Below are 119719 nucleotides of genomic sequence, written 5' to 3'. Positions count from 1 at the left end.
CTGGTGGAGCTGAGGAGGGTGAAAAAGGGACTTGAAGAGGTGATCTTTTATATCATTTCACACACCACAGCCAGTGCAGGGTTCATCCTGGCCTGCTCGGGGACACGGCTGAGGGCCGGTGCCTGCAGTCTGCTGGGAGCAGCAGGCCCTGGCACCGCCGCTGCTTACTCACTGGTGAGCCCGAGCACGGGGGTGGCAGCCACGTCCTCACCCCTCCGCGGGGACCGAGGGCACCCGCAGTGACTCAAACTGCAGGAAAATGGGAGCGAGTGGGAGGCCTGCCCCCCCTCCCTCCGCCCCTGGAGTAAGCTGCTGACAGACAGAAGTGTCCAGCTGATAGGATGGGGCTGCTGCTCTCCCTGAGTAAACCACGGATGCATTTTTATCCAGTGCTTTAAAGTGTTTTCCCAGAAGCAAAGCCTGGGTAATGAAAAGCGTAACTTTAGCAGCCCCCTCCTCTTCACCTCAGGGTCAAGGTGGGGTGACTGGGATGGAGAGAGCTCCTGGCCCCTCAATTTGACCACCCAGGACACACCACCACCAAAGCGAGGCTTTGCCTACCACAAAAATTGGACTACCCTGTCCTCAACAGACTTTGTCCTTGTCCTTTGGTCTTGTCCTCAGCAGGCTTTTCTGCTGAAGAAGCTGGACCCTGGGGAGGTGGCTTGGGCTGGGTCACAGCAAGGCGTGCTGCCCTGTGGGAAGGAAAGGCAGGCAGCTGCTCTCAAAAACAGTCAGTGGCTCCCAAAAACAGATGGTGGGCGCCCTTCTCCCTTGCCACCACCATCCCTTTTATCCTGACTGTCCCCTGGGTTCCCAGGCACAGCACAGACCCTGCTTTGTCCCATCCAAGGCTGGCACCAAGCAGGGTTTTTCAGGATCAGTGTGGAAAATCAGAAAGAAAACTAAGAATTGAGATTTAGGAAAGGGGATTACATTGCAAAGAGAGGCACAAGGATTTAGGGATACAAAGCTGAATTTCCATGGCTCTTCTGTAGGAATTTTTGTCTGTCCCCCACCCTCCCCCCACCCCTCCCCTTTTATTTATTTTTTTTTTTTAGCAGTCTGCTCAGAAGCACACAGAGCCACCGCTTACCTCACAGGTTACTGCAGAGCCCAGGCATGGACAGCTGTCCCCTGAATGCCACCTCTGCCATGGGGATTTGAAACGTAAAGCAGGACTCAATAGTGACAAAATCCACCAAAGAGCTACAAACCAGCTCCAAGGGCTTCTGGAGCTATAGTGGATGTGCAAAAGCCCCTGAAATTGCCCCAGATTCAAAAGCCTGTTGTTTGACCCATCAGAAAGTCCTGCCAGAACTTGGGAATGGTGGCCATGTGGTGAGCAGTCTCCATGCCCTGCAGCTTACTCCAGAAAAGCCAGGCACTTGCAGCAAAAGGACACAGGAGTGTCAATGGGTGCAAGTGCATCCTGCTGTGCTGCAGTGCCAGGGTTGCACTGAGCCTCAGATATATACTGGGTGATAAATAATAGAGTTAATAAAGAACGTTGGTGAGCAAGCAACACATCAAGGCCAGTTCCTGGGAAAATGACTAAGTGCTCTGCCATGCAGCCTTCCCTTTTCCCTTCTCCTGCCCTAGCCGAGCCCCTGTACCTGGTCAGATGCGCCTGCACTCCTGGCACCAGTGTTCTGCCCAGCCTGCTGAGTGCTGGAAGCCTGGGGACATGTCCAAACTTTGCCAGGAAGACCACAAATGCATGTGCAGGGATGCTCTCCATCTGGAATTTTCTCAGGCTCACTCTAAAAAGTCCCAGAAAACACTACTTTTTTTTTTTTTTTTTCTTTAAAGCAATCAAGCCTCACAGCATCCTTGCTATTCGCCCCCCACCGGCGCCATGCAGCTGTGTCACTCGTGCTTAGCCTGCGCTGCGGCGGGGCGATGCCGCCAGCGCCAAATTCCCGTGCGGTGATACACACATTTGGGAAGAGGCGTTCGCAGAGCTGCAGCTTGCTGCTTTTCCTTCTCCACAACAACAACAGAGGTATTTCCTACCAGCTGCCCCCCTCCCTGCCTTTCAAAGAGTAGCTTTTGTTCTGGAGAAATATTGCCTTGTACCAAAACACCAGCTACTCTGCAGTAAATTATCTTAAAATAGAGTTCTCTCCTGCCAGATGTTTGCCTTGGAACTGCTCTCCAACCCTGCAACAGAAATGAAAGGATGGAAATGAAGAGGTTCACGTGACAGAGCAGGGAGTGATGCAGTTTTGGGACTGGCGCTGCCCCTGTCACCAGCAGCACAGTGGTCCCCAGGACAAGGGGTCTGGCTGGCCAGATCTCTCTGCCCTGTGCTGGAATGGGTCAGGTCTTTGGTGCTTGGGAAAACCCCAGTGCACATAAAACACAACTCTTTCCTCTCCAGCAGCCAGCAAGCCTCCGCAGCTTTTCCTTTTTACCCCATTTTCAAACTCTTAGCACTTTTCCTGTTTTTATCCAGTAGCATCAAATTCCAATTTTCTTCAGTTTAAAGCCATACCCTGACAATGTACTTTAGTTTCATTTGATGTATACACTATCCTTTTTTTCTTCTGACCACACATACACCATACATTCATGACCTCTGTCCCCATAGGGCTCCACAAACCAAAAAAACACTTTGTTTCTCCTGGGAGAAAAGCTATGTGTGTCTCCAGCTCATCTGCCATCTGCTTATTTATTAGTTTATTAGTTTTTTTATCTCCTTAGTTTTTCTGCAGTGCTATTTCAGCAGGGGATGGAGCACAGGTGCACATGCTACATGCTGGCACCATCATATATTCTTCTGTTTCTCTCTAACTCCCAGCATCTCTTTTTGGCCACTGCTGCCAGGTCTGCATGGAGCACAAGGTCACCACCCCAAGCAATCGAGGTCTCCCATCAGTACGTACAAGAGGGGCTGTGGTCTCCTCAGCAGCTACTTCACATGTGCTCACATCTAGCACCACCTGCCATTTGTTCCCTACAGCCTGCAGCTGTTCAAAGCCAGCTCTAGATGGGATGAGACTCAGAAACGTGTTTTGATTCCCAGGGAGCACCCTGGGCACAGTAAAAAAGCAGCCAAATGATCCTGTTTCCCATTGCTTTTGCCACATCAGATCCTCCCAGCAGTTGCCGTTCAGGTGAGCCCGTGCTGGCAGGGAAGTCAGTGCTTCTCTGGCACCTCTGCCCCTTGACAGCTCATAGTTCTGCTTCAGACAAAGAGTTAACAAACCCAGAAATCTCTAAACTATGAAATTCTGGATCATTTCCTTACTGTCTCAACAGCACTCTTTTCGCCTGCTTAAATTACAGTTTGGCAATCAAGGTTGCACAAGTGTTGGTCCAGTGCCTAGAAAACATTTTATTTTAAGAGGTCTGTGACCTACCAAGGTCTCTTGCACATCCCTTTTCTCATTTTTCAGTATTAAAAATTGTGATTTAAAATACCACAGCAGCAAGAGTTTGTACTTTTTTCCTCCTAATTTTTTAATCTGTTTAAGCCAGGAAAACTTCATAATGTACATTTTAAACTGTCAAAATTTACAAAACAAAACAAAACAAAAAAAGATTTAAAACTGGTTATAATTCACAAATATCTCCACCAAAACTGTATAATACAGACACTGAGCCTTCCATATAACCAACTGAAACCACAGGTCACTTTGCTATTTTTAGGAAAGTGTGCAAAGAGCTAATTGTATAGTACACCTAAATGTCAAAGTTATACCATGTAAGCAGGTCTGCTGCTGCTATAAAAAATATACAAGTATAAAATTACTCCTATAAAATTGGTTCGTTGATTTTTGTTGCTTGTAGTAAAAAAGTAGACTTTAAGAACTTTCCTCCTCAACAAACAACAACACTTTGAAACCAGTCACTGCAGCTGTTATTTACATGGGATGAAACATAACTTAGCTAAATCAGAGCGGTGAGAAGAACTGCTGATTTGGGGACATATATTTGAATGCATAGGTACGTTGCCTGCTCATGTATCTGTTGCACAATACAGTTGTACCATTGCAAGGTGGAATGAATGCAGGTGTTTAAAGACTGCCCTTTTTGACATTAAAAAAGACAACCTATGGACCACAACACAGCTACAGAGCTACTCATAACACCACACAGTTCTCTGCCGTTTGTACTGATGCACGACCTTTAGCACTCACTAAACACGCAGCGGGTAAAGGGGACGGCTCCTACACAAAATACTCAGTTTGGTTTGGTCAGCAGAGGAAAGGAGAGGGAAAATGTTCTTTTTTTTAGGGTTTCCCTTTGGCTCTGTCATCTTCTGATGGTGACTGTGGTCCGGCTGTGGAGGGCTGCGGCAGCCAGCTCGCTTTCAGCTGCACACGCAAGAACAGGATGGGTCCTCAGCTCCAGGTCTCCTCTCTTGTCACTTGGTCCCACACATGTTGATGTTCTTCCCATCAGCTGCATCCTCCACCAAGGAGATGTGGTAGTCAGTGGACAGCGTGAGGTGCGAGATGCAGCCCACCAGCCCTCGCAGGTACTGCCTGTTGGTGTGCAGGGCAATCTCCCTCATGCCACCTGGGGAAAAGGAAGCGATGAGACACTCTTCACCAACATGTGCTCCTGCTCAGCCCACTGCATGCCCAACAATGAGATACAGCTTCCTAGCAAACCTCAGAGGTGATTTTTGTGCCATGGGTTGTGCTGTGCTTTTTAAATACAGCTTTTGGGCACTCAGAGGGGATAAGCAGGAGAGAAAGAAAGTGGATCCTGATTACTTATTGCAGAAACTGTAGCAGCAATAAGCACTGGGAAAGCTTGTGCCCAGGCTCCCACTAATGTGCAGGGTTTGCAGCTAATGTTACTTGCTGGGGACTACAATGAGCACCTTGGTACTAGTCCCTTCTCCTACGACTGCTCCCCTTCCCTCAGAAACCAGGCTGTGGAGGACCAGAGGCTGCTGCATGGAGCCTTCACCTGGACTCAGACTGAGCTGGGATGCCTTGGCTTGTAGCCACCTTTGCAAGCACAAAAACACATTTGGGTGCTGAACATGGACAGCGAGCACTCACCTACATAGAGATCTCCATTGATGTTTAGCTGCCTCATCTTGCCAGGGGATTTACCAGTCCTGGCTCCATAATCATCCACAGTTACTTTGCCAGATTGCCCATCCCTGAAATGAAAAACAAACAGCTCTTAGGCATCCAGCCCACAGCCAGGTGGGAGGAGCAGCAGCATCCTCCCCCTGCCAGGAGGCCAAGGGGACTCAATGCCTGGTGGAGGATGGGGCTGATTTGAGGCAGTGACAGGCTATGGCAATCCTGACCCCTCAGGGCGTTTCTTTTCAGGGATCTGCAAAGGTGGAGACACATTTCTGGAGGAGAAATAAACTGGAAAAGGAGTAAATTGCACAGCTAGGGGAGGATGGGCAGGTGCTGATGTGCTTTTTAAAAATCAGACATGATATAAAATAATAAAAAACATGATATAAAATAATAAAATATAAACTGCAGAAGCAGAAGAAAAGTGAAAAAAGGCAAGCTGAGGTAAAACATGAGAAGTGCCCTGCTCAAACGGCCCCTTTCTTGATGGAGCTTTTAGGCCACTTCCTCTTCATAAATGGTTAATAACTGCTTTGACAGAAAAGCCACTTGTCAGCTTCTCTTCTCACTGAATTTGGTGACAAGCCGTGCTAACATCAGTCTGTGATTTCCAGGGAACCGACATCTCACGAGGACAGAGATGCGTGCTTTCCCCACTGGGCACGCTGGCCTCCCATGAGGTAATGAGTTATAAATGTGAGTTATATATACACTGCTAGACGCCTGCACCTCCCCCAAACAGAGAAAGTAGGCATCCACAGTCCGTGCTCCAGCCCTTGTGCCAGTCCTCAGAGTGCTCACTAGGGAATTTCAGAATGCAGACGCTGAAGAGAAATGCAGTTAACCCGCACGGTATGGGCTGGAGAGACGGCCTGTCACCGCCTGGGAACAGCCCCGCGTGACGCTGGCAGCCTGCCTGGAGCTGTGCTGGCCTTCAGAGCTGGCACCGCCACCTCCAGTACAATGATCTCTGTGTGTGCCCTCCTGCAGCAGCCGAGCTGCTCGTGGCTCAGCCCCAAAGTGTCGCGAGAGCAGGGAGGGAGCTGCGGTGGCTCCTCTGCGGTGCTGCCTCTGGGATGAAGCGGGGCCACTTACCGAACGGCCTTCACCCGGTGCCACCGCCCATCACTGAAAGAGCCATTCACCACTATGGAAGCAATGCCGCTGCCCAAATTGTAGCTGCAATTAAAAAGAAAAACAAAAACCACACATGCCAAACCATAATGTAAAGTGTTACCACCTCCCTTGCAAAGACTGTCTCCCCACACACTGATTGAGCACCTTTGTTCTGTGCTTCTTACATCTGCTCAGCCCACAGAACCCCACTTTGGATCAGATTTTGCAGGGAGCTTCCTTTGGAAAACCAGTGGTGATGCATTTATTTTGCAAAGTCAGGTTCATGGAGGAACACACAAAGCTCCCTCCTGCCCAGGTCAGAGAGCATACCACATCATCACTGGCCCAGGCAGCAAGGAGAGGGCTTCTGCATGGCATTTCCTCTCAGAGCCAGGAGGTTGTGATGGTCAGTGACCTACAAACCCTTGGCCTAATGGGAGAGAGGTTGCTAAACTTGGTTGCTAAACAAACTATTGCCAGTCAAATAAAGCATGCATTACAGAGAAGGTTGAGACGTGTGTTGTTAGAAAGGATGAAACCTAATGATATAAATACAGAGATAATCGTGAACTTCCAGAGCTCATTTGAAGCTCAGTATTTCTTTGGTGCTAGTGAAATTACTCAACAGACACTATGTCCCCATCAGGTTCACACTTCAGGTATCTTAATTTCTGGGTTCCATTGTTAGGGAGAGAGGAAGAGTGATGTAAAATTGGTTGTGTGTTACTTCAGCTTGTATCCTTTCCCAGACAAGAACTGGATCTATCACTGAACAAAACATAAGTTGAAGTTCCTTCAACTTGGTTCCTTCAAGCACCGAGTGCATTGTATGCAGTAAAAATAAGGATGTTTAAGGATAGTTTACCTGAATATTAGTGCTCCTTCTTGAAGGCCTAGAGAAATGAAATCACTATTAGGTCGCATGGGACTGTCTCCCCTCCACATCAAAAGACCTTCCTTCATTGTGGTTTTAAACCTCATAAACACATTTGTTCTTGCTCCTGATACCCTGTTTAATGTAAGAGAAGGAAATAATAGTGAAATATTGCACTGAGCCAGTCTTCTTTCAAACAAACCTAGAAGATGATGCAGCATTTCACGTCCCCCCGTCCTGCTGGACACTGCCTAACAACTTGCCTACATTCTCATTTGTGAGGGACTGTGGTTCACAGCCCCATTTCCAGCATTTCAGGGTGGTGGAATTGGATCTGGTTCCCCAGAATCCCAAACACTGGGTTATTCCATGCAAGGAAGAGAAAATACTTTTTTCCCCCTCTCATGTGAGATGCAGTCGAAAAGTAGATGCTGAGAACGTCTGGTAGGTTGGGTGCCCTGGGAGGTGAGAGGTATGGATCTACAGGTGAGGACATTTAGCACACCTTCCAGAAGCAGTGGTTGAAATAGAGGCTGGTATTGCTAAAATAAAATTTGCTGGAATTTGGGCATCTTTTAGAGAGGAGCCAAATAGAAGTCTGAGGACCTAAAATTTAGTCTAGAGTAAGAGTTTAAACCCTTAGACAATGGATGAAGTATCTGTATGTTTATTCTCTGTTCTCAAAAAGCACACACCAGTCCTCCTCCATATCAGATGTATGCTGATATTTTTTCAAAGGCTACAAGATGCTTATCTATTGTAACAAGCTAAGCCATAAGCAAATGTATAAAAAATATATATTTCCTGAAATATATACAATTAGGACAGAAATAGTTTAAAACACTTAAAATATACAACTTCCTGCCACAAGAGGCTCCCAACACTGTAACAGTAAAGAACCAGTACAATCACTTATGCTCACAGGAGATACATTACCTTTTCAGGATATCTGGATTATTGTATATGAGGTAACTACGACCAATAAACTGTGGGATTTCAATTGCTTCTGTGATGGCTGAAAAGTATCAAAAAAAATAAAAATTATGTGTGTTAGCTGACATGGAAAGAGAAGGAAAAAAATGATAAATAAATAAATAAATAAAGGCTGTTTTATTGATTTAGTCCTGCATTGACAGGTACCTGCTGATGGCCCAGAACCCAGCTGAACTCATGGACACTGAACTTCCAAAAAGGAACGACCAGGTTGTATATAAATACAGGGGCAGTAGCTGGGGAATTTCAAACCACTGACTTTATACCAGGGGCCTAATGTCTTGTTCCACCATAAACTTTAGCAAAGGAAAATATGAAGTATTGGGAAAATGCTGCTTTTTTTGGTTGCTGTTGTTTTAATCCCTGTTTTCGTATTCCTTGATTCTCCATGGTGCAGTGGCAGTCCTAGCACCTCTGGGAAGCATTGCAGGAAGAGGCTAGCTCTGGGAAGGACATCCAAGCCACCCTTCATCCCATTATGCCTACCAAAAGCAACTGAGAGTATTCTAAAGGATGTAGGACAGAGGCTGAACGTGCAGAGGCTCTTGGCCCATGCATTCAGCACGCACAGCAGTGCTGTCTGGCAGGGTAAGTATGTCTTGCCCAGACCTCACTGGTGTTCCCCCAGCTTCTTTCCCAGGAACAGCCCCTGGCAGAGCTGTGGTTTGCAGTCCCAGTCCCCACTGGGAGGGCAGCCTGTACTCCAGCCAGCACCAGAGCTCGTGTACTGCTTCCCACTGGGAAAAAAACATTCACAAATTAACTCAGATATGTGATGCAAATCACAGAACATGCCTGACATGGACCTGCTGGCAGCCTGTGAGCGCTGTCCTGAACAGATTTACTTTTGAGTGAGCATCCTACAGCTTGCTGCTGAGCTCTCATAGCTGCCTGCTGCATTAATATAAGCCAGTTTTATAAATTCCTTGAAATAGCTAACTTCATCCTATTTTCCTATTGAGAACTAATCCCTTCAACCCACAGCTAATCCCATCTATATAGATTTCAAGCTTTTCAGTGCATGGATGTTTGCTCTCTTTGTGCAATACTGAGTCTGGCTAGGCTTTAAGAGCTCACTGTAACACAGATACATAACAATTGCTGTAGTCTGGCAGCCAACAACAGCAATACAAAATTGAGCTTTAAGTGCCAAGAGTGAGAATTTTAGATAGTGACAAATGCCTGTTTCCATCCATAGTGAAATAAGGAAAGCTGCCTAATGTGTCTAAAGAAACCACCACAGCCCGCAGCCTGCCAGCAGTGCTGTAAGATTGCAAAAGATGCACTGGGCTTGGCCAGACACTGCTCACTCACTCTGATGCTTTCTGTGTTGGACACTCTCTGACCACAGCGGATGGAGGCAGAGGGTGTCAGAGTCTTTTTCCTCCCAGTGCGTGTCCCGTGTTGGCAGTAACACCCAGCTGCTTCTGCCTGCTGCAGAGGAATAGGCTGGTGCCATGCACAGCCCTTGCCCTTTCTCTCTCACTGATTTCTTCTGCAGAGTAGCACTTCATGTGCATTTATCTCTGCTTGCTCTTCACTGTGCTTCTCACTGTCTGCATGGAGTGTGACCACAGAAAACCAGGTAAATTTGAGCAGTACCCTTAATGCATGCAGGCGCTTCACAACTGGAAAGGACTAGGGCCTGTAAAGAGATGTTGTACCAAACACATTCACTCCCCGCGTGTTGCTATTCAGTCAAGAGGCACCAAAGCTCTCATGACAAGCAGGAGCAAAGTCTGAGCAGCTGCAGTGACCTGAAGGAGCATCTACCCCTGCAAAGCACCTGCCTGGCCCCACTGCTTTGCAAACGCAGGGGCCAGCTCTACAGCCACCATGCTGCACTTGGCAGGTGTTCTGGATGCAGTTTCAAATATTGACTGGATGAGGCTGAAGGAAGTACTACATAATGCCAGAAAATGTTTTGGATTGTTGACAGAAAATTGCCAGACTTAATGGAAATCCAGCATCCAGCTTGCTAGAGCAGACACAGGCACACAATGACAGAGCAGTTTTCATATCATTTGCAGTACTTACTGTTGAGGCAGTAACTTCCACACTCTGCAGCGAGTCAGCACAAAACAAAACAAGAATGTTCTGGTTTTATTTTCTATAACATAAGCATCTCCCTTCCACTGACCATCTAGTGGCATGCCCACTTTTCCACAAACATGTGAACCCCACCTCCCTTTTCTATAGGCAGGTGTAATCAGTTATGAAAATAGCACTCAATAGTTTTACCCCAACTACATATATATATGTATGCCTGCTTAAAACATACAAAGGTGCAGCCAGGTAGAACCTGCACTAAACCTTTCTGCTGTTTACAAGTGCTAGTGACTTACCATGGCTTATGAACAGATCAGCTGTACCCAGAGGAAAGCAATGATTTGCCATTCCACCCTATGTTACAATTAAGTACAACTACTTTTTTTTAAACACTCATCACAGCTTGGAAAGGAGACATAAAACACAGCAATGACAGCAGAAACTGATGAAATCCTCAGCCAATGATCCATTATGGTATAAATCGATAGCTCGTATCACATACCAGAATCTTTAGGTTGAATTTTTGTAAGTGCATGTATAATTTTGGAGAAGGAGGCATCGTCCCACACAAGCACTTTGTTTTTTTCAGTGCCTGGGGTTACAGCCACCCACCAGCAAGCAGGATGGAGGCTGCACCTCCAGCCTCTCCCAAACCAGCTGAGTGCACTAGCCAAGCCCCGTGCCAAGTAGCAGCATCCATACACATGCAGCCTGCTTTAGCTGTGTCTACACACTACTGACAAGATACAGGTAATGATTATTTTGAGAAATCTGCTCTGGGCTCATCAGGGCTGTCCTGAATGAGGTGCAGAAGGAGATACATCCATGCTATCTGCACATCTGTCAGCACTCAAGCTGCAAAGCTTGCCTCAATCCACCCTAGAGACCTGGGTACTGCTGCAGATGCTGTCTCAAAGCCAGGAGCACAGCACCCTGCAAAATCACAATTCCTCCCCACTGAGAAGTCAGGATAAATGACATTCCTCCTGCTAATACTTAGACCACAATAACGTAAGCAGAGCAGTTTCTTGCATTGTTTTTTAATAAGATGTTTTTGTTCTAAGACACTGTCTTTTTTGGAAGAAAAGGCCAATCTATTCATCATGATTTAAACCAAACCACTATTTTTCACTTTGAAGTTTATGCCTGTGATAAATGAAAGAGTGGGTAAAGACAATAATGTCACTCATCTTTTTTTTTTTTAACGTTTTTGCTATTACATTGCAACAGTTCCTCAGGGTTTTTCAAAATCAAGCCTAACACAGAAGGGAAACATCTCCATCTAGTGGTACAACATATATTCCTTTGTTTAAGGCTTTTCATGCAGTCAAAATACTTTCCTGAGTCTAAGGCTTGAAATATTGCAGTTGTTCTGAGTAAAGAAAAACAACATATGCCTGAGCAGGTTTTTCTCCTTGATGTTCTCCGGTACCAAGATGTCTACGGTACCAAGGTGCAGACAATGAAATTACAGAGCAGTAAGAGTCTACAGAAGGATTAGACCTTGCTGTATATGAGACCCAAATTTGTTGTTAGCTCTAGGGAGGATAAAATTACAAGGGTTATCAATCCTCATGCTTCAGGACATAAGATAATCACTGGCTGAAGGACGCTGACAGGAATTCCCCTTTTGTAACACACTGCGTAACCAGGGAGGTATATGAAGCGTGCAGTGCTGTCCACTGTGAGCAACCTGATAGTGGGCTGCTATCTGTGGATCACTGCTCTGTGCTGGGAAATCAGTTAGGATGTTCATAAATAACAAAGCAAATTCTTGCCTGGGTAGGTGGACCATGCATGGATGCAAAGGGAGCTCTGACCTCCAGGGTTTCTATTTCAAGGAATGTGTACAACAGTTGCAGTTGCTAAATGTCTGCTATTTCTGCAAAGAACTCTGGATTGAGATGTGGGTATCGTTACCTTTCTGGCAATGCAGCCCATCAAAGCCCAGGGGACAGTCACATTCATAGCTGTCTTTCTTGGGAACGCAGCTGCCTCCATTTGCACATGGTGAGCTCACGCAGGGGTGGGCTGCATTCGCTAGGTTGACTCCAAAAATGAAATCATGTGCCACATCAATTGTCCGGTCATTCAAGATAATCTGGGTGTTAAAAAGAAAGATATAAAGGGAGAGAAAACACATGCTAAAGCCTTCCAGGCTATCTGTATTGCTCTGCTAGTCAGAAGACTTCTTTGTGAGACTTCAGAGAAAGTTAACACTAGAAATTTGGCCCACAACCTGTTCCTTGGGATCAGAATGTTTTTGAGGCACAGGTCCAACACATTCAGCCTGACCCATTTGTGATGAAATTTCTTTTGTGTTTTGTGACACAGAACTAGGCAACCCTATATGGAGAGAAGTGGTGTGGGATTTACCGGTCTGGTCTCTGAACACTAAGCCGTGATCTAGGACTGTAAAATCAGATGAGCACTGCTGAGAAAAAGCATTTCTGAGATCAGGAAAACCCCCAGGAGACCAGTGTTGACAACACAAATACTATGCAGAACAGCTTGTTTTTCACGCTCTTTATTGCTTTCTAGTACCTCATTTTGCCGGAAAGAAGCTAGAGTTAAGAATGGATGAAAAACATAATTAACGGCTTCACAAAACTGTCTGTGCACAAACCAAAGAGAATTGTTAGGTGTTGGGATTTCTCCAGTGTGTCGGCAACATATGTTCTCCAATAAAACTGACATTTGTAAAATCTCAGCCAAGATTCAAAATCTCAGCACTGAAATTACATCTGTGTGTTTAGCTTCTGATCTCAGCTACATCAAAATAAGAAGTCCATTTTCACAAATAAATAGATTTTAAAGGCAGAAGTGAAAATTGTAACAGTTGCGTACCCTGGCTCCCACATAACTCAGATAACGTACCTTAGGGAGGTTTATGTGGGGAGGGAAGATTGCAAGGAGAGCCTATACTCTGTTTCAGACAGCGTTAAGCAACTTCAACAGTAGAAAAACATCCAGTCCTATCACAAACATGGATCAGTGAAGAGCCCATTACCTTTCCGGCTTCTATCTAATTTCCAGCTACATTGTGCCACCGGTTAACAAGCCCCCACTTATAAAAATGCTTATTTCTTCACTTAAACTATTTTCAGCCTCCAACCATTGTTTCACACTGTGCCTTTTTTTTGCATCGTTTCAGAGAAATTCCATCCTCATGTAGAAATTAGCAAGCCACAACAAAGTCACTTCTTACCCTTAGCTGAGTTGCCTAAATAGATTGAGATCATAGGTCTCCTAAGACCTAAGATTGAGATCTTTCTATACTTGGCACGTTTTCCAGGACTTAGTGATGTTTACAGCTTTATTTCTATAACATCCTCCAACATCCTGCTGTGTTTGAACACAGCAGTCAACCAAAAGTCTCGCAGTACCTGAGAGGCAGGCAGTGCTCCCCCTGACATCTCATCCATGTTCTTAACTATACCAAAAAAAAAAAAATATGAGTGCTTGCTCGGCATTTCCAAATCCTTATCAGTGCATCTGTATTTTAGGGTACAGTCCCACATCATGTAAGTGTGACCTAAGGTCTTTGTTCCCAGGCTCCTTACCCTATCTCGCTCTCCAAGCTGCATACTGTTTATTCAAGCCCATCATTCCAAATACATTCATGTCACTGACCTGTTTCCACCGCTATTACAGACTTCTCTGATTTTCATGTTTTCTGTTAGATAACTCACAAACATACTGAAAAAGGTGGACCAAGTGATGAAAACAATTACGCTAAATTGCAATTACATCTCTGTCTTGATCAATTAGATTCACTACTAGTGCTTTTTATTTCTTAATTATATCTCATACAAGAATTTCTCATTTTAAACACTGAAGATTTTGGCCAAGCTTTGAGCTTTATCCAGATTATTTTTGGTATGCTAAATCTAGGGAGAGCACTTGTTAATTCAACTTGAGCTCTCTTTTGACTATTTATTCAGAATATTTTATAAATTTATGTATTTTTTTCTTTCAAAAATGATTACACTTAGGTAAAGCTGACTGTACTGGAACATAGTCACTAGAGTCTGCCAAAAAAGAAAAAGATCTTCCCCATTCATGCACCCCACATAAAAGAGTAAGAGGGGAAGGTGGAGAGGAGAGCTGCTCTTGGGTGGCATAAAAATATTCTAGCTGGACTGGAAGCCACTTTAATTTGCACCTTCTTTTCTGCTCACTATTGTACTTATAGGTACCTCAGTGTGTATACCTTTAAGTATTTGAACATCTCTTCTGTTCATTTATTCATATATTGTGTTAAAGGGCACTCCAACGGCTCTAATCTTGACATAGTATTAGGCATCTCTCTCTACTTGCTTCTGTATGGCTTTTACTCATTCATTAGTACAGAACAGAAATTAATAGGGAGAATAGCAGCAGTAACACTTGCTGGCTATTAAAGTTTGATAGATCTTTCATTGCAAATATGTGTTTAAGCACTTTGTGGAGGGTTCCTGAGATGAATTCTTGGATTATTTTGAATATTGTCAGTGCTATAAGGGCAGGTTTTCACCTAAAGTGTCTACTGGATATGATATACAATGAGATGAAAAGAAACACATTCAACATGCTACTCTGGGCACACACCTTTTGGATGCTCCCACTGAAGGGCCTGAGGATCCCTGAGTTCTTCTTCACTGCATCATAACTGGGGACTCCGCCAATAAATATCTCAGAGCTGCACTTAATCTGTGTGAAAGCCCCCTGCAAGAAACATAGCAATAATGTTTTATTAGAGTAGCTGGAACCAAGCTTGTATCTTCAGACTGGCTTAAATTAGATATTCTAGCTTACTTCGATGCCTCGTTACTTCTGTTAATTGCATTTCTTTTGCAGTTTTCTCAAGAAATCCACCACAGGACACTCTACTGCATGTGCTTTATCCTTAGCTAAGCTAGCTGCAAAAACCCAAGTATTTCAGAATGGGAAAACTGAAGGAATAGAGGAAGGAGAGTTCTGAAACAATACTAAGTTTCTTCTCTCCTTACTCACTAGTCAATTCTCATTCTGATTGCTGTCTGCACACCTAACTATTTGCAGAGTTGAGGTACATGGTTGCAAATCCAGGACCCAAATGAGATTCATGAAGTTAAAATCAAATCAAGGTCCATGCAACTGAGATTCGTTTAATGTTTCCAACATCTGAAAAGCAAATCCACAGGAAGATAAAGGCTGAATGGAAGAAACATTAGTTACTAGAAATAGCTGCTCAGGATCTGATGGGTCTACTCAGCTTCACGGTATGAATGGAAAGTAGTTTAATATCTAAAGACAGGATAACTGTGCAATCCCAGATTTAATTTCGTTGTTGGCAGCTCCCAGCCAATCTTCTTTTGCAGCTGCACTGCAGCACGTACAGAAGAAAAACATGCCCTTACCTTTACCCACCTATATAGAGGCATCTCTACTGCTCTGCTTGAATATTTGCCACTCAACCTGCTCCTTGACCAAAAACAGGCATTTCAATTAATTTAAATTTTTAAAGGAAAGTCTTTCCTTTAAATAGTTTCCCAGTTCACAGGAAAATAAATAAATAAATAAATATATTATATATATATATTATAATATATATATTATAATATATATATAATATTATATATATATAATATATATATATTATATATATTATATATATTATATATATATTATATATTATTATAATATATATATTATATATATAATATATATATAATATATATAATATATATATATATATTTAATATATATATAATATATAAATATATATATATATATATATATTAAAGAAGAACTAAAAAAAAAAAAAGAAGAAGAAAGAAAGAAAGGGAGATTCTTCTGCTAAAGGAATTTGGAGTTTCTTTTTCTGACCAGACTTTACATTATGAAAGAATAAAAGATATTTTCTAAGACGTTCTAGTCTGAGGTTGTTGGGATAAAATAATAAATATATTTCTATATGCACAATTGAGTGCATCTGCTTTGAGTGAAACACCGTGTCTGGGTTCTTGCAAGCAGCATTTCATCTTATTAAAACTCTCTATGAACTCTAGGTTAGGGAAGAATAAAATGCAAGTCATCAACTATTTCAGCAGTCCAACCCTTACTCTACCCTGAAAACTACTTTTGCAAGGACAAGACAAGGAAATAATTTTCTTTTGGCTTATCTATCCAGCATAACATTCAGAGAGAAGTAAAAACAGGACTTTGTGCACATAATTTTCTGTTTCATCCTTCTCCAGATAAGCATTTCATGGTGCACAGCTTGTGCGACAAACTCAGCCAGAAACAGTAAGTACCAAGAAAAGAATCTCAAGAACATGTATGAACATCCAAAAATGTGAGTTCAGCTACATAGTAAAAGAAGGTGAGGCCACAATTTCAGCTGATTTTATAGGATCCCTGTCCTAAGAGGGAAGACATCATGTGTAAATTTCCCTCTTTGGGCTTAAGAAAATACTGCCCTGACACATGTGCTTTTTGGAGCTCTTAAGGGCAGCCTGTGCAGCTTACCATGCATTCATTTTATAAACTAACAGCCGTATTCACATATATATATATGCGTATTCGCATTACATATATATTAATGGTATATGCTCACCTCTGCCATCCCTTCCACTGGCTTTTGTTTGTCCACTTGTAGTATACCGTTCTTCGCTGTACGAGACACTCGCAGCTCATGCCATTGACCCAGGCTGACAGGTTCTTCACTCCTATTTTAAGGGGAAGAAGAATTTTAAGTGTTTTACACTTCTGTCTTTCTGATATTTTCAGATTTCACTGCCATGTTAATAGGTCAGTTCCTCTTGGAGTGACTTTCTAGAAAACCCAAGAACAAAAACAACGAAAAATCCACTGAGTTTCTTTACTTACAAGGAAGCAATATACAGCCTGAGCCCTGCCAGAAAATGAAAATAAGATCATGTTCCTACACTGAACAATAAACACTCTAGTTTGTTTATAAAGGAAATATTTCAATAATCAGAATGCACTTCATCTACCTCTGAGCTACTTTTTCTGCTCAGTAATTTATAAGGCATAAAGGCAAATTTTTGGCTCAGCTATACATCCTCATTTCACAATGCCATAAGCCTACAGAAAAAAATTCCCACTTAATGGTCAGTTTAGCCCCACATTCTCCACCTTCTTTTAAAACAGAAGTACTTTGTGATGGCTTACCAGCTCTAATTATGCAGACTGTTACAGTGACATCTACACGCATACACACATGGCCTGGCTGCCATACATTAAGGGGAAGTAACTAAAATATGATCCTAATGATGTGATGAGATGCTGAATAGGAACAATAATACCCATTTGTGTAAAACATTCACCAGCCTCAATGGAAGCCTTTGAAGACTGTTCTTACTATTCTTATTAGCTCAGTACTAATATGAATAGCAGCATAACTGGTGGGCAAAAACGCATCTCCCTTTAGCAGTTATACAGATCCTTGCATATTATTTTCAAGTGTGCATTATTTATTACACCAGTTCAAATATCTACATCTAAATGTTATGTTGCAGACTTTCTTCCAGGAGCTATGAAAACTTGTGTTTGATTCACTGGTCAAGCTGGAAAAATCAGAAACAGTGTTATCTGGGACACATGAAGACTTCCTAGCTTTCTCTCCATGAAAAAAAAAAAAAAAAAAAAAAAAAAAAAAAAAAAAAACATATATATAATTGGTTTGGGTGAAATAATGTTTTGTATTTTCAGGCTGCCTGAAATGCTAATTTTAAAAGGTGTATCATTTTGAAAATATGAAAATAACAATTTTATCTTGTTATTTTTTTCTGAAAAATGAACTTTAGTTTAAAATTATTTTTATTGTATTTATGTTGATCCTTTAAGTTTTCTCAAAGTTCATTTTCATCTATTCAGAGGACACCGGCAATATTACTTCGACAACCTCAATGAAAATATATCACTCACTGAGCAACGTCTTCTCCGGTAGCATTTAAGGTTTAGTTACCTTGAGTAAATCAATAGCTAACAGAACTTGATCACAGAGACACACACACAGACACATAAAGACACACAGACACACACACACGCACCTTGCAAAGTCACTTGAGACTTATAAGCTATTTCTTGGATTCACAGGCCTTTTGAAACTAGTATGAGTTTGGTAGTGCTTGCTGCAGGCCCTGGAACTTCTGTTTTTTCACATACTATGGGGATAATGATTACTTTTTCCCAATCACACTGAACCTTAGGAAATATTCCAGGTGGTGAAGTTCTTGACTCTGCAATGTCTGGCTATGGGAAATCCCAAGAGACAGCAAATTCTCTTTTGACAAATTTTCTCATCTTGGTGAATAGCTCAGTGTCTGCATTCAACTGTCCACTCAGCAGCCCTGCTCCTCCTGAAACCTGCTGCACACACCGTGCTTCTTCCAGCCTAGCTCACCTGAGGCAAAAAGCAACCTTCACCAAGGTCAGCTTGCCTGCTGCTACTGCTCATGTACTGAAATGAGCTTACTTCATCCTTAATTACAAAGCCATTATGGCTGCTTTCCAACTATATTCTAATATTTGACAGCCTGGGTGTATGAAAAATAGTCAGGATGACCAGAGCTGTACCTCCACTTAGGCCAAAAGGTTCGGTGTGAAGCATTATGACCAAGATCAAGGCAGACTTTTATGTGGTGATTTCCTAAACAGGCAAGACAAACAGGGAATCTATTTAACTTCTTTAAGCACTGACAGAGCTGATGACAGGGTGCAAGTTGCCCACATTATCCAAAAAAAGGACATGAACTGGAGACAGGGCTATGTGCAAAGAGGTGCATAGTCTGTGAGGAAGTGAGTGGATCCAGCAGCTGAGATTTGGTTGATTAAACCAGGAAAAATGGTAACCTGATGTGTGTCAGCCAGAGCAAGTTCACTATAACATTCATAGTCAGTGTTCGGGCCAAAAATGTTACTGCCTTGCCTGAAGCTTGAATGCATGCTTTGGGAGCAGGCTGGGAGGGAGAGAGGTGGCAGCCAGTTGGAGGGAGTGATGCTGTGTAAAGGACATAATAAATTCCATTCAAGAGGAACCAGGATCCATGGTTTTTGTTTTACATATATAGGCTCAAAAGGATTGCACTGTGTGTCAGCAGTGTGCCTCCTCAATATTACCTTGCTAAAAAAGACCAAAGCAATAGAGCCACTGTAAAATACAATGGTGCACAGGCAACTACAAGCTCAGCATTTCCTCATCTCAGTGTTTGGCCTTGAAATCTGCATAGTATTCACCAAACACATGTACATTTAAGTTTAACAACATTTCTGGGGTGTGGAGCAATCCTGACAACCCTCAAACCTATGCTTGTAGCTCTTGCTGTATTTTAAAAGCTCCATACATCTTGTCTGAACTTTAGTCCAAGGTGTTCTGCAGCACTAGAGTATTCTTCAGGGACCGAAAAAAAAAATAAATGTCTACTTTATAGTTGCCAGTAATAGGAATTAGACAGATGTAATCAGGAAGAGATTGAAGGCTGTTGTAAGAAGAGCCATTTTGGGTTGGAGCAAAGGTCTCTGACATAAGCTATTTCTGATGGTTTTCAGCCAGAGGAAAGAACAGGGCAAGTTTGGAGTGATACTTCCATTGATGTATCCTCCCAGCTTCTGGCAACTTGTCATTTAGCAATTTCCTGAGTCGAAGGCTGCATCCGTACAAATGTGTTTGATCTCTCTCAATGGATCTTTCTTCAAATTTGTCTATTATTTTTTATAAACCTATTTATAGTTCTGGCATATGTAACATACTGTGACAATTAATTTCCACAACTTATTTATGTGCTGTCTGGGAGGAAAAAAAAAAGAAGTCTCATTTTTGTTTATATCATTTGTTTTACAGTTTTACCGAGCTCCTTCTGATTTTCACTTAATGAAAAAATGCAGAATAATCATTCCTTATTCTTCTCCATGTCATTCACAACTTATAAATCTTAATCATACTTCCACCAAACTGTTTTCCCAGTTGAAGGGTCCTACTGCGCTTGTGGAATTTGCTTCTCTCCCTTCTCTGGATATCAATGCTATTTATTTATTTAATTTTAATTTTGTTTATTTCTTAAAAAATGAGGTGACCAGAACTGCAGGAAGTTTTCAAGACTCTGGATCATGGATTTTTGTAGTGGCATTTTTCTTTATTCCATTCCTAAGAATTCTCTGCACTGTACTTGCAGTTTTGTATTTGTCTCCAAGCAGCTAGGAGTTGCTTGTACAGGGCACCATGATAACTCCAGGATCTTTATCTGACAATACAGCATCACCACAGCTGTGTATTTTTAGGTTTGTACATTATTTTGCATTTGTTCTCTTGAGATTTCATCTCTCAGTTTGTAATCTGAATGGGCTTGTTTGCATGAGTCCTCATTCAGTGGAAAATCAGGATATTTCTCCCAATCACAATACAGCCAAAATTCCTGATGTCCACACGAAATATACGGTATGCAAGATTTGCAGGCAGTGTACACATTTTTTATGAGCTTTACATAGATTATTTCTATATATTAAATCAGCCTGGTCAAATTGGCAGCCTCTTGGACTAAACCCAAGGTACTGAATGCCTCTGTTCAAATCATTGCCTTTTCTGCAGAGCACAGGGAACAATTGTCCAGGGACTAGGCACTCACATACACAGACAGAGAAAAGCTCGTCTTGAGGAATCTCGTTGCTCCTGTCCTAGGATTTCATTCTAGGTCAGGACGAATCATTCCCAGGAGGTCTGTCTTTGGGAGCCTGGATGACTCATTTAAACCAGGTATTTATCTTTAAGACTGCTAAAGCTAGGTAAATTGGATATTACCCTTAGATCATCTGAAAAACAGCACTATGAGGAAAGAGGAGACCTGGGGATTCTTATGACATGTCCAGTCCAGCACCTACTGCCCAGAACTGGAGAACAGGGAAGATGATGCTCACAAAAGTACCCTTGTACAATCCTGTGGATAGAAAGTGCAAGTATATGTATAAAATAGTTATGGATCCCTCATCAGCTGTGGGAAAATGTCACAGAGGTGTACAGGGAATTTCAGTAATACCATGCAGAAATAAAAACATCTGCAGTAAGATGGTGCCATGACAAGGTAACACTGACAACAATGCTTTGACACAAACTGTTGGAGGAAGAAGATCCTGTCGCCTTGACTACAGCGATAGTGTTTCTGTGCCTCCTTACAAGAAGCAGGCACTAGAGAGATAGATGGGCTCCCATACATCATTATAGGACATTCCTCTTTCCAGCTTACTCCTTTCCTGGATATACACTCTGGCATCCTTGGAAGGCAAATACAAGAAATGCTGTTTTACCTGATGACAGCCGTTCCTGAACCACAGTCGAATCTGAATTCCACGTAACCAGCCACCATGTTGATGGAGAGGAAGTCCTTGCTGTCTGTGTCGTAGCTATACAAAAGGACACCAGTCTCTAAATCTGGACGAAATGTCATCTCAAACTCCATGAATGAAAGGTAATTCTGTGGTTCCAAGGGCCAGGGTGTGCTAGCAAATGACCTTAAGGATTCGTTGAACTGAGGTATGGCCAAGGTGAGTGCTGGAAATCCAGAATACACAAGCAGGTCACTTGAAGCTCAAAGGTAAGGGAGCAACTAACCTACCAACCAGTGTCAGTTCCTTCGCTTTTGTACTTTAAGGTAACACTAAGGAAAACAACCAAGAAATTTTATCATTTAAATTAGAAATATTTTTAATTGTAACCTACATCTCCTTAATCCGTCTTTTTTCCAAGGTTGTCCATGTATTAAAAAACTTTCTGGTTTTCTGTAACCAGTACTCTGGAGTGATCTGCTGCAGTGTTTTTCAAGGTAGCAAGCATGCTACAGTGGGTTGTGTCATGAAAAGCAATGTTCGTGGTGTGTATTTGACAATTTCTTTGTATCTCTACAATTTCAACATGAAATTGATAAGTTATCCTTTATACTTTAAAATAAACTGCTGACACTTGTCTAGAGGAAAAGTTTTAATATTTTTTTTTAACGTTGAAGTGCAGCTGTGGAGTATGTTAGTGTTACTTCTGAAAAGTGAGTTTCGGAAGCTTAATTATAGTTAACTGAAATAAGAAATAAGTTTGAGAATCACTGATTGTATAGGAGCTGGATGTAGCCCCAAACTGATTGGTGGGATAGGGTTTCACCATGTGATTTCAATAAGGTGAAATAAGTACTTGTCTTCTGTCAGTGTAATAGCATAAGACCTTCTTGGATGTCACTATTTGGAACACACACTGAAAGCTAAAAAGCATAAAAAGAAATATAAGGAATCCAGCACCCTTTTACCTTCTTCACAATGGTGACCTTTAAACCCAAGAGGGCAAAGGCAAATGTACGAATCTGCTTTGCTTGCAGTGCAGGTACCACTGTTGATGCAGGATGCCTCGTCACAGATTCCGCTGCTGCACTCACCTAAACACAGTGCCACAACATTGATTTATTAGAGGAGTTTGTTGAAGATGGATTTGGCTTTTGATCATTGCAAGTAACCAATGAAATTTGATTTCCTAGCTAGGTTCTTTCCCTGTATGTCAGACCATGCACAGTTCAGACAAAGGAGGTTGCTTTTGAGAACTGGCTTTGTACCAGACCAGGAAAAAACATTTAAAATAGGAGAAATTAGCCCTCACTAACAAACCATGACAGTCATACCTTCCAAACATTATTTTTCTTCTTCCCTCTTTCCTATCTTTATTATCTCTTAAACATAAATTGAAAACTCTCTGGATTGTTTAGATGTGCTGTGGCTTGTTTTATTTCAGTTACCGTAAGTGTTTCTTTATTCGCTGTAAATTCCTGCCTTGGTAGGCTTGGGAGGTGTTAATCAGCAGCAGCTAATCTTATTAACTAAAATGAGGTTGTGAGCCCTCCTCTCTGCACTACAAGGAATCCATATCATCAGCATATGAGCTTCTTAATAAGTATTCCTACTGTTTTGGCACATCACCTGAAATAACAAATAAATGATTTATTCTTGCTGGAGTTACACTGGAATTGTTATAGAATTAATAGTTTACTTATTGTCTTCTGAAAACCACTGTCTATAAAGTTAGATTTGTCACTGGTCACGTGTACATCTGATAAAGTACTAGTTGATTTTTTCTCCGTTATTTTAGATAGTTTCTGCTTACATATTTCCCCCCTTATTGATAGTTATGAACTGATCTGAAATGTTAAGAAAGCCCACATAATACACTCATGGTGCACAAGTGTATGTACATCATTCGGAAGGGCAAAGTGCTTATGACAAACTATGAACTGCACATTTATTTTGAGGCTGAACTATCACCTACAGGATAACACAGGTGTGCTAAGGAAATGCTGACAATAAACACTGGGGAATAGTTTTGTTATCTGAACTCACTCAGGAAAATCTTACAAAATATCCTTTCTACTTTGTTTAGTGTAAATACAGTACTCTGATTTTAAAGATAATTTCCAGACCAGGGCTGTACAAAACTTCAGTAAGATACTAGTATCAGTACAGCATCAGTGTTCCTATCCTATATTCAGGAAGGAAAGCACAGTGAAGGATCTCATGTTCGTGGCTGAGGCACTGGCTCATCCTCATCACTGTCACCCAAGGTGGAAAATCACCTTTCCCCACTGACTTGCAGAGGCAGGGATAACTCCCAGGGCACCTGGTGTGGCTCATTGCCCAAACAGACCTGTCTCACATCACTCAGGTACATGTACAAATGCCCTGCCAGACCTGTGTCTTACTGCAGAGAGAAGGCCTGAGTGTGGCACGCATAATGCAGAGCTCCAGGGCTCACACAAGGGGCATAACCAAAGCACAGCAGTCCTCTGGAAGGGAACTGATTCTCCTTTAGCATGGAATTACCCCTTCAAATGGCTGCCCTGCATCCAGCCACAGGATCATGGGTGCTCACAATGCTCAATTAGCCATCATTTTCTCTTCTGAACTGCAACAGTGAAATTGGGCAGGAGGGGAATGGGCATCTTCTCACTGTTTTTTACCTAACTGTACTCCAGTGGAATTTAAAAGACAGTTTCTATAGGGTTTAAATAAAATCTTTCATATACAAGTCCTATTTCCAAGCTTATACAAAAGAAAGAACATTTTAAAACAATAATCTGCACCTTTCCTCAAGCTCCTCTCCAGCCCTACTGAAATCCCCCATGGCTACGAACACTTATGATGATGTCAACATTAACAAGCAGCATCAGTTCAGTTTTTCAGATGGTGAACTCAAGCTAAGGCACGTGGGTGAACTAGAGAAGCATCAAGTCTGAGATGTGAGCAAAAAACTCAGATGTGATGCTCATCTTTAGAGCAACTGCTGTAATAACAATGCTGGTAGTATTTTCAAAAAGACGAAAGTTAAACTAAATCTTTAAGGACTAGAAAAGGACAAAGATGATAAGAACAGCTGGACAAGCTGGACAGCTTGAGCTGTAGCTCCCTGGTATGCAAGGACAGGCTGTTCTCTTGACATTACGTGCTGGGAGGCTTCTTCTGAACAGGAACAGTATGGACCCCTCTCTTCCCCACCCATAGTCCTGTGGTCCACGTACCACAGCATCCCTGATTTATACACTGTACCACTGGAAAAGAAATAAAAGACTGGCTAGCAAAAAACATCCCTAAGCCCTAGCAGAGTTCATTTCTAATTTAAGTATTTCAAGTTTAGCATACCACATGTTGTTTGCAAATCTCTGCTGGTGCAATATCATATAAAGTGGGTGCAGCCACATAAGGACAGCAAGGCTCTACTGCTCAGTTTCGAGTCACACATGGCAGAGCCCAGCACTTATTTTCAGTGATGCTGATTGTTAATGCAGTAGTATGTGAAGCATTCATGGATGGGAATGAAGCCAGCTGTATCCCAAGAGGCAATAGAGATTAGGGCTCGGAGAACTTTAGCAAGGCTTTTATCTATCTATATAAATTCCATAGATTCTCACTCTATCGTGAAATTACCCTCTGCCTCCAAAGTCTTATTCTTTTCAGCATCTATTTCTTGGGCTGCTCTGTTCCCCTCCTTGTATGCCATAGAGGTTTGGTCATGCTATCTAGAGAATATAGGGCAATTGTTAGGAAGTTTCTCATTAATCACTTCCTTCTTGGAATGCCAAATGCAAAGCTATAGAGAAGAAAAAAAGATGACTTTGTGGCTGAGGCATGGCACAGAGAGTTCAGCAATATGGGATCTATTTCCTGCATTTAACACTCACTTTCTGACTTGGGGTTTACCCTTCCCTTTAAACTGTTTAGACTGGGAGGTCATTAAAGCAAGGATTTTGTTGCCCTATCTTTTTTTCTGAGTGCCCGTTACATGAAGCAGAGATTAATGAATACATATAGAAGACAGGCCCAGTTAATTAACTCACCTTTTCATCTGTGAAGGGGGATAATGTTATAATGTGACCCCACAAAGATGTTGAAATGATTGATTCCTTTTTTTTTTTTTTTTTTAAACATACTGTGATTTTGGAAATGGAAACAACGGATGGTTGACAGGCCTATGGATGGTCAATACATGGTCAACTGGCCTGAAGGCCTTTTTGCCTCAGCAGTAATGGGTTTTCACGGGAAAAGCCCTTTTAATGGCCACAGCACTGCTCTGAAAGATTTGCTTTGGACAAGTGCAATGATGCCTGTAGGCAAAACACATTTCGTTGTGTCCATAGTGTTTTACAAAAAGACAGCATGCATACTATTGACTTCTGGTGATGACTGTGTCAGTCAGGAGCACAGAGAGGTAGCCTGAAAGATGCTGGCAGAAACACTGGTGCAGACATAATTATATCAGCAACACTGAGTTTCCTGTTTGCTCATGGGAGCTGGTTTTACAATTGTGTTTGACAACTGTATCCACAAGGGTTTTTGGTATACCACATTGACATTTACATACACAGTGCTATTAAACCTTCCTACTACAGACCTAGCTACAGCAATGCACAAAGACACAGAGATGCACTACCCCAAAAGTCAGGACCACACCTTCCCCCTCTCAAACATGGACCATTGCTCAATTTTTTCTACTAAGCAAAAAACTGGTTTAGCACTGCTTAAAGTGCTAAACCCCACACCATTACACTTACCCACATCAGCACCACTGAGAGCTTTCCCTAATGGCCAGGGTCTCATATCAATCATTTTCCCATTGATGCTGAGCGACTGAACACAGCCCTGAATTCCTCGGTTGGTGCCTGTGGCTTTGACCAGCCAGTACACGCTGGGGGCACCGCCGACATAGAAGGGAGTCCGGAAGGTAATTTTACTGTATTGGCCCTAAAGGGAAAACAGAGCACAGCATGATGTAGAACAGACATAACACAGGATAACTAATTAAGCCACACTGTGCATAATCAATTATTTCTCCATGAAGACTTGTCCCAGGGGATATGAAGGCTGCTTATTGGTAATTCCTTTCCATTGCTCATTCCTCCACTCTGTCTATCATCTTAAATGTTACTTTTTGCACCAGCATCCATCATGATAACATGAGCTATTTAATGCAACATAAAAAAGCTTAAAAATCACTGTCTTCTAAGGACACATTGTGGATATCTGTTTTTTTGCTGCAATTTCTTCTTTTCCTTTTGCCAAAATTGTTGTCTTCTCAACTCAGCCCTGGGGGACACAAACCAATGTAGTACTGCCGTTTGGACAAAACTCAGCAAATGCCAAGTGTTGAAAAATAATTAAATTACAAAAAAGAACAGTAAAAACCAAAACAAGAAAAAAAATGATACAGCTGCAACTTCAGTGGGATTCTGCACACTTTGACAGCACTAAATCTACTCCTTTAAAAAATATATTTATTTATTTATTTATTTATTTATTTATTTATTTTTATTTGACCTTAATCTGACTATGGAAACCTACACACACTAGTTTACTATTACTACTGCAGTGCACAAGAAGGAACAAGAAAACTAAACAGAACTTTTTTGATCATTGAATCAAACTTCTTCCTGATGTGGGCAACTGAGTCATAATTCCTTTCATAAATTGATCAAAATATGTCTTTCACCTCCTACTCAAAGGCTGTTTCAAAACCTCAGTGCCCTTTAGAAGAAAACATTTACAATTCTTGCTTTTATTCAAAACCTTTTTTTTTTTAAACCAATGTGCCCTTCAATAATCATGACCGTTAGGCCAAACTCCTTCTGGATTTTTCACTGCTGCCCTGCCTCCATGATATTTATAACAATAAATCCCCATAAATAACAATAAAGCCCCATAGGCTCTATTTGGCCAGACTAAGTAAGCCAAGGTTATTGAGTCTGTGAGTGTTCACAGCACAGTGCATTGCAGAAATATATCAAATAGATCTAGATTTCAGCAGGGTGAAATAATTCAGGTGGGGTTTGTGGCTAGAGAGAGTTTAGACATCTACACGATTTCGTGGTGGACACATCCCAAGGCACACAGCCCTCCAGCCTGCCTCCAGCTGACTGCCATCTCCAATTGCCTTTGATGTTCCTGCCCGCCTTCCTCAGTCAAGTTCCTCTTCTTGTTTAGGAACTCTCTAACTCTTTCAAGTTAAAATGAACCAGGTCAGAAAAGACTATCATTTGCTGATACTAATCCAGGTCATTTTAACTAAGAAGTTCTGGTGGAGAGCAACACCTGGAACAGTTAACTATTTTTCTGATATAACTGCAGCTAGAGAAGTGTGTGTTCATTGTTAGAATCCTCTTGGACCATAATCCACCTTCTTGCACCTCTTCTTGATCAACTTTTTGATCAAACCTATTTTGGGTATGGATGATCACAGCTCTGCATAACATTATGCAGTATCACCAAAGTGTTACAAAAACAGCATTAGTCTCTACTGGACAGATCTCCTGTTCCTCTGGGAATCACATTTGCCTTTTGCATGGCCTTACAGCACTGGTAACACATAGTGACACGTGACAGACATTAAAATCCTTCTCCTCTGTCATTGCCAACTGATGAGCACTCAAAGCGCAGCAGAAGTTCTTGCCATTAGGCCCCAAGCATAGAGCATTTAAGCTGACAGGCTTCACCCTCTTCCTATTACTCAAGTCCTCAAGATTATTTTTTTTTTCCCTTTCAGAGCCTGCACATGAAAGTGTAAAGTAATAAGGTGTTTGAAGCCACTTTTTTCAAGTCCAGGGATGGCATGCTAATAGTGGTTATGAAAGAGAAGAGGAAAGACATCCAAACCAATTTGTAATTGTCTTTTCTTTTTTCTTTTTTTTTTCAGTGCCTTAATTTCACTTCTGGTCTCTGGTTTGGTAACAGATGAGCAAGTCAAAATATCTTCCTCTATTATATTTTGGTCTTGAATTAAATTGTTGATGTTACCAACAGTCAGGACAAAATGTCTATCTCCATTACCGTGCTTAAATCTATGTACATGGTATACATTTAATTACACTTTTTTATACAAATCTTGTGTGGCCATATGTATATTGTACATAAATATATACACATAAACACATATGACTAGTCTTTTCTGGCTGAGGGAAGGGAGAAGCTGAGACTTGCAAAAGAAAGCAATCAGAGTCAGCAGCTGTAAAACCTGGCAAACTTCTCAGCAGCTTGTCTGTGACACCAGCACAGTGCAGCAGGAGGGTGCAGAGCAAGGAGGGAGCATGATGGGAACCTGGATGGCATGACAGGGATCTGGGTGGCACCAGGTTGAGCTGCAAGTGCAGGATTACCTACCTGAGATTTTCCTGTGACCGGAGCATCATTGTCCATCCTGAGCCAGCCATTCAGCCCATCTCTAAACAGTGTGACACTATGCCAGTTCCCCAGCTTTATTTTGTTTTCACTTGTTATAACTGCAGCTCCAGTGCCACAGTTAAACCTGGCAACAGGAGACAGAGAGGGCAGGGTCACAATTTTTCATTAACCAAATACTGAATGTTTTTAGACTCTGAATATTCTCTTCACTCCTGGGAATCTCTCTTTTTCACAATGCATATTAACAAGCAACAGGCAAATTAGAAAGCAGGTCTAAGTACGATCTATTACATGTTTCCAATTTTATTATTCCCCTTTCATGGAGAAAGTTTTGCATCCTCTGTTCATATCACATGCATTGCAAAACTTGCCCACAGCTAAAATTGTTTCAAGATGCAGGGTATTACAAGTTCCCGCTATCACAGTAATTTCTCTTGGGAATTTCTCTAGCTCCCTAGTGAAAGGCAGAGCTGTATTAAAAACTCTGGGATTCTGTATGAAACTCATGTCTTTCAGTGCTGATTGACAAGGAGAACTCCTGGAGAGTCTCTGTGGATCTGGCCATGCACAAAACGTGCCATTTTCTCTAATTGCTGTTCAGTGCAGGAGGTGAACAGAAACAGAGCCAGGGCACGTCTCCACTCTGGCTTTCCCCGCTTTCTAAGGACTCAGCTTCCCAAATAAGGAGAGTCTTGAGATACTCCCTCACACACTTAGTATCCACAGCAATGCAGAAACCCCCTCCATTGTCACATAAAAAAAAAAAAATAATCTACAACTCCCATCTAAACAAATGGTATGGAATGAAGCTCCAGGCCCCTTGGTGGCATGGAGTCCTTTATTTTGCTACATGATTTGCTCCTTTTGCTGTGAAGCAAAAACACTGACTATGCACAGCTCGACACAGCATAAGCTCAACAAGTACAGTGGCTCACTGTCATATGTGGTGACATAGCAATGAGTCCCAGACCAATACCCCAAAGAAAACTGATCATTTTGCCTTTACACCAAGGTCTGAGTAAAATGAGTTCAAAAGGTCACTTGTCAACACACTGAGAATGAGAGAAGAAACTATCGAAGAACTGTCCCATGAAGCAATACTATCCATTCTGAGCACTACACTGTGCAAAAGTCATAGACATGACAGATATTCATCACCAAAAGCAGCCCCTTTTCTTTAAATTAGATTTAGCATGGAGGCGAGCCTATTAGAAATCAATGTTTTACCTGAACTGGATGCTCCGTCGGATGATTGCCAGTGACATAAAATCACCACGGCCATGTTCATTTTCTCCACAGTATAGCAGCAAACCATCTTCTGATTCAGCCTGTAATGATGATGTAAGCATGAAAAACCAAAGTCTAAGCCTCACAGTGACAAATAAACACAAGTAGCGCTGGAGGACTGTTCTCTAGAAAAGGTACAAGATCTTTCAGATTAAGTTTTAAACTTCAAACAAAATCAGAAACTGGTCGATCCATTATGAATTCTGCATTTGAAGAGCATAAAAAGTATTGTCATTATGCTTAAATGGTTTACAAACATCTGTTTATGGTATGATACCATCAGATCTAGCAACAAGCTTGAAAGAATAAAACTTAGACATGGAAAGCTGTGCACTGGAAAAGGCTCTGGGGGTGCTGGTCAATGCTCACCTGAACATGAGCCAGCAGTGTGCCCAGGTGGCCAAGAAGGCCAAAGGCATCATGGCTTGTATCAGGATGAGTGCAGCCAGCAGGACCAGGGAGGTGACCGTCCCCCTGTACTCAGCTCTGGTGAGGCCACCCCTTGAGAATGGTGTTCAGTTTTGGGCTCCTCACTACAGGAAGGACATCCTGGCCCTGATGGTGTCCAGAGAAGGGCTACGAAGCTGGTGAAGGGCCTTGAGCACAAGTCCTGTGAGGAATGGATGAGGGAACTGGGGTTGTTTAGTCTGGAGAAGAGGAAGTCCTTATTGCTTTCTACAGCTACCTGAAAGGAAGGTGTGGGTGACTTGGGAGTCAGCCTCTTCTCAAAAATAACTAGCAATAGGGCTAGAGTGAATGGCATCAAGTTGCACGAGAGGAAGTTTAGGTTGGAAATGAGGAGACATTTCTTCCCAGAAAGGGCATTGGAACAGGTTGCCCAGGGAGGTGGTGGAGTCACCATCCCTGTGGGTATCTAAGGAAAGGTTGGACGTGGTGCTTAGGGACATGGTTTAGTGGGTGATATTGGTGGCTAGGGGGTGGTTGGACCAGATGATCTTAAAGGTCTTTTCCAACCTTAATGATTCTACAATTTAATGCCCAATGTGAAAACTCTGAGCACAAAGTCTAGCAAGGACATCCTAGCAAGCCTGCTAAGCATAGACACATTAGACTTGCTGCACATGAATACACACACCCTATTTCACATGTTCAATGAGCCTCACGCTTTTCAAGCTGAACAACCTGTGCAGGCAAAATTTATGCATATGAGCATAACAGCAGACAGTGGCTTTTCACAGCCATCCTACAATTTGAGCTGACTAATTGCATGAAGAGCATTGGATCACCACATGAGGCAACAGATTGCTTACTGCTCTAGTGAAATAATCATATCTAGGCTGTGATGCTGGCCAGTCTGCCTTGCATGGGAGCAGGGGTGCAGCTGAGAGCTCAGCTACAGGACGTGCTGGCCCACCTTCCCTACAAGCAGTCCTAATCAGCTCTGTCCTAATACACAGACACCAAACAAGCCCATGTGGTGTATGCCCTATTGTAGTGAGTTTACATGGCAAGGTTTTGGTAGTGGGAGGTTTTTCAGCTGCAGGGGTGGCCTCTGTGAGAAGAATCCAGAGGCTGCCCCATGCTAGATAAGGACCAGTTTCAGCTGGCTCCAAAATGACCCGCTGCTGCCCAGAGCAGAGCCAAGCCAATAAGTGATATTATTTGCATTTCTTTGGGAGCATATGTAATGCTCTCTGCCCCAAGCAGAACAGGGGCAGAGAGTGACCATGAAGGAGTGGCAGAGATGAAGCATCAGGGACTGACCACAGCCCCCATTCCCCATTCCCCTGCTCTGCTCAGGGGGATGAGGTGGAAGAGGGTAGATGGGGGGAAGGTGTTTTTAGTTTCTTTTCTTTGTTTCTCGCTTCTCTAGCATGTTAGTAATAGGTAATAATTTTTTCTAATCTCCCTATGCTGAGTCTGTTTTGCCCATGATGATAATTGGTGAGTGATCTCTCTGTCCTTATCTCAACCCTCCAGACCCCACCATCATATTTTCTCCCCCTTTCCCTTAGAGGAGGGGGAGTGAGAGACTGGTTGTGGTGGAGTTCTGCTGCCCAGCTGGGTAAAGCCACCACACCTACCACATCAGACCTATAACTCAGGTAGCCCAGCATCTTGCAGGTGTCCCAAACTTCAGAGGTGGGAAATAATGCCTACTTATATACTGCAGCTTAGGAAAGGAACTCTGGACAGAAGGCCTTTTTTTTTTTTTTGGCTCAGTACAACAAAATCACCCAGATGTACTTTGGCCTATAGCTCATTCACATGGCTACAGACCTGCCAACGTTCATTGCCACTACCTGTAATGCCTGATATCACTAGTCTCAAGGACTCTTTCACGCACTAACCACTAATAATGGGCACAAACATTTTAGCTCAGATTACCAAATTAATTTGCATTCATTGGATGTGAAGCCAGATCTTTAGAGATGAAGTTTACATATAGACTCATCACAATTGCATTATAAGTTATAGTGAAGCTAAGTTACCATTCTAGTGTCAGTAAAATCAGAATAAGACAATAAAATTTGGAGCTCCTAACTGAGCTTGAAATTGCTTAAACTTACCCTGAATTCAAGGGTAATTTGAAATGTCTGATAGGAGTTTTTCAGTGGTTCGAATGTGATGTATGAGTAGCCATAGAACTGAGGATACTGGATAATAATATCTGAAAAGCAAAGACAGAAATGTGGTTTAGCAGTTTTCTCCCATATAAAAATCAATATACGCATTTAGCACTAAATAACATCAGGTGAAAATGCAAGGCAGAGTTTCTCCAGAGACTGCCATTAGTCAGTAGCAGTCAACAATCAGTTAACCTATTGCCTTGTCCTCCCACCACCTTTCACAACTAACTCCTTTATTCCCAAGGATCTGGTGAACTTGGAAAGAAACAGGATACTAAGGGCCAAATACTGCTCAACAATTTAATCACTGGTTTCAGTGGAACTATCTCCAGATTTTCGTCTCTGTTACAGAAGACAGAATCTGTCTACTTTACTACTATATTTATCTCCTTTTAAGAATTCACTTATTACAGAGACAACAAAGTAATTTTCTGTTTTGCAGGATTGCAAAAACATATGTGGGAAATGTGCACTGGGCCAGACTCCACGCCTCATTAGTCACTGCCGCTCCATAGCTGCTGTGTCCAGCATTGAGAGAATCCTTGGGTGGCTCCGAGGAGCCCAGCAGCTCTCATTCAGCTCAGAGCAAACAGTCCAGAGAGGGGTGGGGAAAAGAGAGTCCCTGCAGGCATCTCTCCATCCTTGGATGTAGCAGTGCCCCTTCATATTGCTTGTCAGCTGGCATCATCGATCCTCAGCCTTTGCTGTCGTATGTTACAACAGCATCCCAGCTCCAGCACAGTAGAAAAACAACATAGAGAGAGGTCTAACTGCTACCTTTGTAGCACATTTTCCTAACAAACACAGAGGACAGACACGACCTCAGACATGACCTTTCTCTTTGTTGTTTGAATATTCAGTGGATTTTACTTGCATATTTGGATCTGGACATAGTTTCACCTTTTTTGTTTGTTTGTTTGTTATTAAGGCAAAGTATATTTGAGACTGAGGTGGAGAGAATTGGTGCTATAAACCTGAATGCAACCATAAGCAGACAGGATTAACTCATGCCCTGATCACAAACAGCACAGACTGGACCAGAGAGCCATGCAGCTATTGATTGTAAATAAAAGTCCGTTTTCATTCAGATTTATATATTATTTAACAATACTGTCTGCTGAGGAAAAATAGGGTACAAGGCAGTATTGGTACGTGATGCTACTGCTTACCAAGGAATAAAAAACTCCCTTATGAAAAATGGTGGTTTTGGACTCACATTAACAAACCAGTTCTACAGGCTGCATACAGTTATGTCAGTTCAAATACATCCTTGACTTTTCATACTTGATCAAGGCCAAAAATCACATCTGCAGCTGCTCCATGTGGCTGAGTCACAACAGATTGTTTTCAGAATGAGCTCTCTCTACTCCAGCACTGGGAGAAGAAGCTCAAATACCTCCCATGCCTGTACCTCCGATGCACATCAGGAATGTTCAGAACAAGCCTGCAGAAGAAATGCATTTGCCTGGTGGTCTTCTTTAGACAGTGGGATGACACTACCAGCAGTAACAGGACAGATCCTCAGCACTGCTTGCATTCATCACTGACAATAACACACAAGTCATGCCACCATCCCAATATGAGGGGTATAGTTTCTCTATCATTCTCCTAATTTACTTTTTTTTTTTGCTAGTTACTACCATTGATTGAAACCTTCTGTTGTGACTTTTAGCACCTGTTATCAAGAATTTGACACTTGATGGGGAAGTGATGCCTGGGATGCTGAGTGCCTGAGAAAGTAAGCCCACCACTTTGAAGGGCCATGACGGGTCATCTCAGGCACCTCATGTAGCTGCCCCTTTAGGACTGAGCAGATCTAGGAGGCATAGCGAAGGTCAGTGCCTTTTCCTTCCTCCCCCCTGCACAGCCACACCTCTCATTTTCCACAAGCTCTAATATTCATTTGACCCCTTGGTCACCAAAGCATCAGGGAAAAAAAAAAAAAAAAAGAAGAAACCACAAAGATCTGTTTCAGGCAAGCTAAGTGAGCTGACCAGGCTCATTAGGTGATTAGCTGATGTCAGACCTGGCAAAAATGAGAGATGAAGTCTCAGCAGCAGTGGTCCAAGAGGGCTGAATGCCAGGGAAGACATGTATGGACCTTGCCAAGCCTGGGTGCCTACCACCATGCCTGGCTGCTTCTCCCTCCCTCTCCCATGTGGGAGAAGGAGAATTAACCTCCCCCTGCACAGCTACATGGGGTCTGCATTAATCTTTCCCCATTTTATTAGAGTAACTTCTTCAAACTTACTTGAGGAAAGAGAAACGAGGGGATTGGTCTGAACTGGGACGTGGAATCTGCTGTTTTCCTTAGGGATCCATTAAACTCAGCCGGCTATCCCAAAAATGTACTTTTGTTGTTTTACCTCACAGCTGCTCCTTTCCTCAGACAAACAGAAGCCAGCAGGAGAGCAGAAATCCACCCTTCAGCTGGTCTGCACCAACCTGGGCCACAGCCTGGGCCACAGCCAGGCCCTCCTGAATTCTGTTGTCACTGCACAGAGGCCACAAACATTTGGTCAGCCAACCCAGGAGGGACACTTTATCTGGAAGCTAGTAAGAAAGCACAACCCCACACACTGTCAGACAAGGAGCTTGGCGTTCAGAAACCTACCTTCTGTGCATGTCTCTCCTCCTTTCCCCAAGTTGCAGTGGCAGCGCGAGCCTCCCCGGTCATAGTCGTTGACACAAAAGCTGTCTGCAGAGCAGATGGTCTCATCGCAGGAGAGATCAAAGAGGCGCAGTGCAGAAGACACGCCACCCCTTCTTGTGGCCCTGGGTGTAGTCGCCCTTGCTGTGGTAGAAGGTCGTGTGGTGGTGGGAGTGGAAGTGGTGGGCTCAGAAGTGGTTGTAAGGAGCCGCGACAGGAGCCTGGAACTAGACCCTGGTGTGACCTTGGTTTCAACCAGAAATTTTCTGTTGCCTCCTTTGATAGCAGGGAGAGGTCTGAGCTGAAGGGAAAGAAACAAACACAAATTCAGTGAAACTTATGTTTCTACATGGAAATGAACTGAATGCTTTCCATGCCATGGATCAGAAGTAACACTGAAGAAAAAGAAGCAACCATGTTATAATATCTGAGCATATAATATCTGTCTGACAAGACCAGACACTTTAAAAGACTAAAAAGAAAACAAAAATGTCAAACTGGAGTCTTGAAATTTACCTCTTCTATGTAAATGTCATAGTCTGAGTCATCAACATCAAATCCTTCATCATCACCAGTGACTGTCTCGGTGATATACCGATGCCCATAGCTTCCACTTCCTAATTCCTCGGAGCCTGAAAAGACACAACTAATATACTCAGTTCATACGTTTTTTCTCTTTACATACAGCAACTCAAATATCACCTCCCCCTGGCTCAGCACACTGAAGTCAGAAGCGGTATTAATATTCATTCTGTACAGGCGATGCATATTTCAGCCAGAAGATGGGACATGTTGCACATGTGATACATGCACAACAAACCAAATGAAGACCTCCATTTAGTCACTTGTGTTTCTTTAAGAAAGTGGAAAAAACTCAGTTCTCCCACTGCAAACTGACTTTTATCTACCATTCCTCCAGGAGAAATGCTCTGAATGTTTTTCAGCATGAACCACACTTTAATAACTGTATTGTTTTTAGACAAAACCTTTCCCTTTTATAAATACACAGTCCGCTGTTCACCCTGCTGCCAACCAAATAACTGGAACAGCACAGAGGTACAGCTAGCTGGGGCTTTTCTGGCACCCTCTGCTTTATCTGCTTACACTGGCTCCAATGCTTCTGAAATTAATACTCTAAGTGTATTTTTAGATTGTATTTTAAAATGCAATGTAGCACCTGGAAAACAAGAAAGGTGCACAAACACCACTTGCTTTTTGTGTGCACAGTCTGCCTCTCCCTGGAGTGCTGAGCAGCTCTGAAGGACTTCATGCTAGGAAGTGCCATTTAAAAATGTAGTATGATCAATGCAGAAAATATCTGTGTTCTTCTGCACTTTACACAACAGATCTGTTTAAACATTGCTTTTTAGCTAGTAAAATTTACATGAAGTCATGAGGAAATATAATAAGGGTAACTGCATCACTACCATTCCTTGACATTTCAGTAAGGTTAACAGTATAAAACATATAGTAACCAGTGAAACAATGGACTTCATATGCTTTTTCCATAAAATATGCTGCAGTCACTTAAAAACAGCACAGGTAATTCCTGCTTCACAGAGCCTCTGTATGGGCTGACCACATGCACTTGCTTATTTTAGCAGCCGTAAGCTGCCCAAGTTTTCCTGTGAATTATCAGGTCCTTCCCACCACTACAGGCTGAGACAAAAAGTCCTGCTGGGCCAGGACTGTCTGCAGGAAGGAGACTTGACAGCCCAAAAACACAAGCAAACCACTTGATGGTAGAGAGAGCTCCATTACCACCTCAGAACAACCTGATGGAGCCAGCAGAAGATAACGAGGCTCAGCAGACTTTTTGGACAGTTATGTAATCAAGCATATGCGCACCAGATACGATTGTGTGCCCTGGCTGGCTCATTGGCCACCTACCATACGCTCCTGCAGAGCTACTCAGCAGTGGGGTTCACATGCTACATCAGCACAAAAAAAATGCATAGCCAAACAAGCAGAGGTAATGAGGCACACACATTTCCAAGCAAAGCAGCATGCTAGACCAGGAAAGAATATGTATAAGCTTCTGCACTCTAACATGTATCCCTAATCATCTGTAAATAATACAATTTAACTGTAAATTAAGTAGAAGTACACAGCATAGAGTCCTACTAATGGAGCTAAACAGAGAATTCATAGCATTACAGCTGGTGATGAGGTGAGGCCAATTGGACAAACTACAAACAGATTATTTTTGCTAGTGACTGTGAATGCACAGGCAAAGAACGACTTGAAGAAACTGGCTGCAGATTTACAAACTCAACCCAGTCCTGCAATCAATATGGAAAGAAACACGTATTAGCAAAACAGGAGCACACTTCATATTCCCAGTATTCACTTGAAAAGTCACTAAGATTAACTAGCACCACCAGAAAATTTTACTCCAGGTAGTCAAGTTGGCCACTTCTCCTCCATCTATCACTGCATTAGAATCTCTTTCTCTGGCAAATGCAATTTTATATGACATTCATTTCTAGAAAAGAATTTCAATGTGTCCAAATAGAAACCTTATAAATGACACTTGTAGTTTACTGGAAAGTATATTAATGAAGCAGAGCCCAGCACAAACTCAGCTATTAGCAGACGCAGCAATTTTCAGCTCACTGGAATACTCTTTAAGTCGGACCTGTAATATTACTTCTCACTCTTCTAAGTAGAGTGCACACATTGCATGTCTGAAAGTATTTCAGAACTAATTCAGTTCTAATGGATGAAACTGTAATTTACTTAAGAGCAACAAAAGTCATAAAACTAAGCTGGGAAAAAAAAATAAAAATAAAAAAAATAAAAATTGCACATTACTGGTCAATCATTTGTCAAGGAAAACAATCCAATCTGTATTCAGGCTGTGATACATAAACTCAATTTTCTAATTTAAAGGTACAAGCTACAAAGTAAACATCTGTTATAGCCCAAATTTTGCCACATTTTTTTCTCTTCTCAAGCAAACTTTCTATTGGGTTAATAGATTTAGATTCAGAAAGGATGGTACAGATGAAGCAATACAGACAACGGAGTATCTGTATATTCACATGTATAAAAATATTTGTTCTTACTTTTGCATTCAGATATGCAGACCAGCTTACATGTATAATACACAATCTTAATGCCATGCTGTTTTGCTCAAGTGTAACTCTCCTGTCTTGAGTGAAATTATCACTGAACTACATCAATAGCCACCAACACTCAATGAGACCTAGTAACTTAGGAGACATGGGCAGTTCCCCAAGCAGAAGTTGTGCCTCTTTCACCTGGTAGACCAAGTTGTACCACGCTTTTCCAACTGAATACCTTTGGGAGAGCATGTACCCACAATTTTGAGATAGACAGTAATTTCTTTTACTCTCTTGAACTGGCAAAATATTCACATTCTTGAGAGAGCTAAGAAGGTACAGCTTATTGTGTCTTGACAGAAAAGACTGATCTGAAGCCACTCTTCAAAGACCTTCAGAATTTAAGTTTGGCATCACCAGGAAAAGTATAACATAAGAAGGTGCTGTAATATTCACAGATCTCTAACATGGCCTAAAATCCCCCTACTTGTTCTCCCAGCTCCATCTAAGTTTCAGCCAGCACATGCTACATTACTCTACCTGCCAACATGCAAGCAGTTTTTGTAATGTAATTGCACTTGGGAGCAAGGAAGGCAAAGAGTGTTACTCCTACCTATACATACAGATCAGTAGACACAAAAACATTGAGACTATCAAACAACCCACTGTCTTCTCAATGGCTTTGGTCTGCCTTGCATTTGGTGTTGGCTCATTGGATGTGACATGATACCCACATGCAAGGTTGCAACAAAACTACCAAACAAACAAAAAGCAGAGAAGCCGGCAGCACTTGACGTAGACAAACCTCCTTGCCAGCCCACTTCTTGAGAGCACTGCCTAGCTTTTGTGGAGAGCTCACCTGATAATGAGTGGCAAATAAACAAAAATAAAGCAAAGTGGTATGCTGCAAATGCTGAAACAACTCCAGAGATTACATGTGATGTATTTCAGTAAATCAGTGTTTCTGTGTAAAAGAAGATGAAGTCTGTTTAAGAATCTCTACCTGGTCTTATAATCTTGTTTTATAATTAATTGAAAAACTTATGGGGGGTCCTGGAATGAAGACATCTTCTTTCCAAATAATCAGGGATTAAGTTATACCAAAGATATCTTTTTCAAAACAAAGAGAAAGCCATACAAACTTCTGTTTTGCCAATCAGGTGGCCACTGACATTCCGATCCAGAGACCTACTGATCAGGAGACACAGAAGAGGGTAGAAGATAGACCAAAGCAAGCAGATTGAATGCAGTGTTAACAGACTGATCACCCTCACACACAAGGCCTAACAGGTTTAAATACATCAGGGCATTTTTATCTGAATTCTGTCCGTGCCAGTGACTCAGAGTGAAGCACTACATATCTCTTGGCCTGTCTCTTGCTTTTTGTTCCTGTTTGTATAACGGAAACATTAAATACAAATGCAGCCTTTGTAAATCCGTCAGAGATCTGTGGGAAACAGTTCTGAAGAAAACTTTCTCCATCTACTATCTTCAGGACACATCACCATCACTTAAATCAAGGTTTGGGCCTGAGGGACTGCTCTTTTCCTGTGCCTGAGCCTCAGCAGACACGTCCAAGCAGTGTGCAGAATATTTAAGCACCTGTGCCAATGCCTTTTTCAGCATGAGCCAGAGCATATGGATGCCCCCATTTGTAAGAAGCCAGGCAGTGATGGCCAGGCCCAGAGGAAGGGATGTACCTGAATTAAGCATCCACTTCTGTCATGTTAGCTGCAGAGACAAGCAGGAGGGTATTTTTAACAGAAGACACTTCCTCTGTGGGTCTGGCAAAGCTCAAGGCTGGTGACCTTCCAGGCACAGTGCAAAGCCCATCTGTTTCCCCAGGAGATGAAGGGTATTTAAGTGATGCAGGTGAGGACACTTTGATTCTTTGGGACAGTTCGTTACTTTTGTTATTACTAAACTTGATATGTGAAAACTTTTGTTTTCAAGTAAAGTGCTTATGCCACTTTGAAAGATTTGATATAGAAAAACAACAACAACAACAACAACAAAAACACAACCGTGTAAGTGAAATTACTATAACCTGTGTCTGTAATTAAGAAAAGCAACAACAGCTTGATTTATTACATCATTTCCTTCTATTAAAAAAATGAAAACAAACCACAAATAAATGAGAACCTTTGGGGAAACTTGCCCTCTCTTTCCTCTGTGGAAATGGATCAATGTAACGTAAACCAAGCATGCATTTTTTTACTAGGTAAGGGGGTAAAGTCTGATAATCAAGGCCACATGTTCTACTTGCAAGGATCTTGGGAGGTCTGTCACATTAAGTGATAGTCAACAACCCTTCAGAGGAACATTTTAGCAAGCAAAGCCAACAATTTCCTATGCTAACCTGAAACAATGCAGTCAGAATTACTACAAATCCAGCCATCTTTGAAACCAAAGTAAGAGAAAAACATAATGAGATAAGCCCCAGCAGGAAGAATGCCTGGGTAGCATGGACCCAGTGTCTGCAGGACTCACTGCTGTCACAGCCTGCCTGGAAGAGCTGTGAGGGACTGCACCATGCAACACAAATTCTGAAGGTGCATTGCATTTGAGGTAATGCTGGGAATTTTCAGTTAAAATAAGGATCAGAAGGTTACCAATTATTTTAAACAAGCAAAACATCCAGGGCACACAAAGGTATTGCAACAAAATTTTAAAATCCAAGCACACTAGACACCTGCTCACCAGTACTGTATAGACAAAGTGTAGTACAAAGCACCCAGACGTTGTATGGACTTCTGACAGCTCCCTAAGATATTTCAGGTATTTCTGAGGAATACCCAGACAGTCAGAAAATAGCACCAAATATGTGTGGCATGTTCCACTGCTTACACGGGAAGAGGAGCCACAGTAATAATGAGGGTAGTAATTCCTACAACAGGCACCCTGAAGAGGGAAGATGCTCCAACTTCAGACATGCCAACATTGGTCTGACACCTTTCCAACCACAGTAGGTGAGTAAGAGCTATCTGCTGGCACTTTGAGAGATTCAGCCATCTGCTGGCATCTGAGATCCATTATGGTACATGAGGCATCCCCAGAGGACTGCAGGTGTCTGGGAGAGGTTTAGGAGGCACATGCCTTGTGCTGTGACAGCCAAAAACCAGCCAGTATAATCCAGAGGATCTCAAATACACCAAATGTCAATATCTGAGCAACACAACTGAATGATTAGATAGGCCAAAGAAGACAGCAATTGCCCTTCTGGATACTAGAAGGGGAAAGATATTTTAGTACCTGAAGAAAATATGAACTAGGAGTCAGTTTTACCTGATTATTCTTGAACTGAACGTGAATTTTTCTGTCAAATTAAACTTTTCAGATGTTTAAATCACATTAGGTTTTTCTTTGTTTATTTTGAGGGAAAAATAAATGATCAGTCTATGCACTGCTTTAGTCAAGAACATTTTTTCAGAGCAAAAGTTTAGCTTTCCTACTAATATATAATGTACTCCTGTGCCTGGTTAACATCAAACCACTTTCTTATACAGACGTTACATACTAAAGCCAAATGAGAGCTTTATAATTTACACTTCCTGAAAGCTGCAGAACTTATTTCTAAGGGCATGCATGCTTTGCCACCTTTGAACACTACTTCTTGCTCTGCAAAAAGAAGGCTGTTGTGAAGAGAGTTACCCAGAAAAAGATAACACCAGCTTTCAGGCATGCTGGCTGTTTTGAAGCCTGTTTGTAAAGTCTGTCCTGAAAACCAACACTAGACTGGGAAAGCAACCAGATTTGCATTCTCTAAAGGACCCAGGATTTGCTGAAGTAGTTCTGAATTTAAGTGGCCAGGTGTAGGGCTGGATGTAGGTGCAGGCAGGCCCTCAAGTATCCAGGTGCAGGGCTGGGTGTGGCGCCTCAGGGACACGCAGCAGCCCTGGGATGTGGGAGCTCTGTCTGTTCATGAAGGTCTTCTCCAAGCACTGCCAGCTCTGTGGTGCACGCAACCAACCTTTTGGTCACTGATTCATCCATGCACCTACCACAGACTAGCAAACAGTTTCTGAGCCTGTTCACGGAGCTGTGCAACTACAGCATGGTAGTTCTTCAGATCTGATGCAGACACACGAGTCAAGCTCATGCCCAGTATGAACCCCTCCAGAAATCAGCATTTATATACAGTAGGTGTGAGTCTGACTCTAAGCCCTGCTGACAAAAATCCTTGGCTTAAAGCCATCTTGACTGGTTTCTGCAGAACAGGCAGTTTCCAGTTTTCAAACTTGCAAAGTGCCTTTCCAAGAGCACTACAGTAATAAGTGCAGTACAATGACTACTCCACGCTTATTAGCTTTATCTTTTCTGACCAGAGAATGCAGACACTCACATCCAGATATAAACAGGATACTAAAGAGCACATAAGTGTGCTTAAGGTGGAGGGAGCTGAACCTTGAGGATCTGAAGCCAAGAAATCCCACAACACACTGCACCTTCATCATTTTTATAAACATTTGCTTCAGAAGTTAAACTTAGAGTTCAGCTGCCACAATAAACTTCATGCAAATCATTCAAGGGATTCAAAACATGGCAGAGGGGAAAAGCAAATGAAAGCTGCCTTAAAGGGTCAATGAAGACAAGGGATTTCAATATAGGGAGGCAATCTAGATATAAATTGTGGTTAAATTGATCATTAAAGATGCAGTCCACATTTTTGCAGTATGCAAATTGTTCTTGCTGAGTTCACAATCCCACCTGAATATCAGCTGCTCATTTTCTACCAGTTACTTAAAGATGATTTGCAACTGGGTGTACAGGTGAGAAAAGAAAAAAGCCAGTCTTGTAGCTCCTTTTTAGAGTTCATCAGTGTGATAAAACTATACCCTGGCATTTTCTTGCCTGGTGTTCTATCCCCTGTAAATACCTTCAAAACTGGGGCTTACAGTACTGAAGCCATAAAAAGCTGTAGCTGCTATTAAAAAAAAAAAAAAAAAAAAAAAAAAAAAGTTTAGCACTTTAAGGATATAATCCTGTTAGTCCACATTACCTAACATCTTCATAGCCTCCTGTATGGACTCAGCTTTGCCATACTGGTCCTGGATGTGTTCTGTGTCAGTTTGGTTAGGATGCCCACACACACAGCTACAGCTCAAGGGGAGATGATGAGCAACAGTACCTACAAATCAGCCCACAGAGATACAATCGCTGGCAAAGGATTATACCCTAAGAAGGCCATCAGGAATGTGCGCGGGACCTACTCCTTGCTGCAATGTGCATGGCCTGCATGGCTGCACAAATGTAAGTGCAAATTTTGAATGTACTTCCACGTAATATTTTCCTACATGGCTTCTGATAAAAAAGGGATGGTTACCAGTTATGTCATTATTTTCATGGTTATTCTTAGCAGTATAACAGCCTTACTACTCAGAAAACACAATAGATTTACTTTGGTCATAGTTGTTTAAAGTACACATGTACTACATACAGTTCAAAGAAAAGAATAAAAAAGATGTACAATAGACTTGTTTTGCTCGTTTCTCCCCATGGTATTCACTTGTAAGTTCTGCATGAAGACGGCACAAAAGTCAGTAAGCAGAGATCCAAAAATATCTAGCAATGACCTCCAGAACACAGAAACAGCATGAAAGCTTTACAAATCTTTGCTTGCAGCTCAATATTCACAGGATACTGCAAGCACTGTGGACAGGAACAACACCAGGTGTTGGACCAGGGGTGCATGTGCACCCTTGACTTGGAGAAGCTATCTTTCCCCAGCTGTCCACTACAGGCTTCCCCCAATATAGAGCTATAATTAGAAAATGATGTCTTTACTCACTGAATGTTCGGACAACATCACTTGGTGCACTGGAGGGGCTGGATCCATAGGAGTTTGCTGCTCGGACGGCAAACTGATACTTGGTATTTGGGAGAAGTCCCTTGAGAACCATGGACTCCATCTGGATCTGCTCTCTTATTACAGTCCAATTGCTGTCAAGGTCTGGCCTTCAGGATTAAAATAGAAAATAAATAAATGAATAAAATAAAATAAAATAAAATAAAATAAAATAAAATAAAATAAAATAAAATAAAATAAAATAAAATAAAATAAAAAGAAAGACCATAAATAATTAAGTCTAGCTGTAGAAATTCATTGCCTTTAAACTTTCCAGGGAAATACACAAAATAAATGAGGTATAAGCTTGCTAAATCTTGACTGAAATCCTTCGTTCTTAAGGGGCCAGACTGTGCAACCACAAAAGCCTGTGAGATGGAAATATTGCACTACATGGTGATACAAAAACTATGTTCTGATTTTGCTTATAAAGCCAAGGAGGTGTTTTAGAGGACAGTTTGAAAATCAAGTTCTGTTTGTCTGTTTTTATGGATTTGGGGTTCACAGTTTTCATGTGGTGTTACATCACCAGCAGTTCCCAATCTTCTCTTTGGCTGGGTAATGCAATACTTTGAAATAGAGGGAAAGATTCTGATTTATTCCTAATAGCTTGTGCTCTAATACCACTGAGTCCCTTCAAACATACACAAGCACACTAACAGGATGGGAATCTAGCATTTGATTTCCCAGGCACCTGGGTTAATGTACCCACACTGGAAAATCTGGATCTAGACCCTTCTCCCCAGAAATGGGAAAAATACTGAACAATAATGCAGATAAACTAATTAATTAAATAATTAATCCCATAGCCTTTGGGCTATGCCTACTTATATGTTGATCCATGCTGGAAGCCAGCTGCCGATAAATGCCACTACCATTCAGCTGACATCAGTACCACCATTCACATGGCAGTTTCATCTCAACACCAACATAAGAAAACTAGAAATGCTTAAGTTCAGCTGCAGAGGAATATGTGAAAGGGAAAGGCTACTTCAAATACTTTGAGAGAGCATCCTGATGCTTTCACACCATTTCTGCTCTCACTAGAAGTGGTCTCATCAAGGAGGAATATGGAATGAGAAGGTAAATGAATGTAAACAAAATCAAAAAGTAAACATTAAATCCAGGCCACCCAAAATATTCGAATTGAAGCTTATGATAGTAAAAAAAGGGATATAAATGACCTTTCAGAGAAAATTATTCCAGTGTCCTTTTCTAAGATAGGCTTGTGGTATTTATTACAGGAAATAACCTCGAAGTGCTCCCTGATGCTACTGATGTTTACATAGGACTAGCTGCAAATGACTTCAACAGTCTTCCAACAAAAATTATAGCACAGGGCAGGCATTTTGTATTTGTTTATTTGCAGCTGGAAGGAAACGCCAAAGTTAATGTATGTTTTCTTTCATCAGTCAATACAGGATTTATTGATCACCAAGGTTTCATTTCTTTGTGCCAGCACAGCAAATGCACTGACAAAGCTGTATCTCCCAGCTGCCTGGCTTCTACGCAATGGCACACAGGATGCAAATATTGTATTGTCTCACTAAAAATAATATCAGACAAAAGAACAAGATGCAATGACAGCTAAACAGACCATCTTCAGTCACCTTCTATCACCATTTCCTGGTAGACAGGAGGGCATTTATTTTGTCTGCTTTTTCATTGTTCCCCTCCCAACTTTTTGATGCCCAGGCCAAAAAAGTAAAATTTTAAGTGTTTTCCAAATGAAAGCTGTTAACTTTTCTTCCATCCACTTGCTTGCTTAGCACCATGTTCTCAGTTTTCCTACACACATCTTTTTTTGTCTCTAATTACAATCCAAAGAATTCCTACTCATTCAAAATGGCCTTACAGTGGCTTTGCTACAGAGCCTGTCAGCATTAATGCCCAACATTGAGGGACCCAAAGGAGGCATTACTCCCTGCAGAGATTTAGGAGAAAGCATCGCGACTCCACAAACCACAGGCTAGTCTTCAACTTCACCGCCTCTCACAAGACTTCCTTCTACAGAAATGAGTAACAGAGGAAACGTCTGTGGATGTGTAAGTGTCTGCAGCTGAAGGAGAGGGAAAAAGAGATTTATCGCTTGACCTTTGCTATTTCTCCAGAACATTCCCTGTGTGAACAAATCGGTACAAGACGATAAAATGGCAAACAGATGGGGAGAGGAACACAATGAACTCAGCTGGTGAATATGCTCGGGGCAGCCAACTCCTGTGTTTCCTAAGCTCAGAATTTTGTTGAATTTCACTTCATGTCAACTTTTACACTAGAAGGCTCATTTTGATGCCACTTTTCTCATCTTCTCACAGAATCACCTTCCCTGGACCAATTACAGGTTTGCCTCCAGCTGGGACTCTGCAGAGCTGCTCCAGAGGATGTCTCTGAGCACAAGGCATTTTCTGCTGCAGAAGTCACAGCTGTGCATCTCCATGCAGAAGTGCTATGCAGTAAGAATCTGAACAGAGACAGAGTGTTTTTAAAATAATAAACATAGAGGTAAAGTTGATAGGACTGAACAGATAAAAACCAAGAGTAGAATTCTGCCCCAAATCTGCCCCAAACATTTGGATTATTGCTTTATGTTGTGATCTCAGGAATCATTCAACTCAAGAAGGGAAATCTTTCTGATGTGGATTACAGCAATTTTACACTCTCTTGAACTTCCTTTTAAAAATCACTTCGAAATGATTTAAGAATAAAGCACCTGCTAATAATCAATCTTTAAAAGGTATTTGATTGCTCTTTTGTGTGCTATTTTTTACTCATCTAAGTTCAGCTCTGCAAAATACTTTTCAAGATATGCCTACAAATAACAAATACAGTGACAAGTACTTATTTGGTGTGGAAAATGCTGGATGTAGAAAGTAATGCACTATAGGATATTATTTTTAGTTACTATTACTGTTTAGCTTTATTTTGATGCTTTTTACAAAATATCCCAACCAATACACTAGGTCAACAGAAGAAAAGTAGACTATCTTCTAAACATACTCTTTTGTTAAATCTTATACTGATGGTAACATTTTTTAAATATTTCCTTCTTAATTTCTGTATCTAACTCTCCTCTTTCTTCTTTAATTAACTTTTCAGGGATTTAACCCTACCAAACAGTGATGTAAGTGTTGAAATAGATATATCTGTTCTATGAATTCATCAGGAAAACTGTATAAAAGGTATGTGTGGTAGTTTGGTTTTTTTTTTGGTTGGTTGGTTGGTTGGATATTTTTTTTTTTTTTGGGGGGTGTGGGTGAGGTCTTTAGGAGGTGTCTTCACCATTTGAACTGTTGTTTAGGGTTCGTAACAAATGAAAGCAACCACTGAACCACTACCAGCATTCATGGTCTGAAAATTCACAGCTGACTTACTAAAAAATTACAATTCCTGCCATACATGAAAGTGTAACTTTTCTGTGTTCAGCTTTCTTCCAGCTCTGGGATGAAAACAGGTACATTCAAATGATTTCTACTGGGAAAGAGACAAACTTTTCTTTAGATGGTTTGACCACATTTCAGCATGAGATATTCTAATATGACTGTCTGATTCAGCACAGCACCAGTGACAGATAGCTCAACACAAAATGGATTCAAGGATAAACCTTTTTTGGAGGGTAGACTTGAAACTAATCAAGAAATCTGCCCATGCCACTATGCTGAGTCTCCTCCATCCTAACATCAAAATACTGATAAATCTCCCCAGTTTTATCAGCAGAAACTGCCTAGTTCATGGCAACAGAAGGCTCATGTCACTACTGAGATGTTGAAAAGTTTTTCACATATGTCAAGACTAACAATGAAAGCCATTGACTCTATCAGCAGATAAAAAGAAAGCAAGCTACTCATTTTAAGGGACAGGCTGCTGAAACACTTGTGGTTCTGTAGAAGACAACAAAAAATTGAATAAATTTGTCCTCAAGTTTAAAAGACTGGTAGGCATTCAATAGGTTAGACATCTGGGTATTCCGGTGAAAATACCTACGGCATTTTTGAGAAGGTGTTTTTTAAATTTATATATATATATATATATATATATATATATATATTTAATATCTTGCAGATAAAAACCTAAAGTAAAGTCCAGGATGTTATAGGGACTTCCATATGAATGCTGTTTGCCATAAAATATCTCTCAGCATAAACCAATAGACCATTCACTCTGTGTCTGCAAGCTTCCAAAGACATCATGAGTTATTTTAAGTTCGACATGTTTTTTATAGATTCTGTATGAACTGTGCTGATAGCAGTGAGACCTACACTCATCATCCTGATTTTATGCACTTAATCAAACTGAGCGTGCAGAGCCTGAGTTATCTCAGCCCACCATATATCTGACATCATTCATGGTGCTCCACTGCCTACGGCAAACCAAGTGCTCCCAAGAGCTCCCAAGGGAATCTTTGTTAGAGCCTAAGTAAGGGCCCAAATTCAGCCCTTGAGCAGAAGGAGACAGCAGGTTAGCTCTGGTTCTGATGACAATCTGGTATGTGCAAACAATTAATGTACTGAATGAATGTGAGGTTCTAATCCCTGATATCACAGCTGAAAAAATAAGTGTTTTTCCCTCATCTCAGTCTCCCAGCATGTTTTTTTTTTTTTTTTTCCTAGGGTAAAAGTAATAAAACTTAGTTCTAATGGGAACAAAATGATTCAATGTCATGGTTTCTAGAGGTTTGTGCTGTACCCAAGAGAAATCACAGATTTGCATAAGACAGTTATTAATTTTGCAAAAGCTCAGTATCAGAATTGTATTTCTTTGACATAATAGGACTTATTTCTAAATTTGCTTGCACAGTTTTGTTTTGGTTTCACATTGGTTTAATTTCAATAGCTTTATCTTGTGTTAATACACTTCATAGTAATTAAAGCTAAATGCAGCAAAAGACAATGAAGCTTAAAGTTAAATCTTTACCTCTAACTGCCATTAGGGCTTATGGCTCATTGAACTTTCTCCAAATATATACTCAAGCTTCCAAGTCTAAGAGAGTATAATCCCAAATTTAACAAATATACTTCAAGATTAGCTTTAAATCTCAATCTAAACAGTGTAATCAAAACATTGTGCTGTTAGCAAATTCTTTCCCAGTCTAAAAACAACGAAACACTGAAATTTCAATTACTCATATCTCTTGACTTAAACAGCGAAGGCACCTTTCTACTCTCTGGTTGAAAAAAGGTGTACTTCTGACATGCCAGGTGGAAATGACAATGCCCACTTCTTCCATTAGCAGGCCCCTGGTGCCAAGAAGACGTGTACGTAAACCTGCAGGCTCCATTTTCTAGCAACAGCACAGAAACAACAGATGTGCAGTCAATCAGAACCCAACAATATCCCTTTCCTATCCACTGAGTAAATGAAAGTTAAGAGATGGGGAGAAGAGATAAATACTCAGATAATGATTATGCTGGAAAAATAGATATTGAAGAAATTGCATGATAATTCTACAGCAGAGTTTACATTATGGCCATAATAAATCTTCAGCCCTCGTGTCCTGCCTCCCAGCACAGTGAACATTGGATGGCTTCCCACTAAATATGGGGCATTTCAATTCAAACACAAAGTGCAACGTAAGTTCACAAGCAGACTTTCAGCCTGGGAATTCTTTTCATTATATCAATAGCTTCTAGACTGTAATCGTACTTTAAGCACTGAAAACCAATAGTTCTTTCTGTCTGTTTTTACAACAACTAATCTTTTTAAAAATGAATGTGTTTTTCTGAAGAGCGACTTTTTGACCTCTACAGCTCAGAGTAGTTAAAGAAGCAATTCTCTCTTCTTATCAAGCAACCTCACCTAAAACCTGTCACCATGTGTTCACCCAAAGGATTAAACTTCCCAAAGCTGAATTTTGCACTCATAGTGATGGTAAACAGAGGGGTAAGCACATCAAAATAAATAGCTTTGTATGCAAATATTAGCTTCTACGTGCATATGAACAGCCAGCTACAAATATGTCTTTGAGCATCCAGATACAATCACCTGCTCCTGACCCTTTACACATGTATGTATCTTATAAAAGCAACTTGCCTGGCAACTTTTCACCATTTACGTCTATTACTGCAAAATTTAAAGGGTTCAACATAAAAGCAAAACCAAACCCAAACAACACAAAACATCCATAATTCAAAAGAAAGGTCAGTACTTCATGGACACTTCATCAGCATTGGAATAAAACAACAAGTCTGAGTCCTGCAAATTCAAGACTCAAAATGCTTTTGTCAGTTAAAACCACCCAACATACTGAGTTTGCAGTCCCTGGATTTTTCCCTATATCAGCCAAGGGCACATCTGCTCAGGGGGACTGCTCTGCCATAGACCCTTTTCTCACAGCATGATTCAACAGAGGTTGATGACAGGAGAAAATTAAAACTTTATTTATCCATGATTTTTTTAGAGGGAACAGGTTAAACTAGGCATTTTTTTCTTCAATCAGAAGGCAGGACTTACTGGTGATTTTACATCAGTTTTGATTATTCCTGTCTTTGTCTTTAAATTTTCATGGTAATTCAACTCACATTGAGAGCAAAACCTAGCGTACTGTATACTGTAAGTAAATAAATAATGAGAAGAAGCTATACCCAGTACAATAGCACAACTTAGAAAAAAGCAAAATGTAGTACACCAACACTGAAGTTCAGTTATCCACTGGAAAACTTGCCTGATAAACTCCACTACGTAGTACTGGATGGGTGAGCTTCCTTCACTGGCTCCAGGTTTCCAGGATAATGCAACTTCTGAATCAGAGACGACAACGATCTGGGGCTGATAGGGTGGTGCAGGGGGCATGCAGTTATCTATGCCAGAAGAAACAAAACAGCATTAGAGGTACAGATTGTCTAATAAACACAGAAACCCAACATTCACAAACTTAGGAATCAAATCTATAGGCTTCTTCCTTCCCCTGCTGCCCCTCTAGAGCCCCACACTTGTAGAAAAATAATAATATTAATAAAATATTACAGTTCCACGCGTGACAGGGATTTATGTGTGTGTGTCCTGCTGTTTTACAGAAGTGATACATGTTGGGGTAAAAATAAAGGTTTTTTTTCAAATGGTCTAGCAGAAATTTATGAAAGATTCATAAGACATCCCAAATATCAGATGGGCACTTTCCTTTTAAAACATTGATAATGACAGGATCATGTAGGTTAGAGAAAACCTTCAAGGTCATCACGTCCAACCATCAGCCTGACCTACTGAGTCGCATCACCAAACCATGTCCCTCAGTGCCATGTCTACACAACTCTTCAATACTTCCAGGGATGAGGACATATTTTTGATCACTGCTTTCACAGATATATCTTGCCCTCTGCTCATCCATGGCTTTGGACAAATTGAGGTTATAACATGGTCTGTATTTTTCTGCCAGTGTTGTGAAAAAACTGCACTGGTCCTGCCCTGCCAGCTTTGCAAAAGAAAGCCATGTAGAGAGGGTTTACCTTGTGATAAGGTTGTCACATCTCTTGGCATGCTGGGCCGTCCTTTACCTGCCCAGCCATAGGCGCCAACGCTAACACGATGTGGGGTGCCAGGCTTCAAATCCCCGATAACAACTTCCTACCAGAGCCAGGAAAAAAACAAGACAAAAAGCATTGTGAAAGCTCTTCCCCACACAACTGTGAGCAGCACTGGGATCTGACATGGTATTTTCCATTCAGCCTCCTGGGAGGATTGTCCCCCTTCCCAGCTCAGCTCGGAAACAAGCACCACAAACACCACCACGTGCTTCCTCGCAAGCTGCAGCTCCCCAGGGGAATCCATGGGGCTGACCTGGACCCATTTCTCTGCATAATTCACAAGGTTGAAGAGAGTTTGCATTCTCTGTCATGCTTTTGCTGATGGAGTTGAAGTCACGTACTGTTCCCTCCCTTGAGCTAATTGCTGGGCTTTGTAATCAGTGTAATTGGGTGGGGTTTTTTGTTCTTTTCTTTTAAATGTATGGACCATAGGAGCTTCTGAAAATGAAGCAGCTTGTAGCCGTGTGATCTGAGGATCTTTAATTTCTCATAAAGCAGAGACAAATCCCGTTACCACTCATGATATTCCTAGCCTGCAATTCTCTTCATGCTACCAGCCTTGACCTGAAGCAACCACTTCCTTTATTTGTCCTTCTGCCATAAACATGATTAACACACAGCCAACTACTGTAAGGAAGGCAATGCTAACCTCCACATGAAGAGCTTGTTCTGCAGAATATTTTTCAGAGGGGCCTGCTCAAATCTTGCAGAAATAGCAAATGTCGCCAAAAAAAATAAATTTCATTAGTGACTGTTTGACATACATTTCAATGACAATTTCATTAGTGACTGTTTGATCAGCTTCAGATGTTTAGATTTTGCCTTTAATGGAGCATGAGCACATGTGTATAAAAAATCAGACTTCTTTACCTGTAATCTCTCTACAGATAAAAATCCTAGTTTTATTATTTCTGACAGCTAATGCAAGTAAACAGAAATACCAGGTTCTATGCCACAGATTGCTATGGTGTGAAAAAATGCATTTATAGAAAATTGTTGCACAGAGATCTTTTTATTTGGTTGTTTTTTGTTCTTTGATATTAAAAACATTACTCAGTGCATGTGAAAATGAAGAGAACTCCTTTCTCTTCAAGCTGGAACAGACTCTAAACCTGTGTTTCCAGTTGCAGTAAAATAGTAAACAATCCTAAAATTTTATTATCTGCTAAACATTCTTATGACAATTTTTTGGACAAACTCTCCCTTTCTGTTCTTTGGGGAACATATTTCATTACTATAACATCATTTAGCAACACCCTGCCATCTGTCATTTCTCTATTCCACGGTTTTGGAGCTCCATCACTGATCTCCTATTAACATGGGCTGCCTGACCATTATCCTGTTTTTCCATCCTTCACCCTCTATCTGCTTCAATGATTTGGATTCATCTGAGAGAGATGATAACAGTACTGAAAAAGTAACTGCCCAGAAAGAGGCAGCAAGAACACTCAAACCAAAATATTTATCTGCTTTTTTTCAGTCTCATATTTGAGGTAACTGAGATCTTTCAAAACATGATCTGAAATGACAGCTGATGAAAACCCAGCACCTCTCCTATTGACAATACTGATGATCCTGCTCCTGCCACTCCACCTGCCATGCCACATACACTGTACATCTGTATTTAAATTGCGTGCATTTGTTTCTGCAAGCATCCCTCTTTATTACACTAATTCTTCTAAGAAAAATCTTTCATCATGTGTCTGACTGTCTGATTGCTTTCACACTTGGCTATCAACTTGGCCTCAGCAAACAATATGGTATTGATGTATTTGCCTCGTAACTATTACCTCTCAACTCAAGACTACAACAAACTAAAACAGAATGAACCTCACTGACTGCAAAGCCAATCAAAATTGAAGTCCTATTGAGATATTTAAGTTCAACACATTTATCCTCAAAACCTCAGTAAAATGCTCTCTTGCCTAACACATGCTGAAGTGTCTACCTGCCCCTTTCTCCCAGCAACGTCTTCTCTGTGAACATAGTTGTTTGATATACAGAGGCTGTCTTTGAGATAAAGTATCCTGTAAGCTTCTAAAATGAAGACATTAATGAATGGGTAAAGGTTTAGGACATCATCAAGCTACCCTGACCTGTGGCAATCTCAGGGTATTTCCAGATCACACCAGGGCAGTTTCACATGAGATTTTGGAGAAGAAACATATCCCTTGTTACCCCACTGTCCAGGGGCCTGAGCATCCACTTCCTATCTCTTCTGCTTGTATTTATGACAAGGGTCTTAAAACCAAGTTTCTGGCATCTCTGGGGAGACAGCAGCACTACAGATAAGGTTTAGGTGATTTAGGTGCTATATTGAAGCTTTACTAGCAAAAAATGCAATTTCTTGTCTTACATGACACCCTTTCTAAAACCCTGCAAAATGACGTCTGGTATTCTCATTACAAATCTCACATTCTTGAACAGGATGAAGCAATGTGATATTTTTTCTGCAGTGCGGGAATCAGGTGTAGGCAGGAACTATGCATCCCTCCCTGCCTTGTTGCACAGCCTGTGCTCCCTCCAGCTGTGCTGAAACTTTTTGTGAGGCTGTGCAGTAAGCCGCCTCACAGAAACCTGGTTTGCAAGACATTTTCCAGGGAACCCATTTTCCATTTTGTTTTGTTTTAATAAAAATAATAATATTAATAATAAAAACCCACAACCACAAACATAAAGCATCTGGATTACAACACAGGTGTAGAAGCAGAGCTGTTTGTGATGCCACTTGAATCCCTAACTACTTGTTCCCTGGTCTCAGCTGGTCACTTTCCATTTTGTATGTGTGTTTGGTGATCTGATAGGGAGCTTGTTGTTTGCTACAGCTCTGTGCCAGACCTAAAACCTCCCACTTTTTAACTTCACAAATTTTTCTTGCCTTTTTTTTTTTTGGTGTGTGTGTGTATATATATTTGTGCTGAACTACACAAATATTTGCAGAGTAGGACAAGAGCCTTAGTAAACAGTACTGCTTCTGTGTTTCTCCAGGCTGCTCTCATGTATGTGTACTATATTAAAATATGATGTAATACAAATACAAGACACCATCCACTTCACTAACGCCCAGGCACATGCGCACACGCATGCACAGGAACAGGGCATCTCACTATGACAGCCTCGCAGGTTCCAGAGAAGCTTCTGAGAAAGCAGCGGGGTCGTACCCACACCGACAGAGGAGGCTTAGTGATGGAAACACAAATTATGCAGACTTAACCACAAAGCTATTGCAGATTTCTGTTGTGTTTGGTATGAATATAACAGAAAGCATTTCAGCAAGAACACCACTTCCTGAGGATTAATGACAGCTGGGAGCTGATTAATTCCAGTCAGTCATACTTCTCCACATGTTCTCCTCACAAGTGTTATTTTTATCAAGCAGAAAAAAGGGCCCGGCGTGGAACCTCATCTCCAAAATGCCATAATCCAAACTCTTCTCTGCTGGGATTGAACCAGACAGTCCTGTTTCAAGCACATCCTGAGGTATTGTCTGGTCATCAGCCTCTTACAGACCAAACCTCTGCTAGTTCTGATAGTGAAAGCTTTGCTGGATCCACCAGGATTTCTCCATTTTTCAAACATCTCAGGAAAAAAGAAAAAAAAAAAAAAAAAGAAAAAAAAAAACTGCAAGAAGTTGTCGATGAAGGATTTCAGTTAAACACCAAAATCACTGCCCGTACCCTACCCCAAGGCAAGCACCTCCTGGTTGCTTCCTCCCTCACAATAAACCCGGTCTGTTGACTGCTCACAGGAAGCAGAATGGACAGGGCTGGAAATAATTAATGTGAATAATTCTGCAGCTGCAAACCCATTTCAGACCTATTTTACAAGAGCTTTTGGTCTCCCACTCCCTCCTGCTGGGCACCGGCATTGCTGTTCTCTCCCCATGCTCCTCCTCATCTCCTCCCACCAGAGGAGCTCAGACTTTTTCCTCCCCGTCTCATCTCCCACTGCCAGGCTGCTTTGCTCTTCCCCATCACCCTGAGTCTGTCTACCTAGTTGTGCCTGTCTCCTCTAAGTCTTCACCACCTGAATATAGCTCACTTCTTCTGCTCAAGCCGTCCATAAACACTTTTGGAGACTAGCAGAAAAGTTTACCCACCTCTCAAAAGGGAGCTGCTTCACCCAGAAGTGTCCCCTCTCTTTACCTCTGGATTTTGAGCCTTATCCACTATTTGTCACATTCTGACTACAAAAGATCATGTCTAAGTGCTAAGTAGAATCAACATTGGATATCAATAGGGAGACGTTTTGGCGTGTGAATCTGTGGAAAGCCCAGATCAGAAAAGTTCAGCCTTATTTGAAATCACAGCTGTGACCGAGCCTCGTGTAAAGCAATACTTACAAAAATTGCTTGTCCTTCAAGCTGACCCTGGCAAAAAGAGAAATAGGACTCGTTAATGAAGTAACATACTAAAAAGTGATGGTAAATACAGATAAATAATGGGTCAGTGAAGAAAAACAAGGCTAATGCTGCATCATACTGTATTCTTTGAGACTGTTATTAATCTCTATGAGTACAAGGATGCAGACTCTGTTCTCCCAGTAAGAAAGAACTACTGTTGTCAGGACTAAGACAAAACAACAATGTGCTGTTTGATCTTTGTTGGCACTACCAGCAAGAAGGTTTTGGTGGTGGTGGTGGTGTTTTTTTGTTGTTTTTTTTTTTTAGGGGGGGGGGGGGGGGGGTGAAAAAAAGCAAGTAAGAAATACAGAGATAAAGACCAGAAAGGAGAAAATAGCACCTATATAAAGAAATAATATATCACAGCAATGAGATGCTTTCATTCACCATGATCTCAGAAACCTACAGGAGCCAGAACCAAAACTGAGTGACCAAAAATTGCAGGAAATCATAGCATCCCTCTCACCCATGCTTCCTACAGAGAAGGCTTCTGAGCAGTGCCCAGCATGGGTCAGAAACTACCAGAGAATGCACATCATTGAACAGCAGAAGGGAAGGCTCAGGAAAGAGAGGTGAGAAAATAAAGGAAAAAAATGATGAGCAGAAGATAAAGGAGAAAAAAAAAAATCAAATTGTGAAGAAGGATCACAAAATAAAGATCGCAGAAACCTGCAATGCTCTGTGTGCACACATCAGCTTTTGATTCCTGTGCTGGAGGCATTACTGTCTTATGGGCAGACTCTGCTCTTTGCAGAGCACAATATGAAAGTACTCCCTCACAGCATCCACCCCAAGACACTCTTTCACCCTCTGTCCAAGCAGAGGCTGGAAAATCACTGATTCTGCCTTGCTGAACTCAAAGAGCAGGTTCCCCCCACTGACAAGACACCAGTGTGTTTCAAGAACACCCTTTAAGAGCAGACAGTATTAAAACTACTCAGAAGCATCAAGGCATTGCTTTCATCTTGGCACTAATTGCTAAGCAGTGCAGCAGAAGAGGACAGGAGGCATTTGTTCACGAGTGGAGAAGGAAGGTGAGGCTGGACAGAGAAAGGGAAGGAGGAGAGAGACGGGGAGAGGGAAACAAGCAAAGTAAAAGCGTAAAGGACAGATAAAAGGAAAAACTTAATTAAATGAAAGGGAAAAAATAGGAAGTAATGAGAAAAGTCAGTGCCTGTAAGAATCAAAACAAGCAAAAAAAAAAAAAAAAAAAAAAAAAAGAAGAAGATGAAAGAATCTTCTAAGAATTGGACTTGCACAAATGCAACTAAAACAGCACAATTGAATTTTAAATTCTGTACTTCAGGAGGCCACAATCTGACACAGACACATAAAACAACCACTAAGCTATTTGTCCTCTTTAATTTATACACTCAACTGTGTCAGGCATCGCAATGCACTGATATTTAGGTTTCTTGCTGTGTATAATAGCAGGGTTGTGCAAATTCCTTTCCATGTGTGGAAGTCATTCATTGAAAATGGACATTCACAATTAAAAGTTCTTTTTTTCAGTAGAAGCCAGAGGTCAGTGTTAGTAAGATGCCAGCAACTTCCCAAAGTTTGATGTGATAAATTAGTCAGACAACGAGGAGCAAAAGTGTATCACAGCTTTCTGCGTGGATTACTGAAAAGCTTTATGACTTCCTTTTTGCTCCATGCCCAGAGCAGATCTGGGGCTTGGATCCTCGGTGTAATTCACAAGCCAGCAGCAACCAGAGAGCTACATTTTCCCACTTGTAAGCTCCATTTCTGGTGCTCTTAGTGCTGATGAAAAGAAACACTCACCATGCCCAGCATATCCAGACTCAGGGGAACATCATGTGAGAGCTGTTTAACTGCTTTGTCACCTTCAACCTCTGAGTAGAAGACCTTGTAAAGAAGATATAATCAAGCCAGTTTGAGGAATACAATGCTTCACAATGATTTAAAAACAAGTGCAATGTTATCACATTGTGGACAGCATTTAAGCTTGTGATCCTCTTTTCAAATGCATGAAAAGCTAACACCTTTTAACATTTCCTTCATATTTGTCAGAAATTGTCAGCATGACTAAAAGACAGAATTTTGTAGTGTTTATGCTCATCTGACGTGAAATACATCCCAGCTTTAAGGGCAGACTTGAGCTGACAACTTGAATTGTGTGTGATTTGGCCGTGATCAGCTCGGTCAGCTGCAGATTTGCGGGACTGGTCTGCACGAGTTTGGCATTTTATTTCATATAAGGAAGACATTATGTGAGTATGCCATTATCAAAATTGCTGTATCACAAATGTCTCTCCTCACGTCTGTTGCCGCATACAGAAGACTAATGAACCAGAGAGAATTTGATTTCCTATGCACAGAGACACTGAAATGCCAGAGGGCCAAAAGCTAACCTAAACTGAAGATGGTTTGGGTATAGCTCAATCAATGCTAGGTTTGTCATTGCTTTAATTACCATACCATGCATGAGCTCAAGAGTTAAAAATAAGCTGGGGCTTGGATATTTGATCCACTAAATGATCAATGAAAAATACTTAAAATTTGTGACTATATTAATAATACTTATAATAAGTATATAAATATACTTATAATAAGTATAATAATATAATTTGTGACTATAAAGCACTGTAACTACTTTAAAAAATATTATGACTCATAGAAACATCACTTAAACTGGTAGAATTTGCAATATCCCTCTCTTGGAGCGGATACCAAAACTGTTACCAACATTCCTGTATTCCAATATCCACCATCACAGTGACATGCAGAGTATTACTGCAGCAAGTGCTTCTGTGTACAAGCACTTCCATAACAATAAAAAGAACTCTGCAGTGGGCTGCATTAGTCATCTACATGACCATGGAATGAAGGGAGATGTGTACCAAAAAATACCAATTTCTGGGAAGTTGCTCACTCTTCCAGTCTCTTACTGAACATTAATGCTAAAGGTAGTCAGGAGATTTCTGTTCACACCTTTTAAATAAAACTAAGTTTTAGGTTCTGATTTTTGGTGCTGGTGGTGGTGGTGGTGGTGGTGGTAAAGAGGGAAAACAACCCATTCTAGATGATATCTCACATCTTTGATGCTAAGTACTGTCTAACTTCCATTTGGGGCATGAGTTTCATTGCCACGGAACACCTATCGAAGGGAAACCTAATAAACACTCCTTTTGTCAACAATTAAATGGCAGATTCATGTTCATTGTTTTTCTGTGTGCACACTCAAATGGTACCCAGTTTCGGCTAGTCACTCTGTTATTCCCAATAAAAGGGAATCAGTGCAGGCAGTACCCCAGTTTATCACAGGAATGCTCTTTCCCTGTACCTGCTGTGTGGCTAGGAAGGTGAAGAGACACAGTCTGGAATAGCTAGTCCTGCTAAAGAGATCCTTAGGCTGGAGGCATGAATCAAAGGGTCCAAGCTGCCCTGAAATCACCATGCAACTCCCTTCATTTGCACAGCATAGTATCGACCTGCTCTGCTGTATTTTACTGCTTTATCAGCTGCAGAGAGCACTGAGATGCTTGCATGAAAACCACCGAAGAAAAGCAATCTATATCCTCTATAAGCCTTTGGCATCCAACCCCAATTCCCATCATAGCTTGCTTTTAACACACAAGCAACTTGTTTCTTAAAGTTACAGTTCCATCAGCTCAATTCTGCCATTCCCTGAACACTTTCTGAATGTCGGCATTATTTTCTAAGAATGGGCTCCCCTGCCTGCTTTGCCATGCTCACAGACAGGCCCGAGGCCAGGCAGAGCACTACAGCTCCCTGCTAACAGCATGAGAGATCACTTACTGTATATCCCGTGATGGTGTTTGCATGCTGCTTTGGCATCCTCCATTGCACACTGAAGGCTGTGCAGTTCAGTGAATCCAGCAGTATGTCCAGAGGAGGCCCCAGTCTATCTGCTAAAAAGAAAAAAAAAGTTGCATATCAGAAGCCATGGGACAGAAAAACACCCCTTTGCTCCCATGGCACCTACTACTTGAAGGAGAGATGTGCTGACCTCTTTAAAAAAACATGAGACATGGACCACTACTTGTATTTGCACTGCATGAACACTCCCCTCCTCCTCCCTGCCCCAAGGCAGCAGTGGGAGGGAGGCCAGGAGAGATGAGAGAGGAGGAAGAGCCCCTCAGTGGTAAGGAGCTGTTAATCAGATCAGAACACCTCATAAACAACTCACCCCCTGCAGCTCCATGTCCAACAGAAATGTCCTGGTGTGAGGAAAACCAAATCCAAACCAACCCCTACCTCATCCACCTTTACAAGCCACTGAGAAGCCTCCTGATGACCACCCACCTCTGAAGTCTCAATCCCTTCACAACAGCTATACATGGAAAGAGCAATCACTGAAGAAGCAAAGTTTAACCCAATGAGAAGAGCACAAAGGACCTGTTCCTGCTGGCCCTCTGGTTGCAGGCTATGGTGATGGGTTCTCTAGTCTTGCCATCACTGCCATCACTTTTATCTGGCTATGTTGACCTCACAGTACCATCTCCTTATCTTTCCATTGAACAGGCTGGCCTTTCAGTACAGTGGCTAATTTTCTTGCTTCAAATTAAAAATGTAAGAAGATGAGAAAACCCTGAGTTTCTTGTCTCTAGTATCATGTAGGCAGCTACATCTGATGTCTGAGAAAGGGGCAGGTGTGGAATCTTGTCTGCTCTGCAGCTGGAGCAAATCTCCGGTGCAATATAAACTTCACTGTGTTACACAGGAGACCGAGACATTCCTCAGGGAGTTCCCAGTTTTCAAATATGTAATGTTTCATTGATGGTATTACCAAAAAACCCTTATCAATTAACTGAGGAATATCATTAGTTTATAAAAAGAAAAGCGAGTGTACTTTGTCTAGTAAAATTATGCTGGTTACAAAACGGTCATCCCTCAAAGTGAGAGAGGCTCTGAGAAGAAACTCTTACATCTCTCATCAGACCTACGGAGACTGTGCCCAGGGCCTCTCCTGTAATTGCTGTGCAGGCATGGGGCCGGCATCAGCCCTCTGTGGGCAAAACAAACAATGAAGGTGCTGCAAAGGTGGCATGGGGCTAGCAGCAAAAGCTGATCCCTTGTGGAGAGAGGCAGCATTGGCAAGGGCAGCTCTCCTGCATGAAGGAACGTAGCCACTTGCTTGGAAGACGCCATACAACACATGTCATCATGCAAGGCGGCGACCTCCCAGCCAATGCTCCTGTGTGAATCAGTGGGAATCGTACTGGGTGTGACCATGTTTGCATTTTGTGAAAAGAACAGGCAAAAGTTTTTAGCACAAGTTCTCCAAACAGACATCATTTAGTGTCTTGAAAACAAACCCATACAACAAACAGCTGCAACAAAGTACTGATTAAAATGTTTTAACAGCAGCTTCATTTTTTCCTAGACAATGTTTTTATTATATTTATGTTTTTGCATTCTCTTACCTATGAAAATTGTAAATAAAGGCAAAGAAAAAATGTTTTCTTCCCCCCTAGGCCTGACAAACCATCAAGAGCAACCAAGCTACGGTAAAGGTCATTTTTAGATGTGAAGCAAGCCCACATCAGATTTACACTTGTCACTTCCACCAACATATTTGATTTGAAGCTGGATACAAAACTTAGCAGCTTACAAACTTTGCAGCATATTGATCAACACCAATACTCAAGAAGTTAAACCAAGAACAAACCTGATATTCTGTCCCTTTTCAAGGTGATCTTGCATTTTCCCACTGATAGGAAACCTTTTGTTTTATGATTTTTTAAAATTGCAACAAACAAAGGTGACCAGCTGGGGTCTATGTCTTTCAGTTAACATTATCAGTCCCTTGTTTTCCTGGTCCTTTTGCCTATTTATTTCTCTTTCCCACTGCAAGAAGTCCCAGAGAGTGCTACATGCAATCATGAAAGGATAAATATAAATGAGGTCTAAGAGGGCCAAACTTTTTTTCCCTTTCATTCCTTATACTTGAAGCTTCAGCCATTCTTACTTTAAAAAAAAAAAAAAAATTAAAAAATCCCTAGGACACAAGGTGACCATGTCCTGGGCAAGGCTGTACAAGGACCATATCCAGCAGGCACCTCATCAAGAATTGTCTTTGAAAAAAAAATTATTTTATTATCGAAACAATACAGGGGAGGAAAACAAACAAATGATACACCCTCAGAAAAAGGCATGACCAGTTGTATGCTACAGGTTTGCATTTCCTACACACCCCAAGAATCTTTCCTGTCAATTCAGCCTAGAAGAAATCCTGAAAACTAACACACTCTTACAGCATCTTGTGGATGTAACAGGACAATGCTGCACTTGTACATTACGGAGGGAAAACATGCTTGCTGCTCTAACTGCATGAATTGTCCTTATTCACTAGGACGGTGTAAGCAGAGTTAATGGAAGCATTGCAAAGAATTGCAGCCTGTGCTAGCAGAGCCTTACTCCACAAACACAACCCTCCAGCCGCGTTCCCAGACTGCATCCCAGCCTGTCCCATTTCCCAGGCAGTAAGCAAGGAGCTGCAGCCTCCCTCAGCCTCTTCCCAGGGACAGGTCAGCACCTCCCTTCACCCAGCTCCCAGAGAAGGGACAAGGAGGAGCAGAGCACGTCCTAAACAAACAACCAGCCAGTGCTTCAGGCAATGCAGCTGAACAACCCACAGGCCTTTATACTTGTTCCTGAGGTGCCAGAAACTAATACATTACTTTCTGGGGAGGTTCGATCAGACAAGTTTGCTGCGAGGCACGGTTGCTGAAATAACAGATTTTAACCAGCACTGGCAAATACTCATATAAAACAGCTTCAGATTCATATTCTGAACACACTGTAGGCCAATAAAATTATTTACAGAAAGTATGTGGTGAATAATTTGGAACAACAAATAAATTTGAAAAAAAATGCGAACCATTTGCAGACTATCTGCAAACACAGAGAGGTAACATCTGTTGGTAAAGAGCTGCACCATGAATTATTCACCCAGCCCTACTAAACACTATTATCTCCAGTTTGCAGATGATCAAAGAGTCACAGAGAGCCAAATACTGACCTAAGTTACACCAGCCTCTAAATTGTCACTGCAGGAAAAGTCCTAACTTATGCCACTGAAAATGAGAGCAAGGGGCCAGAGAGGTCAATACTTCTATCCCCTTTGCTTGACACTCCCTAAAAAATCTCTCCCCATGCTGGGGAATCAGGCATCGGTGCCTTCAGAGCCTGACACTGCCTCCAGGAGCAGCCCCAGCTGATGGTCAGTGGCTGAGCAATACCTGGGGAGTGTGTGGGATTACCCTGCCTGGTACTCAGCTGCCTCCTGACCAAACCAGGAGCCAAGAGGAAAAGGAAAACCCAGCCCAGGCAAGGCACAGATGAGTATCTCCAGCTGCCTGGCTGTCCTCACAGCTTTCCATGGTCACCGCCGCCGACCTTGCAGCTTATTGATGGTCGTCTGGGGATTCAGAGATGCTTCTTGCTTGCCAGAGTCCGAATTTCACACAGCTTGGCAGAAAGCAAAGAATGTCCATTTTTGGATGAACGTTGCCTTCGTAACCATGACAAAGGGGCTGCAGGATCTGACACAAGCAATGTTTATGCCACAGAGATGCAGAAGATGTCAGGGCTTCCAAACAGCCATGCTGCAGCACTATATCAAAACATTTTGTCAGCTGATCACAACTGCTGCAATATGTTTACTGCTTTACTAACACATTATTTTGAGATAAATGCGTGCCTGAGGTATTTTGTAAGATTTTACAGAACATCAAGTAGTAAGCACACTAAAAACGACATGGAAACTGGTCTAAACATGTATGGCTGTATAATACAAAGATCATGCTTAGATTATAAAATACAGTTAGAGTTTTCAAGGGCAAAACTCTGGATGCTTGTAGCTCCCCCTACAGTTTAGGTCAGAAGTACCCCTCATCTCAATATTCAGCATGAAATCTCTCTGAATTAATCTCAGTGCAAAACCAAAAGGAGTTGCTGGAGGAGAGCCTGCCTGCTGGCTGGCCACTCGCTGTCACCTTGCTGATGCAACATGGGGCCATGGAACACATCTGGAACAAGGAACAAATGTTCACAGGTTTCCCCTGCTCCTGTCCCTCAGACAAGTCCATCTGCCTCAGCTCTTGCCAGACAGAAGACCTGTCTCAGTGGTGGTCCCCCCTGCAAATGTCCTGTCCTCTGAATCTGGATCCTGTGAATACCTCAGAAAGTTTTGTCTAAAAAATAAATAAATAAATAAATAAAGATAAATAAATTAGAAAGGGGGAAACAATTTATATAAAAATAAAATGAATCACATTCTGTGCAAACATGGTCATTCTCCTTTCCAGCCAGCCAAGCACAGAAAGTTTGACATTGTCCAAAATGCTTTGATGAGACCAGTAATGGAAGCAATTCCTTTGTGCCCAAGCAAGGAAGCCATTAACCGAGGGGGAGCACTTGCACACATACTAGGACTATGTGCTGTAAGAGTATAGCAAATACAAGAAGGGCATGAGGACTCAGCTATAGATGAACAGTGCTGAACTGATAACTTCATATTTGCTTCACCATTTACAGCTGTTTAGTTTCTTGTTTATAGATCTATTTGGTTTTGTACTTCCTAAAATACACAAAAACAGCTAAAACTGTGAAGAAGTAAGCAAACAAGCTCTCCATGGGAGCAGAAGAATACATAAATAGTCTCTCTCAACTTGAGTTAATTTTACCATTATTTAAATTTCTCCTTCACAAGAGCAACTCTAATTAAAAATGGTTTGAAAAACAAACAAACAAACAAATAACCACCTTATCCCACCTATAGAGGTGTCATTACTATTGTGGCTCACCCTGCCCCAGCCTTCATTCAGCTCACCCTCCATTACTTACAGTGGAAACACTCACAATTAAGTAAATCTGTATTCAAAGAACTGACAGATTCCTAGAAGTTTAAGGATGACATGGTCCTCCTGCTCCCTCTCACTTGCCATGGGTGAGAGATGAGGTGCTGGTGGCCTTTCAGAGGGTGCTGACAGGAGGTCAGGATACATCCATGCAAATCAGCCATGTGCCTAGCAGCATTTTGCTCTCCCCCAGAGGCCAACAGGCGTGCAACTTGTCCTCTGCCCGTGCATTGAACTCCTACATACCACCATCAAGGTAGCTACCAGAGAAGTGCCTGCTCCAGCTACGGCAAGAAAACTGCTAGTGCAGACAGAGGCAAGTTCCTTCCTCCTCCCAGTCAAGAGGTGACCCCATAATCTTACTACAGAAGAGAGCAGTTTCTGAGAAAATCTGGTGAAAAATAACCTTTAAAACAAATACATATGTAATGTCTACAAGCTTCAATACCAAAGTGCTTCAGCTGAGCTGGATAAAGCTCATCATGTTTTAGTGGACATTTCAAGTTTGATTTTCATTCTGAATTACACTGGAAACAGACTGACTGATAACGGTGGTTTTTAAAGTATTCATGAATGGAATATCTGAAAAGATCAGAGTTGTAATATTTTAGTTTATAATTTTATTATATTATGCATTTGATCTTTTCTTTCCTTTTTAGCTTTTATGGTGTTTCAAGACTTGCAGTTAGGCAAAGGTACTTACGGTCATGAAATAATATAAAAATAATATAAGGGATACAAGTCACCTGCAATACTGTGGTAAATCATTTAAGGTGAACAAGATGATTCATTTCATCTTTATTAGTTTCCTCTTCAGAAAAAAAATAATAATAATAAAAAAAAAATCTTTAGACTATAGATCAATAAAATGAAATGGTTTCTTCATTATTTTTTTTTGTCAATCTCTCTGGATAACTGCTAAGAGGTACTGACTGAAGGATTATATTTTCTGGGTTGATGTGCCTCCTATGTGTGTCCCATGAAACAAGATAAATTTGCAATTGAAATGCTGGCTGTCACTACAAACATCGTGAAATAAGAAACAGGAATAAAAACCTTATGCAAGACAGTTCCAACTAATTCTCCAATGAAGTTTTCAGAACAAATCTTCTCCAGAAAGACAAATTCTTTTTGTTTCAAGCTTTACTTAATTAATTTCATTAATTCATCAAAAAATTATTTTTATTGAAATGGTACTTAATCATGAAAAGTTGATTTTGAGAAAAAACTTCTATCCACTCCTAGTGTTGAAACAAAGTGTATTGTGGCCCATAATACACTCTCCCACTGAAATGATGATAGGGTCTTTTTTCCTTTCTCTGCTTTTTACAGACTGAACTAGGTTACGTAAACACCACAGCAGCACGAAGACAGCGTGACAGACCAAAAAAGGTCAGGAAATCCTAAATGAAAAAAATGTGCCATCTTTTCATCTCTTTGAAGAATTTTCCAGCTCCCACTGCTGGGTACATAAGAAAGCAAGAATCTCCCAACCGCAATAATTACAAAAGATGATGACTGAAATAAGGGAATCTCAGATGGTCCCTCTTGATCCTGCTTGTGGTGCACTGAGCAGCAGCACCAACATGGAAAGCATCAGAAAATGCAGTAATCTTGATGGTCACTGCTCTGCATGAGTTGCCTACTGGAGAGCAATGCAAGAGGGGATGGATGTTGCACATGGGGCAGAAAGTTGCTAGTTCCTTTCCCAGTCACAGTACTGGCAGAGCCTGGATCAGAGCACAGCATGTATCCTCACACCACTGCTAACCCATGGGATCCCGACATGAGGAGACCCACTGGATCACCTACACATCATCACCATCAGCAGCAGCGCACACACCGCAGATATTATGGCGCTACAGAGGAAGCACGGTTGTTCAGCAGTCCAGACCACACTGCACAAACCTTTGGAGTGATGAGCCCCATCTTGCTCAGTTCTTAAAAATACTGTAATAAACCCAACAGAAAACCTCAACATCAACATAATGACAGATTTGGACCCACATGATGTTTTTCTGTTGCAGTATATATTGTCTGTTATCCGCCCCAGGTACTCTTGAGGTGATGCTCTTGGGAGTTTTTATAACCCAAGGAAAAGGAAGAAAAGAGGCAAAGCTCCCGACAAGTTACAGTACAACACAGGGAATCCTATTAAAAACAAGAAGGCACAACGTCAGTGGTGACTTCATCATGGCTTTTCCTGGCTTGCCTTTGCCATGGAGACTGCAGGAAAGAAGGCCAGAGAGGAGAAGCCCCACTGCCTCCCTGAGCTCCTCCAGCCAGGCTCTGCTGCCAGCAGCTCTGCATGGTGCACAGTGACCCAGCCTTCCAGCTGTGAGAAGAATCAGAAACTGATTTTTCAAAGAATCTCTGAAGAGCTAGATATAAGAAAAAAAATAGTCTACCCATGGTTAATTATGCACTGGCACAGCTTTGTGGGGAATTTCTGGTGCTGAAGGCTAAAAGCAGGGTAAAGCATTATCTCCAGGTAAAGGTCTGGTTTGTACCTATCCTGCCTTTGTGAGGAGGGACAGACAGGGCAATCTCCACAAAACTCTTATAACCTTTTGTCTCTGATAATTACTGATGAGAAGGCTAAAATAATTGCATGAATTATAACCACATGTAAGATACTAATTGAAATAGTTCTCCGAATGGAAGTGTTTCCTACTTCCAGTACAGACATGGTATAGACAGATTTTAAAAGCCCCACCAAGACACTCAGGATGCATAATGTCAGGTGTACTTCTGGAAGCCTGAGCCAAAATCTAACACTTACACCCTAAATCCAGGCTTGCACTTCATCTGTCAAAGCCCCAGCTCTGGAGCAGGCTGCCACAATTCTTGATGTCTCTGCTGCACCAGCCTGGCAGACACCTTGCTGCACCCTCACCTTCTGTGCTGCCTTGCGTGTTATCCGATGGAACTCAACCCACTTCCACGGAAGAAAAAATGCTATTCTCTGTTCTCTTGTGGGATATGTAACTGAGATGTTAGGAGCACAACCGTGAGATGTGCTCCAGAAGCAAAACAGGGCAAGTGACAGGACACCAGGACGTGGGAGGAGACAGCAGGTGGGATAGGGACCCTTTCTAAACAGATGTTCTGGTTGAAGTGCCCACCTCCCTCTTTAAGTAACAGGTACTGTGAACCTCTCCACAGGTGCCCACTACTGAATAAATACACGGAAGATTTGGGAGCTTGCTTTAGCAAAACTGTTTCATTGACCGTAAAGATTAAAAATGGATTATGTGCCTAAATTGAGCAGGTCACTCCTCCTGCTATTATTCTTTCCTTTTATATTTTATCACAAGAAGCTTATATTAAATTTTACAATGGTTTAGTATTTATCTTTATCCACACTGATAATATTCAGTCTAGTCTAATATTCTAAACATGAAGATGTTTTCTTCATGTTTATGGCAAGCATGTTATCAACATGTTTGCCATAAGCCACACTGAGACATATGGCCCTCCAAACTATATCAAAAGCAGAAACCAGAGAACATGAGCAAAGCTGATCACTCAGTGCTTAAAGCTCATAAACAACTCTTAGGCATTGCTGATAAAAATAATCCATACTAAGTAGACTTTTACTGTTCTGAAATAAAATGATAAATTAAGGATGAAAATCAGACTGTTACATTTTTTCTTAGTCCTTATGGGTAAATGTATAGGGTAACTACATACCAAAGGCTATATTAATTATCAAATTATTATATCAAAGGCTACATAGCAAAGGCTATATTAACTATCAAAAAAATTAGCTTCATATGTATACATATATATGTATGCATAAAGGCCTATTAAACTATAAGAACGCCAAATAAATAACTTGAAATTTTATTTTCCCATCAATAAATAACACTTAAAGCTGTATTTTTTCAGGAGTTTACTATCCAAAGCTTATTATCTTCAATGGGAACCACAGCAAAATTGTTCATGCTACTTGAAAAATACTCTCCTTGATGTCTCTTAATCTCTTTGCTTTACCTAAGAAAAATTTCTCTCTCAATGTTCCTTAGATACAAAATGCAAAAGTGAACTCTCAAAGGAGTAGTTCACTTTGTACAAGAAACAAAATTCAAGGGGGGCTTCTGGAAAAATGGAAATTTCTCAGAGAGAAAAACCTCACAAGCACAAGTGTATTATGTACACACACACAGCGACACTCATACATAAAGATTAAGGTACAAAGAGGTCAAAGCTGGCCATATGACAAGCAAAAAATGTGTGGGCTGAGGACAGGGCACATCAACCACGGCTACCCAGCCAGTCAGCCCCCAGCACATACTGGTGTTTGTGGTTGTTCCTCTCCAGATGTAGGACTTTGCACGTCCCTTTGTTGAACTCAGTGAGGTTCCTGTCAGACCATTTCTCCATCCAGCTGAGGTCTCTTTGAATGGCAGACTCCACCCTTTGATGTATCACCCAGCTCCTCACAGTTATGTATCTTCAGCAATTTGTGGAGGTTACACTGTCCCACCACCTAGGTCGCTCATGAGGATATTTAACAGTTGGTGTTGCCAGTAAAAACTGAGGTGAAGAAGGCATTATGCACCTCAGCCTTTTGCATGATTTTTGTCACCAATTCTCTTTCCATCCGCATTTTCCCTACACTTTGTTTTGCTGCTGAGACAACTGCAGAAAGTCTTCCTGTTGCCCTTCATGTCCCTTACCAGGTTGGACTTTGGCTTTCCTAACCCCAATACTGCATGCTCAGATACAGTCTGTATTCCTCCTGGGTCACCTTACCCTGCTTACACATCATGTATGTTTTCTTTTTATTCAAGTTTCCACTACAATGATGTCCTGTCTGCACTTCCTTACTGGTGTGCATACACTTGGGATGGGACCCATTCCCAAGTTGCTGGTTTCAGGGTCCCATATCTGCTTTTCTTGTCAACCCAACCCTTTGCTTCCTCGCCTGACTGTGGGGTCGCATCTTCTCTCCTTTGTCATTCCTAGTTTGAAGCCCTACTCATGGGTACATCCAACCTGATGGCAAAGATGTTTTTGCACCACTTAGGTGGAGCCAGCCCTCTACCCTGGAAGAGGGTCTCATAGATATAAAAGCAAACTCAGACAAGGACTAGAAATTTCTGTGTTTCTACAAGAATAGAATTATGTAACAACATACTAACTTATGGCACTAAACCTACACCATAACTTCTGTGCATTGACAGAAAGACATAGTTAGATAGCACTGTATAATGATCCTAACATGACAGGAGAAGCCAGCACAAATGCAACTGTGGTTTTATTAAAGGCTACAGGAAGACAGGTCAGGGAACAAATGTGGCATCTTCTCAAGGAGCAGGAAATTATTCTCCATATCAGTTCCTCCATAAGGATTAGGACAATTTCACTGTCTTCTGCAGACAGCGAGTCTCTCCATAAACTATTTCTAACAGGAATATATATATATATGTATAAGTATAAGTAAAATAAAATTATTTAAAAATAGTATGTAACTGAAATAGAAGGGTTTTGTTTGTTTGTTTGTTTGTTTGTTTTTTAAACCTGAATCCCTGCACTAATGTAACATAGGACATGGCCATATATCAGAAGAACCAGAATCAAGAACTGGTATGTGAAAGCAGAGAGAGTGACAGTGAGAGAAAAAACCTTTGCTGCAAGACAATGAGACATGGAAATACATCCCAGTGTAAGAAGAGACTGGCTACTAAAGCAAACAGCAAATGACCCATGCACAGCCACAATGCCAACAGAGCTAATATCTAATACTCCCAGCTCCTCTCAAAGTGTTCCCTGTTCTGGTGGTTTCCACAGCTTTTATACTCAAGTCCTTGGCCCTAAACCTCACCAGAGCAGCTGCCTCACCACACAAGCTGTGTCCTTCTCTTGGCATTATCTGGTTCAAATGCATCTTTCTTTACCCATTTCTGATCATTTTAAGCGTTGCCCAGTCCTCTGTGACTTTCTTCCCCTAATATAGTGCAGATTTCTTTTTTCACTGTACTTATGTCTTACTCATATGTCTTACTACTCCACAGATGTAGATGGCTCAGACATTCTCATCTCAAGCTACCAAGCCAAGTCCATTAACCTACATGTATATATGGACAGAGTTGCAGTTCTTGACCATAGACCTCCCCATACCATGGTGCTGCTAGTTTGACTGTGCAGTTGAGATGAAAACAGGAGCAACCTGCATGAAATGGGATCATGTAGGAACAGGAATGTCAGGAAACAAGAACGTGAGCTAAAAATGCCAGGATGCTGGTCTCCATGTGCATGGCTGGAGAACCGGCTGCAAAACCATCACCTCTTGAAACAGCTATCTTCGTAAAAAGCCTGCTTATTTTTAGAAAGATGTTGCCTTCTGTGATTATCTAGAAAGCAGGATATGAAACAGAACTAACATTTCTGTTCTAAGTAACAAGTTCTGGCTTCTGGTAACTCTAATTATATAACAAAAGTTTGGATCCTAGACACTAATTTTCAATCATTTGCAGTGTATGGCCTTTGTTCGATTTTTTTTCCTAAAATGATCTTTTAGCTGAAATTTGTCATGTAAGCAGGAATAATCTGAGTGAAATTCTCTATAATCTTTGCCCTTAGGGGTTTTTTTATTTATTTTCAGAAGATTTTTAAGCTCAGCAACACAAAGCTGGTCTCAGTTTATAACTTTATAATGTGCAATAATGCCTCCGACACATCAGAAGAATTGGAATAATTTCTGTATTTGAAAGGTGCATGCTCAACATTCACAACATGCTCATTTCCCCTCATTTTAGAAAGGCAATTCAAATTGCAAGTTCAAAACATACACAGATGTTGATATTTGACTGCACCATAATTTTCACAGGTGTCAGAAAATTTAAGTGACTAAAAATCATGAGAGGTGTGCAGGATAATTTGCCTTGGGATTCTTCCAGCCTTGGAGATCTTTCTCTGTGAGTTACACCAGCTTCACTATCCTCTGAGTACACGGGGAACTCATTGTTCCCTTTTCAGAGCAATTGCTTTTAACACAACTGTTGTCTGCACTGTTTCAAAAGTGTTTATCAACAACAAGGTATATTAGAAGATAATCTATCAACACTTGGCATATGAATTACAAAAATCCAGAATGTGATAGCACCTTGTCATGGTTCATCTCTTCCAGGTCTAAAAATTATCCAGGATAACTTCTGGCAATGCCTGAATGAAAGATCTTTTTTAAGAAAACAAAGCCAGTGTCTTTTGATTGTCCAATTACATGTCCAGCAAGTCACTAACAGAAGAAATGGTTTTCCCCACAGCCTGCTAGTGGTCCTCTTCCTGTTGGATAAAATGTTCCCTGGGTCAGTATTGTGTGGATCTCTTTCATTTCAAGGCCAAAATCCTTAAGAGCATTCCCCATGTGCAGCCCTTACTCCTGGGTGTAATTACACAGTGCTGTGCTCTGTAGAAGAACTGCTGTGAACCTAGTGTATTTCACACTACACACTTCTCACCTGGAGGGTTTTATGGATCACCACACACCGTATCATTAGCTACCTTTGGGTTAGCTAACTGCTTCAATGGAGCTTTCCCCCTAAGCCTCCAATTTTCAGTGGCTTATGCCATCCTGAAGCAGTTTCTTTCAAAGATGAGCTCTGCTGTGATTGTTCTCAGCTCAGAGACCCTGAAAAGTCTGAAGAAAAAAAAAAAAACATTCACATTTTCTGTGTCTTGGTTGTTCACATTTAAAAGGTATGGGGATTTTATTTATATGAAAGAACTAGTTTGGTTTTCATGTGTAAGTATCTTCACTAAAAATAAAGAGGAAATCAATTCTCGCCTGTTCTTAGCCAAAAGTATTTCCTTTCAGTTGGAATTAATTGTGAAGAACAAGTTTTAGGTATTGTTTCCTTTTTATTTATTTATTTGTTTGTTTGTTTGTTATTCCCAGAAAGAACATTTTTTTGCACAGGAAAAAAAAAATAGGAAATTTGAATCAGGATCACATAGTTAACATAGTCTCCTGCATGCCTGTGGTTTAGGAAGTCTTTTATTACATAATCACAGAGCATTGCTACACATTCACCAACAAACAGGGGACCAAATTGTGCACTCTTATGTATGAAATAATCAAATTATTAACCACTTCAAAGGGGTGTAAGCCCTCAGTTATAGGCTGACCCCAATATAAGTTTGATCTAAGGAATGGGAAACTCCCAGGAATACTCTGGGCTAACTGATGAGTTTGTGGAGCACTGAAGAGACCTCATCCATTGAAATTTTCTGTGCTAAGACAACAGGGTTTTCTCCTGCTCCTTCGGATCTCTCAGATGACCAGTACTCAGAATCCTTCCCGTTAAGTTTAACCTTAAAAACATTAATTTGAGCATTGGATGTGCTCACTCATAAAGAGATATACAGGCTATATAATGTGCCCTGCCTAGTCCAGTATATCTGTTATTAGTGTAATTGCCATGCATCGTCCAGAGAAAAGGAGAGGTTTTTTCTGCAAGACACACTGCAAGATATGGAGACACTCACCTACACAATATTAGTAAGGTAAAAATGTTAATTAAGCCTATCAGCCTTGACTAAATTGAGCTGTGTTGACCAGCATATAAAAGTCTTCCTACACTTTAATGTGGCATGACTGGAAAAGGATAAAAGTACAAAACCAGCCTAACTCCACTTTTAAAACAGAAAGCCTGGCCTGAGAAGGACTGGCAAAGCCTCAAAGCAAGTCTGTGGCAGCCTCAGGACAGGATGGTTTCCCAAGGCTCACTCTAGCACCTTTAACTCCCAAATCACCCCTCTTTTCCTAAGGTTGGGGGAAACTCAACCACTGGTACAGGTATAATGTCACAAATTTTTAAAATTCTGTTACCTAGTTTTACCTTTCTGAGTAGTGGTGGAAGGCTGTACTGTAGTTTTGGAGGCAGCATCAGTAAAATGCTGCTTAAGAAACACACTTAGCCAAAGTTTCCTTTTACAGTGGAAGATAATGACTTCAGGATGGACAGAACTGAACACACTGTGCTGCGAATAAGATTAACTAAAATCAGAAAACATAATTCAAAATGAATGACTAACAGTGGCATATGAAGGAACATGCTAAAGTGAAATAATTTTGTGCTTTCCCAGATAAAAGGTTATTTTCTTTCCCAGAGGCCATTAAGAGAATGCTGGTAGCTCCCAAAGAAACACCTTCACAAGGTGCTGGTGGGATTGATCAATGTTAGCAACAATTACCAGAATACAGGCCACAGAGTTACGACACCAAGCCCAAGCAAAATGAAAATGTCACACAATGTTGTGACACTACTTGTACTCTTACATGATGAACAACACCAAATCCATACATAGTTACTGTTTGTTTGAATGTACTGATATTCAAGACATTGAACAGTGTATTCTGATAGCACATTTTGACCTATACCTGGAAAAATAAAAGAATTATATTAATCTCCCCCCAGATATATTATTCATGTTTTCTTTATTGGTTCTATGTCGCAGATATACAGTGTCTCTGTCAGCGCTGCAGCCCTAGCATCAGGAATCATCCCTTCTTCAAACTCATTCCTTTTCTTAAAGAGATTTTGGATTCAGCAGCAGGTCAGCCTTATCCTTACATGCTTTACCTGTGAGATTTAATAAGATAGAGATTTACAACCCATTCTAGTATTGTTCCACCAAATTTACTATATTTTAAAAAGTAAAATAAAAGCCTTCTTTCCCAAAGACAGATACATTTTCCGTGTGTGTAGGCCTGATTTTCAGGGTAGCCTGACCTATTTTGATATCTAAATAGGGCTAGATTTTCAAAAGTGTTCCATATCCAGCAGCTCTTATTATAGCCAGATTTTCTAAAGAATTCAACTACTTCAGTGCCAAGTTCTCTGGAAAAAAAGTCTTATACTGTACTGCTGACCTGGGAGCTGAGCCCTTTTGAAAATCTGGCCCTGATATTTAGTGCTACACTCTAGTAAAGTCTTCTTCAGACTTTAATAGGTCTGAGTCTTCCTGCACTTACACACCAAGTCTACCAGTATGGTCATCTGGGAAACTGCTACAAGCTAGGCAATTCAAGTCCGATCTCTGTTTATATTGATTGGTAAGCATAATAACAACAACAAATCCCAAAGCATGAGATATGAATATCTTATTTACTCCATGCAGACCAACTCAAGGGTTTTAATATTTTATAGGGCTTTGGAACTTTACATTCTGATACTAAAGAAGTATTAACACAACACAGTGCAACAAGTTCATGCAATGAGCATCCATGGGAAATCACTTAAGGAGTTGGCTCTTTCCTCTATAATTCCCTAAAATCATAGAACCATTAAGATTCAATGATATATGTTTATATCAGTAGTAGTGTTACACATTGCAGGCTAGGTTTAGGCTTTTCAGCGTTCAGTCAGTTGATAGAAACTTAAAACAGAAAAATCTGTGGCTTTGTGGAAGGCAAAAGAAAAAAAAAAAAAGAAAACAAAACAAAACAAAACAATTTAAAAGCAGCAGCATGAGTGCCAGCTTCTGGGAGAACAAGATTTAGAGAATCCCAGCCTAATCTGTTCCCAACTACCCTGCTCACCACACGGTGTCTAAGGATTTGTTTTAAGCCCTGTCCAAAGTGTCTGGCATAATATTTCTTTGTCTCCAGCAAATGTATCATGTAACTGTAAATAAATGTTCAAATGAGTTTAACAGTCATCAGGATGTTTCAAATTTGAGTACAACAGCTTTTTTTCCTGAATTTAACAAGCTGCATTTATGGCAATTTTCCTATATTATTTATTTTTAACTTCACTAATACATTTTTCACTCTGCTGCTTTCTTGGAATTACAAAATTGATCTTTGTAAGCTGCGCTCTGAATGAAAAATTTGGAAAAATGGAGATGCATTAGACTACCTTTTTTCTTTCAATGCACAAGACCTGCCAGCCAGCTCCCATTATTGGAAATTGGTTTTATTGCTTTTCTCTCAATATGACCTTTTGCTTGCACCTCAGATACAACTTCTGTGCAAGACCCACTTCCACTGCTATTAAAAAGGCAAAGTGAAAGGGGAACAAGAAACATTTAAAAGAACTTTTTGGTATTGTTTCTCTTCTTCATCCACTACTTTTGGATGTGCAAGTAAATGACAGTTCCCTCTTGCTCTTGGCTGTCAAGCATATGATAAGGTGCAGGAAAAAGACAGAGATGTGGGTTACCTTGAGCTACACCTGTTCTCGGTGCTTTGACAATGATATTACACAGCACAGACCCAGCCACGGGATTCTGGGGAGCCTGCAATTCCAATAGCCCTTGGCAGAATGCAGATGGGATTTAAATTATACACTGCTGCACAGAAGCTCTCTGGGAGACCTCCTTCTTCAAATCTCGCTACAAGTGGATTTTAAAATGTTTGCACAGGTTTTGAAAAATGCTTCCAGGTAAAACTGACCACTTATATGGAAAAAGAGAAAGAAATGTATAATTGAATCAATCAAAACCTGAAAGAACATAAGTAAGGAAAAAAATAATATGTAGCTAACAAAAGTATGGTACACACAGCACAAGTGTATTAATTCATCTCTTCCACAGTACCTCGACTAATTTGTTTCCAAGCTTTAAACTATTATAATTTAATGCGCAGGAATTCGTTTCCTCCATTTTTGTCCTGGTGTGAAGCAAGTAGACCAGTACGTTAAAGAAATCTCTAAAAATATTTACACTTTTCCGCCCCCAACTCCACAAATCCAGTATTTTAATGCAATCAGTTAATCGTCTCATTCACAACTACTGTCCACCTAATTTCCTCAAGTACTTAATGGTGGCTATTATGATCACCAAGGATCATGGGACTAGATCCCTAGGAGACAAGGTCAGACCAGTAAAATTAGCCATCTGTCCAGTGAGGGCTTTAAGCTCAGGCTGCATTTAAGTATTAAGTTTCCAACTGTATGGGCATATTTTTTCCCCCGAGAGCAAGAAAAAAAAAAAAAAAAAAAACAGCGACAGAAACGTTTTCTCACAGACAGGGTCTCATCCTGCAAACATTTTGACAGCCAAGGCAAAACGTACTTAAACTTGTTAAACTTTCCACTGGTCTGATCCCGCTGAAGGCAGCGACACAAACCAGCGCTGAGCCCCAGTTTAGTCCCTGGCGCTGCGCACCGCGACTTCTGGACGTGCAGGAAGCCCAACTTTCACCATGCTCCGCGTCCCCCCTCGGTTTAACCTCCCCGTCTCACAGGCTGCAGGGGCTGTGGCGGCTGCCCAGGGTACAGGCTTTTAACTTTTCTCCGCCGAGGACCGCGCACCGCCCGGTTGAGATGCCTCGGTTCGGGGTACCTGCGGGTTTGGGTGCACTTCTCGCCTCCTTGGCGCTTCCTCCCACATTTGCTACTCCCTGCCTTGCATCCTTCGCTACCCACGCCGCAGCCTCGCTGCCCAAGACCGGAGGCTGGCACGGAGGCCAGAGGCAGAGGTCCTGCCCGGTGCTTCACGGACCAGGACGGACAGACGGACGAGCCCGAGAAATGTATCCCCGGCGTGCGCTCCCGCACGGCCCCGCTGGCGTCCCGGCGGGGAGGATGCTCCAGGAGGCGAGGACGCTCCGAGAGGGAAAGGGTGCTCCGAGGGGGACGACTCTGCTTTTAAAAGGTGGCAAAACTTCACGAAGAAAGCGAGCACCTGGGAGAACAGGCACCCCAAATCCGCCCCCCGCCCCCCGCCCCCCCACCCCCCCGCCTTACCTTGCCGGCGGGGGATGCTCCTCCGTGGGGCGGCCGCGCAGCCGATGCACGAAGCCAGCAGCAGCAGCAGCAAGGAGGAGAGGCGGCGGCAGGGACAGGGACAGGGTCCCGGCACCTCCATGTGCTCCGCGATCCCCCGCCGCCCCCCGGGCCGGGGGCTGGGGGCCGGGGCCGGCGTCCCCCCTGTGCTCGGCAGCCGAGCGGGGAGCGGGGCTGGGGCGGGCGCGGCGGGGCTTTTACCGAGCCGGGAAGGGAAGCGGAGAAGGAGGAGGTGAAAGAGGAGGAGGAAGAGGAGGAGGAGGCGGCGGCTGGGTCCGGCGCTTTGATGGGATTACAGCCCCCCCCGGGGCGGGCGGCGGCCCCGGACCGCCCAGAGCCCCCCGCAGGGAGCCCCCGGTGCCGCCCCCCCGGCCCTGCCCTCCCCCTGAGGTTGGGGTGTCCTCGGCCCCCTCCCGGTCCCCGGCACCCTGGGATCGGCTGGCCCTCGCCCCGCTGGAGCTGAAGCTCGGGTGGGGGGCTCCGGACTCGTTCCCCGGTTCCCCTGGGAGGGCCGGGGCCGGGGTGGAAACCAAGCCCGGGGCAAGGCGGGGAGAGGATTCGGTGAGGAAGTTGTTGCTGAGTTAAGAGGATGAAGTGAGTTTAATCTCCCCAGATGGAGGCTGAGAACTATCCCGGCCACTCAGACTAATATAGAAACTCGGTGGAGATTGGAGGGGATGGGGGGAGGAAGGCAAGGGGAAGTCATGGTGTTCGAGGATCCCAAGAAAAAAACAGGAAGGGCTGAGCCAGGAGCAGCCCAAAGCATCCCTTCGGAGCAATATAATGTTGGTGGGACAAAAACTCACACCCAGGATCCCTTTGAAATTTAACAGACAGAGTGAAGGTGCGAGAAACTTCGCATTAGTCAGGCACAGGATTACCTGCCCCCCGCTTTAGGTCTCATCCTAATCTCGGTTAGTTAGAGATCAGTTTAAACCCCGAGACATCAGAGTTGTTATGTCTTCAGGGTTTGTGTGGGCTTTGTTTTGAAAATGAACCTCATTTGTTTGTTTTGCTGTTCACTTTGATAGCTGCAAGTGGTTTTGATGTCCATATAAATTATGCATATTTATACAGTCCCTTTCTGAATGTTATTAAATTCATAACACTGACACTGTTCAGTGAGTTTCAGGCTCTAATTTTATGGCATGGCATAGGGAGGGGTGTGGAGGGGAGGGGGGGGGTCAGAAGAAAAACTGTCTCTCTGCAGGAACAATGCTGAGACATGAGAATATGGAAAGCTGTACCCTCTCAGGGTACGAGAGAAGACAAGGAAATGGTGATGAAGTCCTTTTGGACAAAAGATCAGAGGAAGGGAGTTGGAGCCCATATCCTGTAAAAACACTCTCAGAACCTCAAGAAGTTTTTTAAGGGCGAAATCAAAGTCCCCACAGGAGACAGTGGAGAGGACAGACCTTGTGTCCCCCGTGGATAAGGCAAGGAGACAGAAGCCTGGTCCTCCTGGAAAGGGCGGTCTTAGAAAGATCTCCATAGGGAGACCATGCTCAAGGCCATAGGACTTACATCTGAGGAACAGTTCTGTTAGCGTATTTGAGATGCCAGTGGTTTCTCTCTCACATCCTTATCAGCCTGCCTTGCAGGGCTGGAGGAATCAGTACATGTTCAAGAAGTGCAGAGCCCATGGCAGGAATTCCCAGCTGGGTCACAGACTGCACTGAATTTTGTTCCTGCACTTCATAAGGCACAAAATAACTCAGGGCTCCACGTCTGTCCAAAAGCTGCATGTGATTGCTAACTTGTTGGCAAAAAGGGCAAAGAAATCATGGCAAGCAGCAGCAAAGAGGTCATGGCAAGGCATAGACAAAAGTTAAGTCTGTCCTTTATATATTGTCCAAGCAATTGTTTTGCATTTGTACAGTGTACTGTCATTGCTACTTCCGTGTTTCTTCTTCTTTGAACTCCATCTGTACTTCTTTCACTCCTCTTTTTCTGGTGTCTTTTTCCCTCTCATACAGCATTCATATTGGCTACTATTGTAGTTTGTCTTCTTTCTCACATACACCTACCTACCAAAAGTAATCTGTGATAAAGTAACAGCTGGACATAGTGAGGCTAAATTACATATTACAAAAGTTCATACCTCTGAGTTTCAAGCTGTTGTCAGATTCAGCCATTTTTTTAATTTTAATTACAGCTTTGGAAGATTATCTCTGCAGCCATGCTGGAAGCTTGCCTTCTACTAGAAGGAAGCGGGATATTCAGTTTTGGGTTCATGGACAGTTACTGTTGTGGAAAATCCTTTCAACAAAGGTAATCCACTGCAAGCCTATTGAGTTTCCTCTAAAATACATAAAGATTCCCAGTGGCTTTCTCACTGGTAAGGTTTTACTCTGTCCTCATTGGCATAGTCACTGGTTGTCTTCCAGTAGCATACATGACTAACGCTTGGCATAGATTGGTTATTGCAACCTTTCTCCAGAGGAAGAAAAGTCTTAGTGCAGTATCTAGAACTAAAACCTGGAATTAGATTTAGAAGACAAATATATACCTTGCTCACCCATCTCAGAGAAGACATGATGAGAGAAGCGTACCATGTACATCTGATGACCCTGAGCTTTAGGAGGAATTCATTTGCCAGTTTGAACCCATTTTCTGAGATACATCATCCACTTACAGACAAAAACATTGCCTTTACTGTGGAGGACTGCTGTGTCACAGAAGTGCAACTATCAGGAATGACACACCGTGGTGGCATCGTTGCTTCTCCTTGCCCTTATCTGAAATTCTGTTTCATCTGCATTCAACTTTAGCCAATAGTCTGCGATTGGATCCATCTTCAGAGCCATCTCCATGACAGTGATGAGATTTATTTTTTTTTTTTCCATGAAGAAAAAGTAGATATGTAAACTATTCACTACATGCTCACCAGCATTTGCATATAGTTGATATCTGGGGTAAGCCTACTGCTGAGGCCACGGGTTGCCTACAGGGGGGCGGCGGCCATGTTTTCCTCGGCGAAGATGGGCTTAAGTTGCACCAGGGCAGTTTTAGGTTAGATGTTAGGAAGAACTTCTTTACTGAAAGGGTTGTTAGGCACTGGAACAGGCTGCCCAGGGAAGTGGTGGAGTTACCATCTTTGGAGGTCTTTAAAAGACGTTTAGATGTAGAGCTTAGGGATATGGTTTAGTGGCGACTGTTAGCGTTAGGTCAGAGGTTGGACTCGATGATCTTGAGGTCTCTTCCAACCTAGGAATTCTGTGATTCTGTGATTCTGTGATAAGGACTGAGACACAACCTTTCAAAGGTGCATAATACCAGGAGTCCAGTGGTGGGAGTGGAAATGGTTTTTCATCATTATCTAATGAACATACTCCACCAGAAAGACTCTAAATCAGCACACTAATCTGGGTACATTAGACCTGTGTTCAGGTGAGATATCCCATTTCTTTTGTTCCATGCCGTATGTATGGGAGGGGACCAGGCTCCAGTCTACATAGTGTCTTACTCTAGGAAGTAAGGGGATAAACACAGTGCACAGAGATTTTCTCCCATATCTCTTCTCTAAGAGGGAACAAATGGCCTGTCTCTGTGCCTAAAGGAACAGGAATGCAAGGAACGATGTCTGAGGGAGCCTGGGCAGGCAGAAGAAACACTCATACTTCTGAGTACCCTGATGCTCTCAATGTCTAGAACAGCTGACTCATTTCAGCTTGCAATTGCATTACAGTGGTATGTCACATGTAATTTGCAAGTGCTGAAATCAAGAGACACCCCTGTTCTTTGAAGAAGTAAGAGATAAAAATAAAATGAATGTAAGGCACCAAATGTTCAAACATGGCAGTAGATCCTCTTGCAGTATTTGAAGGTCTGGTGCAACATGACTTTATTATTTTTGTGAACATCAGAGTGGGCACATCAAGTCTCATGATGACAGAAAGTGTTTTTAGCAGTGACCTATACCATTATTCATTCACAGTAAAATATATATATTAAATATATATATCTATATATTGCTATAAATCATATATGTATACATTATATATATATGCATTATATACACAATATATACATATATAATAACATACATATATACACACACACATATACAATTATTTTCAACTAATTTTACAATAAGTCACTGACAAAGCAGTTTGCTGTTAAAGGAGCTAAAGCAGGATTTCTACCCAAAAACTATTTGGTAAAAGTGCGGGAAGTTAAGTGAGCTGACTGGGAGCTGCAGAGAATAGGAGTCTGGCCAGTGGGGTTAGCAGGCTTTTCCATTGTGATTCATAGGGAAACAAATATGTCTTTGCTTTAGGGCTTGTCTTCACTTGAAAGATATTTGGGATAAAAGGAGAGTATGAATTTATAGCATTTTCCAGAGTAACTCCATATGTGGACACATTTAGTCCGGAATAAGATTAAAAGAAAATCAGTGAAGAAGTCTTCTGAAATAGAAGTAAAGAAATGGAAGCACCTATGGTGAAACGGGAGATGTATCTAGACATTTTCATTATGGCAATGGAGGGCTCAGCTAAGTAAATTAAGAATAATGTATCTGTACATCTTCTTAATTACAAATTATGGATCTTTTTTTCTCTTCAACTAAAGGCTCAAAAATTTTGGTGTTCTTTTTTTTTCTTTTTTCTTTTTTCTTTTTTTTTTTTTTTTCCTTTATAGTCTACAGATTTTGAAAAGATGAATCCAGAATACATAAAATTATGTCTCTTCAATCATAATCCACTACATATTTTTGTCAGGAATTTTTCATAGATCCCTCTTAAAAGAAGTACATAAAACTCTCAGAGACCCTAGGAAATATTCACCATGCATACATAGTCTCTTAGACTTTGCAAATGATAGGAAGTCAGAAAGGTTAACATAAAGCAAGCCAGTTCAGACACAGTGGATGCATTTTCTGCTTATAGGTAAACTAGTCATTTATCTCACAGATTTTTTCTCCCATTCCTTCCAAACTGCAGCTTTTCTATTCCTTTTACTTATCTCTCCGCTGTGATTAGAGTTTCTAAAAGTTGTGTTGGAACCTGCCAAATGAAATTCTCTGAGTGTATCACAATCCAAACAGGATGTTTTTATGTCATTTGCATAGAGATTCCTGTTTAAATTTTACCTCCTGATCTTCCAAGGTCTTCTCAGTATGCCAAAGTCATTCTACCTATTTTACCATTCTGATACTAATTCCAGGATGAGATATTGACTATATTATGATACATACATAATGATATATAGAATTATATAGATTTGAGGATCTTTTTATTGACTTTAGCAACTTGGTAAATTTACGGAAAATAGAAGGACCATTAACTTACCAGTTTTTCAAATACAAACATGATAAATGTAAATGTCAGTTAAAACCAGCAAACTTTATTTTAGCAGCTCCTGTTTAGTTTTATAGCAATAACAAACAAATCACAGTAATTTGTATCTTATTATAATTCAATTAGAAAACAGTAATGTTTCATGAATATATATATTTGTTGCTTCTACTAATCATTATAATAAATAATTGCCTAACTGGTAAAAAAACAAATAAGTAATTCATTAGCTTGCAATTTAATAGCTGTTTACATTTATTATTTCATTTATCACTTACATAATGTCATAGATGCGTGTAGAGTGCATATTACAATATGCCATCTAAAGTCATAACTCTTCTGCATACAATTTCCCTCTGGCTTAACTAAGTAGAGTGTCTTGGATAGAAAGATTTCTGATTTGCACACAGGATAGGAAGTGAGAGTATTTAAGAGCACTTTTTCTTGTCCACAATACCAGAGAAGTCTATAACACATGCATAGAGTACCTCCAAAATTCAGCTGTTTTTTCCAGAGGGGAATGTGTCACTACAGCCAGCATACTGCTGAACTGTTCAGGAAGGGATTTCAAGCTGCCCTGCAAACTTTAGGAGTGAGGGCTGTGGAAACACCAGTTTCCCTGCAGAGTTGGTAGGCTTCCTTCTTAGGATGTTAGTAGGAACCACATAGAGGCAAATGTAAATTTCAACTACTTTGAAACGGTGAAGGGATGAGTTTATCCTATTAGGTTCTTAACTTCTGACACCATCTAATTATTTTAGATCTGGATCTGAACTGAGCCTTCTTGTTCTGTCCCTCACTATTTTCCATGAAACTGTGGAGACTAGACTTAGTTAATTCAGGAAAGAAAGGAAGAGAGAGAGAGAGAGAGAGAGAGAAAGGAAGGAAGAAAGGAAGGAAGAAAAAGGAAGGAAGGAAGGAAGGAAGGAAGGAAGGAAGGAAGGAAGGAAGGAAGGAAGGAAGGAAGGAAGGAAGGAAGGAAGGAAGGAAGGAAGGAAGGAAGGAAGGAAGGAAGGAAGGAAGGAAGGAAGGAAGGAAGGAAGGAAGGAAGGAAGGAAGGAAGGAAGGAAGGAAGGAAGGAAGGAAGGAAGGAAGGAAGGAAGGAAGGAAGGAAGAACACAAACCAAACTTTGCCTGCCATTATTAATATAAAAATGATTATATATGGTCCCCCTGTACTCGGCTCTGGTGAGGCCGCACCTCGAGTACTGTGTTCAGTTCTGGGCCCCTCGCTACAAGAAGGACATCGAGGTGCTTGAGCGGGTCCAGAGAAGGGCGACGAAGCTGGTGAGGGGCCTGGAGAGCAAGTCCTATGAGGAGCGGCTGAAGGAGCTGGGCTTGTTCAGCCTGGAGAAGAGGAGGCTCAGGGGTGACCTTATCACTCTGTATAAGTATATTAAAGGAGGCTCTAGCGAGATGGGGGTTGGCCTGTTCTCCCATGTGCCTGGTGACAGGACGAGGGGGAATGGGCTAAAGTTGCGCCAGGGGAGTTTTAGGTTAGATGTTAGGAAGAATTTCTTTACTGAAAGGGTTGTTAGACATTGGAACAGGCTGCCCAGGGAGGTGGTTGAGTCACCATCCCTGGAAGTCTTCAAAAGACGTTTAGATGTAGAACTTAGGGATATGGTTTAGTGGGGACTGTTAGTGTTAGGTCAGAGGTTGGACTCGATGATCTTGAGGTCTCTTCCAACCTAGAGATTCTGTGATTCTGTGATATCAGAGACATACTACGCTTTTGTAAGTGTTAAATGGTGAACATACAAAAACAAAGAAACATCATTTTTCTGTCTTTCCACTCTTAAATAAATATTTGCCACACATTTACTCACTATATTGGCAGTTTAAGCCCATTACAGCTTCCCAGCATTCAGTCTTTCCTTCTTCCATTGCCTCTCATATAGATTGCCTGTGGCATAGCCAGAATTTCAGTTCATGTGAACATCACATATTTTGCAAGGAATACAGAAAAAGGCTTCTACTGACCACATCTGCATCAGATGAGAGTCTTTACAGTCTTTTGTCCCTTGATTTGTTTATGCTCTCAGCTCTGCCCCTGAGCTTCCCTGCTTCCTACTATATTCCAGGTTATTCTTATTAACCACATGTCCCTGGTTACTTCTACTTTTTCAAGATTTACAAATTACAGTCAAGACTGGTAGTTATAGGCACAGAAACAAATAGATAATGTAAAAATCCTTGTTGTGCCCAAAACTTTAGACAATGTAGCCAGTAAATGCTGAGAATACAGGGGAGCAATGAGAAGATTATGAGCAAACAGATTAATAGTTATAGGCCTGCAGTTACCTGGCCACTATAAGCTATCATGTTCCTTATTATCTCACTTTTCAGCCCTCACTCCTTTTCAGTTTTTCCCATATACATTAGTGATTATCACATTATTGGTTATCATGTTGTAAAGCGTTCTTTACTAACATGCTATATATTTTTATTAGTCATAGGATGATGCTTTGTCAAGCATCAATAGTATATTTATAATTAAGAATTAGTATGCATTATACTGTTAAAAAAACAATATTATACTGGATAAACATTAAATGCTCCTTTCTTCCACTTGTGTCCCCACTTTATTACTTTGTTTATAGTTTAAACTAAATGTAATGAGCAGTGAGCACAATCACTCCTTTGTGCCAGGACTCCAGAAGTATGTTGTAGTCTATGTGTTCAAATACTGAAGTTTTATCCCGCATGTTCATTTTTATAAATAGTTCTGTTCATTACTTGTATAGCAAGTTATTTTACAGTACTTTGGCCATGGTTTATGATGCCAGTATGCTAAAAATGCTCAAATATAAGCTCCAAACATCTCCCAATATGAACAAATTTAACCTCATGATGGGCATAACAATAAACACAAGGAGATATTTCATTTACAATAAGGCTAACAACATGAATAGCTTGTAAAAGCCAAATCTTACACTCGTGGTTTATAAGAAATTTGTTGAGTTATTCTTTCTATCAGTGTTGTTTGAGGATTTATAGGTTCCAGTTTTACTAAGTGTTTTCCTTCTCCTTTTATCTTCTATTGCTTGGTTTTGGTAAGGTGAAGAATACATTGTTTTGAGCTCAGAAAACTGTCTATGTTGTCACTTACTCATCTCACAAAGAACCAACAGAAGCACAAAGACCCAAATTACAAAAATTTGTCACCTAGGAATCTAAGTGTATTGTTATAAATCTCTCTCATCATCTCATCTCAGGTCAATTATTTACAAGTTATGTTCATTGTGATTTAATGGAGCACATTCTTTTTGTTAGCAAATGAATTCTTGCCAGACTTGGGACCTACGGTAAATGTAATGAAAAGCATCAAAAAGAAGAAATGAGCTCTTTCGCAAACATAAGCATTACTTTAGACACTCACTAAACTTGTTTGCACCAAATATTACACGTTCAGTATTTGGAAGTCTGGGAGGTGTTGGGCAAATGATGCATTGCCCAATATAGGCTTATTTTCTTATTTCTTTTCAGTTTATGATCATGACATAAAGAAAAATGAATGATCGACAGTGCTTTGGGGAGTTCAGAACATCATCTTTGTATTTGTTTTCCCATTGCAGTCTTACTGCGGCTCTCAAAAAAAAAAAAAAAAAAAAAAAAAAAAAAAAAAAAAAAAACCACTTCAAAGAGTTACTTTCATTGTTTTTCTATTTAATGTAATATGTATGCACTTCTTGTCCTCTCATGTGTCAGTCTCACAGACCGGTACATAGCTTGTGTTTATAACATAATCTCCTAGGGATGTTTTCTCTGATTTCCTGATCAGGATATCAGAATGAGGAAAGAAGAGACAGGACACAAAAAAACTATCCAGATTTTACAAAGAACACCATAAATCTTCGGACTTGCATAGTTTATTTACAGTTAATAAAGGGGAGAGATGATGGATTCTGCAGAAACAAGTCATGAGAAGTAACAGAATTCATGTTTTTTCCAAACTTGCTGTTAATTTCCATTCTGTTGGAAGGAGTACCCATACACTAGAGACAAGTGCTCTATTGTCTGCTTCTGCTTTACGTGCAGAAGGAATATCATTTTCATTAATCTCTGCTAGGGAAAAATGAAGATTGAAGGGGAGAATATTGCTCCCACTTTATCACTCCCCTCTTATGCTGATGCCATTTCTATGAGGCAAAGGGTATCAAGAACAAATGTATGCCACTTCATTTTCCTTATTCATTTGTGGGACCTATTCACTAATTCATTGTGCCCCAAGGAATTACCTGATTTTCCACTTCATATTCTGAAATTCACCACTTGGGCTTGCAGGAAAGAGTGGTAATGGATGAATTTGCAGAAGGAATGCTGTTCCTAGCAAGGCCATTGAAAGAGAAACAGAAGGCCACAAGACCTTTTGGCCTAGTCTTTTCTCTTCTCTAGAACAGACTCTGGAAGCCTCTTCTGCTCCTTCAACGGGGTGCTGTTGTGCTGGAGGAAATAGATAAATTTTGAAGAAGTTGAATTTTCTGCCTAAGTTGGAGAATCAGGTCAAAAACTTCAAAATGAGCAACAAGTACTTTGTGGGAGCCCAGTCATATACATGATGCCTCCATTTTTGAATGTGAGATCACCTCGTATGCAACACACTCCATCACACACCAGCTCACCTCCAAGGGTTGACATTTAAAAAACTTCTAGGCATCAGATGGTCTCCCAGCTTGCATGAATGTGAAAGATAAGAGGTCTCCTACTAATTTTTTTTCACTGATTCATCTCAGACGTTCCTCCTATGTCTCTTCCCAAAGATCACTGAAAAGTTTATTTGCCACAGATTAATTCATTCTGTCAGAAATGAAGACAAAGGGAATACTGTAGAGGTAACTTCAGCCATCTGCAATTTTGATAAGCCTCTATAAGGAGCTTTTGAAAAAACATAAAAATTTAAAAGATCCTTAAAAGTAGTTTTTCATGTTTGCCCTAACAGAGTAATAATACTTTAAAAACAGCAGGTAGCAAGATCCAATCAATAGGCCATTAAGATACTGGCAGCACCAAAACAAGATTACACAGTAAAGAAATCAAGAAACCCTTAACTTTTCCAATTTTGGCCAAGAATACACAAGAAAGTTGCATTATTTATTTCGTAAGACTAACTTAAATAATGTTATACTTTTCTTGGCATCAGAAAAGCCCTTTACATATGTAAATATGAAACTAGTGAGTTAACGATAAGAGGAGGCTCAAAAGAGACCTTATTGCTCTCTACAACTCCCTGAAAGGAAGGTGTGGAGGGCTGGGGGTTGGCCTCTTCACACAGATAACTACTGATAGGACTAGAAGGAATGGCTTCAAGTTGCACCAGGGGAAGTTCAGATAGGAAATTAGGAGACATTTCTTTTCAAAAAAAGCAGTCAGGCATTGGAATGGGTTGCCCAGGGTGGTGGTGGAGTTACCATCCCTGGAGGTGTTCCAGGACAGGTTAGATGTAGCACTTAGGGTTTAGTGGTTTAGTGGTTAATATTGATGGTAGGAAGATAGTTGGACCAGCTGATCTTGGTGAGGCCTTTTCCAATCCTAATGATTCTATGATTCTATAATAATGAGACATTCAGTTTATCATAAAGTCATGGTTCTTTGGGCCAAAAGACGTTTTACAAAATATATATAGTACTTCTTCTTGCTTTGTTTACATAGGTTAATACCAATTTCACCAAATTCTTGAGGGAAAAAAATCATTCATATGTGGTTATTAAACGATTGTTTGCATGCAATTGCTGGCACATGAACAGACCGGGCTGTTAATATATAAGAGGCAGGAGTTTCTTTGTTTCCCATGTAGCATAAGACCACTAACAAAACTTTGCCATTTAGCATAAGATTGTATGGGCTATGAAAAAGCATCATCCAGCGTCACTTTTATTCATAATGACTATGTAGTGGATTCATGTTTCAGGTCTCACCAGTTATAAGAAGTTGCAAAACACTATGTGAAAAATAGTACTGGTCTGTGCACCATTTCCAAAGATCATGGTACTATTTTGCTAGTTTAATCATAAGTTTGAAGCTGGTTGATTGATTGATTGATTGATTGATTGATTTTACAGAACAGCTGTACTCACATTGTGTGCAATATCCAGTCTAGTGTGTTTAAATATACATCAAGTATTGGTTAGCTGCGCTGCCCTCTGGCCTGTTTGTTTGTCTCAATTTCTTTTGATTCAACCTTGGAAATACAAGGCCAGAGGTTTTCCGCCACAGGTGTCTAATGCCAAGGATCAGTTTTGAGGCATGAATTTCTACTCAATTTCCCCATCATGGTGTGGGGTAGTGGGGTGTATGACAGTGTGCTACTGCTTCCATATGTGTCTTGAGCTCATTTTCCACAAAACCTAACAGCCCAGTTTCACTGTTGAGCTTCCTAATCTTAGCTTCTCTGCTGCCCACTGCTGAGAAACATGGCATCCTAAGTGCAGGGGTAAAGGTACTGTGAAAGAGTGGTTTTAAACTAAAAGTTATGTTTGGAATTCCAGGAGAATATGCAGTCTCTTCCCAGTATCACACTGCTGCCTATCCCTGTCCCACACAACAGACCATGATGCCACAGAACAGAGATGACAACTTTCTCACCAAGTGAAGATAAGAGGACAGACATGATAAGCCAGATATCCCATTTTCTGGCTCATCATATTGAACTTGCTGATTTATTTTCTGCCAGAGAGAATGGACAGAAATATATTTTCAGCTTGTAATTTGAAGATGGATTCTTCCTTTCTCTGAATTAGTATTTGTTATTATTGATCTAATATGAAAAAGACACATTGTAACGCAGAGTACATAGTTTTGTAGACCTTATTAATGCAATAGCCTTACTGGGCTTGATCCAAAGCTGGTGCAGTCAATGGAAAGACTTGTAGTGACTTCAGTGGACTTTGCATTTGTCAAGTGGATGTTAAGTGTTCAGGGCATAATTTATGGCACCCCTCTGACTGTGACAACAAGAAGCTGCAACCATTCTGCTCCTATTGCAGTTGAAAAGAAAGGGCAGCTGCTGTAATATAGAAACTTTCTTTCCCATTTTCTGATCTATGCACATATGTAGCTACCTAAAAGTATGAAGGTCTCTGAACTACTTTGCTCTCAACAGCTTCTGCTGGAAAGAGAACCAATGAAATTTACTTCCTAATAAAAAGTTAAAGAGCAACAAATTATGCTTCAGCTTATCAAGATGAGAGAGAAAGATAGAGAACAAGAAGTTTATGATCTGAGCTTCTATACACTGCCCTGTTCAGTTCTTCAGGTGTACATGCCTGATTAATAGACTCTCCTATAGACTGTAAAATCTGCACAGATATGCAACAAGCACAGTAAAGACAGCTGAACTAAACCAGCTGTAATACTGACTAAAATAAAAGATTAAAGGGGGAAAATATTTTCTTTTTTTTTTTCTTTTTTTTTTTCTTTTTTTTTTTTTCTTTTTCTCTTTTAAGACTGCATATTACAGGAACTGAGAGGGATCTCCTTACAATATGCCACATTTCAAAAATACTTTGTTTTACAACTCAATAATATAATCATTTCACTGGTAATGTTGGTTTTTTTTTTCCAAGCGTTCTTTTCAGAAACACATCTGCAGGTGGATTGTGTAGTGCCTGCTTTCTGCTTGTACAAACAGTGTATGTACTAGATGTGATATGGATACTTAATCGCAGAATATCCCACTTTGGAAGAGACCCACAAGGAATAACAAGTCCAACTCCTGGCTCCACATGAAAACTGGACCACCCAAAAACAAACCAAGTGTCTGAGAGCATTGTCCAAACATTTATTGAACCCCAGCAGCTCAGTGCTGTGACCACTGCCCTGGGGAGCCTGTCCCAGTGCCCGACCACCCTCTGGGTGCAGAGCCTTTCCCTAACCCCCAGCCTGACCCTCCCCTATCCCAGCTCCATGCCGTTCCCTCAGGTCCTGTCGCTGTCCCCAGAGAGCAGAGCTCAGCGCCTGCCCCTCTGCTCCCCTCGTGAGGGAGCTGCAGGCCGCCATGAGGCCTCCCCTCAGCCTGCTCTTTTTGGGCCTCTGGCAGAGGACCTCAGCTGCTCCTCATACATCCTCCCCCTAGACCTTCTCCATACCCCTCCTTTGGACACTATTTAATGGTTTTATCTCTTTCTTATACTGTGGCATCCAAACCTGCACACAGTACTGAAAGTGAGGCCACACCAGCACATAACAGAGCAGGACAATCCCTTCCCTCAACCAGATAGCAATGCAGTGTCTGATGCACCCCAGGGTGCGGTTGGCCCTTTTGGGTGCCAGGGCACACTGCTGGCTCATGCTGAACTGTTGACAAGAACCCCTATATCCCTTTCTGTGGTGCTGCTCTCCAGCCTCTTATCCCCCAGCCTCTATGTATAGCTACGGTTGACCCATCCCAGGAACAGAATCTGGCACTTGCTCTTGTTAAACTTCGTATTATTGGTGATTGCTCAGCACTCTGACATTTTAAGACCTCCCTGTAAGCATTCTCTTCCACTGAGGGACTCAACAGCTCCTCCCAATTCTAGTGTTGTCCATAGACATACCTCATATGCATTTGTGTCCTGTATCCAAGTTATTTATGAAAACATTAAAGACAACTGGCCTCAAAATTGAGCCCTGCAGAGCCCCACTAGTGACTATCCACTAGCCTGTTGTTACCCCATTTACTAGAACCCTGATCCATGAAACAATCATTTACCCATCTTATGTATTTTTCTAGCTGTATGTTGGACATTTTGTCCAGAAGGATACTGTGACACAGTATCAAATGTACTGCTGAAATTCAAAAAGATAACATCAGCCTAATCAGCCTGCTGAATTAGAGCTGATACCCAGGAATCCTAGAAAAAGTCAATAAGTTTAAATTTTGCCCAAACAAAATTCCCAGATAGAACAAGAAAACACAGACCAATGGTTGCCTTAACTATATCTAGTAACAGTCGACTTCACATTTATGTTCTAGTAAGTGATTAGTTCTATCAAAAATTAGATAATTCTTTGAAGAAGGAAATAAATACAGACTTTCACAAAGCTTGAAAAATTAAAATACAACAGCTTATACCCAGAATAATCTATCTATGTGTAACTACATCAGTGGAGTTATTCTAGATTTACACTACCATTTTTCAGTTCAGAATCAGTCTCAAAAAGAGCAGTGACAAAGATCATATAAATAACTACAGACTAAACACAATAAACTGAGCTATTTTCAGAATTCTAATTACTAAGTGGCACTATTATACTCTTTTTAGTTTTTATTATTTTTATTTTTTACAAAAGGATGCTTCACATAAATAAGTCAAATCTCATGGCCACTGGATGCAAGAATTCTAAGGATGTTGTTAAGAGGAGATACCAAGTCACATTTTGCTATGTAACTCTCCAGTTTGTGGCTTCATCTAAACCCGCAATAGCAATAAATACCACAGGTATATTTGTTTGGCAGCTACCTTTCCTGATCTCAGCATTGCTGCTGCTGCTGAACAGACAGATGGCCAATAAGGATATAAATGTATGTCCTCTGTACATGAACCATGCTGTCTTTTGTAATATATTAACATCTGTTTAACTGGGATTCAGTGCACCCTCTGCAAGTTTTCTTATGACACCAAGCAATGTGGTGTGACTGACACCGCTGGAGGGAAGGGATGCCATCCAGAGGGACCTGAGCAGGCTTAAGAGGTGGGCCTGGGAACCTCATGGAAGTCAACAAGGCCAAGTGCCAAGTCTTGCATCTGGGCTGTGGTGATCTCAATCACAAAGGCTGGGTGAAGAATGGATTGAGAACACCCCTGAGAAGTTCCTGAGGGCTGCTGGTTGATGAGAAGCTCAATGTGAGCCGGCAATGTGCTCTTGTTGCCCAGAAAGCCAACACTGTCCTGGGCTACATCAAAAGCAGCGTGGCCAGCAGAGCAAAGGAGGGGATTGTCCCCCTCTGCTCTGCTCTTGTGACACCCCACCTGGAGTTTTGCACCCAGCTCTGGGGTCCCCAGCATAAGAAGGACATGGACCTGTTGGAGTGAGTCCAGAGGAGGACCATGACGATAATCAGAGGGCTGGAGCACCTCTCCTGTGAGGACAGGCTGAGGGAGTTGAGGCTCTTCAGCCTGCAGAAGGGTCTGAAGAGACTGTGTAGCCTCCTTCCTGCAACATAAAAGGGGTCTACAGGAAAGATGGAGAGGGACTCTTTGTCAGGGGATGAAGTGATAGAACAAGGGGGAATGACTTTAAACTGAAGAAGGGTAGATGTAGATTAGATATTTCAAAGAAATTCTTTACCTTATAGGTGGTGAGGCACTTGCACAGGTTGCCCAGAGAAGATGTGGATGCTCCATCCCTGGGAGTGTTCAAGGCCAGGTTGGATGGGGCCTTGGGTAACATTGTGTAGAAGGACTTGTCCCTGCCCATGGCAGGGGGGTTGGAATTAGATATCTTTAAAGTCCCTTCCAAAGCAAACCATTCAGTGATTCTATGACTCTATGATTAAGCCAGATCCTCTGTAGGTTTATGCCAGGACAGCTCCCTGGAGACCACATCAACTTCAGAAAACAAACAAACAAACAAACAAAAAACAGCATTCTGCAGTGACCAGGGGTTTGAACTCAGCACGTTAGCCTACAGCAATGTGGGGACTAGAAATCAACAGCCTACACATGAAATAATATTTTGGTGTTGATGTTGCTTGTCTTTTCCAAACTTTTCCTCAAAATCCTCAAGGTTTCTTTTCTCACCTCATCGAGGTGAAAGGCAATGATGACCATGTCTTCTTAATATTTAAAAGCATTCTAATGTTCTCATGTGATATTTAACATTACAAACTATTTTGACTTTTTACTTCACAGAGAAAAAATATATGCATGTTTGTACTCCCTTGACCTACCTTCAGAAAAGAAGGAATACTTATTTTCGGAAGAAAGAAATACAAAACAAACTTAAGCCCATAAAACTTGTCAGATCTTTACAGGCTTCCAGATGCACTTTGTTAGCAGAAATAATAGATAGAGGCTTGCATTCGTTGTATCACATCTGTGAGGCATCATGCTGGTTCTTGGATGAAGCCAATTTAAAGTGTATTGAACCCTGTTTTGCTGATGGCATAATGAGGTCTCTTCCCCCAAGAATATAGTTCTACAGCTTTCTGGGAAACATTTTTCTTTATTTCTATTTGTGTAATTAAGTTGTGCTATTTTCTGTTGAGAGAGATACTTGGATCTGTCTAATGCTGTCCTCTATACATGCAATAATATTCCAGTTATTCCAGTATCACTGTTCTAACCTTCCTGTCCAACAAGCTGTATATGCCTTCCTCTTCCATAGCCTGTCAGTTCCTCCAGATCTTGACTAAACAGATCCGTTGGGTGTTGCCCATGTAGCACATAATTGGGAGCCTAACATGGTTTCATCTTCATTTGAAGAGGTATTGCATCAATATTTACTGCTGAAAACCAATACTGTAACCTTTCCACTCACTATTAAACCGATACTAACTTGAACCAGACTTTACTTCTAAAATAACTACTATTTTACGTCCAGCTCAACCAGAAAGCTGTAGCAGAAGGAGGGTGTTTACAGTGCCCTGCCTCCTCTGATCTCCCCAGGATGCTCTGGTATTACACCACTCTTCACTCCAAGCTGCAGCTCATAGCCATCCTGCAGCACCACTCGCTGCCAGAGCCCAGAACCCACACCAGAAAACCCACAGCTTTCTCATAAACATATCCACATGATAGCAAACTATTCTGTAGTCATGCCCCAAACTTTGAAGTAGCTGGAATAGTGTGGACATCCGTACCCAAACGGCAGGACTATGACCTTCAAGTGTGATAGACGTGGTGTCACTATGGCTGTGGCAATCCTTCCAGACATGCTTAGCAGCTGGTTGTAATCACATGCTGTAACCACTTCTCTTGCTATTTGCAAACCTATTGTTTATGAATGCTAGAGAAACAAAAAGAAAAATTGTTTTAGGGGATAAAAATATTGTCTAGTTGTCGTCTTCTGAACAAGAAGGATTTCAAACAAAAAATGGGATGCAGTGGGAGTATGGGCTCATGTATACTTATGTGTACCCAGACATGTTATAAGCATGTAAATTCACTACCTATGTTCCATGTACACAAGATAGTTTGTATGTCAAGCAGAGTGATCAGTAGTGAAACTATAAACAGAACTTTTCAATTAGCTGCAGCAAGAACCTCAGAAATCAGAATGCCAGAGTTTGCGGGTCTCTGAAAGCTGGAGGGGATCATTTCTGTCTGTTTATTTATTTTCTAGTGTGACATGCTGCTTGAGAACCAAATCATCATGACCTTGACTTAGTGGGCCAAGTAAATAAGAAGACATCTTTCTGGTACCATGAAAAGGAAAGTTGTGTCCCACTTATCTAAAAAAGTGGCAGCAAGAGAATGGAGGAAAATGAATTGCTCCCATTCCTGAGCATCCCAGCCACTGTAGAGGGCTGATGGCAGAAAGAATTACACAGAGGAGAGATATAGATACATGCTTTTCCAGAGCACAGGGAGGAGCAGGAAGTAAGGCTAAAGTCTACAGTTTGATCTCCACCCAAGGTTGTGCTCCTCCTCCTGTCCAGGTCAGTCCACACTATAGATTCACAATCCAGCCCTAGGGACTGCTCTCTTTTCCTGGGTTTGATGGGTCAGTTAGTCTCTCTCATGGAAAATCTTGGAGAGGATAGTAAGGCTGGAAAACTCTGAGGAAATAAACCCCAGAAAATACACTGGAGAGAAAGGGAAAATGCACATGGATAATCAGCAAAATTGTTGGACAGCTGCAGGCACCTGGGACATCTGCCTTTTCAAAAGCAGTTCTCATAAGCAAAGGGACTGACCCATCCACTCACTCCTATCTGTGTAAATAAACTAATGGGGAAAGTTACAAATTTCCCCCTCCCTCATGATCTGGCACCAGTTGGTAGGCTTAGCTGATGCTGTCCTTCATCCTGACCTCCAGCCCAGAGTGTTGCAACCAAGTCTAAGATATAAACAACCCACTGGGATAGCTGCTCCTCCTGTGCTATGGGCAGAGAAAGGATGGTCAAAGATGGGATACCACAGCTAAACTTTTCCCTTTTGAACTGAAGGGAGAGCTAAAGAGAAATACTTCTATACCAGCAGTGGCAGTAGGGTTCCTCTCTTCCTCCCCAGAACAAGGGAGGACCAGGACTTTGATTAGATATCAATTTAGCCATGTTAATTTTGACTTACTTGTATGGTATCTCACCTGGAAGACAGTCTCCATTTCATCCATTAGAAGTGTGTGTAGTTTGATTGTTACTGTTTGGTAAAAATGGGTGTATTTTTGGCTGGTGGAGTTGTGCAATGGATCACTTCTAGTGACTGAATGACATGATCTTCAATGTAACAAGTTAATCTATTAAATAGTGAAACTGTCACTGCAAAGCAAGATTAATATGCACGGTTGCTAAAATAGCGCATGCAAATGTGCCTAATTAACAATTTGCATGCCCAATAGTGCAAGCAAACATGCCTAATTAACAATTTGCATGGCCAATGCACAATCAAGGTAATTCCATACCCACCATGAATCGCAAGGAGAAAAGAAAATAAAAAATACCACTGAGGGATGCATGCAAGAAAATGGTGCTAACATTCACAACATAATACTATAGTTACACTTATGTGGTATTTATCTCCCAGAGAGACAGAAAATGTTTGTCAGAGAGACGTGAAAGACAGTCAGCTTAGCATGGTATATAAACACAGATACTGTGCAAACAGAGGCAGTTTAAAAAAAAAAAAGGCAACAGTAGAAGAGAGAAAATCCACTCTGTTTGCAAGGCAAAGGTGGAAGTACTTGGGTACAGTCCTGAAATGTGCTCAGCATAACCATAAACAGGAAGATTTGAGAGGCACATTTGAAAAGAGGATGCATCCTGATAGACAGAGGAAGTGAGTGCCAGGTGGAGCAGGACCAGCGAAGAGCAAACTCCAGGGCAAATGTGTGCAGCGTATGTAAGGTCAGAGGACATTGAACAGGATCAGGGAGTGTGCTAGAAAGAAACATTCATTCTGAATTAGATTTAAAAGATAGGAAGTAAAAGATGAGAGTAAAGGAACCAGCTCAGAACTACAGTTCTCTTGAAAAAGCTACAGGGGCTCTGGATCTCTCAATTTTTAAAGGAAACATTTAAAGGAAACCATAAAGCCTGAATACCAAAGTGACTTAAGGTGTGGAATTAATATATATTTCAGCAAAGAAATGGAATACATGCAGTGCAGTGAATTAATACTTCTCTCACTTTCCATTAAAGATTTTGTTAGAAGTGATTTTTTTTGCTTGCTGAAGAGAGCAGCATCCAGCAGTTCATGTGAGATCGATCTGGATGGGAAGAGAGAGTGGCTTGTTTGGGGTAGGAGAAGGGGGTTATTAACCACCCAAACAAGAGCAATTTTGGTACAGTGAAAGGCTCAGTGCTGCTCCACACCATAATACTCAGTAGAGAGACAACAGACTCTTTGTGGGAGCCTTTTCTAACATCGCTTATGCACCAATCTAATAACAGCTTTTGTAATACACCATTTTCTGGGCTCCCATTTTACTCTCACTTTATTCCTGTGTAGGAAGCACCAGACAGCTGTGTTGCTTCAGCAACAAACCAGAGACCAATTGGTCACCGGAGGCTGCTGTCTCACTGTGCTGCTGCCTGGTCTGGAAAGGATGGAAGAGATTTTACCTTTCTATAATGAAGTCCACCCTGTTTGTTTGTCAGCTTACCCTACTTTTTCATGTCCATTGCAAAGCTCCAGCTCCTGGAGTTATGCAATTTCATTTATTTATAAAGGATTTCATTTTAAAACACATTTGCTCTAGTTTCAAACAGAGGAAAAAAATGTTATGCACAAGTCTTGAGGAATCCAACAGCAATTAGTGAGAAGCAAAACAATTATCTGGGGTATTTTTCACATGATTTTCAAGTCAATGTTATTTTTGAACATTCATAGCCCCTCCTGCCTACTTGCTCTTTGAGGGCAGTCATAAAGAAGAGTAAGGAGAAACACCTCCAGCCCTGTTTATACTCCTTAACAGTCCCACTAAGGCTGCAGGGCTGCAGCAGCTTCACCTTGTGCCATAAAAGTGAGTTTAATTGTGCTTCACATTGTAACAAAAAAAAAAAAAAAAAAAAAAAAAAAAAAAAAAAAAGCATTTTAAATTAATTAGCCTGGTAAAAATACAAAAATACTGGATATGTAAAAGCAACACAACACCAACTAGAAAAAAAAAATAAATCATCCTTAAAAGCAATTTATTTTTTTTAAATGCTCATTGGTGTCTTGTGCATAAGACAAATAAGTAGTGCCATCTGGAGGAGAGTGTAACTGGCAGATCTCAACACCAGAGCTATCTTAATGATGTAAACTGAGTTTTCAAGTTCTTCATCTTTGATCAAGTAAAACACCCAGCAAGATATTTATTTTAATATTAGCTGTAAGGCCAGTCTCAGATTACTTGTCCTGGTAAACTTTTAATAGCTGTCTTTCTCTGGCAGCAAATGAAATCTAAAATCTATACAGGTAATCCCATAATTTAATACATATTTCTAGATTTAAAAATGCCTGTAAATTTATTTTCTACTTATAGATTCTCTGTGTGTTCCTCAAGAAATTTAGGGAGTTTCTCATTGTACATGTAAATTACTATTTGAAGAAGCATCTTGAAATGTGTAAAGTAGTGCAGATCGTCCTTATATGTGAAATATCTTTCTTGCTTCACCAGTACTTGAAATGCCTTTTTAGCATGCTGACAGTGACAAGTCCTGCATGAGAAGAGCAAAATGAATACCCTTTTAATACGACAGCCACATACAAACTTATACTGGGGAGGAAGAGGGGGTTCACACAAGCACTGAGACCTGCTGAATAGGTTGTGCCCTATGCAGTACGACTTAGTGCTTACCAGCAAGTCGGGAGCCCTTTTGGCTTCACAAGGAGATGTTTGCACCATCAGTTGTTGAAAGAGAATGAGCAAGGAAGACTGAGGATGTTCAAGTGCTACACCAAACATGTGCAACGGAGCCCCGAGAGCTGCCTGGCACCTGCACATCTGCAGGTGTCTGCACTTTGCTTTCACTCACAGGGCAAGATGACAGCAAAGCACTGACAAATGATCCTTCTCCCACTCCCTGAGAAAATGAGAAGGTACCTCAGGGTATCTGCAGCAACTGTCAATTCCATTTGCATCTTGGTGTATTCCAGGGCAACAGTCTTTATTTTCTACTCGGCTACCACCATCAACTGCTGCTAGTAATGAGTAAAAATAAGGTTCAGATGTGTGATTTCATTTTGTGACAGTGCAAAGCCTGTAAACCAACACCTGAAGGAAAGATGCATATGGTCCCAGGGGAAATCTGGTTTCTCCTATGCACTACAGAGTCAATACTGGCTACGTGGCAGTAGTGGCCAGTGAAGCGTGTTATATGGGACTATATTGTGCTTTCCTATCAGCCTGTTCAGGCTTAGTGGTCATGGAGCCAAAGAGCAGGGTGAGGAAAGGAGTTAAAGATTAAAGCCTAAATGAAGAGGGATGAGGGAGGAACACAATGCAGGATATGGAAAAAAGAACAGAACTGGCAGCGGGGCAGAAACTGTGAGAGACAGCTGGGAAGCAAACTCATTTCCAAGGAGGGATCAGCAGAATAATCCCACACCGTGTGTAACAGCCTCTGCTGGCCTGTGCCCAGACAGCACCTTTCTCCTGTCCTTGTGAACCTCCCTCTTCCAAAGTAAGCACATAGCTGCAGAGTCATTTTACAAAGGGAGAGAAACATCTTGGTGCCACTGTGGTTCTGGCACCATGCTTTCTGCTCACCACATGGAGGTTGGGTGGCCATGGGTGAGAAGTGAGCTGGGCTTCCCAAAGGGCTGCAGGCACAAACACAAAATCATTGACCTACACGGCCTCAAGGATGGAGCAAGAGCACATGCTGCCTGTGCTGTGAGTTGGGCCTCCTGCAGGTCCCAGAGCAGTGTGGTGGGAGTGGACTGGAAAACCACATTTGATGGCTGCCCACATCTCTTTGCTAAGTCAGAACTAGGGAGAGGTGAGGAAGAGGACAGTATGGTTTGGAAAGGGCTGAGTTAGCCTGTAAATTAATGAATTATTTTTAAAATAGACAGCCCTTGTGCAGTCCTTATTACAAGGGTAATCCCTGTATCTCACTGTCGCCACTAAGGCTGGGACAGTGATTTAACGCGTGGCACAGCTCTGTCTGGCAGTCATTACCAGTTTCATCTTGCTGCTGTTGCTCATCTCAGGGGTGTCCTTAGCACATCCAGATGAAAGAAGTGGTTCCTTCAGATGAAAATCATCATCTAAGGTTAAATTTTCAATCTCTACATATGAAAGAGGTTGAAGCACCTGACCTATGAAGAAAGGTTGAGAGGCTTCTCTAGGTTACTTAGCCTAGAAGAGGCTTCAGGGAGACCTTATAGCAGCCTACAAGAAAGATAGTAGGGTCTCTTTATCAGGGAGTGTAGTGGCAGGATAAGGGAGAATGGCTTTAAACTAAGATAGAGTAGATTTAGATCAGATATTATGAAAAAAGTCTTTACTATGAGGGCAATGGGTGTCCCTGCACACAGTAGGGGGGTAGGAACTGGGTGGGCTTTAAGATTCTTTCCAATGGAAACCATTACATGACTCTATGAAAATGGAGCAGTATGAGACCAGTTTGCTGTACCAGACATCTTAGCTGAGCTCCTATGTTTAGCAAGCTTAGTATTAGCTCTGGATCCAGGACAAGGAGACTGAGCTCATCTGGAGCATGAATTCTTTTCACCTCAAGAAAGCCTTCAGAATATCGGACTCAGCACAGAGAAGTTATGGTCTTGAAGGGAGAGATGAAATTTATTAGCCTTTACTTCTATGACACAGATGAGGGATTCAGCTACAACTACAGCATGTTGGAACATACCATAGAGGAGGAGAACTTCCTTGGACTTTCTTCTTATTACTAAGAAAAAAAAAAGAAGGCTACCATGAGTGTTTTAAGCTACCTGACCTGGTCATGGGTGGAAACCCTATACATTGGCACATTAAACATTGCATTTAACTGCGCAAAACAGTTCTGATTCTTGTCCTTTCTGAGGCAAAAATCAGGATATCCTTATTCTTAACACTGTTTTGGATCCTACTCATAAAAATGCAGAAAATGTGCAGTATGAAATAACACTGTGCAGACTAGAGTTTATTCTTCCTTCTAGCCATTCAATTTTCTTTCAAATACCAGCCTCAGCTTCATTCTCAAAGGCCAGGTAGATAAATTACTATAAGAGAGTTTTTCTGCATTTGCTAACGTAAAGAATTCCCTTCCATGGGAAAATATACATTTTGAGAAAATACTTCAATTTTCCAAAACAACATTTTGAAACTAGCCAAAAATACTTAATTTTAAAATGTCAATGCTTATTTTGGAATAGCTGCTTTAACTCAGGCTGTCATTTAATTATCACTGTACAAGGAAACATCAATTTAAAGTAAAATGTTTCAGTCCAAAGGTGCATTTCTGAAGGAGGATTGATAGCAACTAGAGGGAAAGACTTACCCTTCAAGGACAGATTTACCAGCATCAATCCAAAATTTGATGGTATCCTTGCAAATCTTGGAAAACTTTGCAGACTCAGAATTGTGTTATTACCTACAAGTGTGGTTAAGCTCAGTGTTTGAACATTAACTGTCTCACTAAGCAAGATGATGCTGGGTGTGAATATTCCACAATTCTCTCAAATTCAGGCCATCAAAGTCTGAATTCATAAGTGATGAACAATTAACAGAGCAATTGGATTTAAATTACTAGAAAAACTTATGTGTTGTCTTATTAGGAATTAATCAGAAAAGTGAGACTAGGAACATGCTCCACTTGTCTGTTTTATTACAGCCCTTATTAGTACTTATTCTCTATTTCTGTTTTACGTTCCCCAACCCCAGAAATGAATTTATTACTCTTTTTTTTTTCTTTTTTTCACTGAAGTATTCATGCTATATAAATCTCATCTGTCTCATAACATTGATTGTCATTTCTTTTGTTACTGCACTGTATTTTTATATACTGGATTCCTCAATTCCCACATACAGTGGGTGAGACACTGACAAAAGAGTGAATCCTAGCCACAAAGAAACTTTCATTGAGTGCAAAGGGCCAGGAAGCAGTGGGTGGTATAATTGTATAAATAATTTAAAAAGTAAAGAAAATAGATGTGGAATGCAATTGCTGAACATATACTTGCTGTCACAGATGGTTAATATTTTTGTTTAAGGGAATGAAGTTAGTTTTATTCTACCTCCAAGCTAAGTTAAAAAACACGCACACACACAAACACACATGCAAAAACCTATGATAGCAAAAAAAGGATGAAACTACTTTCCTGCACTCTTAGTACTGGCTCCAGCTGACTCACCCAACCATTGGTCATGTCCTTGCCAGTGCATCCTTCTAATTTTCCTTGAATTTCCAGTCATTTAAATACACTTTGCTAACATGTAGTGTAAGTACTGGCGCCAGGATGTGAAAAGTAGTTTCAGTACCTGATGCAACATCTGCTCTCTCTCCTCACCCTGATGCTCCCCTAAAAATACAGGTCATGAGCCTGGGGCCTCATCTCTGTGCCCCACAAGAAGGGTCCTGCCCTCCTGCACACGGATGCAGGGAGGCTGAATTTGTTCCTGTGTGTAGCTGCTACTACACTGTGATGATAAGAAACAAAGAAAAACGTACATAGAAACACAGCCTCCAGAAATGAAAGTTGCTTTGACAGACCGGATATTCAGTGGGCTTTTGGATATACAGGACAGATGGCTCTTTCTTATTCATCGTGAAGGAGTCTGGCAGTTGAGTGAAGGCAACACATGAACACACCAAGCAAGGACTCCTGAGGGTGGTCCCCTGCAGCCAGGATTTCTCCCCTTCAGTCATCCTCGAGCAAGTATCTCTGTGGATGACTGTCCTATGGTCTAGCATAGCATTCTAGAATATTTCACAGAATCATAGAATCATTAAGGTTAGAAAAGACCTCCAAGATCATCTGGTCCAACCATTACCCTACTACCAATGTCGACCACATCCAAATTTCCTTAAACACCCCCAGAGACTGTGACTCCACCACCTCCCTGGGCAACCTGTTCCAATGTCTGACTGCTCTTCCTGAGAAGAAATGTCTCCTCATTTCCAACCTGAACCTCCCCTGGTGCAACTTGAGGCCATTCCCTCTAGTCCTATCACTAGTTATCTCCAAGATAAGTTATCTCCAAGAAGAGGCTGACCTCCACCTCCCCACACTTTCCTTTCAGGCAGTTGTAGAAAGCAACAAGGTCTCCCCTGAGACTCCTCTTCTCCAGGCTAAGCAACCTCAGTTCCCTCAGCCACTCCAATTAGGACTCCTGTTCCAGGCCCTTCACTAGCTTCTCTCGACACGCTCCAGGGCCTCGAGATCTTTGTGGTAGTGAGAGGCCCAAAACTGAACTGAAGTAATTGAGGTGCGGCCTCACTAGAGCAGAGTACAGGGGAATGATCACCTCGCTGGCTGCACTGTTCCTGATCCAAGCCAGGATGCCGTTGGCCTTCTTGGCCACCTGGGCACACTGCCTGCTCATGTTCAGGTGAGCATCAACCAACACCCCCAGAGACTTTTCCTCTGCACAGCTTTCCAGACACCCTGCCCCAAGTCTGTAACATTGCACGGGGTTGTTGTGACCAAAGTGCAGGACCCATCACTTAGCCATGTTGAACCTCATCCCATTGGCCTCTGCTTATCTTCCAGCCTGTCTAGGTCCCTCTGCAGGGCCTTCCTACCCTCTGGCAGATCAACACTTCTCCCCAACTTGGTGTTGCCTGCAGACTTACTGAGGGTACATTCAATTCCTTCATCCAAATCATCAGTAAAGATATTAAAGAGGATGGGCCCCAATACCAACCCCTGGGGAACACCATTCCGTTCACCATCTCCCTCTGGTCCCAGCCATCCAGACAGTTTTTAACCCAGACAAGAGTGTATCTGTCCAAAACATGGGCTGACAGCTTCTCCGGGAGAATACTGGGGGAGGCCATGTCCACGGCCTTGCTGAAGTCTAGGTAGACTATGTCAACAGCCTTTCCCTCATCCACCAGGTGGGTTACTGGGTCATAGAAGGAGATGAGGTTGGTGAGGAGGGACTTGCCTTTCATGAACCCATGCTGACTGGGCCCAATCTCCTGATTGTCCCACATATGCTCTGTGATTGCATTCAAGATGATTTGTTCCATCACCTTTCCTGGCACCGAGGTCGGGCTGATAGTCTGACAGGCCGATAGATGATGATAGAACCTCAGCCTTTTCCTCATCCTCAGTAGTCATGTTCCCCCCTGCATCCTCACTGTTAGTATATTTGTGAAAACTTTTTTTTTTTTATCCTTAACCATAGTGGTCAGGTTGAGCTTATTTCGGGCTTTGGCCTTCCTGAATTTTTCTTTGCATATGCTGGCAACTTTCTTGTACTCTGAGTTAACTGTCCCTTTTTCCACATTTCTCACATGGAAAGTGAGTCATCAAATTCTAACAAGAATTCAGGAGCATTTCTTATGAAGAATGGTCCCTCTGAGGTCTTCTGTCTCAGACTTCTGCCCCGGCTTAGAGAAAAAATAAGGAGACTCCCAAATACATCTCTCTTCTCACATGATTTATGCAGCTCTGGTGAAGAGGCAAAAGCAATTTCTGTGGAATATGTGCAGAAACCTGTTGTCAAATATGGGCATTATATTATACCCCTGCATATATCATGGATCAATCACCTTTGCTGAGGAAGGCACTTCTGCACAGCTCTATATCCTGCTATCCATCTAGAGCCAATTCCTCAGAAATCACTGTACAGACATTATTCAGTGATTCTTCCTCCTACAGCACAGGGCTTCTATACTGCATAAGGATCAAAAGATGTGCTGTATCTGATTTACTATGTTTAAATAGGATAGACATATATTCTTTTCAGAATACTTCCTGTAATGCATTTTTGGGGCAGCAGCTCTAACTGAACAGGTCTTTGCAAGCTGAGTTTAGCTGTTTCAAGATTTGGGCTCCCTATTTAAGAACTAAGTTTTGTTCTCAGTCTGACTTTCCATGCCCCATTCCCCTTTCCGCTGTCTCCTATCGTTGGTAAAATGCATAGAGTTCTGTTAAACAGCTCCTGCACACAGTCTGACTTTGTGTTGCGTACATCCATAGGCATCGCACGATGAGAGGGGGCATTGTGCTGCCAAGAGCTTCTGGCTGGAAAAATACTTCTGATCATGTGTAGTGCTATTGTTTTTCAATATCACTGCTTGATCAGCAAAGCTGTATCCTAAATTCTGCTATAATATTCAAGGGAAATACATATTTCAGCTAAATCCCCGATGACTTAAGAGCTGGTGAATGACATAATCCTGTACAAGAAGCAAAGTTAACCCCCTTCTAAGGAAATAATGTGCAGAATAATTCAGAGTTTTAATTTCCTTTTCTGTGAACACCATGTCTGCACTGAGAAGGCATTTACCTAGGGAAGTCTAAGACTGACTAAGTCTGTAGAAATGTTTTCTGTGAGAGATGGGGAAAAGACAGCAGCTGACCATAGCAATGGGCTCAGGAACCCAGTGGGGATTTGGAACAGCAGTGGAGCACATAGACAAAGAAGTTGTGAGGGGATATCTGAGCTTTGAATTTATTTCAAACTGCAGGCGAGACATTTACATGTATACTAATTATGGTTAAAAAGAAGGAAACTGGAAGAATGGTGTGAACACAGGTGAAGGAATCATGTTAGTTAACACATAAGTCAGTGAAATTTCTTGCTCCAAAATGTAATACCAATTCATCTGATCTTCATTTTTCCTTCAAGAGTATCTGCTTCAACCCATTATTAGAAACATTACCATCCCACACTGAGAGCCACATGTGCTGGAATCATGAGATTAACCCAACAGTGCAGCTTACACTGAGGAGTACTCAGTTCTTACCCTATGCCATCAGAAGGAAAACTCTGGAACATGACTGAAAGTAACTGATACAAATAGTCAGAAACAGTATTAATGAAGAGTATGAGCTACCTTATACTTCAGTGGAAGCCCTTACATGGCTGGAAAAAGCATCACAAGGTGTTGTAGCACAAAAAGAGTTCACGAGGCCCTAGTGATATTGGGTGATATCAGGTGATATTGGTGGTAGGGAGACTTTTGGATCAGATGATATTGGAGTTTTTTTCCAACCTTCATTATTCTATGATTATATGATCCATTTATAATTTTTCAATATACAAGTACTGGGCAACAAAGAAAGCTCTGATTCCCACAGTACTGGTAGTGCATTTGGACAATACTCTCAGTCTGATTTTTGGAGTGTTCCTTTGGGGACCCAAGATTTGGACTCAATGATCCTTGTGGGTCCCTTATAATTCAGGATATTCTATGACTCCGTGATTCTATGATGATATGGTACTGGCTGTACCTAGCTCTTAGATCACTGCCAGTGGGGCTGGAAGAGTTTTACAAGGATGGCTATGACTGTTACACCAGCATAGCTGTTGACAAAACTGAGCTCTAGAGATGTGAGCTTCCAAATGAAAAGTAATTGTGCAGGGTCAGAATTACTCAGTAGAGCCCAGGTCTTTGGGACCTTCTTGGTATGGAAGTAACTGATACAAATATCCAGAAACAGTATTAATGAAGAGTATGAGCTACCTTATAGACCAGGTATTAGTCACCAGCTCATAAGTCCATCAGCCCCATCTGTGCTACAGGAGTGGTTCTGGGCATCAAAAAGGCCATCTCAGAACCTGTTCTTTGTTGCATTGGGTTTTCCATCTTTAGCACAACTAGACTCAAGACAAAACATGCATTGGAAAGTGTAAATAAAAGTATTTGGGTTCTTCACAATCTGTAGCTTACTGCAAGGTCTCTACTGACTGAAAAGTCAAAAAACAGTATTTTAACCCATTATCTTGATCCTACCTGTGTCTCTTTTTCTGACTTTTTTCTTTTTTTTTTTCTTTTTTTTTTTTTCTTTTTTTTAATTGACTATGCTCTATATTCTACTATTTAGATAGTAGAACAAAAAATTCTCTTTTCAGCAAAGGCAATGAAGGGTAGATAGGACCATGTTTGTTTAAAAACATGCACAAACACACCAAAACAGCTCAAATTACCACTGGATCCTTTTGCTAGCAAGAAGAATGGAAGAAATGAGCTATGGAAAATAATGTTGAATTGGAAAGGGACTATTTTGGTAACTCAGTTGTACTACCATCCAGATAACTATGAGAATGCTGGTAATAGTCACAGAGAATTCTTAAGTCTTGTTTGGTACATGCTCCAATGACTGTGATAGCAGTAAGGAAGAGATTGTTCTAGCACATGTACCTCACCTGCAAAGATGTCACATAACCCTCATTTTTAAAGCTAGTTAAGTCAGATACCTAAATTAATGGTCTGACTATCCAAAGCCGTTTCCTTAATACAATTTAACACTCTCCACCTCCATTTGAACAAACAGCTCATCATACTTGGCCATAGTGAGATCTCTAGGTAAAAACTGAACTCTAAAACAAAAAGAAGGGCCTTATTCAATGGGAGCACAGTTCCTCACTTTTTTTTTTTTTTTTTTTTTTTTTTTTTTAATGCAGCAATACAAATATCTTATTTACTTTGTGGTAGATTATGGATGTGTGACTGCTAGCTACACAGTGCAATGAAAATTAAATCTTCACCCGATGGGCTTAGATGGAACTTGCAGGAAGCAACATAAATAAAATGTATTATTCATTTCTTCCTTGGTTATTTGCTGTTAAGGATATGAGAATTTGCTGTTGAAGTAGCTTATGATTTTGGAGTGCAATAAAAATGAAATCAATAGCCAATATGTCCAACATTTAAAAACAATTCCTTATGCTATAAAACTTTATTTCCTATGGTGTCTTTCATACAAACTATATCCCAATAGGTTATGCATACTGAAAGAATACAATTACAGAGATAAATAATAAATAGGAAAAGAAAAGTGCAATTAAAGGGGTACCAGCAAAAGGAAAAACATAACTAACACGCTATAGAGCAAATGTTTCTCTTGCTTAGCTTTGTAAAAGGATATTGGTGCATAATGATTAACTTGGTGGAATCCTGTTGGAAGTTGTAAAAACCCTGACATACAGCATTTTCAAAGGCTACAATCAGCAGCAGTTTATCAACTGCTGCACTAGGGGATATGCTAATGTTTAAAGGGCATCAAATCAGGCCCATAAAAGCTAATGGAATTCTTCCCACTGCTTTCACAGTGTATTGGATCAGGCTTGAGTGTACTTATTAAACCAACAATATTCATCTTTTTTTTTTTTTTATCTATATCTCTACATCAAAAGAACAAAACCCCAACAGGCCTTTTTCAACAATGGCAACAAATCACCAAAGGAACAGAAAAACTCTTTTAACTCTGGAAACTTAATGTTTTCCTAGCACTTTTTACTCAGGTGTCATTTTGTGAAGAAAATACATTTATACATTTGCAATCTGCAAAACAAACTCTGGAGAAAAAAAAAAAAAAAAAAAAACTATTAGGTTCTTCTGAAATGCAAAATGCAGTAGTTGAGCAGTAGTAATTGACACAGTACTTCTATTAAGCATTTTTTTTTCTGATACAGAAGTTCAGGACCTCCACATAAGATGGGAAAAGAACAGTCTGTAACGGTAGAAAATAATAAACAAAATACCTGAATAGAGAACAGAATGTAGAATAAGAACCAGTGGTAAAATCACTGTCCTCAAGCTAACCTACTCTTGCTTTAAAATCTACTTTACAAAGGCATGGTGTAGATTTGGTGTCTATCTGACAGAATAGATATGTTTACAGGTACTTAAAATTACAACAGTAGAGCCCCAATTCTTCTTAAATAGGTTATGCTGGTGAGGGGTCTGGAGAACAAGTCTTATGAGGAGAGGCTGAGGGAGCTGGGATTGTTCAGCCTAGAGAAGAGGAGGCTCAGTGGCAACTTTATCGCACTCTATAGGTACCTTAAAGGAGGCTGTAGTGAGGTAGGGGTTGGTCCATTCTCCCACGTGCCTGGTGACAGGATGAGGGGGAATGGGCTAAAGTTGCGCCAGGGGTATTTTAGGTTGGTTATTAGGAAAAACTTCTTTACTGAAAGGGTTATTAGGCATTGGAATGGGCTGCCCAGGGAACTGGTTGAGTCACCATCCCCGGAGGTCTTCAAAAGACATTTAGATGTAGAGCTTAGGGATATGGTTTAGTGGAGGACTGGTTAGTGGTAGATCAGAGGTTGGACTCGGTGATCTTGGAGGTCTCTTCCAACTTAGATGGTTCTGTGATTCTGTGATTCACAGATAATCAGCAATGGTTTTCAAACATCTGTGAATGTAGTAATTTAGGAAAATATTTAAGAAAGATGCAAGAACATGAATCCAAAAATTGAAAATAAAGACACAAAAGTATAAAATAATTGACAGCATTATGGATGATCAAGAGAATAGAGAGTGCAAACTAAACACTTTAAGAAAATCAATAGAGAATGTTTTCTGTGTATGGTTATATTGCCATGGAAAAAATGAGGGAGAGAAAAAAAGCTATTTTAAATAAAGGGCAGGGCTAATATAAAAAATAAATAAATAAATAAAAAGGTTGCAAACAGGGTCAGAGCAAATTTAATGTGAAACTGAAGAGAACATTAGTAATCAACAAAGGAGTAAAATGTCTGAGCAAGTCCTCCAACAGGACATGAGGCAAGAATAGTGTCAAAATACAGCTGGACTGAGATTAAGTGAGATAGTGTCCCACAGGAATCCTACTGAGTGGGGAAGCCCCTTCCAGACATTATCCCACCTTCCCAAAGTGCTTCTGAACACATCAGCTCACTCAGGTATCTTCAAAACCTTCAAAACTTCTAGACAGTAGTCTTTCCATTCCTGTCTCAAATATCTTTCACAAGCTCTTTTCTTTACACGCTTTTCTACATTTCCTTCTGCCTTCTCAGATTTTGCTCCTTTCTAACTTGAAGGTCAGTATCTAAACCACTTTCTCAACAGTTTTCTTGCCACTACATGGTAAATCTCCCCTCAATACATATTGTATTGTTACAGTCCCTGATGTTTCTTTCACCCCAGGCCTGCTAGAAATCCTCCCCTGAGATATGGCATAAGCAAAAATATGAAGTCAAAGAACTCCAGATTTTTGGCAGCAGCTGCTGAGAACAAGTTGAAAATATGTGTGGATTTTCATTCTCCAGAGGGAAGACAACCTTGTGATGGCCCTGGAAAAAGCAGGGAGCACTAAAAATCTTGTAACCAACAGCAAGGATGGAAAGCTGTTAGTCTAGTTTATTTTAAAGCTGTGAAACACATACAAGTTATTGGACAGATATTTTGGATTATCTGGATTTATCTGGTTACGTGGGCTTACACAGACACCATCAGCACTGGGGAAAAATAAATAAATAAATAAATAAATATGATTTCAGATAAAGATACAATAGAGCAGATAACTCTCTTCACCTGAACTTTACCAAAAGCTCTACCAGGCAGGGCTGTGAAAATACAGAGATTTCCTCTTCCACCTAAGGAATAAATAGGAATAAATACTACTTTAAATATTTTTCATATTATTTTCTCAAGCTCAAGTTGAACAGATACTTGGAGAGAAAATCATCAAAAGTTTTGAACATAAAGCTTTCTTCCTAGTATTCTAAATTTGGTTTCCAGGCTCTCTATTCTGTATTGTTCTATAAACTTGTACCATGTAGATAACACCAATAGTTCTTAAAGTTTGTGACCCTGTAGACCACATACATTTACCTTATTCCTAGGCCTTAATATTGGTTCTGGTTGTCTATAGAAAGACATACATGGAAAGGCATAATGAGGTCTAGTGTCTATATAAAGCTGGACAAATTCAATGTGGAGAAGAACATACATTTTAACAATGAAGGTAATCAGTTACCAGAACAACACATAAATGATCACAATGGATTTGCACTTATCACTGAAGATTGGGTATCTTCCTAGAAACTATGGCACAACTCAAGCAGAAAAAAGGTTTTATCCAGGGAAGTGAGTGAATTGTTTATGTCATCCCATCTGGCATTAATCCTTTTGAATCCATTTCAGTATGTTTTGTTATTACTTTGGCAGTAGCACCCTCAACTTAGCCAGCACTGAAAAGGCACTGCTGCACAAGCATCCCATATTCTTTGTTCCTCCAGGTTGAAAATTGACCAGAATGGTCCCCAACATGCTGCACCCAGATGTGGCTCTCATCCTGTGCTTCCACTCCATGGACATAACCCAAGTGTTCCCACTTTTTGCACCAAACTGCTATGTCCTACCTTTAAATGTTCCTAAATTTGTTGTGTGAGAAAAGGCTTTACTCTGTGGCAGGTTTCTATGGTAAGCAATCTTTTATCTTTAAAATTAGAAACTAAGACATGAATTCCTTGGTCTATATAGTTAGCTGATTTTATTTTACAGGGACCAAGTCAAAGACCTCCACATCTTATGCTTGACTGTGGGATATTCTGCACAAGCAAAGGTCACAGAGCCCCAAACAAACAGCAGAACACCCCAACTCTATCTCCCAGGCTGTCCAGACAACATGACATTACTTCACCACCATGTCTAGCCATACTGAGGCAAAATCTGAACTTGTGAGATGCAAAACTTTCTGTTTATATGTCTTTCATGCAAAATCAATCAATCAATCAAGTAAGAAATTTAATTTTTCTTTTGAGACGGTGGTGATGATTAATCATTAGAACAAAACACTTCTGGCCAAACAAGCACTCCACTCAACAGATCTAGAGGACTTTCCGAATAGGTCCATTACCAATTGGATGACTGTAACTCTGGTCTGTATTGCAGAGGAGAACAAATTAAAAGTTTTTGTGGCCATCTGCCATATTATTGGGGGGAGGGGGGGGAGGGTTGGGGGAGGGAAGCAATTTCTAGAGAAGCATTGCTGCTGTAAAGCTAAATTAATCAAAAACCAAAAACAGAACCAAAACCCCTTTAACTGCAAATACAACTTACCAACTTTCAGGGCAGGGGCTCCCAAAATTTTCTGCCTGGGTACCATAGAAAGAGAATTCCAGGACACTATGGTAATTATAAAGTCAGTAATTGTGACGGCTTTTATCTTGTGCATCCAGCACTGACATCTCTTCTGAAGCAGAATCAGCAGTTCTTGGCTATCAGTGAAAAAGGTAATGAGCAGATCACTCCACTTCAAGCAGGGTAGCTTGCAAGTAAGGAGGACATTTATATTAGATCGTATATACGTTTAGAGAGAAGAATTGAAAGTCTGAAAGCAAAAGGCTTCCATACAAAGACAACCCTCCAAAACAAACAAACAACAACAAAAACATCATTTAAAATAACATGTTGTGACTGACTGTGAAAAGAATCCCAGCACTGAATTGCATTACAGCCTGAGAAGCACCAGTTCCTAATCTGTTTTGTTCAGTAATATCCACTGTGGCCCAGTGAGACATTGATAATCTGCTTGAATTGGATCCTTGAAGAAATTCCAGCTTCTAACACTAAATTCTAATGAAATCCAGATTGATAAATAAATATTAAGCATACTATGTGGTACTATCCCAAATATCAGCATATACATGAAAAAAAAAATGAAAAAAAAAAAAGGCATTAATATTTAATAAAATTCTTCATTGTAGAGACAATTATTAAAGCTTTGTATCTGAAAGAAGTGCAAATTGAGCAGCATGACTGCAATTCCGGGCTTTGTGTGACATCTAGTGGGAAAAAAGGGCTATTGTCATGGATATTCGGTCACTGATATACACTAATACAAGAAAAAAATAACCAGGAGATAATACTAATGATACATTCCTTCTGCAAGCTATAATCTTGTCTATTGTTACACGATGTTGTTACCCAGATGTCTGCATGGGCTGACAATTTCAGCATGTTAGTGGGATCTTTCATAGCCCATGCTCTGAGCTCACCTTTTCCTTGTTACCATTGCTACCTCTTTTTGCCACAAGGATGTCAGTATGCTATTGTAGGTCACACTGTGGATCTGCCCCACTCAGCATCTCCAACAACAGCCCCTGAAGAGTTACAGGCCTTCCCACAGTACTTTCCCTGCCTCTAGCAGATTCTGGCTCAGAAACATCGATGGCAAAGATGTTACTTTGTGTCAAACAGCTCTTGAAGATTTTATAAGTTATTTAGTAAAATATTATTGTTACGAAAAATTTTCATTTTCTTCTATTCCAGTATTTTATCATATGCTTGAATCCACACTAACTTTCAGCATTCAGAACTACCTCCTCTCAATTTCAAATCTGACACTACCTTCCTTGATTCATTAATGTCTCCCAGTTCTGGTATTATCATGAAAAAAAAGTGGACCATCTCCTTGTATACCTTCTCTGTACTTCTCATAGTTTTATAGTCATCTCATTCCTCTCCCTCTCTAAAGTATCTACATTTGCAGGCAGCACAGTAGTTGTCTGGGTAGTTCAACCTTGTACAGATGTTGTTGCAAATCCTTGGTCATCTTTGCTGCCCTTTGAAATACTTTATTTTTGTTCTTTTAACTCTTGTCAGTGACAGAAGTTCTGAACTGGAAACAGTGGTTAGGATACAGTTCAGGTTTCTGTAGTAGCATAACAGTTATTTCCTTTTTTGAATAATTTTTCTTTCCTTGTAATTCTTACTATTCTATGCATAATTGACTCTAGAAAGTGAGCTGACATTTTTACAGAAAGGTGATGAATCTCTTTCCTGAGAGTTAATAATTGCTACTAATTCCATCACTGTGCCCGTATTTTTTGCCTTCTTTTTTCCATATATGCATCATTTCATGTTTGGCAGCACTGGATTTCATTAGGTATTGTACCCTCCAGCATGAGATCCTCCTGCAAGGCAAGTATTCCTCCATATCTGTTTCTAGTTTCAAATGCCCTTTGTAATTTATTATCACAAGCAGACTTTGTCACCCCCTTCTCATTCCCTTCTTCTACAACATTTATGAGTATGTCAAAATATACAGGGCCTAGGGCAGATCCTCAGAGGACTCCAGTGGTGACTTCCCTAAACTAAAAACTGACTTTTATTCCTACTCTTTGTTTCTACCTATAGTCAGTTATTAATCTATGAAGAAACTTTAATTTGTTCTGTCACAGATTGGGGTTTTCTAGGGCACTTCTATGAGAAACCTTGTGAAAAGTATTCTGGAAATCAGCAGGAATTTAACATGATCACATTACCAAGAGCTTCTTCAAAGAGTTCCAACACATTCCTGAAGCATTATTTAGTTTTTGTAAAGTTATGCCTATCCTTCTCTGCACACACATCCTTTATACACATAATTCTCTTCTCTTTAAATGCAGCTCCTACGAATTTTTAAAGTAAGACTTACTAAGACTTACTTGTCTGTTGTTCCTCAGCTCCTGTGCCAGCAAAGTATGACCTGCTAATGTATTTCCCAAATAGTAGATATACATATCTCATGAAGGGTTAATTACGCACTTCCCAAGGATGTGCAAACATAAACCTCAATTTTGTTCCACTGAAAAAGTTAACCAATTAAAGGTTAAAACAATTTTAAATGAACATGAAAAGAATAATGAAGATGAAAAACTTCTGTCTTTACAGCACAATTCTTGTGAACCAGAAATAACAAAAAGGCCATTTTGCAGTGAGCTGCCTGTGCTGTCTGTTCTGTCATAATCTTTTATATTGTCCCCTATCCATAGCAGTTGCCCCAGGCAAGAGAAAAGCCACCTTTGGGAGACATAACAAGCTAAGAACACTGACAAAGACAAAGGGCTTTTACAGCTGGTATCCAGGCTACATTTATGAAAGGTATTCCTAACTGAATACATATTTGATGTACATAATCTCTCATCCCATTAAGGCTCCCAGTACTTGTCTCTTAGAAATAACTTGTCATAAAATTCATGGTCACTGGGAACAATCCTACCTAGGGACAGGAACTTTTCCCCTGATTTCTGTGAACTCATGAAAAGCACCTCAGGTTAAACACAGGTAAATGAGAACAAGGTAATATGAGAGACACCTGCTCCCATTTTTGACCTTACATAATTCTTCTTTCAGTCTTGTATATCCCACTTCTCCTGTCCCTAAAGCTGTCTTCAAACACAATTCATAGAATCATAGAATCATAAAGAATCATTTCTCCCCTTCAGTCATCCTCAAGCAAGTATCTCTGTGGACACATATACTATGGTCTAGCATAGCATTCTAGAATATTTCACAGAATCATAGAATCATTAAGGTTAGAAAAGACCTCCAAGATCATCTGGTCCAACCATTACCCTACTACATTAAAGGAGGCTGTAGAGAGGTGGGGGTTGGCCTGTTCTCCCATGTGCCTGGTGACAGGACGAGGGGGAATGGGCTAAAGTTACGCCAGGGGAGTTTTAGGTTAGATGTTAGGAAGAATTTCTTTACTGAAAGGGTTGTGAGGCACTGGAACGGGCTGCCCAGGGAGGTGGTGGAGTCACCATCCCTGGAAGTCTTCAAAAGACGTTTAGATGTAGAGCTTAGGGATATGGTTTAGTGGGGACTGTTAGTGTTAGGTTAGAGGTTGGACTCGATGATCTTGAGGTCTCTTCCAACCTAGAAATTCTGTGATTCTGTGATTCTGTGATACTACCAATGTTGACCACATCCAAATTTCCTTAAACACCCCCAGAGACTGTGACTCCACCACCTCCCTGGGCAACCTGTTCCAATGTCTGACTGCTCTTCCTGAGAAGAAATGTCTCCTCATTTCCAACCTGAACCTCCCCTGGTGCAACTTGAGGCCATTCCCTCTAGTCCTATCACTAGTTATCTCCAAGAAGAGGCTGACCTCCACCTCCCCACACTTTCCTTTCAGGCAGTTGTAGAAAGCAACAAGGTCTCCCCTGAGACTCCTCTTCTCCAGGCTAAGCAACCTCAGTTCCCTCAGCCACTCCAATTAGGACTCGTGTTCCAGGCCCTTCACTAGCTTCTCTCGACACGCTCCAGGGCCTCGAGATCTTTGTGGTAGTGAGAGGCCCAAAACTGAACTGAAGTAATTGAGGTGCGGCCTCACTAGAGCAGAGTACAGGGGAATGATCACCTCGCTGGCTGCACTGTTCCTGATCCAAGCCAGGATGCCGTTGGCCTTCTTGGCCACCTGGGCACACTGCCTGCTCATGTTCAGGTGAGCATCAACCAACACCCCCAGAGACTTTTCCTCTGCACAGCTTTCCAGACACCCTGCCCCAAGTCTGTAACATTGCACGGGGTTGTTGTGACCAAAGTGCAGGACCCATCACTTAGCCATGTTGAACCTCATCCCATTGGCCTCTGCTTATCTTCCAGTCTGTCTAGGTCCCTCTGCAGGGCCTTCCTACCCTCTGGCAGATCAACACTTCTCCCCAACTTGGTGTTGCCTGCAGACTTACTGAGGGTACATTCAATTCCTTCATCCAAATCATCAGTAAAGATATTAAAGAGGATGGGCCCCAATACCAACCCCTGGGGAACACCATTCCGTTCACCATCTCCCTCTGGTCCCAGCCATCCAGACAGTTTTTAACCCAGACAAGAGCGTATCTGTCCAAAACATGGGCTGACAGCTTCTCCGGGAGAATACTGGGGGAGACCATGTCCACGGCCTTGCTGAAGTCTAGGCAGACTACATCAACAGCCTTTCCCTCATCCACCAGGTGGGTAACTGGGTCATAGAAGGAGATGAGGTTGGTGAGGCGGGACTTGCATTCAGGCTAACAGTCTGACAGGCTCCTCAAGTCCTCCTTATGACCCTTTTTTTAGGTGGGTGTCACATTGGTAAGTCTCCAGTCGTCTGGGAAGTCTCTAGATGACCATGGCAATTGATAGGTGATGGAAAGTGGCCAAGCAGCTCCTTTTAAAACCAGCTCAAACTTCACTTCTGCAAACTCTTGAGTTCCCCGGGGTAACGCATCATAACATCATAGAATATCCTGAGCTGGAAGGGACTCTTGAGGATCACTGAATCCAAATCCTGGATCCACACAGAGTAACCTAAGAGTTAAACTGCATATTAAGGAGCATTGTCCAAATGCTTGTTCAATATTGACAGGCTTGGGACCATATTTGTGTGCCCTTGTGAAACAGCTAGTAACTGGGGATAGAGCCCTTAATTTTGTGTAATTCAAGTAAATGCAAACAAACAATTTATTCCTTCATTACTGAACATGTCCTACAAAGAACTTCCACCCAACTTAACAGTGAAACACACATGCACATGAAACAGTAGTTTACCTGATAGTTTTAATTATCATTGCACTACTGAGGTTCATTAAGAAATACTGATACTTTAAAATTAATAAAGAACACTGCCTGAAGGATCACTTTTGTACCATGCTTTGAAGTTTAACAACATCTGGCTTTGGTGGACTCATCCCAGATAAATTCTGGGATGGTTAACAGAGGCTACACTGCCTCCAGTTGTGACAAGTATTCATTTTTAGACAGCTAGCAGCTGCAGAAGGGAATAAAATGTTATATCTGCCTTCTTGCCACTAGTCACAAAAAAAAATAGAAATAAAAATAAATAAAAAAATTGGCCGCGAGATGTATTCAAGTAGTTAATGGAGCACTGCTTGTAACAAGAAGAGACATAAGAGGTTTTTTAATGCTAGAAGCTAGCCATGCTACTGCTATGGAAGGGGAATTCAGAACATGCCCTCATACATCAAATCCCTGCTATGTTGTTTATGAGCAGCAATTTGAGATCAGGACTGGATTTGTAGAGGTATGTGAATTGTAAACAGTTTGCAGAAATGGCAACCAAGATTCCAGCATGCTTACTGTAGGCCTGGAGAGGTTTGCGAGGCATTATTGTTCTTTAAACTTAATTACCAGGTACAGTTAAATCCTAGGCCAGATTTTTATCTTATACCATGCAAGGAAGGCTGAATTTGATCTTTTGAAGGTATGTCAGTCAGTTGCTGGGAATATCACATGCATGGTAAGCATAGGATATGCCCACTTATGCTATTTCAACACTGCTAAAGGAATCCTTCTAATATTTTATGTTCAACTCTGAGATGAATTCAAATAACTACAGCAAGGTCCTTTCTTATAGTACTGTGCAGAGGGCATTTCAAGCTAACAAAGCTTCAGCAAGAATGGAAAAGAACAGCTCTCTTACAGTGGCTTGGAAGAAACAGAAGTAGAATCATAGAATCACAGAAGTGGTTCTGTGCACTACTAAGATATCAAAACTTGTAACCTGTTGAGGTTTATGATTTGGATGAGCAACAAGGCCTGGCTGTTTAATAAGATCACTTCAATCACAGCAAGTGCAGGAGTTCAGGCTTGCAGTTCATTGAAAGACCTCTAAGGAAAACAGGACTGTTGCCAATGGCTTTAAGTCACAAGTGAAAGGACCCATATATCAGAAAAGGCTGAAAACTTCCGTGTTGACTTATTGCCAGACAAAGAAGCCCAGGAGCAAATATCCCAATCGAGGTCAACATTTCCAGTGTTCAATGTGTGAAATTTTGGCTCAATGCAAACCTGCAGCAATTTCTAAAGATACGAGCTGCCTAAGAAATTCAAACCAGCATTCAGAATTTGGGTTGCACTGCGTACAGCTTTGATCAGAGGCTCTTAGCACTTCCCGCCTTTGTAAAAATCTACACAAGTGTATGTGGCAAGAATATTCAGTCAATAAATAGGGATTTGTAGGTTTAAAATAGCATCAGCTGAAATAGTAGGCTCACATCATGTAAACGTTTTTGCACTTTAAATTCTGATGTCAGGCATTTGGCCCCTAACACAGCCAACATTTTTTCATGGCGCTTATATAACGCAGGGTAAGTACTGGACTTAACGAAGAAGCCTAAAATGAGTTTGACAACCAAAAGCCATTACACTGAAGCTGCTGAAAGAGACCTGCAAGCAGCTCTGCACCCACCCATGGTTATGATGGGGGGGGCCTAAGGCTCTGAGCCCTCGAGCCAGAGGGCAGCAGAGCTTCGAGGCTGTGTCTGCCGGTTGCAAGCCGTGCCTGGAGGCAGCCCACGGCCGAGATCGGGGCCGTGCCCCGCCGGCCGCCAGAGGGTGCCTCTGGCCCGCGGTCCCCGCCGGGGCTGGACGGGTCCCCGGCCGGCCGGGCTCATTCGTCCTGCAGCGAGGAATTGTCCCCAAATCCCGCTTCCTGAGCACGTTTTCCTCCTGTTTGTGCCGTTTTCAAAAGCTGGAGCGGGTCACTCTGAAAGACGGAAGGTTAAATGAGGTGGGAGACATAGAAAAAAAAAAACATATATACATGGATATATATATATATATATATATATATACACAGAATATGAGAAGGGTGGAAAGGTAGACACTGCACAACGTAGATAAAAGAGCAAAAAGTCAGAGCGGTGATGGAGGGGTGCCCAAGCATGACAACAGGTCTGAGTTTAGCCTAAACTGCTGTTTTCTCATCTCTCATTAAAAGTAGAGACACACTAGTAGAAAACCAGAGCAGTTTTATTATGGAATGTTTTAAGATGTCTGCTTTCAGCTATTTCTATCTTACAAAAATATTACTCTTTGTTCTCATTTTTCTTACATTCATTAGAGGGGATTTTTTCCTAGGAATCTGATGAATTGCTGCTGACTGTTTGATGAGAGCACTTCAGATATTTTACATAGGACTGAATAATTTCAAGATGGTTTGGGGTTTGA

At 41.3% G+C, this 119719-nt stretch overlaps 1 protein-coding gene and 1 long non-coding RNA gene across 5 annotated transcripts in view; both read right to left on the bottom strand.

Annotated features, from left to right (window-relative positions):
- Positions 1-3541: 3541 nt before the first annotated feature.
- Positions 3542-78194, bottom strand: EGFLAM (EGF like, fibronectin type III and laminin G domains). Of its 4 annotated transcripts, none has more exons than XM_038169727.2 (23): positions 77666-78181; positions 59902-60011; positions 57904-57987; positions 56059-56085; positions 51639-51756; positions 50858-50993; positions 44143-44309; positions 35806-35921; positions 35254-35590; positions 32580-32680; positions 29989-30089; positions 28741-28885; positions 26142-26331; positions 22359-22484; positions 21373-21616; positions 16667-16778; positions 14677-14793; positions 12007-12187; positions 7981-8059; positions 7036-7179; positions 6150-6233; positions 5022-5125; positions 3542-4527 (listed from the first exon to the last, which is right to left on the bottom strand). In XM_038169727.2, exons 1-23 carry the CDS (start codon positions 77784-77786, stop codon positions 4373-4375), a joined length of 3099 nt encoding a protein of 1032 aa, XP_038025655.1. In that variant the 5' UTR covers positions 77787-78181; the 3' UTR covers positions 3542-4372. The 4 variants fall into 4 exon arrangements, with proteins under 4 accessions (XP_038025655.1, XP_038025654.1, XP_027302328.1 ...); XM_038169726.2 differs by having other exon boundaries at positions 59902-60014; positions 77666-78178; XM_072031632.1 differs by lacking the exons at positions 3542-4527; positions 5022-5125; positions 6150-6233; positions 7036-7179; positions 7981-8059 and adding an exon at positions 10043-10098 and having other exon boundaries at positions 59902-60014; positions 77666-78194.
- A 37303-nt stretch (positions 78195-115497) lies between these two features.
- The window catches only part of LOC119714592 (uncharacterized), a 9632-nt gene continuing 5410 nt past the window's right edge, over positions 115498-119719 (bottom strand). Inside the window, exon 3 of the long non-coding RNA XR_005261951.2 lies at positions 115498-119255. This is a non-coding gene — a long non-coding RNA (uncharacterized lncRNA). The remainder of the gene's footprint in view (positions 119256-119719) is intronic.

The sequence above is a fragment of the Anas platyrhynchos genome, chromosome Z (assembly GCF_047663525.1).
Source record: "Anas platyrhynchos isolate ZD024472 breed Pekin duck chromosome Z, IASCAAS_PekinDuck_T2T, whole genome shotgun sequence".
NCBI classification, from domain to species: domain Eukaryota; kingdom Metazoa; phylum Chordata; class Aves; order Anseriformes; family Anatidae; genus Anas; species Anas platyrhynchos.
The sequence above is the reverse complement of the archived record's forward strand: the minus strand, read 5'-3'. Positions and strand labels throughout refer to the sequence as shown.

Bases quoted from the DNA above. Each gene is read 5' to 3' on its own strand.
- EGFLAM (XM_038169726.2), bottom strand. From the start codon at position 77,786: ATGGAGGTGCCGGGACCCTGTCCCTGTCCCTGCCGCCGCCTCTCCTCC. The intron at 8,060-12,006 runs GTAACGATACCC...GATACTTTTCAG, and splicing joins TGGGCTGCATTGCCAGAAAG to CCATCACAGAAGCAATTGAA. The intron at 6,234-7,035 runs GTAAACTATCCT...TTTTAATTGCAG, and splicing joins GAAGGAGCACTAATATTCAG to CTACAATTTGGGCAGCGGCA.